Source organism: Phyllostomus discolor, chromosome X (assembly GCF_004126475.2).
Source record: "Phyllostomus discolor isolate MPI-MPIP mPhyDis1 chromosome X, mPhyDis1.pri.v3, whole genome shotgun sequence".
NCBI classification, from domain to species: domain Eukaryota; kingdom Metazoa; phylum Chordata; class Mammalia; order Chiroptera; family Phyllostomidae; genus Phyllostomus; species Phyllostomus discolor.
The window spans coordinates 99,053,498-99,188,077 of record NC_050198.1 but is presented as its reverse complement, the minus strand read 5'-3'; the positions used below and the strand labels follow the sequence as shown (position 1 = coordinate 99,188,077).

The following is a 134,580-nucleotide window of genomic DNA, read 5'->3' as shown; positions in this document are numbered from 1 at the left end:
TCACATGAGGGCTTTTCCTCAGTTAAACTCCAACAATTCAAGATTTTCTAATCTTCCTTTTCCTTTTTCTTTTGCCTTGACTTAAGCTCCAATAGCATACATAGGAAGGCATATGGTGTTCTGTGCTGGCATTACACACCCTTCTTTGGAGTACAGGACAGTTCAGGTGCTCTTCCTACCACTCCAGGGCTATGGAATATTTTATTTCACTCTATCTCTGCTTCTGAAACCACACTTAGCCCTCGTTTTGAGTTCTTATACTGTGATGTCATAGGAACTCTTGCAAGGCTGTCGCTACCCCCAAGTTTTCAGATAAAAAGCAAGCATGAGTATTCTCTGTTCTTGAGTCCTAATAGTTTTGTAGATTCCAATGTTTTTTAAAAAGATTTTATTTAGTTATTTTTAGAGAGGGAAGGGGGAGAGAGAGAGAGAGAGAGAGAGAGAGAGAGAGAGAGAGAGAGAGAGAGAGAGAGAGAAGAGAGAGAAACATCAATGTGCAGTTGCTGGGGGTTATGGCCTTGCGGGCCTGCAACCCAGGCATGTACCCTGGCTGGGAATCGAACCTGGGACACTTTGGTTCACAGTCCAAGCTCAATCCACTGAGCTATGCCAGCCAGGCAGTGTAGATTCCAGTCTTACCGAAGCTACTCCTTCATAGGAGAACGGTAGGATTAGGGCATGGGGTACCTACTAAGAGATCTCATGAACTTGTTTGTTTTCCTTCCCAAAGCCCCTTTCGTCTTATTGGAGCTCAGAGAGTCTCTACGTAGTCTTTCAGAGAGGGTAGGTCAGCAATAATTGTTCCAAAATATTTTTCAGCCACATTAAATCATTGAATGTAATTATGGTAAATATCACATGTTCATTTACTGACATCTTTTAGATTATTCATTTCCTTAGATATAGTCTGTAAAACATATAATTTAAAGTCAATATGAAAAAAATGTCATTGATAGAAAATAAGAGATTATTTTACATAAATAGATCATTTATATCGCTATTTTTCAAACTATTATTTCAGTCATTAAAGGCAGTACTTAATTTAGTCCAGTCACATAACTTCAGGGCAGTTTAATAGTTTAGATAACCTCTTTGGTAAATGAATCTTTTTCCAATTTAAATGCTGATACTTTCAGAAAAATAGGGTATTTGAGTCGGGTCTTGAGAGTTGGATAGGATTTTGCTAGGTAGAAAAAACAGCAAAAGCAGTCTTTTTCCTTTAAGCTTTAGATAAAATTTTCACTAAAAGAACATCTAAATATGCCAGTCGTAAGGCAAATAGCTTTTTACAAACATTGCACATTTTAATTCATAATGTTATCCTACAGTGGGTGTTAATATCTTTATATTGTTGTTGAGGAATGTGTGACTCAAAGGGGTGAGTTAGCTGTTTAGAGTGACCCAGCTAAGACATGGCTGAGCCCAGGTTTGAATCTTTCTGACTCTGAAGCCCATGTCCTTTGCCCATTGTGTTACAACGTGTTCCCTTTTGCCCAGTCCCTTCTCTTAGCTCATTTTTTTTTCTGATTTGATTCCTGGCACAATGGTCTGTGAGACAATCTGCTGGATTGAGTGAGGCCCTGGGACAGGAGAGATCTGGGACCTAGCCCTGTTAGTGTTATTTGTATGAAGGCTGAAGAAGTGAAGGTGCTCTCCCAGAATTTAGGTTGTGGTCTTTGACAATCAGATTAAGGCTAGTACAAAAGAGTGGCACCCCTATACATCAGGGACACAGACTGAGATCTACAGATGGACACCAAGGAGCTGGGTGTTTTGTGGAGGCTGAAGAATTTTCTGTTGCAGTGGATAAAGTATGTCATTTTAAGAGACTTGTAGTGATATTATGGCTCTTTGATAAACTCATCACAGTTGGCTCTGGAGATTTAAAAGCCATTGAGAAATTAAGTACATGACTAATTGCAATCTTTTAGTATTCTGCTTTTAAAAATTAACTCAAGTATTCATGCGAGGTATATTTGGTTGCCAGGTACAGAAATTAACTGATGTAAAAAGGAAGTTATTATAATAATATAGTAGAGAATCTTGTGGATTCCAATTAGAGGAACTCAATCATGTCTCAGGGAACTGAAAACCCTATCTTTGGCCCTCACTCACTCTTTCTTGGACTGTAGAATCTCCTACCATTTCTCTCTAAATCTGTTAAACAATCTTGCTTCTTCTTGAAGACCAGTTTCCTCTTCTTACTTATCAGAGCTGATCATCAATTTATCATAGCCAGTCATGGCTATTAAAAAATGGAAGTTTCATGCCCTGGCTGGTGTGGCTCAGTGAATTGAATGCTGGCCTGTGAACCAAAAGGTTGCTGGTCCAATCCCTGTCAGGGCACATGCCTGGGTTGCAGCCAGATCCTTGGTTGGGGGTGTGTGAGAGGCAACCACACATGGATGTTTCTTTCCCTCTCTTTCTCCCTCCCTTCCCCTCTCTCTAAAAATAAATAAATAAAATCTTTTTAAAAAACGGAAGTTTCACCCCTCTGGTCTACATTACTGCACCAGGTATGCATGCTTTCTGCAGCAATAAACAACAAATACAACTATAGTTACTTACTCAATTAACTTTTTGTCATTTAATAAGTCTAGATATAGGAAGTTATTGGTATTGATAGAATAGTTCAATGATGTTAGAACCAATATTTCAACGACCTTCCTCACATGGTTGCAAGGTGGCTGCTTGAACTGAAGACATTTTAGCCATGATCATAGCAAAAAAAGGAGGAAAGTGACAGAAGAAAGTACTAACTATTTTGTCCCATTTTCTTGGGAAAGCAAAGTATTCCCAGAAATGCTTATCAAATTTTCCCTTACATTTTATTGGCCAGAAGTAAGTATTATAGCCATCCCTAGCTACAAAGCAGGCAGGAAAAGTAAGCTAGGCACACTGTTGTCCAGAATAAAATCTCAGGTCTGCAGCGAGAAAGAATAGAAAAATGGGGCCCAGCAGTCCTTGTTTCACCAAGACCTCCAGAAAAAAAAACTGGGTTTAAATATTTACACTTGCATTTTCTGGCTGCATTATGAAGGAAGTATCTCTGTTTCTCCAGAACTCAGTTACATCATCCATAAAATTGGCGGAATAAGGCATTACAAAGGATTAAATGATAAAACATCTATAAATTGCCTAGTGTAGTGCTCGACACATAATAGGCACTCAAAAATATGAATTATATTCTTTTTTTAAAAAGATTTTATTTATTTATTTTTAGAAAGAGGGAAAGGGAGGGACACAGAGAGGAAGAGAAACATCAATGTGTGGTTGCCTCTCACGCATCCCCAACTGGAGACCTGGCCCACAACCCAGGTGTGTGCCCTGACTGAAAATGGAACTGGTGATCATTCAGCTCGTAGGCTGGTGCTCAATCTACTGAGCCCTGAGCCATGCCAGCCAGAGCAATTCTATTCTTTTATTTTTTAAGATTTTATTTATTTATTTTTAGAGAGGGGCGAGAGAGAGAGGGAGAGAGAGAGAGAGAGAGAGAGAGAGAGAGAGAGACATCAATGTGCAGTTGCTGGGGGCTGTGGCCTGCAACCCAGGCATGTACCCTGACTGGGAATCGAACCTGCGACACTTTGGTTCACAGCCTGCGCTCAATCCACTGAGCTACACCAGCCAGGGGATTTTTTTAAAAGATTTTATTTATTTATTTTTAGAGAGGGAAGGGAGGGAGTGGGGGGAGAGAGAGAGAGAGAGAGAGAGAGAGAGACATCAATGTGAGGTTGCTGGGGGCTGTGGCCTGCAACCTAGGCATGTGCCCTCACTGGTAATCAAACCTGCGATGCCCGGTTTGCAGCCCGTGCTCAATCCACTGAGCTACACCAGCCAGGGCACAATTCTATTCTTGTTAACAAAAATAAACTGCATTTATTCAATATTTTAAAGAGCATTTATAAACATATTCATCAGATTATTAATTGCATAAAAGTATAAAAAAGGAAAAATCACCCATTTCAATTTATAAAAATTTTCACACTCAACATTATAGTGTCTATCATTCCAGTGTTTTTTCTGTACACAGTTATATTTATAATAAATGAAAACTATAGTTTCTAATTGTGAGTAATGGCCATATACTGGGAAATCTTGATTTTTCTGCTTCACTGTGTACTTTGTGGATCATTGGTGGCAAACTGAGATTCCAAGCTGGTTTCCCTCTGTTACACAGCATGCATCTGTACTATTCTCTCCTGCCATCATTTAATATGTGCTTGGGAATGAAAATTCATTTTATATTGGCCTAGGGGAAATAAGCTGCCAATAAACCAGGAACTGTATCCTAGAAATGAGACTCCAGTCACCAGAGACTGTATCCCTTCCCATGAAGATAGGGCTCTGAAACCTGGCCCTTTAAGTACCTACTATGTTCAAGGCACCTTATTCAATAAAAAGATGGATCAGACACACTCTTAATGGAGATTCCAATTTACTAAGGGAGTTAAGATCATCGGTATACTGAGAATTACAATATAGAACAGGGCTGTTCAATTTAATTCACGAAATATTTATAGACTCTCCACTATGTTCCAGACATCTGGCTAAGTGCCGGGATGCAATGATGAATAAGATGTTATTCCAGTTCTCAAGGAGCTCACCACTTACTAGGGACAAGAAATACATATAAGTCAGATATTGGCTGGGCTTAGCTTACTTCTCAGAGATCTTATAATACGTGGTTTTTTGCCTTCATCATTCCATGATAGATGAACTTCTGAATCTCCCCATGATTTCTATGCTCACCTGTGGGGCTTATACCTTCTTGCTTTTGTCAAGCTCTGGCCTATGGTTCCTGTATCTACACATGCTGTCTGTGTTTTACTCAATAAAATTTGCACATGGAACTAATCCTTCACCAGTTTTCACAAGAAATCTATTCTCAAGATCCTTTCAGGAGTTCTATACTTTATTGAGGATTTGCAGGTAATAGTGAAAGCTCAGAACACAAACCATGTGGTGTTCCACCACCTTTTCTCCTTCTCTCATATCTTCTCTTCTCCTCCCTCTCAGATTGCTCCCATAGTTTCAAACACTCTCTATTCTATTACATAGAGCATGTCTGTCCTCCCTTGCCCCTCCCTACTGGCTTGTCTACCCAACCCATAAAAGACATGTGGCCAAAGAGCTCCTTTTGTAAATGGATCAGTTTCCTTGCAATAAATTTGGCGTTATATTTAGCAAATTTGTTTTTGTATTATATGTATAAATAATAAATTTGCATGGCTGACCTTGTTAATTGCTTTCCCAATACCCGTTACCCACTTTTCCTTGCCAACAGAACCCTAAATTTCTTCTGGGAAATAATATTACTGGCCTCGAACAAGATATTCACATTTCCAGCTTTCTTAAAGTCAGGGTGGCCATGCACCCAGTTTTGACCAGTAATCACGAGGAGAATGAGTTTAGGGGTGCTCCCAGGAAAGCTTTAGCTTTGCTAATAAAAGGGGCAGGTGTAGCTGGTGCTTCTTTCTTATCTCAGGGAAGAAATCCACCTGGAATAATGTATTCACACCTGGGCCAATCAACTATGCTTAAGGGTTATGATTACGCTGTAATAACATGACAGCTCTTATTGCAACCTTGTAGATGGTGAGTCGGAGGAACAGGATAAAGGGAGCAGAATTCCTAGAGAGAGGTTCTGGGTTTATAATCCCATAGGTACTTGATACAACAAAGTTAGAAGAAAAGTAGTATTGGGAGTGAGAAGAGCTTATGTTGGTATTGGCTACAATACACAAGAATGCTCAAATTCTGCCTTACTCTTTTTCTCAGCTGTTCCCTGAGAGAAGAATAATAAAAATGGTAAACAGCTAGCTCACTTTGATTTTATTATTTGGACCAATATGCCCAAGATAGAGTTCTGGAAAACTTGAGGTACATGGCACAGACTGGAGGCCTAAGACAGGCTGCTACCTCCCCAACTCAGCGTGAATAAAAATACTACACCATTTCATTACCTGCAGGGCACAGAAACCTTAGGTGAAGAGCAACAATTTTGATGATCCTGGCACAATAGAAGGAATAGCCAAGAACAAGGCCATGCCTGACTGCCTGGTGTTTAGTCTAGTGAACCCATTTCTCACCTCACCAGTAACTGTAATCCAGGCCATGTCTTTATATCTGATCTGTTCATCATTCCATCCTGTTTAGGGAGAGGGAAGAAAAGAATGGGAAATGGTATATAAACCATCTGTTAGAGATTTTTCTCCTGTGAGTAGAGGAAACCAAGAACACTTCTCTCTTCACTTTTTGGGTTCAACAGCAAAGGTGATGGTCAGTTAGGATGATAATCCCCCCACCTGTGGGAGAAGAGCCATTAGAATATCATGGAAATTCTGTTCCTCCTTTTGTGATACCATCTCCCTGAAACCCATCATTCTTTTATATGGCATCCCAGAACCACAGCTGCACAGCAAACCAAAAATTTACCCCCTATTCTATTTCCTATCTCAAATAATGCTCATCTACAATTGTCCGATCTTGTTCAATAAGTACCACTTGATAGCACAGTCTAGATAGTGCAACATTAGATCAGCAATATGTCTCCCATTTGAACAAGATAAAACCCCTCAAAGATCAAGTTTCTGCAAATATAGAGTCCCATACAGAAAACTGCTTCCTTTGTAGAAATTACAGTGAAACATGATCTTCTTCTCAATATCTGATGTTTCTTTATCTTGGCCAGAGGAGCTATCATCCAGATGCTGGGGTGAAGTATGTTTTCCTTCAGCAGCTACAGAGTTAGCTCCATTGCAGTTGGATTATAACTCTTCTAACACTTTTGAAGTTAGAGTCATATAACTTCAAGTCTCCCTTGGGTCTTAACTTTCTCAAGTCACAGTCCCACACTCATACAATGCAGAACCAAGTGCTTATGACAATCCCAAATGAAAATAATGTGCCCATGTTACTGTTACCACCCCTATTGCCTGGGGACCAAGGATAGAGGGCAAACAGAAGAAAGAACCAAAATATCATTTTTAACTTTATCTGTATGCCTGTCACTTTGGACTGCATGATGCAGTGTCTATAGTCTGTTAAATAAAATTTAACTGTGACATTGTCAAGGGATCAAGTGAGCTTCCATATCTATTTTCTAAAAGCCTTGTGGAACCTCAAGTATTTGTTAGCTCTGTGCTGATACTATTGGCACTTACCAAACATAGAGTCATGGCAGTATTGTTTTCCATCAGCTTTTGAATGTCTCAGGTTTTGGTTATAAATAGAAACACAGATTTTCTTCCACCATTTACAATTTCTTGCCACAGCAGGATGTAACCTGTCGTGGAGAACTGTACCATAATTCAGCTCCAAGTGAGAGACAAAGTGGGTTGAGGGGTGTGAGAGAGCAAGATGCTGTCCTGCCAACGAGTGCTTAAAAGCACATGCACCACATTTTTTTTCTATCTATAGAGTCTTTTCCTGGCTGGCCAGAAGGAGAAATTTCCTTTCTTCATGTGGGACTCTGTCTTCTAATCTGGCTTTAGTATAAGTGCAGCTATCTCTTCAGTCTAGAGTCACCAAACTATCTCCTACTTCAGGACAGGCTCTCTTTTCCTCCTAATGCCAGCTGCAACTGTGATTACTAAATATGGGGGGATGGTGTTTCACAAAATATTCCCTGGTGTAGAGTGATGGGAAACCTGGGTTGTGATGCGGTTCACTTAACACCTAAATTCCCTAATGGCACTTCTTTTCCCAATGTGAAACCAAAATGGTACTGTTCTTTGAGTGGTCACAAGGCACAGGAATCTGAATTATGCCAGTACTCATAGGGAGATGAGAGAGGAGGGAGAGAAGGGTTGAGAGAGATAGATAGATAGATGATAGATAGATAGATAGATAGATAGATAGATAGATAGATATAGAGAAGCATGACATAGCAAATTGCTAAGGAAGGTTCTGGCTCTCTTACAATATCCACAACAGAGACAGAGAAGGCACAGGACATAGAACTCTTATGCAGACAATGGTCTCACCTGCTATTAAATACAACCCAATCCCAGCCATGTCACCTGACCTATGTCAACTGATGGTCTGTTGGCACCAATTCAATGCCAACAGGAATCCCTAATTTGGGGTGTAGTGAAGAAGGAAACTGTATTCACTGGAAACACATCAGCTGTGAAAACAGCCCAGCAGCTCTGCTCCGCTCTGTGATAATCTGCTTCACTCTACTCCACTCCAGGACAGTCTTCTTCCCTCTGCTCCAGGGAAACATGTTCATGGCTCTAGCAGGAGAAATGCAGTCTTCAGTGATCTTGGATCCAGAAGGGATCTAGCTTATAAGGACAGAAGTCCCAGCCCTGGTTCCTAGTTGATCTATCCACATGCAAATGAAGATGCTAAATCCTCATAGTTTGATCGGTCCAAAAGGCATTGTCCTGATTGGTCAGAATACAGCCTCTCTAAATGGTTGGAGCCACACAACTCTGATTGTATGGGGAAAGCCTCAGGCCTATTGGTTGAAATAGGATTCCAGGAAACTTTTATAAGGGCTGGCTCAGCTGGGAGAAAGTGCAGGCAGGCAGTTCAGTACAGAAACTTCTCCATGTTGCCAAAATGGCTGCTAGGCTATTTTTTAAAAATTTGAGCCTAATTAACCACCAAGAACCCTTCTTAGTAGGTATCTTTTTTCCCCCTCAGGGTTCATACCTATAATATCAGTATTACCACTCTATTTTTGTAAAGAAATGAGGTTAGAGCAGGGCAGAAAGGCAGGTACTTTCCTGATACAGGTAGAAAGCTTGAGTTCTACCTTCTCCTCTAAAATAGAAATTATTCAGACAAAATGGTTGTGGAGGGAGCCACAGTTTTCCAGTTAATGGAAAACAGTTAGAAAAGACACAAGAATGTTTAAATAGCATGATATGGAAGAACAATATGTTTTTCAGAAAAAAGAGAAACTCAACTTAAACTACACCTTGCAACAAAAGAAATTTAGCATGAGGATAGAGTGTCTTATAAAACCCAAGAACAATAAGGCAGGTGGGCTTAAAGGACTAAGTTGGAGCTAGGGACTCAACTGCTATCTGGAGTCTCTCTCATCTCTGCGTCTCTTCTATGTGTCTGCTTCATCTTTCATAGCAGACCAGCTTTTTCTCTTTCCCAGACCATATGGCATAAAAATGGCTGCTGCCAACAGTTCTGAAGTGTACACTACTCAGCATAAGAAAGCAGCCAGAGACGTCTGAAATCTCTTAGTGCAGATTCCAAATTTCTAAGGAAGGACTGTTTCAAGTGATAGATGAAGTGTTTTTATCCCCCGCCATCCCTTTTCTCTGTTTCCCATGGGTAGAAATCTGGGTGAAATTCAGTTAACAATTTCCTTTTGCCTCATTAGAGATACAAAAGGATACATTCCTCCCTAATCTATGAATATGAATATAAATATATATGTATATATGTATATATTCTGCTACAATCTAGCAGAATTTCTAAACAAAGGCTCTTTAAGCAGGGGATCAGGGGATTACATATTAATTCATTTATTGAAGCCTTACTATGTGCATGGTACTGTTCTAAGCATTAGAGATATGTCAGTGAATAAAATAGACCAAATTCCTGTCCTCAGGGAGCTTCCACTCAAGTGATACAACTTATTCCTCCTTGGTGCATATATTTAGCCTATTTTTCAGGAAATGGCACAGCAGCCTTGACATAACTCACATTATATCATCACAATCTGGTCATTTTATCAATTTCTGCGAGAAGATGAAATTATCATGTGATGATAACAGCATCTCTCTTTGGTGAGTTTTTTTTTTAATCTTCCTTAACAAGAAAGAAAAACACATTAGCATGAGAAGATGATGAGTGCCATTTTGAACAGAACGAATTTCTTGCAGGGCATCCAGGTGAGGATGTCTAGTGTTTGTTCTACTGACCCAGATATTGTGAAGGAGGCGTAAGCTAGCAATGTAGATTTGTAAGTCATCCAGGTATAGGAAATAGGGTGTGGAGTGTAGAACAAAAATAGTCCATGAGCAGAACCATGGGATAACATGAACATTTAAGAGGTAGGCAGAAGAAGAGGAATCCATTAAAGTTTCATAATTTAAAAAGCAAAAGCAGAAGGAATGGAAAAAGGAGAATGGATCTGGAAGTCAAGTGAGTAGAGAATTTTAGGCATACCAAACTAACCAACACTATCATATGTGGCAGGCAGTAAGGTCCAACAAGACAGGGGCTTAAAAGTGCCTGTTGCATAGAGGGATTTGTCAGTAATTGCCATTCCTAACAGAAGACTTTTCAGTGGCAAGGTGCAGGTGGAATTCCTAATACAATAGTTGAAAGGTAAATGGGAAATGAAGAAATAGAAGCAGTAAATTTAGATAACCACTTTTGAGGCCTCTGGATGATAAGGTAAGGCAAGAGGGTAACAGGAAACAAGGAACATGAGAGGAGGTTCCAGGACAAAAGGGAAAAAAAATTTTTAAGGATGGAAGAGTTTTGAGTCCATTTATAGGCTGAGTGGAATGAGTCAATAGAGACGGAGAGGTGTAAGGTATCGAAGGCAGAAAGAAAAAGTGATAGAGCAAGCTCTCTGAGGGGCTGGGTGAGACAAGGATCAGGAGCTCAGATGAAAGATATAGTTTTGCACAGCCTTTTTGAGGCCGAAGGGATTAAAGTACACTATGTGAGCAGATGCAGGCTGTAGGTGAGGAAAATGCCTGCTAGCTTCAGTTTTTAAAGTAAGGTAGGTGATGAAGTAATCAGTTGGGTCGTGAGTTTGAAGAGTAGGTGGTGAAGTCATTAGTCAGAATGGAGAGCAGATAAGATTTGGAATAACAGCTAAGAACTGGAGAGGAACTGACCAAGAAGAAGTGAAAGGATATGCCAAGTGATGTGATGAGAAACTAAATGTGTGGTGACATCAATTTTCATTAAAGGTCAGAATGATTTTCTTCAGAACTGTGGAAACAGGAAACAGTGGGAAAGAGCAGCATATGGACACAACAGTTCCAAGTGTTTGGAATTCCAGGATCTACTCCAATTATCGAGAACCTTTACATTTATAGGTCAGGATGAAATCATCCAAGGAACTTTCTCAGAAACTTTATCCAAAGTCTATCCCCAATCCTATTTCCTCCCCCTCAAATACCTTTGCCCACTTTTGGTGTTTTATTCATCATATCCTTTTGCATCCATCAGATTATAAGCTCTTTGAGGCTGGGGTACTATCTAATATTTGTCCCTGACCCCCAAGCAAGTATTAGCACATTGCCTTATTTTAACCATTAAATATAGATAGGCCTTTTCCACAAGCTTCAGGATGACATTGAGAGCATTTCACAATCTCTTTCCAATCTACTTCTCTGTACTCAACTTCATTACGCTCTTATGCTGCTCAGCCCCTAAATACAAATGTAGTATAAGTCAAATGTTCCTCCCTCACTGAATATACAATGAACTTTCACATTTTCTGGACCTTTGAACATACTTTTTCTTTTGCGTGGAATAGTCTTATCCCATTCTGGAATACTCTTACTCATCTGTCAATACCCAGAGCAATGCCAAAGTGTCCTATGACTTTATTTATTTAAGAAAGACTTCCTCATGATCTACAAGGTGCCATCTGCTACTGCACCTCCACAGGGCTCTGGTTTTGAAGAACTCATTGAATTGTAAAGGTAAATAAAGGTAAGCAAAGAAGAAAGAGGCCATTTTCCTCTCTTTCACTTCTTAGGGTGTCTTTTGGGAGAATATAGTGGGCCCAAATCTCTTCTTTAAATTTTGGAATGTAGATAAATTTCTCCAGGGTCTAGAAGGGCTCAGTGCCCAGTTTTATAATACTGACCTGTTTCCAAGGTCATGGGCCATATTCTTCTTTGAAATGTAAAGATATATGTAGAGAGTTCATGTGGGAGCCCATCTCCAGGTGTAACTGTTTCAGGAAGATTCTAGGTGTATTTTGGGAAGAAAAAGAAGACTTTCATTCTTTTTTTTTTTATTTAGGCAAAGAACTTTATTAACCTTTGTTTCAAACTTTATCCCCAGGCTTCTTAAGCTTAATTAGCTGTGAAGAACAATATGTGTAGAAGCAACAACTGAAGAAAGCTGTTGTGTCCAAGGGCCTTGGGCTTAAAAATATTAGAGATCAAGATTTTATTAGATCCATAAACAAAATTAGAAAAAAAACAGTCATCATATAAAATAGCAGCGGCCAATACCTTCTTCAAGTTTATCTTCTTCTGAAGGCTCAAACTGAGTTGACTCAATTCAGTTTGCTTCTTTCTTGGAAACCTCATCAAAATTGCCCACAAGATCCGGAACTTCATCCCCATCCTCTTCTCTGGTCGCAAGCGGTGCTTTTCCATGCACGGATTGTTTGGGCAGAGCCTCAGCCAGTCCCCTTCAACTAGTCCGAGTGTCTGCACCAAGCTGGTTTAAGACGCTGGGCAGCATTTCCATCAGCCGCTATGTGTCAGCACGGCAGTAATGCTGACAGTGTTCACTGCCAGACAGGCCTGAACTGTAGGGTTGTTAAAGCGGGTAACTCTTCCTTGGTCTGTAACATACATACGTCTTCAATACCAGAGATATTGTTTACCCCTAATTTCTTTAAGGAGAACTGGGGTTTTTTATCATCTGCTGTAGCCATTCTGTGAACCACCTTCCTTTTTCTACAAATACGAGCAGCCCCTTTCCCACCAATGCACTTGTGCCTGCAGTTTGGTAAGTTTCTGCCGGTTCAGGACAGTTTCTTTCATCTTGTTGGAGAGGAAGCTGGGCCTCACAGGGGACTACGGTTGGTGCTCAGGGGGTCTGGGGCAGACTAGATGACAATGAGCGCACACACGCTTGGGGACTCAGGATGGTAGCTAAAGAGGGGTGGTTTATTCTTTTGGAGAAAGTCAATTAGCTAAACAAGTAGCCACCTCAATTCCCAAGTGCACTTTGATTTTGCTTTACTATATAAGTTCTGTGGAATTTTATCCTGACTTTGCAGTCTGAGGGCTACCTATATGCATGTACTGTGTTGCGCTTACTCCATAATAAATGTTTTATTTCATTCCATATTGATGTGGATAGGTCTCTCTTTGCTGATAGGAGTTTTTGCTTCACTAACACAGAGGCAGATAGGCTGATGTGTGCAAAAAAGGTCAGATCTTATATTAAAACCCCACGAAAAATATTGAGGGAGTTTAAGTGCCGCAGTGACTAACAAAATTTAAATATTTATTCCTTTGTTTCACTGCAGACATAATAAATATCCACTGTAGAATGTAATACGTTCAATCAATGTACAGTGTAGATTTTATATAACTAAATACAGATTTTAGAAGACCTAAGCAAATTCTGCTAGAGGTCTGTCCCTCTAGTCCTTGATGGTCCTTGAAAAAAGTTGAACACTAAGGAATTTTCTTCCTTTGAACCTGAAAGGCATGTCTGAATCATATGGAAGAAAAGGTATAATGTGTGAGAACTCTGTTCAAGCTCACTGCCATATTCACAGTTGTAATACATATTCCCTATGTTATGATCCTCTCTGTTGATTACAGTTTGTTGATTATTTCCATCTGGTACTTCTATTTAATTAGTCTTAGAGTGATTCATTCTTTTTCACCCTCTCAATTGTTCTTCACTTTTTTCAATATTTTCTGGCTGTCTAGTCTTCATAAAATTTCATTTTAGTCTTATATTCCACTTGAGCTCACCACTAATTTTTCATTAGCAATTCTTCTTTGTTCTCTCAGACCTCTTACACATGGTACAACTATTTTTACACTTCCTAAAATGTTTCAATCTTTTACTAACTAAACATCTAGCAGGGCACATGATGTTTGTAAATATGTTTATACATTGTATTAAGTTCAAAATTGTTGTCATATTTTTATCATTACACATTACAGAAACTGTGAGCATAATTTCAAGAAAGATCAAGTAAATAAGCCCCATAAAATCACACAATTTTTTAAATTTTTATTTATTTGTTTTTAGGTAGAGGGGAAGGGAGGGTGAAAGAAACAAACAGAAATATCCAATGTATGAGAGATACATCGACCAGTGGCCTCTTGCATGCTCCCAACTGGATACCCTACCCACAACCCAGGCATGTGCCCTGATTGGGAACCGGCAACCTTTCGGTTCACAGTCTGGCACTCAGTCCACTGAGCCATACCAGGCAGGACAAAACCACACAATTTTTATAAACCATCACTACCTACATGTCATTTCTCAGTGTCAATATTTTAAAATTAACATGTGTAGTTTGGGAAGGATCATTGGATACTTACATGTTCATTCATTGGAGAGTTTACATTGATCTCATCCCCAGATGGGCCTTGGGGATATATATCTAAGTACTTTATAGATATAAAAGCTGCAAGGACTGGTCTGTAGCTGGGTGCCCAAGGGGGAGTTGAAAGGAGCAAGGGCTAATTAAACAGAGGCAAGATCTTAGAGAATCTCTAATACTAAGCTAGGGAGTTTGTACTTTATCCTTTATTATAAGCAATGAGATCTACTGAAAAACAGTTGTACTTTTTTACTGAGTGCTTACTTTGTGCCAGAGTAAGTTATATATGTTAGGTGTACTCTCTCATTTAATCCTCATAACTATTTTATACGTACTATAATTATTCCCATTTTACAGATGAAACAGATTAACAGAGGTTAAGCATCCTAGCTCAAGGAAACATCCTAGCTCAAGGAAATCGTCCCTTGGTGGGTGGGGCAGACATCCAAAATTGGCTGTAATTTAAAAGCCCATTCTCTGAACCAGAGGGAGATGACTAGGAGATTTATGTTTGACAAAGATCACTCTGGTAGAACAATGAAAACAGATTGCAGTGAGACAAGTCTAAAGGCAGGGAGGCTATCGAGGATGCTGTTGTAGTAGTCAAGACTGTTAGACCCTATTCAGTGGGTCTGTCCCTTGGCCATAGGACTTATGCAAATGAATAACATGGTCAGAGAAGTTATTTAGAACAGTTTTCTGCAAGACCTTCTGAATGATGGATTATAGTGGAGTAGGAGAAACTAAACAATACGTTGAGATTGTTGTGACTGTCACTCTCCACCACTGAGGTGCTGGTCGAGGGGTCAGGAGAAGGTCCCGAAGCCCTAAGTCCTCTTCCGATGTACAAAGCACAGCGTAGCTCTCCCCATGTCACCCTTAACTTGAGGATGTTTCATCCAGGCTGTAGGAAGGGGGCTTTTATGCACTTTCATAGGGTGAAGACTGAGCTCCCACAGAGGCGCCAGCGGTGGCGGCGGTCGCCAGCGGGGGTGGGGCGCATGCGCGCGGTTGCTAGGCGACGGCAGTCAGGGCGCCGCGGCTCTTTTGGCTCTAAAGGCGCCGGGGCTGTGTGTGTAGGCAGCGGCGCCAGAGGAGGAGGAGCACGAGGATGCAGCTGCCACCGCGGCCCAAGAGGGAGCCGCTGCTGCTCTGTGGCTGTGGGGGGCTGAGGGACAGGAATCAGGCCTGGGGGTCGTGTCGCTGAGGGGACCCGGGGCGGCAGTCCCACCGGAGCTGTGGCCTAGTATACCGGGAGGGTCCGTGCCACCGGGCGAGGGCCTCCCCTCCATTATCTCCCCTCGCCCTTCCACGTCGATGGTGGTGAAGTTGGCGGCGCCAGGGAGCGCAGGGCACCAGATTGCCTCCCTTGCACCCAGCTCCTCTTGGGGCGCTTCACTGGCCCGCGCTCACGGACACCTGCGCCGCCGCCTCCTCTCGCCCGCTGAGACCACCCCTGGCGGCGGGCGGGGGAGGGGCTGCCCCTGCAGGGGCTGAGTCGAGGAGGGCCACGACGGGGACCATAGGAGAGTAGGGGTGAGTAGTGGCACCGCACTCGCCCGGTGCTGGAGCACGTTTCCGACCTCCGGGGCCCTGGGAGGCGACCGAAGCACTGCTTTTTCCTGCAGAAGCTTCTGACGCCTCTCCTACATCTATCTGTTCGCTGCTCCCCATTCCAATTTGAGATAGTGTTCCTTCTCAAAACCACCGCTCCCTAGTCTCAACCCTGGTGTCCAGCAATACGGGGTCGTGCTTAAGGCCTGGCTCTGTTAGATGCCGTAGATGCTGATTATTCTACGTACAATCCTGTACCTGGTCCCTGATTCTGGGAAAGACTTTCCCAGTGCCGAGCTTGCCCCTTTTCCCTCCTCTTGCTCTCAGGAGGTTCAGTCTCACTACAGGCTTCTCAAGAGTAGATTCTCAGGCTGCTGTTGCTCCATGCCTCAAGGCTTGAACCAGCAGCTGGAGGAGCCCCTTACTTTCAGTTTTCATGCTACTTGTGTGCTGAGAGCTTCTGAAAGCCATGTGCCTGGCTTCTGACTCCTGACATTGGAGTTAGGAAGACTACTTACATTAAATAATAATAACCACAAAACAACAACAACAACAACAATAATAATAATAATAATAAACAAACTAGCAAATACTCCACCTGACTTCCAATGTGGCATCAAACTTGAAGTAGACAGAGTGGTCGATTGGTGACAAGGGAAACAGATTTTACCAACTAATTACTTCTCACCCAGAATGACACCTCTTTATAAATAAATATGATGAAACCTAAAATGTTCCCAATAAAAGTGAGGCTGTGTTATGATCTATCTGTTCTTCCTGGGGTAGCCTGCAGTTGACAGTAGTTGCTTCCACAGAAACATTGGCATGAGGGACCTGAATTTATATTATGGACCAGGTGATTAGATGCATATCTAAAGTTGTAAGGCGCTTTTTGAAAATTAGCAACATTATCTTTGAGTGAAGTTGTTTCATTAAAACCAAATGCTTGAAAAACTTACAGTTCACAGTTGAGCCCTTTCAAAATTGGACTGAATTTAGATTAATTAGTAATTTGGGTTGCAAGGTACTTCTGTGCACAGACCATGCAAAACAGGTTCTTTTATTTGACTTTCTTTGCTTCATACTGATTTTTAAGCCATTTCAGTTCTTTTTTCTTTTCAAAAAAATGAAAGAAGTGGAAAAGAAGTGCAATAATGGAAAAGCTAAATTTAGTTTTGGGTAAATGCTTTTAAGCTAAAGATTTTTTAAAAGGATATAGATGTTATTTGTGGTTAGATAACTTTATCTAGTGAGTAAGTCAAGACTGACAGCTCCCTGATTGTTTTGGATGAAATGCTTTGCTTTGGCAGTTTTCATGATGTTTGATGTACTCTTCTTCAGTATGGTTTAAAGCTCAATGTAATTCTGATATCACTTGCAAGATAATCTTGCACATCAGCAAGTATTATTTTGTGAACTGGCAAACTTACATGCTTCTAGTTGTTGGATTTCCAAAGTTAAAGAGTGTTTTGTTTTGTTTTGGAAAAGCTCTTGATGAATTCAAGTCTGAGTTATTTGAAATAATAATGCACTATGTGGTACTTGCTGTTCATCTTCACATACTTTTAGAAGCAGGAAGTAATTTGGATCCAATTTAGAATTCTCTTTTAATTGACATGGCTATGAAGGTGCCACATACTTAAGAGCATTTACCTAAATTGTCATAACCACATTATAAGATAGTTAATTTTGCAAGTGAAATCAAGGCACTTGACCAGTAAACTCTGGGATGGATTAGTTATTTTTAAAATTGATTTCAACATGCTTTTATTTTCTCTCTTCACCAAGTGCCCATTACTATGCTAGGTAGGTACTGTGGAGAACAGAACAGAGCAGGTCCCAGGAGTTAAATTGCTTACCCACTGGAATAAGAAAATGCATATATGTGACATCATGGTCAACAATTGGAAGAACAGTAGTAAAGACTTAGAGCTAAAATAATTAAAAGATCTTTGAAGGCTGGTGTTCGGTTGAAAAGCCTTTATAGAGAAAGTCAGAAACTTGTTTTAGTTTTTGATAGAAGTATAGACCTTGTTGGAAGAGGGGAGTTCAACTAAAGCACTTGATTTTCTAATCTTTGTGAGTATTACTATCCTGGATAAACCTAAAGGGGGAGGGGAATGTCAGTGGCAATGAACTTTGCAGTGGGCATAGTTTTCTTTTAATGATAAATTACATATTAAACTAATAAATTCAATAGAAATAGCTTTTCACATGTACATATTATGGAAGTCAGATTTAAAATAATCATCCTGTTTCCTGAGGCAAGTGGGAATATTTTCTAAGCAGATATAAAGTATTAAGTTCACATATTTTTATAACCTGTTCATTTTTTTCACTGTTTCCTGAGACAGTTATAATCTAAATGTTTTGTATAAGACTGATCTGTTTAGTACTTTAGACTATTAATATACTTTAAAAATTATTTCTTGACAAAGTACATTAGGGAAATGCTATGGGCAACATGATTTTTTGTCCATTAAATTATATAACTTAGTTTTAGTGCTATTAATTAGTACTACTATTTCTATTATTTTCTAAAGACAAAGGGTATATCAGAGTCCTGTAATTGATGTCTAAGTTTTAATAATGTTAGTAATAATGCATGTGTTATTAATTAACAACTAACATTAGTGTTTAATCTGTAATTATAAACCTCTGCAAAACTTATTTTCCTGCTCTTCTAATAGCTTTTTGCTGTCCTGACAATTAGTTATATGACCATTAAGTCTTCTGGGTTTTAGTCAACCATTGTTAAGTTGATGTTTGTGCACAGAAAAAAAAACAATAAGAAAATATACTATAATTATTACATCAAAAGAGGGGTGTGCCCCCCCAAAAGAAATTCACATATGGGAATTATAAATACTACATAAAGAAATCTTTTTTTTAAAGATTTTATTTATTTATTCTTAGAGACGGAAGGGAGGGAGAAAGAGAGAGAGAGAAAAACATCAATGCGTGGTTGCTGGGGGCCGTGGCCTGCAACCTAGGCATGTGCCCTGACTGGGAATTGAACCTGCAATGCTTTGGTTTGCAGCCCGTGCTCAATCCACTGAGCTATGCCAGCCAGGGCAAGAAATCTTGATTTAATTCATAGACTTACTCTAAGGAACAATATGCCCAAATTTGAAATTTTTTGAGTGTTGTATATACTCTTATACCTCTCATCTGATATCTTTTGCTGCAAGTACTACTCTTTTTTGATTATAGTTATTACTAATAAACTTTAATTAACAGTAGTTAATAGTTTCAACAAATATAATTGTTGTTTTGAACACACTGTGTGTAAGATACAAGCTGTGAGTTAAATAAAGAAGTGATTAGTTAGAGAACAGAATGGTCCACACAGACACAGTCAGTGAATACTTGATCATTTTTGGACATTAACTAGCTAACTGAAAGCAAAATATATTCCAAAGGCATTGGAGTTATTCTCCTTTTTAGTATGCAAGTATTGTACATTTCTGTTCTTGGCTGCTTATGCTGGTATCAAAAGGGAAGATCTTTGGGAAAAGCACTGGTGAATTCAAATAATGGGCAAACTGCTGAGAAAATTAAAATTACCTTATGTCAACTTCTAAATACTATGGTTGTTTAAGACAAGTACAGATATTAGATAAATTGATAAATTTCAGTGATGGCTGCAATGTGTAATAGGGTAAGGGGTTGTTGGTTTCTGTTACTATATAACAGATAATTCTAAGTATTTTAACCATATTACTGAGTCTGGAGTTAGAAGAGCATTACTGAATTCCAGTGATGTATCCATAAGTTACAATTTTCCTATTTTTTAATTTTTAATTTTTATTGAACTTATTGGGTGACATTGGTTCACAAAACCATACAAGTTTCAAGGGTACGCTCAATTATACATTATCTGCACACTGCATCGTGTGCCCATTGCCCCAAGCACAGTCTCTTTCTGTCCTCACTTCCTGTGTTTTGTTTACCTTCACCTACCCCCGACCTCCCTTTCCCTGTGGTTATACTCTGTTGTCTATCTTTGTATTATATATATTTTGGGGGGAGGCTAATACTTTCGCCTTCTTTCATCCAGTCCCCCAATCTTTCTCCCCAACACGTTTAAAACTACATATAACTTTCTTTAAATATGTAATTTTAAAAGTGTTATTCTATTCTTAAGTGTCATCTTTATTATGTCAATGGATTGAAAAATTTCCCAGCTGAGCACATCTCTAAATTTTATTATGGAAGCTTACAGGAAAAATGGCTTTGATCCAACAATTCTTTTTGGAGTGTATTTTCCTGCAACATAACTTTTCACTAAGTATAAAATACCCACAGCCAATTCCACGTAGAAATAAAAGTGGAGAGGAGAAATTCTTAAAGTTTAGTACCTACAAACTAAATAAAGCAAACCAAAACCTTCATATATAAGTTGTAAACTAATATTCATAAGAAAAATCTCACACATAGTTATCATTCTCTTAATATCATCTTAGAGTATAAATTGTTAACTGTCTTTGGGCTCTCATCCCCCAAAAGTTTCCCTGTGATCTGATTCATTCCTGTTTTCCTAATAACATATGCATATGGATTTGGTGACGAGATATTGTTTCTGAAATAGAAGCTTTTGGTAGCAATTTTTAAAATGCAATAAATATTCACTGAAAACTTGCAATTCAATTTTGACATGGTTAATAATGAGGAAAATGGCTGTTTTCTGACAATCTTCATTAAAACCATTGTACATTAAGTAGTGCTATGTATAACCTTTCACAGCCCTGAATTACATAGCTCCTCATTATTGTGTTCACTTTCTGGACCTCGTTTCCACTTTTCCTAAGCACTGTGGATATTGGTTTGTTCTTACTGTCACTTCTGAGGTACGTTTTGTGGCCCGTAAATGAGTTTTACAAAATAGATCTGTATTTTTTAAAAAGTTACTCAGGAAATATTTTCTGTCATAGTCTACCAAGCTGAATCCATACCAAATAAGCTGCACTTGAAACTGGGTGATTTGGTTGGAAGTAGCAACATGAAGAAGACTAACTCAGGTTCTCTAACTCAGGCAATGTTTGAATCATTACATTTTTACTTCAAAAATAATTATTTTCTTTATTGTAGGAAATATGATGTCAAAACTTAGGTACTTTTTGAATAAAAGTAGGGATGCTTTCATTCAGAGCAATTCACAGAGTTCTTTGTTACTTTCTACCATGTAAACTTTAAATATTTATACTTAGTTTTAAAATTTTGGTTGTAATTTTGGTGTGCTTGTGCAAGGAGGCGAGCCATTTTTAACTACACCTCCATTTTGACCTGGAGTCCTCTTAAATTTTAGAGTAAAAAAGGTGTATCTTCTCTATTTTTACATTCTGCCTTATTGCTACATTTTATGTTTATACAACATCTTTCAACTGAGGAATTCAAAGCATTCTTTTTACCTTCTGTGATATTTCCTATCATCTACCTGGAACTACGTTTATCTTTCAAATCGGAAACTAGTTGACATATGAGGTGGGACGTAAGTAATAAATTTGATTCCACTGGCCATACATAAGCTGGTTTCATTACTTATTAGTTGTTCCTTGCTCTTTGTAGGGCTAGGAATATATTATATACTAATTCATTTAATTTTTCTTGCCGAGTTTTAGTTTAATGTCTCAATGTGCACACAGATACTTATCTTGTTCCTTGTCCTGTGTACTTTCAAGGCTATCATTAACTGGGTTATTTTTGCTCATCATCAGTAGATTTAATGTATTCGTATTACTTCCAAATTGGTACGCATTCCTGTGACTCCATAGAAGAGAAAAAGTAGGGGTAAAAAAAAATAGATGTTAGATTTTATATGTTTCAGGTTTTTTAAATTATATTTTATTGATTATGCTATTACAGTTGTCCAGATTTTTTCCCTTTGTCCCCCTCCACCTAGCACCCCCTACTCCCTCAGGCAACCCTCCCAGCCTTGTTCATGTCCATGGGCCATATGTAGGTTCTTTGGCTACTCCCTTTCCTACACTGTACTTTACATCCCCATGGCTATTTTGTAACTACCTATATTTACTTCTTTTTAAAAAAGATTTTATTTATTTCTTTTTAGAGAGAGGGGAAGGGAAGGAGAAAGAGAGAGGGAAACATCAATGTGTGGTTGCCTCTCAAGCGCTTGCAACTGGGGACCTGGCCTGCAACCCAGGCATGTGCCCTGACTGGGAATTGAACTGGCAGCCCTTTGGTTCGCAGGCCTGTGCTCAGTCCACTGAGCCACACCAGCCAGGGCTCCTATATTTACTTCTTAATCCCCTCACCTCTCACCCATTCTCCCACACCTCCCTTGCAACTCTTTATCTTTAACCTTTGGCATTTTAATATGTTTTGGGGGTCCTGTTTGCTCCATCTCATTTGGGACTCTCTGTGCTTCCTGGACTTGCACGTCTATTTCCTTTATCAATTTAGGGAAGTTTTCTTTCATGATTTTTTTCAAATAGATTTCCAATTTATTGCTCTTTCTCTTCTTCTGGCACCCCTATGAAGCAAATGTTGAATTGCTTAAAGTTATCCCAGAGGCTGCTTACACTATCCTCATTTTTTCAGATTCTTTTTTCTTCTTCTTGTCCTGATTGGTTGTTTTTTGCTTCCTTATGTTCCAAATCATTGACTTGATTCTCAGCTTCATCCACTCTACTGTTGTTTTCCTGTAAATTGTTCTGTATTTCAATTAGTGCACTCTTCATTTCTGAGTGGAACTTTTTTATGCTGCTGAGGTCCTCACAAAGTTCGTTGAGCATCCTTATAACCAGTATTTTGAGTTCTGTGCCTGATACATTGCTTATCTTCACTTTGTTTATTTTTTTTTCTGGAGTTTTGATCTGTTCTTTCATTTGGGCCATGTTTCTTTGTCACCTTGTTTTGGCAGCCTCCCTGTGTTTGTTTCTATGTATTAGGTAAGGCTGCTTTGACTCCCTGTGTTGGTAGTGTGGCCTAATGTGGTAGGCGTGTCCTGTCGGGTCCAGTGGCATAGCCGCTCGTTTCACTCAAGCTGGGTACTGGAGGTTCACCCTTCATGTGGGCTGAGTACACCTTCCTCAACAATAATCAAGCTGAGCCTTGACTATTGTTGGCAGATCGATGGGACAATTTACCCAGGCCAGTCAGCTGTAAGGACTGGCTGTGACCACTGACCACCAACCTCCCCGCTCCATGGAGGATCAGCTGTGCAGGGGCAGGGTGGTGGTGCTCTCATGTGGTCTATAGCTGTTCACTAGGTGCTCAGGCTCTGGGATTTCCCAGGTAGTGCAGGCCAAGGTGAACCCCCACTTGTGTTTTGCCCAGAGCCACCCTGCCTGAGCTATAAAGCAATCTGAGATGGCTGCTACTTGTGCTGGCCTTGGAGATTCCCAGGTGAAGCCAAGCTGTGAATCTAGGCTGGCTACTGCTAGTGCCAAGCCTGTGCCCCCTTAGCAAGTGGTATGGGTCCTGGGGGTTCACTGAAGCTGGTTGTTACTTGTTTGAGAGGATGTAGGACATTGTGAAGGATGAGCCAAGACCATTCATTCATATGGAAAAGCAGCTTGGGTGGGCCAGTAAGGTGTGTGGGACTGAGTCTCTGGGGATCTCCATGGTAGGGCAAACAGTGTTAGCCAGGTTGATGGAGTCTCAGATATGGCACGAGTCTGCTGGCTCTGTGGGGGAAAGGCCCAGAAAACGGACAGTGGTGTCTGCTTGCCTTGATGCCAGACACCTCAACCCCCCTCTGCATGCCACCAGTGCTCCTCAAGCCACCTCCCCAGCATTGGAGCCCAGAGGGAGTGAATCTGAATAGGTGAGTCTTTGTGTGGGTTCTTGAAGAGGAACTTCTTGGGACTCTAGAAGTTTTTTCCACCAACTCAATCCCTGCTGGGTTTTGCAGTCAGAAGTTGTGTGGACTTATCTTCTTGGCACTGGAACCCTGGGCTGTGGGGCCTGGTGTGAGACTGGGACTCCTTGCTCCTGAGATAGCTCTCCCGAATTTTTATCCATGACACATGGATCTGGGACCAGCCTGTTTTGTGCCTGTGCCCCTCCTACCAGTCTGGATGGATGTGGTTTCTTTAATTCCATAGTTATCTGACTTCCATTCAACCCAATTTCTGTCGGTTCTGAGTGGTGGTTGTTCTATAATTTAATTGTAATTTTTGCTGTGGTTGTGCGAAGAGGCAAGCCATGCCTGCCTATGCTGCCATCTTGTCTGGAAGTGAGGTTTTTCTTAATTTACAATAACTTTGGTAGAATAGTTCTAAAATGGTTGAAGTTTTCAATTTTAGAATAGTTTTTTTTTTTATGAGCTGCAGTTTTCATGGCTCTCCTGTATGTGTAGTAACTATATCTAGGCTAACAAAATATTTCCCTTTGGGATCTTGGTTTAATAGATGAAAATGATGTGTAGTTAGTATATCAATGAACATGTGTAAAAAGATATTTCTAATGTATTTAAATGTGCTTGGAAGCTTTTTTTTAAAGTACTTTCAATATCTTCTCTATGTTGTTTACACTATTAAGTTGCTTAGCAAACTCTTTTTTCTTAAATAATACTAAGGTCAATTTAATCTCAGCTCCTTTCTGAATTATCACTTATTCTGAATCAGTGGTATCCAAATTACAGTACAATAAAATGTCCTGAATTCAAACTCCACTAATCAAAAATTTGTTATAGCCTGGATGTAGTATTTATGCTAAAAATACCTTCAGTAGGATGTCTAACCCATGCTGTTGATAGATTATACTCTATGAGAGGAGCAACCAGGGTCCTGCCAGAGGTTAGTAATATCAGAGCTTCTTTACTGGCTATAAAAACACTGATATTGAATTAAAATGAATGCTAGGAGAGAAGAAAGCAGGAACCATCTCGGTGTTTAAAATGTCTTATAAGTGCTCTATTGAGTATATGAGAATTAGGATATTAAGTGCATTGGACTGATTATAAGAAAAGAGATTTGAACACCAGTTAAGAGTTTAAGCAAAACTGGGGCAATAGTTATGGTGTACTGCTTTCAGATGTTTTAAAAGCTGCAGTAGTAATAATATTTGCATGCAAATTCTGTACACTTACAAATTCTTCTCATCAATTCATCAGAGTAAGAAAGTAAAATGTTCATTAAAAGTTATACCTAGTACTCTTAATATGTTCATGATGTTGCAACAGCTCTGAAGCTAGTAAAATTCAGGATGTCTGTCCCTCTTCTTCAGTTCTGAATTAATAATCATATAATGCATGCATGCATATTGATAGATTTATTCTATTTATATGATGCAGTAAGCTCTGAAAACCAGCATTTCTGGTGTTTTGGAATGAAATTCTTCTAACAAGAAACTGCAATGAATGTCAAAGTAAACCAGGATAGTGCACAACTACACCTAATAATAGTGTTGCTAAAAGCTTCTTATTTACCTTTTGGGAGGGGAGAAAAGCTAGTTCTTTGCTTCATGCCTTTTACAGTAAAGATAATTTCCCTCTACTGTGTTAACTCATTGTTCTTTACTTATAGAACTTAGATTTTAGGAGTAAGAGCAGAGATCATTGGATCAACTAGAATAAAATTTTAGCCTTCTGGAGTTTTTGAGCTAATTAGAACTCTCCATCTCCTACCCTTTACCATTATGGATGAAAGGAATAGAAACTAAGAATTTGTGTAACACTTTTCTTACAGCTAAACATCCAGTGCAGCTTAGGAATTAGTGACATCTATTTAATTTTTGTGGTCCTCTCTAACAGAGGGGGACAGAAGCTTAGGAAAAAAGGTTTTCGTCACTTGATTTTGGAAGGGAATTTTTGTATTTTTATTTGAAAATGAATGATTCTAATCTTAGTCTCAGAGACTTAGTTAACTAAAGGCTATTGAATAAAATATCTTAGTTAATGAATTTTCTACCTAACTAAGGATCAATCCACATATGTAGTGAAACTGGGGTGAGGATGCTTTGCATAAGATATCTAGTCAGGGGTGTCCAACCTGCAGCCCGTGGGCAACATGCAGCCCAGGATGGCTGTGAATGCAGCCCAACACAAAATCATAAATTTACTTAAAACATGATTAGATTGTTTTTTTGTGGTTACATGTCGCTCTGTAGTTAATGTGTGGCCCAAGACAACTGTTCTTCCAGTGTGACCCAGAGACACCAAAAGGTTGGACACCCCTGGCTGTAGAGAATTAATTTGTGCATAATTTTATTTGTTGACCACTGACCCATTTGTGTCTTTCTTGATTAAAGATTTTTGGTTGCAAATAGTAAAGGTCTACTTCAAACTAAATGGAAAAGAAAAGAATTTATGTTAAGGGTACAGTCAGCTCTTGTGGATCTCAAGGGCAGAAAGTATAGTGTAGGCACATGAGAAACTATAACTTTGAGTAAAAAGCTGTCAGTGGCTAAAGGGGGTTTCCTCCTCTTTTATCTTCCTCCACCGCCAATCCCCACAGTCAGAGAGTCTCATGTTTATCTCTGGTCCTTTCAACTTCTGTGCTTTGTTCTTCTCACTCCCTCAGCACATGGCCAAACATGGCTTATCTTAGAGCTCCCAAGTTTACATATTGTAAATTTAGGCAATCACCAGATAAGCTAGCATTTCTGAATCCCAGTTCCCGATTCTGATTGACTCAGTTTGGATCAGATATCAATCCAGTATCTGAGTATCTATGGCTGGGAAAACAAGATCATTTGGTATAAATATGGCTAATAGGCCCCAGCCCTAAGTGTGGGGACATATAGTTCTTACAGAAAGGGAAGTGTGGGGTGAACAGAATCTCAAATGGTACCTACCATGGAGTATAATCAGAAATAGATCATATTTGCTTATTTTCATTCATAGAACAAGAATGAACATTAGATATCGTATTATGTAGTCTCCTTATATTAAGGAGAAATCTGAAGCCCAGAGATGATTTAAAAATTATCTAAGGTCATATGAAAAGCTGTAACTGCAATCCTGACTGCCGGCCAAGATGGAGGCATAGGTAGACACACTGCGCCTCTTCATACAATCAAAAGAAGGATGACAACAACAATTCAAAAATAAAAAATGACCAGAACTGACAAAAAATCCAACTGTATGGAAGTCCAACAACCAAGGAGTTAAAGAAGAAACACTCACCCAGACCGGTAAGAGGGGTGGAGATGGGCAGCCGGACAGAGAGGATTCATGGCAAAGTGGTAGCTGGAGGACCCAACAAGGTGGCAGATTGTGGAGCAGGGTGTGCAAGGCTGCAGCTGGCCGACCAGACTGCGGCAGTGGCTGGTGGAGCGGGCAGTCCCACATTCACATGCAGATAAACTGGGAAAAACGACTGGGGAACTGGAGAGACTACGCAATCCCCGGCCCCAGCATGAGAAAATAAAGCCTCAAACCACAGATTGAAAACACCTGTGGGGGTTGAGGCAGTGGGCGAAACTCCCAGCCTCACAGGAGAGTTCATTGGAGAGACCCACAGGGTCCTAGAGCATACACAAACCCACCCACATGGGCATCAGCACCAGAAGGGCCCAGTTTGCTTGGGGGAAGCAGGGGAAGTGACTGAAAGCCAGCAGAGAGCAGAGCAAGTGCCATTGTTCCCTCTCGGACCTCTGCCCCACATACAGTGTCACAACAAAGCCATGTGGGTTACCCCGCTCTGGTGAACACCTAAGGCTCTGCCCCTCACTATGTAACAGGTGCATCAATACAAAAAAATGGCCCAAATGAAAGAACAGATCAAAGCTCCAGGAAAAATACAACTAAGCAATGAAGAGATAGCCAACCTATCAGATGCACAGTTGAAAACACTGCTAATCAGGATGCTCACAGAATTGGTTGAATTTGGTCACAAATTAGATGAAAAAGTGAAGGCTATGCTAAGTGAAATAAAGAAAACTGTACAGGGAACCAATAGTGATGGGAAGGAAACTGGGACTCAGATCAATGGAGTGGACCAGAAGGAAGAAAGAAATAACCAAACAAAAAAGAATGGAAAAAAAAATTTAAAAAAATGAGTAGCGGCTTAGGAACCTCCAGGACATCTTTAAACATTCCAACATCCGAATTATACCAGAAGGGGAAGAGGAAGAGCAACAAGTGGAAAACTTATTTGAACAAATAATGAAGGAAAACTTCCCCAATCTGGCCAAGGAAATAGACTTCCAGGAAGTCCAGGAAGCACAGAGAGTCCCAAAGAACTTGGACCCAAGGAGGAACACACCAAGGCACATCATAATTACCTTACCCAAGATTAAAATGAAGAAGAGAATCCTAGAAGCATCGAGAGATAAGGGGACAGTCACCTACAAAGGGGTTCCCATCAGACTGTCAGCTGATTTCTCAAAAGAGACCTTACAGGCAAGAAGGGGCTGGAAAGAAGTATTCCAAGTCATGAAAGGCAAGGACCTACAATCCAAGATTACTCTATCCAGCAAAGCTTTCATTTAGAATGGAAGGGCAGATAAGTGCTTCTCAGATAAGGTCAAGTTAAAGGAGTTCATCATCACCAAGCCCTTATATGAAATGTTAAAAGGACTTACCCAAGAAAAAGAAGATAAAAATACATATATAGTAAAATGACAGCAAACTGACAAACATTAACAACCACACCTAAAACAAAAACAAACGCAAACTAAGCAAACAACTAGAACAGGAACAGAAACACAGAAATGGACATCACATGGAGGGTTATCAGTGGGGGAGTGGGGGGAGGAGAGAGGGGGAAAAGGTACAGAGAATAAGTGGCGTAGATGGTAGGTAGAAAATAGAAAGGGGGAGGGTAAGAATAGTATGGGAAATGTAGAAGCCAAAGAACTTATATGTACGACCCACGGACATGAACTAAAGTGGGGGGGGGGAATATGGGTGGGAGGGGGTGTGCATGGCAGAGGGGAGTGAAGGGGGAAAATGGGACAACTGTAATAACTTAATCAAAATATATTTTTTAAAAAGAAAAGCTATAACTGCAATCCTAACCTTGTGGCTTCTAGTTTTTCCTAAATGCTGGCAGCCAAGTAACCAAAGTATCTATTAAAATGTTAACACACTTTTAAAAGAGATTTTATTTATTCATTTTTAGAGAGAGAGGAAGGGACAGAGAGAGGGAGAGAAGCATCAATGTGTAGTTGCCTCTTGTGCACCCCGCACTGGGGACCTGGTCCACAACCCAGGCATGTGCCTTGACTGGGAATCAAACTGGCACCCCTTTGGTTTGCAGGCTGGCACTCAATCCACTGAGCCTCACCAGTCAGGGCTATTTGCTACTTTTTGTCCTGTGCTTTCATTTACCAGTAACATTTATTCATTGAGTGCTACGCACCCAGTCCTGCTTTAGGCACTGGGTATACAGTGGTGAACAGAACACAGTTCCTGCACTCGTGGAGTTTGCATTTCAGAGGATTATTCAAGCAGGGAATAAACAAATAATGTATTATATATATATCACCAGATATTGATAAGAGATATGAGACTGATAAGCCAAGGTTGAGTGGTGTTATTATCTATTACAGTGGTCAAGGAAGGTATCTCTGATGAGATAACACTGAGCAGAGACCCGAATGAAGCAAGAGAGCAGGCCATATGAATATGTAGAGAAAGAGCATTTCAGGTTGAGAGAAGAGAATGTACAAAGGCCCTGAGGTGTGAACCTGCTTGGTGTGTTCAAAAACAGCAAGGAGGCCAGTGTAACTAAAGAATGTAGAGAAGGAGGGAGACAGAATGTGTCAAGAGTATTCAGAGGTCAAATCATATAGGCCTTCTAGGACAAAATAGGAGTTTCGGGTTTTAATCTATGTGATGAAAAGACACTGGGAGGTTGGGAGAATAGGAGCTTGACTTGATCGACATGTAAAGAGAATATTCTGGTTGCTGTGTGGAGAATCAACTTCAAGAGGGAAAGAGAAGAAGGAAGGAGACCAGTTAGAAGGATGTTACAGTAATCTGGGTGAGAGAAAATGGATGGATTAATCATAGTAGTGGCAGAAGTGAAAAATAGATTCTGAACAGACAGATAGATGGATAGATTTGAAGTATATTCATATACATAAATACATATACCATATATATGTGTATATATATATATATATATATAATTTTTGATTCATAGGAAGTTGTTATAAATATACAGGGAGATCGTGTGTACTTTTCATCTGGTCTTCCCCAGTATTAATGGTGCATTACTGAAGTACAATATCAAAATCTGGAAAACTGATATGGACATCTTAATCAGGTTTCCCCACTTATATAAGCACTTGTGTGTGTAGCTTCATATAATCACCACTACAAAACACTTAACTGTATCAGTCACAAGGCTCTCTCATTCTAACCCTTTATTATGCCATTCTTACCTTCTTTGTCTCCTTCCTGAGCCCCTAACCTCTAATTTGTTCTCTGTCTTTATAATATGTAATTTCATGAATGTTGTATAACGCACCTCTTTATCCCTAGTCATTTTCTTTGCTCTGAAGTGCACTTTATGTGAAAGTGGTTTTTTAAAAATTCATTTCTCAATGTTAAATCTTTTTCCCTACCCATTTATTTACTGGTACTTTCAATATACACATGTTTTTGTGTTTGAAGTAAATTTCTCATAGACAGCATATACCAGACCATGTTTTAAAAAAATTTTAATAGAGAGCGGCAGGGTTTATTAGAGTGAAAAGAGGTGGAACAGCCTCAGAAAGGCGGAGAGTGGACCCGCTATAGTAGTGGCTGCGTGGACTCAGGAAAGGAAGTTAACATAGGCAAAAGGGAGAGTACCCTGCTGCTGCTCGCTGCTTCCCTTTTAAGTGTGGTGGTAAGTCTTGTGGGGACTCTTCAGTTTAGGAGAAAAGAAGGCAAAAAAGAACATGCCGGAGAGAAGGTCAGGTGCGTGCTGCAAGGAGGGTGCGCCTAGACCTTGTTCTTTTAATCCACTCTGCCATAGTCTGTATTTTAATTGGTGCATTTAGACTATTTATATATTAAAACAATTATTAATAGTTCAGGACTACATCTCCCATTTTTGACTATGGTAAAAAAACAACAACCATATAACCTGAGATCTAACCCCTTAAACTGGTAAGTGTTCTGTTCAGTGAAGCATTTGTACAGCAAATGTCTAGAACTTTTTCATCTTGCATGACTGAAATTCTATACTCATTAAACAGCAACTCCCCATTTCCCCTTCCCCCAGCCCTCGGTAACCACCATTATGCTTTACACTTCTATGAGTTTGACTATTTTTTAAAAGATTTTATTTATTTATTTTTAGAGAGGGAAGGGAGGGAGATAGAGAGACAGAGAGAAACATCAATGTGCGGTTGCTGGGGGCCGTGGCCTGCAACCCAGGAATGTGCCCTGGCTGGGAATTGAACCTGCGACACTTGGGTTCGCAGCCCGCGCTCAATCCGCTGAACTACACCAGCCAGGGGCGAGTTTGACTATTTTTGAAAGTTTTATTCATTATTGTGTTTTTAAACAAAGGGGAAGGGAGAAAGAGAGGGAAAGAAACATTTACCTGAGAGAGAAACATCAATCAGTTGCCTCTTGTACGTGCCCAAAACCTAGACATGTGCCATGACCAGGAATTGAACCAGAGACCATATGTTTTGCAGGATGATGCTCCGACCAACTGAGCCACACCAGTCAGGGCAATTTTGCCTACTTTAGATACCTCATTTAAGTGGAATCATACACTGTCTGTTGTTCTGTGGTAGGCTCATTTCACTTCACTTTTGAAGACACGATGTCTTCAAAATTTATTCATGTTGTAGCATGTAGCAGGATTTCCTTCTTTTTTAAGGCTGAATAATATTCCGTTGTATGTATCTGCCATATTTTCTTTACCTACTCACCTTTTTTTTAAGATTTTATTTATTTATTTTTAGAGAGGGAAGGGAGGGAGAAAGAGAGAGAGAGAGAAACATCAGTGTGCAGTTGCTGGGGGTCATGGCCTGCAACCCAGGCATGTACCCTGACTGGGAATCGAACCTGCGACACTTTGGTTCACAGCCTGTGCTCAATACACTGAGCCACTCTAGCCAGGTACCTACTCATCTTTCAATGTACATTTAGGTTGTTCCCACTCTTACCTACTGTAAATAATGTTGCAATATATATGTGAGTACAAATACCTCTTAGAGATCTTATTTTCAGTATTTTTGGATAAACACCCGGAAGTGGTATTGATGGTATGTTTTTAAAAATGGTATTTTAAATATTTTTTTGAGGAACCTCCATTCTGTTTTCCATAGCAGCTGCCCCATTTTACATTCACCAAACATGGCACAAGATTTGTAGTTTCTGAATATTCTCACCAACACTTCTTATTTTCTGTTTTTTTTTTTTCTTTTTGTAATGGCCATCCTAACAGATGTGAATATCTCCTTGTGGTTTTGGTTTACATTTCCATAATAATTAGTGATGTTGAACATCTTTTCATATGCTTGTTGGCCATTTGTATGTCTTATTTGGAAAACTGTTTATTCAAGTCGTTTCCTTGTTTTTTTAATCCAAACCCGAGGACATGCTTATTGATTTCAGAGAGAGGGAAAGGGAGAGAGAGAGACAGAGGGAGAGAAATGTCGATTAGTTGCTTCTCATATGCACCCTACTGGGGGTTGAACCCACAGCCTAGGCATGTGCCCTCACTGGGAATTGAACCCTCGACCTTTTGGTTTACAGGACAACACTCCAACCAACTGAGCCACAAGAGCCAGGGGTATTTTCTTGTTTTTTAAATTGGGTTATTATTATTATGGTATTATTATTTTTCAGTATTGACTTGTAGGAATTTCTTAAATATTTTGGAAATCAATCCCTTGTCAGAAACATGGTTTGCAAATAGTGTCTCCCATTTTATATGATGCCTTTTTAATCTGTTGATGATCTGTTTTGCTATGTAGATGCTTTTTAGAGTGATAGACTCCTATTTGTCTATTTTTGTTTTTGTTGCCTAGACTTTTGGTGTCCTGTCCAAGAAATCATTGCCAAGACCAATGTTATGAAGCTTTCCTTCCATGTTTTCTTCAAGGAGTTTTACGATTTCAGGTCTTAACATTTAAGTTGTTAGTCAATTTTGAGGGGAATTTTGTGTATCGTGTTAAGGTTGAATTTTATTTTCTTGTTAGTGGATATGCAATTTTCCAACCTCATTTATTGATGAGTCTGCCCTTTTTCCTATGGTGTATTCTTGGCACCCTATCAAAGATCAGTTAACCATATATACGTGGGTTTATTTCTGGGCTCTGTATTCTGTTCCATAGGTCTATATGTCTGTCTTTATGCTAGTACCATGCTGTTTTTTTTTAAAAAAAAGATTTTATTTATTTATTTATTTTTAGAGAGAGGGGAAGGGAGTGGGGAGAGGGAGAGAGGCATCAATGAGAGAGGGAAATATTGATCGGTTGCCTCTTATATGCGCCCCTACCAGGGACCGAACATTCAACCCAGGTATGTGTCCTGATTGGGAATTGATCCAGCGACTTTTCACTTTGCAGTACAACACCCAACCGACTGAGCCACACACTGGTCAGGACTAGTACCATGCTGTTTTAATTACTGTAGTTTTCTAATTTGTTTTGAAAACAGGAAGTGTGAGGACTCCAGTGTTGTTCTTTTTGCTTAACATGTAGGGTCCTTTGTGGTTCCATTTGAGTGTTAGGATATCTTAAATTTTGTGTAAAAAGTGCCATTGGGATTTTGATAGGGATTGCATTGAAACTATAGATTGCTTTGGGTAGTACAGACATTTTAACAATATGAAGTCCCCCAGTACACAAGCATGGGATATCTTTCCAATTATTTGTGTCATCTTAAATTTCTTCCAAAAATGTTTCGTAGTTTTCAGTGTGCAAGTCTTTAGCCTCTTTCAGTTTATTCCTAATTATTTTAATTTTGATGCTGTTGTAATTGTAATTGTGTTCTTAATTTTCTATCAAATTATTCATTCTTAGTGTATGGGAATACAACTGATTTTTATATGTTGATTCTTTATCCTGAACTGTACTGAATTTATTTATTCTAAAAGGTATCTAAAAGATATTTGTGTGTGTTTGTGATCTTTAGGATTTTCTATATATAAGATCATGCCATTTGCTAACAGATAATTTTACTACTTTTGTTCTGATTTGATGCCTTTTTAATGTTCTTTATTAGCCTATATGCTCTAGCTAGCAACAATCTTCAGTAGTATGTTGAATAGAAGTGGTGATCATGGGCATCTTTGCCTTGTTTTTCATCTTAGAGTAAAAAGCTTTCAGTTTGGTCATGATCTATAATCCTTTTGATGTGTTGTTGAGGTCAGTTTGCTAAATTTCGTTGAGAATTTTTATGTTTATATTACCAGGGACATTGGTCTATATGTTTTATTCTTGTAGAGTCTTAATCTGTCCTTGGTAACAGGGTAAGGCTGGCCTTGCAAAATAAATTTGTAAGTCCTGGCTGGTGTGGCTTAGTGAATTGAGTGCCAGTCTGCAAATCAAAGGGTTTCCAGTTCAATTCCCAGTCAGGGCATATGCCTGGGTTGCAGGCCTGGTCCCTGGTGGGAGATGTGTGAGAGGCAACCACACATTGATATTTTTCTCCTTCTCTTTCTCCCTCTCTTCCCCTCTGTCTAAAAATAAATAAATAAAAATCTTTTAAAAAATATTTGTAAGTGTTCCCTTCTCTTCAGTTTTTTGGAATTGTTTGAGAAAGTTTGGTATTAATTCTTCTCTAAATTTTTAGTAGGATTCACCAGTGAAGCCATCTGTCCTTGTGCTTTTTTGTATAGAGAGATTTTTTAAAATTAATTTTTATTTAAATATAGTTGGTATATCGTCTTATATTGGTTACATTAGTTTCAGGTGTACAATATAGTGATTTGACATTTTTATACCTTATAATGTACTCACCCCACTAATTCTAGTAGTCATTTGTCACTGCATAAACGTATCTCAATCTCTCCTTCCTCATTATTGGTTTGTTAACATTTTCTGTTTCTTCCTGAATCAGTCTGGGTAGGTTGTACACTTGCAGGGATTTATTGTTTTTTTTTCTAAGTTTATCCAATTTGTTTTCATATATTGTACATAGTAGTCTCTTACAGTATATGCTTATTTATTTTTCTGTTCCTAGTTATAATGTTTTCTCTTTAATTTCTGACTTTACTTATTTGAGTCTTCCCTCTTTTTTCTTTTTTAATTAGCCTTGCTAGTTTGTCAATTTTATCTTTTTAAAAAGCCAGCTTTTAGTTTTGTTGATTTATTTCTATTCTTTTTCTGGTTTCTATTTGACTTATTTCTGCTCTGATCTTTCTTATTTCCTTCTGCTTTGGGCTTGGTTTCTTCTTTTCCTAGTTTCTTGAGGTGTAAAGTTAGGTTGTATATTTGGGATATTTCTATTTTCCTAATGTAGGCATTTCCCACTAAATATTTACCTTTCAAAACATTGTGCAGCATCACATGGGTTTGGTGTGTTGTGTTTTCATTTCAATTTTTAAAAAATTTTTAAAATTTTAATTTTTGATTTTAGAGATATAGGGGAAGGGAGGGAGAAAGAGGGGAAAAAACATCAATGTGAGAGAGAAACATCGACTGGTTGCCTTCTGTACATACCCCAACTGGGGACCTAACCCACAACCCATGCATATGCCCTGCCTGATCATCGAACCAGTGACCTTTCGGTTTGCAAGACAGTGCCCAACCAACTGAGCCACATCTGCCAGGGCTCATTTTAATATGTTCTGTGATCTTTCTTTACTATTGATTTCTTTTTTGACCCATTGATTGTTCAGATGTGTGTTTAATTTACACATATTTGTATATTACTCAGCTTCTCTCTTGTTGATTTCTAGTTTTATACTACTGTGGTCAGAAAAGATACTTGGTTTGAATCTTCTTAAATTTTCTGAAACTTGTTTTGTATCCTATCATATGGGCATCATAGATAATGTCCTGTATGCTCTTGAGAAAAACATATATTCTACTCCTGTTGGATGCAGTGTTCTATAAATGTCTATTAGGGCCATTTAGTCTAATGTATAGTTCAAGTTTATTGTTTCCTTGTTTATTTTCTGTCTGGATGATCTATTCATTGCTCACAGTGGGCTCTTGAAGTCCTATGCTGTTATTGCAATCTTTTCTACTTTTCCCTTTATATCTGGTAATATTTGCTTAATGTATTTAGGTGCTCCAGTGTTGTGTGCATGTCTATTTACAATTGTTACATATTATTGATGAATTGACCCATTTATCATTATATAATGACTTTTTTGTCCCTTGTTACTGTTTTTGCCTTAAAGTCTATTTTGTCAGATGTAAGTATAGCTGCCCCTACTTTCTTGTGTTTTCCATTTGCATGGAACATCTTTTTCAATCCCTCCACTTTAAGCCTTTGTGTCATTGAAGCTAAAGTCTCTTCTTGTCAGCATATAGTTTAAAAAAAAATTCATACAGCCACTGTATGCCTTTTCATTGATTAATTCAATCTATTTACATTTTAATTTATTGATATGTGAGAACTTACTAATTGCATTTGTTAATTGTGTTCTGGTTGTTTTATATTTCCATCGATTCTTTTTCTCTCTGTTTCTACATTTGTAAATTGGTGATTTTCTATAGTGGTGTGCTTTGTTTCCCTGTGTTTATATTCAGTGCATCTACTCTAGGTTTTTGCTTTTCAGTTACCATAAGGTTTATAGAAGCCATCTCATAGGTAAAAAAAAAAAATCCATTTTAAGCTGATAGCAACTTAACTTTATTATCATGTACAAAAGCTTTACCCTATTACTCCCACCTTTTTCTATTTTTGATGTCCTTATTTACCTCTTATTATATTGTATATTTATCAACACATAATAGTAGCTATAATTGTTTTTACCATTTAATTGTTCATAGTTTTGATCCTTTTCTTCAGTAAGTCCCTTTAGCATTTCATATGATAATGGTTTGGTGATGATGAACTCCTTTAGTTTTTTTCTTGTCTGAGAAGCTCTTTATCTGCCCTTCAATTCTAAATGATACTTTTGCTGGGTAGAGTAATCTTGGCTGTAGGTCCCTGCCTTTCATGACTTTGAATATTTCTTGCCAGCCCCTTTTGCCTGGAAAGTTTCTTTTGAGAAATCAGCTGAAAGTCCTATGGGGATGCCCCTGTAGGTAACTAACTGCTTTTTCTTTTTTGAATTAATTATTTTTTTTAGAATTTTTTAAAGATTTTATTTATTTATTTTTAGAGAGGAAAGGGAGGGAGAAAGACAGAGAGAGAAACATCAATGTGTGGTTGCTAGGGGCCATGGCCTGCAATCCAGGCATGTGCCCTGACTGGGAATCAAACCTGCAATGCTTTGGTTCGCAGCCCGCACTCAATCCACTGAGCCACACCAGCCAGGGCTATTAACTGCTTTTGTGTTGCTGCTTTTAAGATTCTCTCTTTACCTTTAACCTTTAGCATTTTAATTATGATGTGTCTTGGACTGGGCCTCTTTGCATCCGTCTTGTTTGGGACTCTTTGTGCTTCCTGGACTTGCATGTCTATTTCCCTCACCAAATTAAGGAGGTTTTCTGTTATGATTTTTTCAAATAGATTTTTCAGTTTCTTGCTCTTTGTCTTCTCCTTCTGGCATCCCTGCGATGTGAATGTTGGAACACTTGAAGTTGTCCCAGAGGCTGTTTACAATATCCTCATTAAATTTTTTTTCTTCTTCTTGTTCTGATTGGTTGTTTTTTGCTTCCTTATGTTCCAAATCATTGACTTGATTCTCAGCTTCATCCACTCTACTGTTGTTTTCCTGTAAATTGTTCTGTATTTCAATTAGTGCACTCTTCGTTTCTGAGTGGAACTTCTTTATGCTGCTGAGGTCCTCACTAAGTTCCTTGAGCATCCTTATAACCAGTATTTTGAGTTCTGTATGTGATACATTGCTTATCTTCATTTTGTTTAATTTTTTTCTGGAGTTTTGATCTCTTCTTTCAATTGGGCCATGTTTCTTTGTCTCCTTGTTTTGGCAGCCTCCCTGTGTTTGTTTCTATGTATTAGGTAAGGCTGCTTTGACTCCCTGTGCTGGTAGTGTGGCCTAATGTGGTAGGCGTGTCCTGTCGGGTCCAGTGGCATAGCCGCTCATTTCACTCAAGCTGGGTACTGGAGGTTCACCCTTCATGTGGGCTGAGTACACCTTCCTCAACAATAATCAAGCTGAGCCTTGACTATTGTTGGCAGATCGATGGGACAATTTACCCAGGCCAGTCAGCTGTAAGGACTGGCTGTGACCACTGACCACCAACCTCCCCTCTCCATGGAGGATCAGCTGTGCAGGGGCAGGGTGGTGGTGCTCTCATGTGGTCTATAGCTGTTCACTAGGTGCTCAGGCTCTGGGATTTCCCAGGTAGTGCAGGCCAAGGTGAGCCCCCACTTGTGTTTTGCCCAGAGCCACCCTGCCTGAGCTATAAAGCAATCTGAGATGGCTGCTACTTGTGCTGGCCTTGGAGATTCCCAGGTGAAGCCAAGCTGTGAATCTAGGCTGGCTACTGCTAGTGCCAAGCCTGTGCCCCCTTAGCAAGCGGTATGGGGCCTGGGGGTTCACTGAAGCTGGTTGTTACTTGTTTGAGAGGATGTAGGACATTGTGAAGGATGAGCCAAGACCATTCATTCATATGGAAAAGCAGCTTGGGTGGGCCAGTAAGGTGTGTGGGACTGAGTCTCTGGGGATCTCCATGGCAAGGCAAACAATGTTAGCCAGGTTGATGGAGTCTCAGATATAGCACCTCCCTGTCAGCTCTGTGGCCCTGTGGCTCTGTGGTGGGAGGGTTCATAAAAAGGACAATGGACCACCTTTCTGACTGGAAGGTTTTCCCCCAGCTCTACCCTTGATGCCAGACACTTCAGTTCCTCCCTGTATGCCACTGGTGCTTTTCAAGCTGCTGCACCAGTGCTAGAGCTCAGAGGGAGTGAATCTGACTAAGTCCGTGTGTTCTTTAAGAGGAACTGCTTGGGACTCTAGAAGAGTCCGACTCAATCCCTTTCTTCCACTGACTCAATCCCTGCTGGCTTTTGCAGTTAGAAGTTGTGGGGACTCACCTTTCCTGGCACTGGAACCCTGGGCTGGGGGGCCTGGGGTAGGGCTGGGACTCCTCACTCCTGAGATATCCCTCTTGAATTTTTGTCCACCACACATGTAGGTGGGACCAGCCTGTTCCATGTCTTTGCCCCTCCTATCTGTCCAGATGGATGTGTTTTCTTCAATTCTATAGTTGTCAGACTTCCATTCAACTTGATTTCTGATGGTTCTTAGTGACAGTTCTACAGTTTAGTTGTAATTTTGATGTGGTTGTGTGAGGAGGTGAGCGATGTTTACCTATGCCTTCATCTTGACTGGAAATACTACAATTATTTTTAATGCTCTTTTTGCTTTGACCTTTATACTATAGTTGATGGTAAACACACCACCCTATTACACATTTATAGTTTTATAGTTTTGACCTCTACTAGTGTGTGTTATACTTTTGTATGTCTATGTGCCACTAGCTAGTATTCTTCATTTTAGTTTGAACAACTTCTTTCAACATTTGTTCCAAGGCAGTCTAGTAGTGATAAACTCTTTGAACTTTGTTTGTCTATGAAAGTATTACACTTCATATCTGAAACATAACTTTTCTGAATAGAGTATTATTGGCTGGCCAATTTTCACCTTTTTAACACTTTGAATAGGACACTCCATTCTCATCTTGACTGAAGATTTCCGCTGGAAATCCACTGATCCCCTAATGGGGATTCCTTTTTATGTCACCATCTTTTTTTTTTTAACTAACTGTTTTTAGAATCATTTCTTTAACTTTTATTTTCCAGGTTGACTATAATGTGTTAGAGGGTTTGGGTTTGTTTTTTTTTTTTTTTTTGCATTGAGATAATAGGAAGAGAACTGGTCCAGGCTTATGAAGTTCTCAGCTACTACTTTAATTAAATTTTCATCTCCCTTCTCCCTCTCTTAGGATTCCTGATTTGTATTAATATTTGTTTTTTTTTATTTGAATCCTATATATTGTGTAGGCTTTCTTTGCTCTTTTTCATTCTTTTTTCTTTGTTTACCTTTATCTGGGTTATTTCAAAATTTAAGACAGGACATTGTAGACACCACTTATTCATAGGGTCCCCAGGAGTCAGAGATGTTTCAATGGCGAGTAGCACAAACAACTCATACATTCTATCTTCCATTTGCTCTACTTTACTGCAGATGCCCTCTGTTACATTTTAAATTTCATTCATTGTATTCTGCAGCTCCAGAATTTGTGGGGTTTTTTTGTATGATTTCTGCCTTCTTTGTTAAGCATTTCATTTTGATCAAATATTTCTTTCAAGATTTCATTGAATTGTTGTTCTGAATTTTCTTGTAGCTTATTGAGTTTCTTCAAAACAGAAATTTTAACTTCTTTATCAACAGGATCACAAAATTCTCTGCCTTTGAGCTCAGTTATTAGGGAATTATTATTTTCTTTTTAAGATGGTATATTTTGTTGATTTTTTTACATTCCTTGTTACTTTGTGTTGTTGCTTTTGCATTTGAGTTAGCATCTCCTTAAATCTTTGCTAGTTATTTTCAGATGGCGTATTCTATTTGATGGTGTTATTATCTGGGGTTTTCTCTGTCTTTGTATTAGTACATCTGCTGAACTGTTCTTGCTCTCTCTTGTGGCAGAATTCTTAAGCTTTTATGTCTTGTCTGGTTCTTACAGCTTACCAGGTTGGCTACTGGGATCCTCTCTGTTTTTCAAAAGGCGATGCTATAGCTCAGGTTTGTGCTTTCTACCTTGCTCATAAACTGAGACCTCTCTGTCTACTGGAGGTCCTTATCATGAACTGCACACAGAGGTCCAAACAGGGGACCAGTCTCAGAGTGGAAAGAGGTGTGGGTTTATTACTTAGTGTGTTGGGATTGTCTGTGGACCTAGCAGAGACCCCTGAGTGTGGTACTCACAAAAGTTCAAGGATGGACTTCCTACTGAGTGCAATCTTGTTATTACCCTTTGAAATTCTTTGTTTCACCCTGACTGGTATGGCTCAATTGGTTGGGCATTGTTCTGCAGGGCAAAAGGCCACTGGTTCAATTCCCAGTCAGGGTATGTGCCTGGGTTGTGGGCCAGGTCCCTTGTTGAGGCATGCGTGAGAGGCAACTGATCAATGTTTCTGTCTCACATCCATGTTTCTCTCCCTCTCTTTCTCCCTCCCTTTCCCTCTCTCTAAAAATAAAATCTTTTAAAAAGAGAAGTTCTTTCTTTCAATCTCAGAAGTCTATTTATTTTTATTTTTTATTAAATGTATTGGAGGTGACATTGATTAATAAAGTTATATGTGTTTCAGGTGTACAATTCTATTCTTATTTGCCTCTTTCCAGATAACCTGCCTCCCTCCAGTCATAGAGGTCTCCCCTTAGTATTCTTGGTGCTCCTGAAGAAAATCAGATTTCATCAGATGCATGCTGTGTCACTAGGTTAACTAGACTCTCACTTACCACTCTTTTTCTCCCCAGAGGGAGAAGTCACTGCCATCCAATAGATCAGCCCTGTTTAGTATATGGTTGGGGGTGGGTGGTGCTGGGAAAATTTCTTAGTGCTGCCTCTGCTGCAACCAAACTTGCATTTTTCCCCCCAATATCATACTGGAATCTCCCTAAGGAAAGATGGATTTCTGCAAATTCTGTCTCATGTGTGGGAATCTGCCAAGGTCAACATTCTCCAGGTTTTTTCCTGATTGGTTTGAGCAGGTTTCCTGGCTCTATGGTTTCCAAAGCCTGTACTGAGGTCTGCATATTATTGTCAGATGCACTGGTGGGTAAGACTTCTCTTGCGTCCCTTGATGTAGGTGCTAGGTTTTACAATGGTTCTTTTGTTCATGGATGGGTGTCTAATTCATTGTTCAAAAAGGAGGAATGTCTTATGCTACTATGATTCTCTTATGCTACTATGATCCCTTTTTGTTGACACGTTGGTTTTTCAAGAATGTATTGTTTCATGTCTGCATATTTGAGAATATTCCAATTTTCATTTTGCTATTCACCTCTAATTTCAAGCCACTGAGTTCAGAGTAGATACTTATGCTTTCAGTCTTCTTTTTTTTTTTTATAAGTATATATATATATATTTTTAAAGATTTTATTTATTTATTTTTAGAGAGGGAAGGGAAGGAGAGAGAGAGAGAGAGAGAGAGAGAGAGAGAGAGAGAGAGAGAGAGAGAGAGAGAGAGAGAGAGAGAGAGAGGGACAGGGAGAGGGAGAGGGAGAGAGAGAGAGAGAGAGAGAGAGAGAGAGAGAGACATCAATGTGCGGTTGCTGGGGGTTCTGGCCTGCAACCCAGGAATGTACCCTGGCTGGGAATCGAACCTGGGACACTGCTTTCAGTCTTCTTAATTCTTAAATTTCTTAAGACTTGTTTTGTGATGTAAAGTGATTTATCCCAGGGAATGTTCTATCTGCATTTATGAAGAGTAAATACTGTACTGTCGTTGGGTTTTACACACACACACACACACACAGTTGTGAGTATGCAAAAACAAAGTTTATTTTTGTATTATTATTTATTAATTATTATATCATTTTCCACGGGAACAACTGTAAACCTACTTTTGTCCCGCTCTGTGAGTGTGTGTGCATCTGTCAGGCCCATGGTGTTCTAAGTGGTTTACAGTGTGCAAGTTCTCTGTTTTCTTACTGATATCCTGGAATCTGTACGGGTGTTCCATCCGTGAATTTGAGGTATTGAAATCTCCTGCTATTGTTGTGCTGCTCTCTATTTCTCCCTTTAGTGTTGCCAGCATGTGACTCGTACATTTGGAGTCTCTGATGTTGATGGCATGTATATTTATAATTGTTATACATTCCTATTGAATTAACTTTGCCATTATAAATATCTTTCTTTGTCTCTGTGACAGTTTTTGACTTAAAGTCTATTCTGTTTAATGTAAATATGGCCACCTATTCTTTTCATTACCATTTCCATAGAATATTTTATTTTGTCCTTTCACTTTTGGCCTATATGTGGCCTTAAATCTAAAATGAGTTCTTTGTAGGCAGTATATAGTGAGATTTTTTTCATTCGGCCACTTGATGTATTTTCATTAGAGAGTAAAATCTATTTACATTTCATGTCATTATTGACAGGGAAGGACTTAAAACTGCCATTTTGCTGTTTGCTGTCTATTTTGTAGTTTTTGTCGCTCTTACCTCTTTTGATGTTTTCCTTTATGTTTCCTTCATAGTGTTTTTTTTTTTGTAGTAACATGCTTTCATTTTTTTCTCATGTTCTCTTGTGTATCTTTTATAGGTATTTTTTTGTGATTGCCATGAAGATTATATAAAACATCTTACAGTTATAACAATCTCTTTTAAGCCAATAACAAATTAATTCTAATTGCATACAAAAAAAGGAGAAATGGAAAAGAAGAAAATAAAATAAATAGAAAAAAGAAGCAAAAATTTAAAAGTTTTTAAAAAGAGAAAAATGGAATTCTTCGCAGAGGTTGGTGACTTCTGCAATCTCCCTTTGGATATACTGTGTCTGAAGTTTGTTGGATCTTGCTCCACGGTTGTCTGATGCTGGCCACTTGGCGTGTTGGTTCTGGGCCCCTAGGATGGGACTCCAGCTCTGGCCAATGTCAGAAGCACAGTTGGTGCCTTGCACTCAGCAACCTGTTGAAGCTACAAGGGATCCACAGTTTGTGTCTGGCCCTGCTATACCTGGCTACACCTGAGAAGAACCAAACTGCTCTTCAGGCACCCAACCCAGGGGCAGGCCAGCAAACGACCCAGGGCATCCCAGATTCTGCTCCTGTCTGCTTCCATGGGCCTACCAGTTGCTTGCTAGGCCTAGTCACTGAGAGAGCCTCTGGCAGAATCCAGCAAATGGAAGTTGTGGGTCTCCAGTGAGGGGGAGGTGCCCTTCTGGCTTCAGGGAAGGTGGTGGGTATGGCTGCCCCAGAGTCACTGAGTCTGTCCTGGATTTTGCCCTGACTTCATGGGGTGGAGCCTATATATACTATTCAGTATTCAGGTGGGTGGGGCCTTGGGAGCCCAGATATTGGGTCTGTGGTCAGGAGGGTATTTCTATCCAGTCTTCTGTGAGCAGAGTATTGTGAGGCGACAGAAATTCCTAAGGATGGGGTGCAAGGAATTCCGAAGGGTGGGGTAATGGGCAATTGCTTTCCTCCAGGCTGACACTGCTCATAGGGGATTGATTGGCCCAGAAAAGATGTCTACTACCGGTATCTGAGATTGACTCAGCACCGGGATCCTGGCAGCTGTTCCCCCACATGTCTCCCCAGAGTCACAAGCCCCAGATTCTCCTCAGGATGCTGCAGTTCTCACCTCCCTCCCTCTGTTGGAGCCCAGGGTGAGTGGCTGCTAATGCAATTTTGTGCATTGCCCCTTTAAGAGGGTGCCTGTGCCTCCAGCGGACTCCACCTCTCCTTGGTGAACAGGAACCCCTTTGCTTTTCATCACTTGATGCTACTATCTCTGTAAACATCTCTTCCTAGTTAATATCCAAACTTTATAAAGAACACATATAATTCAAATGAAAAAACAAATAATCCAATTTAAAAGTGGTCAGAGGACCTGAATAGACACTTCTACAAAGAGGACATACAGATGGTCCATGGCCTATGAAAAGGTGCTCAATGCCACCAGTCATCAGAGAGATGTAAATTAAAATCACAAAGAGACATCACCTCACACATGTCAGAATGGCCATCATAAACAAATCAGGAAATATAACAAGTGCTGGTCAGGTTGTGGAGAAAAGGAAACCCTAGTGCACTGTTGGTAGGAATGCAGACTGGTGTAGCCACTGTGGACAACAGTATGGATGTTCCTCAAAGAATTAAAAATAGAACTGCCTTTTGACTCAGTGATGCCATTTCTGGGTATATATTCAAAAAACACTAAAACACAAGTTGGAAATAATATGTTCATTGTGATGTTGTTTACAATAGCCAAGACATGGAAATGACCCAAGTGTCCAACAGTAGACAAGTGGATAAAAGTGCTGTGGTACATTTACACAATGAAATACTACTCAGCCATAAAAAAGAATGAAATCTTACCATTTGTGACAGCATGGATGGACCTAGAGGGTATTATACTAAATGAAATAAGCCAGTCAGAGAAAGACAAATACCATATGATTTCACTTATTTGTGGAATCTAAATAACAAAATAAGTGAACAAACAAAATTGAAACAGACTCATAGATACAGAGGACAGACTGATGGTTGCCAGAGGTGAGGCGGGTTTGGGGAGCTGGCTGAAAAAGATGAAGGGGTAAAGAAGTACAGATTGGTAGTTACAAAGTAATCATGAGGATATAAAGTACAGCATAGGAAATATAGTCAATAATATTCTAGTATATGCATGGTGGCATCTGGGTACTGGAAATATTGGGGAGAACACTTTGCAAAGTATATAACTGTTTAACCATTATACTGCATACCTGAAAGTAATAAAATATAATTTTGAGTGTAAACTAAATGAAAAATAAATTTAAAAAAGAGTTTAGGTATTTATTTTTAGAGAGGGGGAAGGGAGGGAGACAGAGAGGGAGAGAAACATCATTTGGTTGCCTCTTGCATGCTCCCAACCGGGGACCTGGCCTGCAACCCTGGCATGTGCCCTGATTGGGAATCGAACCAGCAAACTTTCAATTTGCAGGCTGGTGCTCAATCTACTGAGCCAAACTAGTCAGGGAGAAAAAAAAATGCCCTGGCTGGTGTAGCTCAGTGGATTGAGCGCAGGCTGCGAACTACAGCATCGCAGGTTCGATTCCCAGTCAGGGCACATGCCTGGGTTGCAGGCCACGGCCCCCAGCAACCGCACATTGATGTTTCTCTCTCTCTCTTTCTCCCTCCCTTCCCTCTCTAAAAATAAATAAATAAAATCTTTTTTAAAAATTAAAAAAACATTGTCAAGGGATTGGAAAGACAAGCCACAGCTGGTGGGAAATGTTAACAAATCACATATCTGATAAAGAACTTGAATATGAAATATATAAAGAATTATCAAAAACTCCCACCCCTCTGGCAACCATCAGTCTGTTTTCTGTATCTATGAATCTGTTTCTGTTTTGGTTTTTTTTTCATTTATATTTGTCTTTAGATTCCACATATAAGTGTCAGAGAAAGACAAATACCATATGAACATATCTGTTTTTAGACATTAGCCGAAAGTTGTTTTGTTAACATAGGGGTTTTGTTTTTGTTTTATGACAACATTTGGTTTGCTTTTATTGTTATTATCATTTGATTGCATCATCTGTAAGTTGAGATTCTAATGCATAGTCGCTATTATCTATAAGTAGTAGTGTTAGATTCCTAGTTCACTAGTTTGTAAAATCTGTGAACCAAAGTATGATTTATTTTTTCCTAAAATTAAAATAGGTCACTAATATGAAAAAACACCTAATTTTTTAAAAAAGGCAAAATATTTGAATAGACACTTCCAACCACTAAAGAGATAGAAATTTCAAATAAGCACAGGAAAATATTAAATATAAGTAATCATTAGAGAAATGCATATTAAAAGCACCATGAGTTACTACTGCATATCTATCAGAATGAGTAAATTTTTTTAAAAAACCTGACCATACAAAATGTTAGCAAGGATGGAGAAAAAGAAGAACTCATACATCCACTGCTGGTGAGAATGTAAATTGATGCACCTACTTTGGAAAACAGTTTGGCAGCTTGTTAAAAAGTTAAGTGTGTAACTACTTATGAACCGATCTTTCCACTCATAGTTATTTAACCAAGGGAAATGAAAGCATATGTTCATACACAGATTTGTATGCAGTATTTATAGTAGTGTTAGTTGTAAAACTGGGAATAACCCAAAGGTTCACCAACAGGTGAATGAACAAACAAATGGTGGTATATACGTACAGTGGAGTATTACTCAGCATTGGTCTAGGAGGTGGAATAAAAAAAATGTACTAGGGGCCAGAAGACCGGTATTCCAGTTCTGCCTCCACCAGTGTAGACTTTTATGACATGGGATAAATCACATAACATTTCAGGGCCTCAGTTTCCTCATTTAGGAAACAAGGAAATAATCTTTATCTTGTTTATTTCATATGTTGTCTCTAAAACTCAAATGGGGTAAATATCTGGACTTGTTTGGTAAACCATCATTTGCACATTTCTTGTTGGCCTTTAAATTTCTTTTTCCAGTGGAAGCTATGAGGATATATTTTCTGAAATTTGAATTTTTCTTTTAATGTTTCCTCATATTAAAGAAGGCTGTAGCCTGAGAGCTCCTTTAAGTCCTAAGTAATAATTGATACACTTTGACATTCTTAGAACGTTGATTTGTGCATAATAAGAGGTAGCAAGAATACCTCAGTCATTACTGTTCCCTTCTCAGCACATCAACAATATTTATGCCCGGTCCTTGAATTCTATTGCTTGGCTTCTGGACTACAATAAGAGATTCGGGCACTAATATATCCAGTCTCTCTGTTACCCTGATATGGCCAACTCACATAGTCTTCAAATTGGAGCATATTTTTATTGCGAGAAAACTTCCACATGTAAACTGGGATCAGCAATTGTACAGATTTCTCCTTTCTGTTTGGTTTAGTGACCTTCTTGGAGTGCATATTTTTCAGACTATAAGACACATCCCTCCCCCCACCCCCAAACTTGGGAGGAATAATGGTGGTTAATGGTGGTTAATGTTGAGTTCTGTTTACATTTACATTGGTGAAATATTATGTTATCTATGTTATTAAATATTTTAACACATTTTTTTGCTTCAATTTTTTTTCTATTTCCCCCTCCAAAACCTTGGTGCGTCTTATGGTCCAAAAAATCTGGTACTATTTGTGTAAGAACATAAAACAAAACTGTGTGAAGGTTTTTCCACCAAAGAAAACATACAAAACTAAGTCAGTCATCTAGTGCACAGCATTAGACTACCTAATAGTCTCGATTTGAATCTGTTTGGCTCTAATCTATATTAATGAGTTGCTACATATTAACTGTCTATTGTAGTAATATATTTCTTGGTGTATATATATGTACATACATATGCACATATATGAATGCCAGAAAAAGGGTATTTTTCTCATTGCTCAAAAAAGTGGTTTCTGATTTACCAGTTATACAAATGGGAACGATTCTTTTTTAAAAGTGGTAGAAATAGGAAACAAGTTTATGGATTCGGTTTCTTCTAATAGACTTGTTTCTTCTAGTGATGGTCATCTGTCCTGCTGGTAGCCCTTCAACTTGCTCATGAAATTTCAGAAATTTCTTGGGATCCTGTTGTGCATGTATTTGTTCTTTGCCATTGCGAGGTCATGTTTATTTTAATTTTGTCTCTCTCTCTCTCTTCTCTCCTCTCTCTCTCTGCCAGCCAGACCATTGTGAAGATTAGATGTCCGGAAAGCTACTGAAGAATGATACACTTTCTTAACCATCTTCACTACCTTCTGTATTCTAGCAAGATTTCACTCTGAGAGAGACATAGAGTTAACAGTCACTGATTGTGCTGCTTCTTACCCCTTTACAAGGAAGTAGCCTAAATAGCCAAGTTGCAAGGTACTACTGCTTCTTTTAAGGACCATGCGTTTCATAGGTGGCACTTGGAAAGAGAGATAATGACCACCTGTCTCCTTCATCCTGGACACATGAGAAAGTGTGTAGGTGAGTAGTAGCTCTTCCAAGCCATATATTCCACATTGGCACCATTGTTTGAACAACTTTATCTGATACTTCAAAACATTGTGCTTTCTGTCCTGCTTGCCTATAAGGTGACAGTCAACTCAAGAAAATAGCTGCTCCTCAGTAATAAAGATAAGAAGAACAACTTGGAAGGTCAGGAATATATTTTCTTCCCCTAGGATATTATAAGCCATTTAACATATATTTGTGGAGCATCTACTACATATATGTGAAACTTAGCACAGGGGAGTTAGGGATGAGTAAGACTCATCTCATCCTCAAGTAGCTTTTTTAACCCTGGCTGGTGTAGCTCAGTGGATTGAGCACCAGCCTGTAAACTAAAGAGTTGCCGGTTCGATTCCCAGTCAGGGCACATGCCTGGGTTGTGGGCCAGGTCCCCAGGTGTGGACGTGGGAGAGGAAATCACACATTGATGTTTCCCTTTTCTCTCCATGTCTTCCTCCCTTCCCCTCTCTAAAAATAAATAAATAAAATCTTTTTAAAAAGGAGCTTAGTTTAGCAGAATGAAAGTTATTGAGAACATTCTTCTTAGTCACCTTCTAGACTTCAGAGACACATTGTAAGCTTTTCCTTGGCTGCCCACAAATGTTGTATTACTGCATCTATAAATCATTCAAACAGTAGAATCAAGAGGGGTTGTGTGTAAACAAGGTTGACCCTTTCATGATGATACCTGTGGCAACACGGAGCTACAACTAACAATATATTTGCTGGTATCACCAGCTCAGATGCCAGTGCCTCATGGGAATATATTTCCCTACAGATGCCAGCTTCAGCAGTAAGCCTATTAAGCCTAATATTCTGATAATATATACATGGGGTATCAACTCTAGAATAGCATCTCACTCTTGAACTTGTTTCACATCTAATAGAAGGTTATAAGCATATTTGCATAAAGCTACACGCCATTTTCTTGAAATTTATATGTGTCTGAATGAACTGTGAAATGTATTCTCTGATGATTTCAGGTTACATACTATTGCCAGTTTTTCTTGCATTGACTTTTCGTTGATTTTGTTCCCCTATCCAGTGTCAGGGACTCAATGTCCCAGTCATACAGTAGCCAAATTTTTTAAGACATTCTTAATCTTAAAGGTTGTCTTCTATTATACTTCTATACCATCAGTGTTCAGAAGTTCTATTTTTTTTCAATATCCTTGGTACCTCTTCTGGATTGTATCTGGCTCTAAGAAGCAGCACAAAAATCTCATTTACCAGATCTTATCAGATAATTTGGGGTTTGGAAAATACAGTCAGCACATTACTAAAAGTAATGTCCAGGAAATGGGAAAATGCCCAAAGCTAGGGAGTGGGGATAATGATAAGGGCCTTTGCAAAACTTTGTTAAGCCATACTTTGCCCCTGGACCATGATTTAATGTTTTGACTTGTAGGTGGGAACATGTTTTAAATCACTTCAGAATAGAAAATGACCATCAGTTATTAGTTAATGGTTTAGCATTTTAAGTGTTCCTAAAAGATCATTCATTGGTTTATTTTGGAGTGATATAGAAGAGAATGGGCAAAATGTTCAAAGCCAGTCTCACTTGTTTTTCTTGTTTCGGTCAACTTTGTAAACTGTGTGTGACTTTTTAGTTAATTGGACCATGAGGGAACTGAAGGACAGAAAAGTCTCTCAAGGTGAAATTTAGTACATTTCAAGTCATTAGGAAATTAATGTTTATTCGGAATTGTGTTCTTTTCAGGTTATGGTCTTATTTTTTTCCATAGAAGATCAACAAGAAGAAATAGTCATAACTAATCTGCAAATGTTACATAGGATTCATCTGGAAACGTTCTGCTACTTAATGAAAAGTCTAGATAAAGTAGTTCTTAATATTAACTGTTCATCTGTGTTTTTCTTTTTTGAAACTGTGTGTGCTCGTATGCATGCACACACAATTCAACCACTGTTCCTTAGACTGAGTCTTTTCCACTATTATGATGTAAGTTCTCTAAGGTCCATGGAAGATTGTGAGTGTCAGTGTATATAGAAGACTAGAACGGTGCTACACCTCAGATTAGCACAATTATTGAAAGGAACTATCAACCATTGAGATCCAAATCCCTTGTTGTCCTGACTGTAGTACTGAACTGTAAGTGGGTAACACGTGTTTTAGAGGAAGGGTTGCCTCTGCTCATTCAACTCTACTGGAATTTCCCTTTCCCAAGGCTTAGGGTTCTTGGACATTCTGCCTCAACAACAAAGGATAAAAGCCATGATGTGATGGATAAGCTGCACAAGTAAGAAATACAGATGTGGACTGCAGGCCTTCAAAAAATAACCGAGCTTGCTGAAGATCAGTGCCAGAAGTTGGAAAGTTGGAAATGTTGGAGATGTTAAGAGGTGAGTTCTTTGGTGGTTATTTTTATTTAGGAGTGTGAGTATCTGTATGTGTGTTTGTGTGTGCGTCTGTGTGAGAGAGAGTAAATTCAGTGAGAAGATTAGCATAACCTGTATAATATAAAAAGCTAGGCTACTTTTATAAGAAAGTTAAGCTTTCAGAAAAGTTGAGCTATCAAGGCAGTTGTGAAAATCTGAAGTACACAGCTAGTAAGATTATCTTCTTAGCTTAAAAAATGTGTAGGCTTTTCCCTGGCTGGTGTAGCTCAGTGGATTGAGCACAGGCTGGGAACCAAAGTGTCCCAGGTTTGATTCCCAGCCAGGGTACATTCCTGGGTTGCAGGCCATAACCCCCAGCAACCGCACATTAATGTTTCTCTCTCTCTCTCTCTCTCTCTCTCTCTCTCTCTCTCTCTCTCTCTCCCCCCTCTGCTTCCCTCCCTAAAAATAAAATAAATAAAATATTTAAAAAAATATTAAAAAAAATGTGTAGGCTTTCTAGCTGTGGTACATTTATACAATGGAATACTATTCAGCTGTAAAAAAAGAAGGAAACCTTTCCCTTTGGGACGGCATGGATAAACGTGGAGACATTATGCTAAGCGAAATAAGCCAGTCAGAGAGAGACAAATACCATGTGACTTCACTTATTTGTGGAATCTAACAAAATGAACAAAATAAACTGACAAACAAAATAGAAACACACTCACAGATAGAAAACAGACTGATCGCTGTCAGAGGGGAAGGCGGTTGGAGGGATGGGTGAAAAAGGTGAAGGAATTAAGGAAAAAAAAACCTCATAGACACAGACAAGTCTGGCAATTACCAGAGGGAAAGGAGGATGGGGGAGGTAGGAGAAGGTAAAGGGGAATAAATGGTGATGGAAAGAGACCTGGTTTGGGTGGTGAACACACCATACAATATATAGATGGTATATTATAGAATTGTACACTTGAAACCTATATGATTTTTATTAACCAATGTCAAACCAATAAATTTTATATATTTTTAAAAATATTATTGACTCATTCTTTTTTTTTTAAAGATTTTATTTATTTATTTTTAGAGAGGGAAGGGAGGGAGATAGAGACAGAGAGAGAAACACCAATGTGCGGTTGCTGGGGGTCATGGCCTGCAACCCAGGCATGTGCCCTGACTAGGAATCGAACCTGAGATGCTTTGGTTCACAGCCCTCGCTCAATCCACTGAGCTACACCAGCCAGGGCAAATTTAATAAAGAAAATTAAGAAGTATATATAGGCTTTTGTAACAGGAAACCAGCCTAGAAGGGAGTGAGAGAAAAGGAACTAATACCTTTTGAGGTTTACTAATCATGTTCCAAATGCTTCACATTTGTTATTGTCTTTAATCCTCATAACAATTCTATGAGGTACGCACTATCATCATTTCTAGTTTACACAGAGAAAACAGTCTTGAATGAGTTCACTTGCCTAAGGTCATGTAACTATTCAGTTCAGGGTTGTGTTTTAGATCCAGGTCTCTCATACATCTAATGCTATACTTAGAAAGGACTAAATATCTAAGAGAAAACTATGACTATATCATTTTATGGTTTCCTTATGAAGAATTGTACCTGTACTTCATTTTAGTTTTCCTAGGGAAGTTTTTCACATAGTATATTCAGAAAATGCTTCAGCAACCCCAATATATGCAACTGAAGAAAAATCAGCCCTAGAGAAAGAAGAAAACATTCTCAAGCAGTGAAATAGCTGTGGTGCTGACTTTTTTCCTTCTTCTTCTTCATTTTTCCATGTATTATGGGAATGAAAACCAAGTTTTCCAGAGCATTTATACCCTTTGTAAGTGTAGAAATGAAGGCTTCTGTTTTTGCTATATGTTTAATTAATGCAGCTAAGGCAGCAATGTGAAGTTCTTTCTGATTCATTCTAGACTCTTGTCACGTACTTTTGGACTCTTGATCAGCCTAAGGAATTTACACCTCTTTTACGTTTCGAGTTTAGAATCATTTAGGTAGTTTCAAAGTTGGAAATATTAGTCTATTTTTATTAAGTCACAGCCTTAGAACTTATTCTGCATGACATTTTATTAACTTTTGATTACATCTTCCCTAATATTTTTCAGAATTCATTAAGTATGGCAAAATCACATGCCACTGTGTTATAGTGGCAAGATCCCTTTATTTGAACTAGAGAATCTGAATTGAAACGTTAGCTGTGCTTCTTATTTAATACATAAATGTTGATACCTAATCTCTCTAATCCTCAGTTTTTCATCTGTAACATGGGGATAATAATCCCTGCCTCATATAGTTGCTGTGAGAATAACTTCAATAATAAATATGAATGTACTTTGTAGACAATAAAATCCTATCGCCATGTAAGGGAAAAGGGAATCACATGAACACCAAGGTCTGAGTATTTCTGATGAGTCACTTTTCCTGACTCTGCTACCTATTGCCCCAGGAGCCATCCGGTCATTTGCAAGATCCTGGCAGGAAGGTAAAAATGCGTGGAAGAGCTGCCTCGTACATTTTTCTCTCCATGTAAATTGTTCTCTCCTCAAGGAGAAGCCTGCTTAACAAGGCATATCAACATTTTGGTTCAGGGCAATCAAGGGGAAGTTGGGGAAAGACGGTAGTTTCATAACAAAACCCAAAAGGACCATTGAGATGACACATTATGGTAGAGCGGGAAAGGCACTGAGCAGGAACAAAGGAAGCTGAAGCGTCAATCCCGATTCCCGGACTAATTGCATAATCTAAGGCAAGTCCCTCTTTCCTCTCAGCCTCAGGGTTTCCTTCCATACACTCATGTGGGATAGACTAGATTACCTTCAAGGTCTATTTTAGCATTGATCATCTGTGATCCTATTTCAAATTACAATAAAAATACTCAAATTGTATATAGATTTTAGGGTGACATTTTATACCCAAAAGGAAAAAGAAAAAAAATTACACAAAAAAAATGTGTTCTCATTGTGTTGTCATAAACATTCACTTACATGAATAGCTTTACTGGGGTGTAATTAACATAATTCTTTACTTTTTCAAAGTATTTTAAGATCGAGCATCTCATTTCAGTCTCAAAATAACAGCATTTCATCATTTATCTTACATAATAAGTTAAGAAACTGAGGTTGAAAGGTTTGCACAGTCACATAGTTAGTACATGAGAGAGTCAAAAATCCAACTCTAGTCTGTCTGTCTGTAAGCACAGTGTTTTTCCACTACACCAGGCTGCCTAGGTGATATTATCCAGGCTTAGAATAAGTGGAATTCATCTGCAAAATGAATTTGAAAGAAAATGTACTGTTTTTCCATATGTTAAATGTAAAGAATTAGGGCAGCCCTGGCTGGTGTGGCTCAGTGGGTTGAGTGCCAGCCTGTGATCCTAAAGGTCGCAGGTTCAATTCCTGGTCAGGGCACAAGCCTGGGTTGTGGGCTGGGTCCCTGGGAGACAACAGATCCAAGTATCTCTCTCATATCGATGTTTGTCTCCCTCTCTTTCTCCCTCCCTTTTTCTCTTTATCTAAAACATAAATAAAATCTTGAAAAAATAAAAGCATTATAAAATGTGACATAAAAAACAAGAATGGGACAGTATTATACGAGTGGATTGCATCCATGGCTTTTAGCAAAGCAGCTGTAGAGTGTAGGGGGAAGGGCTTACTTGCTTGCTTCAGAAAAGCTGCAGAAACCTGTCTTGACTGGAAGTGGTCATGGGCTGCAGCACTGCAGCGAGAGAGTGCCTTGTCTGTGTGTGTGCTCTAGCTTGAGGCTGGCAGGAGAATGGCATGAGAGCACATGCCCTGTAGCTGAGGGGGGGTTTCACAAGCAGCTGCACTCACAGATGTTAGGCAGGGAGCAGGATAATGCTACAACCCATCACACTCACTGGCCCATCAGGAAGTAGGGCAGTGTTACAGCAGCCCGCATCTCTGGCTTTAGCAAAGCAGTGGGATAATGCCGTAACTGCTAGCACCTGCTTGCATTAGCATGTTAGGTAGAAACTGCAGTAGTGGTGTCTGCATGGAGCATTTGGGGTTTTTTTCAATTTTTATTTTTTATTTTAGAGAGAGGGGAAGGGAGGGAGAAAGAGGCAGGGAAACATCGATGTGAGAGAGAAACCCTGATTGGCTGCCTTGTGTACATGCCTCGAGTGGGGACTGAACCTGCAACCCAGGCATACACCCTGGAATCAAACCAGTGACCTTTCAGTTTGCAGGACGATGCCCAAACAGCCGGGCCACACCTGCTGGGGGCTCCAGGGAATTTCAATTGTCTCCCATCCCTCCAGCTAATGATTTTTAGTCTAATAAATGAATCTATTTCCCATATAGCTTGGGCACTTTTCAAACTGCCGGCTCTCCAGGCCAGTGAGACCACACCCAAGCTTTTTAAGAAAGGAGTCTCAGTTTTTGTTTTTTGTTTTTGTTTTTTTTTTTTTATAGCACATGGTGTCCTTTAAACGTCATCCCCACTGATTTTCTAAGGCAGATGTTTTAGGGGCTTGTTTCTCCAGTGCAGCTCACAGGGCTCAGGATTCTAGATGTGAGGTACCAAGCCCTCACTCCTCCAGGAGAAGCCCGTGTGGTGAGATCCCTCTCTATTGTGTGTTGGCGCGCTTGGGGGTGGGATTTTTCCAACAAGATTGTGTCTCTGCCTCTCTAACCTGTCTCAGAGTAATCCCTTTATCTTTTATTGAGGAGAGCAGTTTATCTAGTTTCAGATCATTTTCAAAGGGAAATTATATATAGCTGTAAATTTGGTGTGTGCACGGGAAGAGGTGAATTCAGAATCTCCCTTCCCTGCCACCTTAGGCTCCACTCTCTCCCAAACAGCCTATTTTATTTTTAATCCTCCTAGTAACTGAGGGTGTCCCAAAGGGGAGCATCTCAGCAGGCATCTATATGCAGGCTGATTGCAAGCCAGACCTTGAGGCATTTGCCTTTAACAAATGCAAGTACATATAGTCCTGTGGGGCTGAAAGTGTAAGCCCCACTGGCTACCAGAGCCAGGCAATCTGGAGGTATCCCCTGGGCAGCAGTCACAAAAATCAGGGCTCCAGATGAGGTAGGAGCTCCTTTCTGGGAGAGATCAATGAGCTGTAGTAATGCAGAAGGTGAGTGCAAAGGCACCATCCCCCAGCCTACGTTCCTTGAGAGCACCACTGTGGCCTCTAGATGTGCACCAGTCCCGAAGCCTGCCCCTAAGGCTGGTGCTGTGAGGTGCAGCAGAGATAGTACTCCAAGATGGCACCTGCCCTCCAAGGTTTCAGGAAAGGTTTAAAAGGTAAGCCCTTATATATGTATATATAATTATAAACTTGCCCCTTAGCCTGCAGCTATGGTATAAGTTAATAGGCCTCTTTCACAGAAAGAGTAATCTCCTGGATGTGTTGCCTCTTGTGTCCTGGGGGTGGTAGCTGTTTAAGAACTTTTTCTATTGGTTACAGTCCCGTGGGACCCACAATTATCAGTGCTGCTAGCCGCCAGGGCCAGGTGATATAGTGGTGTCTCCTTAAAGCAGTCACAAAAATCAGGGCACCAAAGTTATAAGCCCTCTTTTCTGAAAGATACCAGCAAGTTAAAGTGAGGCGGAGGGAGAACAGAAAGGTTGCATCTACTGGCCTCTGTTCCCTGAGAGCACGTCTGTAGGGCCCTGTAAGTGTGCTACACCAGAAGCCTGGCCCCCCTCAGGCTAAAGATTCTGACAAGCAAGCAAGTCTGTTTCACAGAGAGGCTGGGGGTGTGTTTCAGTCTGTTGTCTTGTGTAGTGCCTTGGGGGTGGTGGCCTGCCAAGAACTGTCTCTCTGCTTGTTACTTCCCAAGGGACCCAGGAATGCCAGCCTCCCTGGCCTTCAGAGCCAGCTGACCAAGGGGTGTCCCTTGGGTGGCAGCCACAAAATCTTGGTCAGCAGACATGTGTAGAAGCTTTCGGCTGAGAGATTCTGGTGCTTTGCAGCACAGCAGAGGGGGCGAGAAGATGGCACCCACTGGCTGGAGCAAGGCAGAGGGAGAGTGCAAAGTTAGCAACTTCTTTAAAAAGTAAAGAAAAACAACAAAAAGAAATGACAAAAGACATTTCCTGGTGGCTTTAATAAGGCAGAGGGAGAGCAGTACGATGGTGCCCACTCATCTCTGTCCCCAGAGAGCATCCCAGTAGGCTGGTGCTCCTCAGACCAATGCTTTAAAATTAGCAAGTGAGCCTCTTTCACATAAAGTCTGGGCACTTTTCAAAGGGTAGCTCACCCACTGGGCCCTGGGGTAGGTGAGACTGAGTGTGAGCCCTTTAAGAGCTGTTTCTCAGCTTGTCACAGCCCCGCAGGTCTTGTGGGCATGAGCCTCATTGGTTTTTAAAGTTAAGTGTTTTCGGGGCTCAACTTTCAGGTGGTATAGTCTTAAAAGTTAGGGAGCCCTATGCGGGTATGAACCCTCCACTCGGAAGACACTCTGACTTTTGAATTCCCTCTTGATTGCGGGTTGCCGTGCCAAGGGTTGATTTTATGGAGAGATTGTGTCTCAGCCCTTCCTCCCCACTTTAGTGTGTATTTTTGTCATTTGCTCAATGAGTAGGGGTTGTCCCGCTAATTTTTATGTTTTTTTTTTCCAGAGGAAGTTGTTCCATACATTGCTGTAGACTCAGCATGTCTGTGGGAGGGGGTGAGATCCGGATATTCTTATATCTCCATCTTGAAAAGACTTCAGCGGTAGTCTTTTGGCCCTGATGGTCCAGATTTTCCATCCCCCCTTCCAATGTTTTCGAACTATGCCTTTCACTTTTCCCCTGAGTTCCAAGTTAGGTGAAACAGGTAGGAGCACCTTGCATCAGTCTTTCACGCAGCTCCCAGACAGGTTAGAACCGACTAACATGATAACTTGCAAATGAGGTTTTGCCCACTCCCTCTGCCACCAGAAACCGGGGTCATGCATGGGGAGTAGGGACTGCCATCTTCAAAATCACAGCTGAACTGGGAGGGGGTGGAGCGAAGGTCCATAAAAGTACTATAAAACATTCTTATAATTTTAAATTGGCTTTCCCTTGATTCTACATTTGCTTGGTTGCTCTCGATGTTTCACTGTGTTCCAGAGTTCTGACAAAGTTGGCTCTGACACTTTTTACTTGTTTTTTTTTAAGATTTTATTTATTTTTAGAGAGGGAAGGGAGGGAGATAGAGAGAGAGAGAGAAACATCAATGTGCGGTTGCTGGGGGTTATGGCCTGCAACCCAGGCATGTACCCTGGCTGGGAATCGAACCTGCGACACTTTGGTTCGCAGCCCGCGCTCAATCCACTGAGCTACTCCAGTCAAGGTTTACTTGTTTTTTGATTTGTCTGTGGAAGGATAGGAATTTGGAGCTGCCTGCTCCAGCATTTTACTGATGTGACGCCATATGTAAACCGCATAATAAAGTTCATTTCTAAATTACTGCCATGAAAGCCGTAGTTGGATTCCCTGGCCAGTCATCAGTTGCATTCCTCTCCCACCACCACTGAAACCTATCAATCCACCTGAATTGATTCCCTCACTCAGAAAAATCATTGTATCCGGTATATTTCTGTACTCTACATTCCTGGTATAGTGCCTGTAAAAAGCAAGTGCTCCATAAATGCATCTTGAATACATGAATGGTACCATGAACATCTAACCAATGATAACACCAAAACATGTGCCATGCTGGGAACACACAATTGTATTAGCAATCAAAATTTATAAACACACATTTACCCTTTCCAGGGCACTTTCATATTTATTGTTTCATTAGTGTTTCATAACGATTCTGTGAGGTAAGAATGACAGGAGTCGTTAGCCTATAATAACCCCGATAAATCAGACAAATTAAATGATGTTCCAAGTCATCCAACTGTAAGGGGAAATGGTAAGAATTTTACCTTAGGTCTGCTGTACATAACACTTCTGCTCCTTTCCTTTTTCCCATTTTCTTTCTTTTGAGACACACTATGGAATAAAACAATACTCCTTCTTAGTTGCCTGTCCCGAATGAAGCAAGCATTCTGTTCTGGAGGTTTGGAAGAATACCAGCTGCCAACAATTGCAAGAAAGAGACAGGGAGTGTAACAGTTTCTGCTCCTAAGCACCCCATTCACTTAGCCCTCTCAGAACAACTGAATGTGTGTGTACATGTGAATGGTGGGGCCTGAAATCTTGCAGGGATAAATGAGCTTTATCTTCATTCCAGAGAACCAACCAGTCAGTGTCAGTGTTTGAGGAACTTATCTTAAGAGCAGGGCGAGACTGTGAGAATGATGTGGAGATCAGCCCAGGCTCTGGGGATGTACAGGAATGGGCGAGGGAAGACAGCTACACGGACCACAGGTCTTTCCTCTGTCTTTGTCTCTGATTGCCTCTTCTATCCCCGCTAGCCCTTCTGTGTTGCCACTGAAGAATTAGAGTGTAGGGCAGGAAGGAGCGGTGTAGGAGGAGGCAAGGGTGGTTCCGTGCAACAATGAATGAAACCTACAGAGTGAGGGAGGAAAGAAAGCATATTCTAAGTTACAGCACACAGAGGCATTTACGGGAGTTCTTGTAGTTTCTGTAAGTGAAAGAAACTGCTAATGGTAATAATGTTCGGATGACTGTCTTACAGGAAGCTCTACAGAGGAGTATGGCCTGCAGAGACCCAGGAGAGCTGTCTATGTATCCAGCTTCTCAGCCTGAGATTTTTTTTCCCCTGTAAAGAGAGCAAAATGTCTAGAAAAATGGAGTCAGATAGACCTAAGTTAAAATCTTGCTCCACTACCAGTTAACTACCTGTGTGATATCAATACTTTAATTCAATTTTCTGAATCTTAATTTAGTCATCCTTTAAGAAATTATGATTATATATGTCTCAGGTTATTACTGTATTGCATGGAAAAACTTGCTTTTTAAATGTTAGATGCTGTCACCATCTTTGGATTGCCTAAACTCCAGTTAGATAATTTTCATTTATCCTTCATCATTTGGAATTGATAGAGCGGTTTTCAAAAGTGAACTTAAATATTAGTGTTTAAAAGTTGAGCCTCAATGGAAATATTTCTAAAATATAAAAAAATATGTTGTGCAAATCTATACCTGCTTAAACAGTAAAGAGAATTAAACCTCTTCTTGATTACCAGAGGTCATTATTAATGAGCATGCATTATCTCACATCATTATCGTATAAGACACAGTGACTAGGAGACTGGTAGTCATGGGAAACGGGCAGGAGTGAAACACATAAGGTTCTTCACACATACACTCAATAGCCCCAGAAATATATGTCCATTTCTTTCTTTTTTTATTTTTAATTAAATGTATTCAGGTGACATTGGTTAATAAGATGATATAGGTTTCAAGTGTACATTTCTATTATCCATCACTTGTATATTGCGGTGTGTGCCCACCACCCAAAGTCAAATCTCCTTCTGTTTCCATATATTTGATCCCTTTATCATTTACTATCTCTCACCTGCTTACCCTCTGGTACCCACCCTACTGTTGTCGGTGTCTATGAATTCTTGTTTGTTTGTTTGTCCCATTTGTTCATTTGCTGCTTTCTGATTTATATCCCTCATATGAGTGAAATCATGGTTCTTAACTTTTTCTATCTGACTTATTTCACTTCGCATGATACTCTCAAGGTCCACCCATGTTGTCACAAATGGCAGTATTTAAACTTTTCTTACGGCTGAGTAGTATTCCTTTGTATATATGAACTACATCTTCTTTGTCCAATCCACTATGGAAGGACACTTTGATTGTTTCCATGTCTTGGCCACCCTGAATAATGTTGCAATGAACATAGGGGTGCATATATCTTTGGGAATAAAGGTTGTCACATTTTTCAGGTAGATACCCAGAAGAGGGGTTGCTCTATTCGTAATTTTTTGAGGAGCCTCTGTTCTGTTTTCCATAGTGGCTGTACCAGTTTACGTTCCCACCAGCAATAAATGAGGGTTCCCTTTTCTCCACAACCTCTCCAACACTTGATATTACTTGTCTTGTTGATAACAGCCATTCTAACTGGTGTGAGGTGGCATCTCGTTGTAGTTTTGATTTGCATTTCCCTGATAGCTAGTGTCATTGAGCATCTTTTCATCTATCTGTTGGCCATTTGTATGTCTTAATTTCTTATTTCTCATTTTTTATTGAATTTATTGGGATGGCATTGGTTAATAAAACTGTACAGGTTTAAAATGTAGAACTCAATAAAACATCATATGTATACTGTATTATATGTTCATTGCACAAAGCAAAGTCTCTTTCCATCCCCGTTTATCCCCCCTTTGTACACTTCCACCTCCCCTACCCTTTTTCCTTATGACAGCTGTCCATCTGTTCTATGTATTTATGTCTCTGTATTTTATTTGTTAAATTATTTTGTTCATTAGACTCCACATATAAGTGGAATCATGTGGTATTTTTCTTTCTCTGACTCACTTATTTCACTTTGCATAATAATTTCCAGTTCCATCCATGCTGCCACAAAAGATAAGACTTTCTTCTTTTTTATGGCTGAGTATTATTCCACTATGTAAATGTTCTACTGCTTTTTTATCCATTCTCTACTGATGAGCAAGCAGTTAGGCTGTTTCCAGCACTTGGCTATTGTAAATAATGCTGCAATATACATAGGGGTGCTTATATTATTTTGAATTAGTGTTTTAGGAATCTTAGGATATATTCCCAGAGGTGGAATCCCTGGATCATAAGGCAGTTCCATTTTTAGTTTTTTGAGGAAACTCCATACTGTTTTCCACAGTGGCTGCACCAGTCTGCATTCCCACCAACAGTGCACTAGGGTTCCCCTTTCTTCACATCTTCACCAGCACTTGTTTGTTGATTTATTGATGGTAGCCAATCTGACAGGCCTGAGTATTTTCTTTCCCTGCATTCTCAGCCTACCAGATGTTGCCTCTCGCTGCTATTGGTATTCCTGCCTCTGACTACTCCCTTTGTAATTGTCAGCTGCTAATCTACACTTGAAAACCATAGAACTAAACATGTTAAAATGATGTTTATGCAGTGGATCTTCTATTGTGGTTCTTGGACCAACATCACTGAGACATGTGTTAGAAATACAAAGTTGAGCTGCTGGTAGCCACAGGTAGGTGTGGGTGGTAGTGACAAGAGTACGTAGGGTGGCTGGCGGCTTGTGGTGCTGGGTGCATTACTTTCCATGCAGCTGTGGTGCCCCGGGGTGGCTCTTGCATGAATGGAAGGCAGGAACATATGGCAGGCCATCTGGTGGGAGGCTTGTGGGTCCCACAGCAGCTAGAGTGGGGGGCAGGTGGGTGCCACACTCGCCTGTCAGCAGCAATGCTATGTGGAGTGGCAGCAGCACATCCACCAGCCTGGTGGTGGGCATGTTTGTCATATATGTGGTACACATCTGCTGAGTCAGGTATGACATGGTGTACACACACCCCATGCACTAGTGACAGGAAATACATTCAGCCCTACCTGGCACAGAGGCCCAAGCTGCAGTGTGTATGCCACCACATGGCCCAACCTTGGTGCTTAGAACAATGTGGATCTTGTCTTGAACATGAAAGACTTTGATGTGCAGTCCAAATTTGAAAGGACAGCTGATGTTTCTCTACCAAAGAAAACAATAAGTAACAGGATGCTGTATGAGTATGTCTTCCTCCATCATGCTGGCATTCTGCCATGGCTCGATGGCAAGCAGGTGTGCCTGGTGTGTCCTCTGACCACCTACGTGGTTCCCACACTGGAAGAGGTCAATCTGCTTACTAGGGAATCTGCTGAGCAGAAGATCGAAGCTGAGAAGAAGCCGATGATTGCCCTGGACGAGCCCAGTTTCTCACTGAAGACCGAGACTGACACTGAACGTGATGGTGAATGCTTCGTCTTTGACAGGTCCCTGCCTGCTAATGTGCAGCCATACATGAAGGTGATCCAAATTGGGAAGACCATGCACTACCCCTCCATCCTGTTCATCAATGAGCTCAGCAATCGGGTGAAAGACCTCATGGTCATCAACCACTCCACCACTGAGCCACCCCTCGCTGGGTCTTACAGCAAGACCTCACTGGAGAGGCTCCACTTCTGGATCCACATGCAAGACACCATGCACTCCCTGCAGCAGTTCGGGTTTTCAGAGAAAGATGCTGATGAAGTGAAAGGAAGTTTTGTCGGTACCAACTTGTATTTCTTAATGTTGACCTTCTTTGCACCTGTGTTTCACTTTCTGTTTGATTTCCTGCCATTTAAAAACAACATCAATTTCTGGAAGAAAAAGAAGAGCATGATTGGGATGTTCACCGAAGCAGTGCTCTGGCACTGCGTCGGCACTGTGGTCATCTTTCTGTTCCTGCTGGATGAGCAGACAGGCCTGCTGGTGCTGGTGCCGGCAGGTGTCGCAGCTGTCATCAAGCTGTGGAAGTGAAAAAGGCTCTGAAAATGACAGCTGTTTGCGGATGTCTCCGGCACAAGTTTCAGTTTGGCGCCTACAGTGGATCTAAGAGGAAAACCAAGGAGTTCAATACTCAGGCCATGAAGTACCTGCCCTACCTGCCCTACCTGCCCTACCATCTGTGCATCAGGGCATCGTCTACTCACTGCTCAACATCAAGTGTAAGAGTTGGTATTGCTGGTTAATCAACAGCTTCATCAATGGGGTGTATGCCTTTGGCTTTCTCTTCATGCTGCCCCAGCTCTTTGTGAACTACAAGATGAAGTCAAGGGAAGGCCTGGAAGGCCTTCAGGTACAAGACCTTCAACACCTTCCTCGATGACATCTTTGCCTTCATCATCACCATACATACCTCCCATCTCCTCACCTGTTTCAGGGACGATGTGGTATTTCTTGTCTACCTGAACCAGTGAGGGCCCTACCCTGTGAACAGAAGCAGACTGAACAAATCTAGGGATTCCTGCAAGGAGAGACCCCAGCAGAAACCCCACACACATTGAGATCTGGCCTGAGCCACCCACGGACCACTACGCAGCACCTCTTGGATGATCAGCTGACTGAGCATTTTTCATGAGTTCCTGGACATTACACCTTCTACATTGCCAAAAACCCTGAACATTTCTCATATATCTCCCAAGTCCCTTCCTGTAGTGTTTGAGAGGAGCTGGCTTCACTTACGGTGCCCCCAGACTAAAGACATCTGTCTTGGTCACTAAGATGTTGGGCTCTTGTGGTTACCCTTGGCCATTGGTGGCTCTCACCACAGGAGCATCTAATATGAGCAGTGGCTGTGCCATCACCCCAGTGTCCCCCACCTGGCAGACTCTGGAGGCAGGGAGGTGGGTTTCCATGCCCATTTGTCTGTAAGTGCTCCTTATGTGAATTTTAAATGCTTCTCAATCCATGCTGTATAGACACTGGGATCAAAGGGCTTTTTTTTTTCCTTTTTATTTAAAACTGGTTATTTTTAAAGCTTAATGTATATATGTTTCTATTTTAAAATAAATTTCTCTGGTTGCAAAAAAAGAAATGCAAAATCTCAGGCCCTGCTTCAGACTTACTGAATTGGAGAACTCTGGGGTAAATCCCAGCAATCTGTGTTTCAGCAGGCCCTCCAAGTAACTCTGATATATGGTCGAGTTTGCAATGTACTGCCCCGCTACACTTGATAATGCGTACCCCCGGATCCCACTCTGAGAGATGTGATTTAGTAGGTCTGAGGTAGAGCCCAGTACCCTTGTTTTTTTACTAGCCTTATCATTTAAACCAATCCCCCAGATTCTAATGAAAGTAGTCACAAGTGACACTTGAAGAAACATTTCCCATGCCTAGACTAATGTTTATCACACTTAACTGGTATTTGGTTAAAATGCATATTCAGATTTAATACGTCTGACACTCAGCATTGAAATGAGCTCCCAGGTGATACCTATGCTACTGGTAAGTGAACCATCCTTTGAGTAGTAAGGCACTTACAGGGGTGTCCGACCTTTTGGTGTCTCTGGGCCACACTGGAAGAAGTGTTGTCTTGGGCCACACATGAAATACATTGTGACATGTCATCACAAAAATAAATCTCATAATGTTTTAAGTATATTTATGATTTTGTGTTGGGCTGGGTTCATAGCCATCTGGAGCTACATGTGGCCCGTGGGCCGCAGGTTGGACACCCCTGCCAGGAGACTATAGAAGGGTCTATGAAGATAATGTAGAACCTCTGTGTGTTTTTATTTTACTTTGTTTTTGAGTGCTTTTAACCCAGAATTTTTTCAATAAGTAAAAGCAGTATCAGTCTTCCTTGGTTTTGGCAAAACATGCAGTTTTCTCCAAAATCAAATAGTTTCAAGGGTGTTTATTCATACTTTTAAAAATCATGTTTTCATTTTTACATTAGTAAATTTGACATACAATATTATGTGATGTAAAAAAGTGGGAGGATTAAAAAGTACAAATTAGTTGTTACAAAATAGTCATGGGGATATAAAGTATCACATGGGCAATATAGTCAATAATATTCTAACACGTATGTATGGTGTCAGATGGGTATGAGATTTATCAGGGTGATCGCTTACTAAGTGATATACTGTCTAATCAGTCAGGTGTACACCTGAAACTAATATTTATACTTTTTAAATTAAAAAAGAGAGTTGTTTTAATCACAATATGTGTTATTTGGCTTTAAGTACAAGATGGAAGAACTCTTCCTATGAGTAAAGTTAAATGAGCTTTAATTTCTATACCAAGTGTCATCCTTTCAGGCTTCTCGGGAGCCTTTTACTGCCTCCTGGGTTTCCAGTATACCCGCAGTAGGGAAGGGGTGACAAAGCTTCCCTGTCATAAGGACCAAAATTCTGTAACAGATTTCATCATTCTTTCCGGAGCTAAAAACAGATGCTGCCTTGTCTCTAGTCTAAAATCAAGTGTCAGTATTTATCTCCTCCATGACGGGTATTGACGAGCCAAGCCTTTTCCCACAGGTGAAGTGATTTGTTCCTCCTAAAAGAGTATCCTGAACATTTCACCCTTTCAAGAGATGATGGGGCGCCAAGGCAGGCCTTGGTGCCGGTGCCTGGCTTTGGCAACCGCTGGACCTCTCCTTACAGAAGGGAAATACTTCAATAGGGAGCCAGTCATGAAGACTCCTCACACTTCACCCTGTGGGTGGCTTTACACATCCCTATTACATAGGGAGCTTGTGTTGGTTTGTCCCCGCAGGCAGGAAAAACCAATCAATGGTAAATAATGTCAATCTAGAAAACTTTTTATTTCTCTTATTTCCAGTTGGATACATTATTCTAGCACATGAGTTCTAAAATGAACCCAGCACTCCCAAAGTACTTCAGCATGGCAACTGGGCTTTCAAAGTGGGGTCTTTGGCTGTTGTTACAGAATGGGCTTAAAATTACTTAATTTTGTGGAAGACACAACCTTAGGGTTATTTTAGGTAAGCTACAATGTCACACGCTTGTTATGGCCCTCTCCCTTTCACCTTTTTTATTTCTTCTTTTCATGCTTAGACTAGTATAGTGAAGCTGGTATCAGACAGACCTGAGGTTCAGACTTAAGCATCTTCTCTTTACTAGGTGTATGGCGTTGGACAAATGACAACCTCTCTAAACCTTTGTTTACTCAACTGTAAAATTAAGACATCACCTATATTGCAGGGTTATTATGAACATTGAAGATAATATAGGTAAAGCATCTAGCAGTGATGTCTGTCACATAGAGAATGCTCAATAATTAGAAGCTGTCGGTATTAATGATAACACTATTACCTGCCCTCTTCATGTCTCAAAGCTGTTAGGAGAATAAACCCTGATAGGTGTAAGCTCTTTGCAAATTGTAAATTACTATACTCAGGATAGTACTATACCTTATTATTACCTAAGTATTATTTTCTATTCATCTATAACACATACTGTCCATTCCAGATGGGTCTGCTCACTGTACTATTTAATACTTTTTTATGCTATCTTTATACTGTTTCCCCATTTGATTCATGTTTTTTGCCCATCTCTGTGTCTCTCAAATGTGTTCAGGTATCAGAGCACCTGAGGTCATGATTCTTTCTGTGGACTATCACAAAGTAACTGTACTAAACATAAAATAAATAAGTATGATTGTGCTAAATGTATTACTCTCATTGTATATTTTAATTTAGAGAAGCTGTAGCAAGTATCAAAGAATTAAAGAAATGTGTAGAAGGGAAATGTCAAATTGAGAAAATGTTATCTTAATTGCTTCAAAAATTGAGAAGCAATTACTATTATTTCATTTAAATTATGGGGCACCCTGGCCCATTGTACAGTATCTCAGTGCTCAGAGAGGATTTTGACATACACTGGGCTTTTCATCCAAAGGGTATACATCCCTCAAAGCCAAACTCTAGTCATACCTTCTTTAGGAAGACTTCCTTAACCATTGTAATCCTCTTACTGCTCTGTCTTTTCTGAACTTTTTCTTACATAGCATCAATACCATGAAATAGACTGAATTGTTCTCTGAGAACTTCATGGTTACCACCATATTTTGCAGTGTATAATGTGCACCCACATTTTTCTGCGCATTATACATGGGATTATTATACCCATGGCCTATAATCATTATACCCATGTATAATGCACAGCCTTATTTTTCCCCCTCAAAAATTTGGGCAAAAAATGCTTATTATACATGGCAAAATACAGTAATTTCCTCACTGTAATTGTAAAAGAAAAGGAAAACGAAGAACATCTACTGAGTGATCACTGTGTTCTAGTCAATGTGCTGGCTCTGGTTCCTTCATATACATGGTCTCATTTTTTTTCTCATAAGAGCACTTCGATGTAAGTTATATTATTGCCATTTACAGGTGAGGAGCCTAAAGCTACAGGTCACAGAACTAGCAAGTGGCAGAGTAAAAATTTGAACCAAGGTCTATATGTGATTCAGAATACATCAATTCTGGAGTTAGGGCAAGGGAAGAATCCATGTATATGTGATTGTGTGGATTATTTTTCACCAAAGCATTTGTAGTTGTTCTTTTTTTAATTTACAAATTGGGTATTACCATTTGATTGCATACCAAAGTATGATAAGAGTAAGAAATATATTGAACTGATTAGGTTCAAGCTGCTTTCTTCCTTCATGGTGTATTTACACAGTTTTTTGTTGTCTGATATTTCAAAGAAAATACACTGAGTCCCAAGATGTTTTTACTGACTATGGTTTATTTTAATGTTTTGGTTCTCCAGGAAGATAAAGAGCTTGGGGACCATGAGGTAGCTCCAGTAGGGATCATCAAGAAGCCCAGAGTATTATTTCTGAAATGACACCATCTCTCACTGCTGCAACTACCTGACTTGACTCTACTTTTGTATAACAAAGGAGACATAAAAAAGTCTGGACTATCAATCAGGGGGAAGATGAAAAGAAATAAGAGGCAAACTTCAGGTCAGAAGTCACAGGGTCTGAGGTGAGAATATGGTGTTAAGTTTCTTAGTTTATTTTATGTCTCTGCATTAATGTTGACATCACTATTAGAATGTGCAATTCTTTGCCTCAAGGTTAAGGGTTTGTGTTCCAACTGGGGAAACTCATTTGAAGCCTGGTGTGATGGAAAGAACAGGAGGTTTAAGTCAGATAACCATGTAAATCATTCTACCTCTATATTGGATGTTTGAGTTGAATTTCTCATCTATAATGTGAAAATATTAGTATACTACTCAGACCATCTTCTAGGGTCTTAGGAATATTACATAAGATACTATAGATAAAAATAGCCATGTAAGTTATTTTCCCCCTATGTTGTAGATTTGAATTATAGTTTCCTCACCTGTGAAGTGAAAATAATAGTATACTTCCCATGCTCCCTTCCAGGGTTGCTGTGAAGATGACATGAGACAATATAGATAAAAATGTTCTATAAACACTGAAGCATGCACAGTCTGTTCATTGCTGTCTGACAGGCATTATATTCAACTACAAAGGCCACAAGCCTGAGCATCTAGACACCAGAGTTCTAATATACCTCTGCCCCTAACTAGATAACTTTGAGATTTAAGCCTGCTTTCAAGTTTTCTGCAATTCTTTTGGCATTTTTTACTATTAAAAGGAGGACAGCTCTTAACCTTCACACACAAAATGAAATCAATTGTAGGTCCAAATTATTAGCTGTAAGAGTTACCTTCTGTTGCATGAAAAATATAAGTTTCATTATAAGGCAAGTTCATTGGGTGTAATTTGTTGTCAGGGTGTCAAAGAATGGATGGTGCAGGAGTTCTGCTGGACATTTCAGCATGGGTTCAAGATATCTAAGAAATCAGCCACTTTACTAAATGTAAGCAAGATTGAATGTACAGGGGATCAACTTCCAAGATAACAGCACGAGGAGCTCTGCTGACGTTTCCAGTGAAACTGGTGAAAACTTTTTAAAAGCAACCATTTAAAGCCTCTGGAAATGGTCCTAAGAACAAGCAGAACATCAAGAAACATGTATTTAAAAAACCTATGAAAATGTATTAAGAAAAGTGAGAGTCTGTGGTATTGGAACCAAGCTGTTCTCTCCCTTTCCCCTCCTGATACTGAGCAAAGGTCCAGTGCCCCGTGCATATGGGAGCCAATACTATGTCACCGGCTTTTGAGAAAAGGAAAAGTTTTTATTACTAAGTAAACTGACAAAAAGATAGCCCTGGCTGGTGTGGCTCAGTGGATTGAGTGCCAGCCTATGAACCAAATGGCTGCCCGTTCGATTCCCAGTCAGGGCACATGCCTGGGTTGTGGGCTGGACCCCAGTGGGCGTCATACAAGAGGCAACCACACATGGATGTTTATTTCCCTCTCTCCCTCCCTTCCCCTCTGTCCAAAATAAATACATAAAATCTTTTTAAAAAAGGACAGGAGGCAAGAGTCAAATCTGTCTCCCCAATCCAGAGTTTAGAGCAAGTTTTAAGGACTTTGGTGGAACAGGCTGATATGCAGAAGTGTTGGCAGGACAATTTTGATTGGAGATATTTGGAACATGGCTATTTATGTCAAGATATGGTGGAGGGACTTCAGTACCAGAGTTTCCCGTACAACTGACCCTTTGCATCTGAAAAGGTTCTAGTGTTAAAGTTCTGATAATGTACCAGTCCTTCTGTTCCATGGAGAGAGGGGTGAAACTTTGTTTCCAGTTGCAACTGGAAGTCAAAATTCTCTCCTTTGGGCATGCTTCACCTTCATGATTTGCATTTTTGGACTGCTGTCTCTCAAAAGCAACTCAATATCTTGTTAGAAGCAAGATAGGACCAGTTTGAGCTTCTTCTGTGTTGACACTGTCAGCTCAGTGAGACAGAAACTACTCAAAACTGCAACAGGCAAGATCCTTCTCCTTCATTTCCCAGCTAGAGTGCTTTCTTCCTTGGAAGAGCAGTATCTCAGTGTTTCTCATACTGCCCTAGCTACCTGTTGTTGATGCTAAGTTGTAGGCAAGTGAAGTAGATAGGAGGGGGGCTCCTGAAGAGGTGGAGACTAACCCCACTAAAGAAACAGGAGCTTCACTTTGGACATGGTGCAACGAGAATACTCAGGCTCCTATAGTCCTTCCCCCAGCTCATGAGGCAGTGACACCACTCCAGAAGAGGCAAGCCAAGAGGACGTCAAACTACTTCCCTCGCCCCGCAAGAACTCAGCTACTAGAGTGATAATGTCATTCAGAGAAAAGTTTCCCATTGCCCCTACCACTAACTCGAGAGCCCTGGCACAGAGATTTTGCCATAAAACATATGGTTCCTAATGTTTTCCTAAATTTGCTGCAAAGTGAGAAGTTTAAACCTCAGGGTGCTCTCAAGAAGAGTGGAGGTTAGGAAAGAGAATTGGGAGGATATTTGTAGATCTAATGAAAATACAGCTGAGACTGTAGGCCAGGACCACACAGAAGGGAACTAGGGGTTAGACAGCTTAGAAGAGGCCTGCTATGGTGAGAACAGATATCAAGCACTGACCTCAGAAACCATTTCATCAAAGGAGATAAGCCGAGGAAGAGTCTTATAACCAAGGATTTGCAGAAAAAGCCACAGCAACACTGCACCTGCTCAGCAGCTTATATGCTCTGGTTGGGGTTGAGCCTCAGAGCCAGCCAGCCTGAGAGTCCATCCCATGCATGAATAGGCCAACAGCAATCAAGACTCAATTACAACAGGAGGGCCCACATAACCTACACAAGGGGCATTTCTAGAGCATCCAGCTCAGGAGATCCAGGAGATTGCATCACTGGGTCTCAAAGGACACTTACAAATAAGGACACCCCACAAAGACTGGGAGTCATAACAGATCTATCTAATACATAGGAGAAATACAAAGAGACAGACAAAATGAGGAGACAAAGAAATGTGCCCCAAATGAAAGAACGGGAGAAATCTCCAGAAAAAAGCTAAATGAAATAAAAGCCAGCAATCTGACAGATACGGAGTTCAAAGACATGGTTATAAGGATGCTCAAGGAATTTAGTGAGAACTACAACAGCGTGTAAAAGAACACAGAAACCATGAAAAAGAACCAGTCACAAAGGAAGAATACCATATCTGACATCAAGAATAAACTGGGAGAAACAAAAGAATAAACTGGAAAGAATAAAAAGTAGGTTAGATGAAACAGAGGATCAAATCAGCAACTTGGAAGCTTAAGTAGAAAAAAAAATGCCCAATCAGAGCAGCAAAAAGAAAAAGGAATTAAAGGGAATGAGGGTAATTTAAGGAACTTTGGGACAACATGAAGTGTAACATCTGTATCATAGGGGTACCAGAAAGAAAAGAGAGAGAGCAAAGGATGAAGAACTTACAGTCATACCTCAGTACTTATCGACTTCAGAACTCATCAAACTCTGTACTTGTTGCATTTTGATGAGAACAAAAAATGTTTCAAGACTCGGTGTTTGTTTGGGACTTGTTGCACTTGCTAGAACTTGTATGATTCACAACACTGCCTTGCAAGAGAAAATGCTTCATCATTTGGTACTTTTCAGTTTTGGCACTCATCATGAGTTCCGAAATGAATTGACCACTGTATTTGAAGATATAATGACTGAAAACTTCCCTAACATGGTAAAGGAAAAAGATATGCAAGTCCAGGAAGCACAGAGAGTCCCAAACAAGATGAACCCAAAGAAGCCCATACCAAGACACATCATAATTAAAATGCTGAAGCTTAAAGGCAAAGAGAGAATCTTAAAAGCAGCAAGAGAAAAAAGCAGTTAGTTATGTACAAGGGAACAGAACAGAGAGCCCAGAAATCAACCCACGCCTGTATGGTCAATTAATATTTGACTAAAGAGGCTAGAACATACAATAGAGTAAAGACAGTCTCTTGAATAAATGATGTTGGGAAAATTGGACAGGTACATGCAAAAAAATGAAACTAGACCACCATTTTATATCGCACACCAGAATAAACTCAAAATGGATAAAAGACCTAAACATAAGTTGTGAAAGCATAAAAATCCTACAAGAAAATATAGGCAGTAAAATTTCACATGTCCTCTCATAGCAAAAATTTAGCTGACATGTCTCCGAGGGCAAGGGAGATAAATGAAAATATAAACATATGGGATTACATCAAACTAAAAAGCTTTTGCACAACAAAAGAAACCATTGACAAAATAAAAAAGGGACCCACTGAATGGGAAAACATATTCACCAATGATACATCTTGGTAAGGAGTTAATTTCCAAAATATACAAAGAACTTCTAAAACTCAACACCAAGAAAGCAAACAACCCAATGAAAAAAATGGGAAAAGGATCTGAATAGATACTTCTCCAAAGAGGACATACAGGTAGCCAATAGACATTTGAAAAAATGCTCAATGTCACTAATCATTAGAGAAATGCAAATTGAAATCACAAAGAGATATCATCACCTCACACCTGCCAGAACAGCTGTCATCAACAAATCAACAAATAAGTAGTGCTGGTGAGGTTGTGGAGAAAAGACAACCCTAGTGCACTGTTGGTGCGACTGCAAATTGTTGTAGCCACTGTGGAAAAGAGTATGGAGTTTCCTCAAAAAATAAAAAAATGGAACTGCCTTTTGACCCAGTGATTCCACTTATGGGAATATATTCTAAGAATGCTGAAACATCAATTTGAGAGAATTTATGCACTTCTATATTCTTAGCAGTGCTGTTTATCATAGCCAAGATCTGGAAACAGCCCAAGTGCCCATCAGTAGATGAGTGGATAAAAAAGTTGTAGTGCATTTACACAATGGAATACTATGTAGGCATAAAGAGAAGGAAATCTTACCTTTTGTAACAGCATGGATGGACCTGGAGACTATTATGCTAAGTGAGATAAGCCAGTCAGAGAAAGACATACCATATGATTTCACTCATATGTGGAATCCAATCAACAAAATATTTTAACAAAATAGAAACAGAAGCATAGATACATAGAACAGACTGACAGTTGTCAGAAGGGTGAGGGGTTAGGCTGGGATTAAAAAGGTGAAAGGATTAGGCAAAACATATGTATATATGACACATAGACATGGGCAGCAATATGGTGATAGCCATAGGGTAAGGAGGTAGGGGAGGTGGAAGTGGGCAAAGGGGTAAATGGGAACGGAAAGAGATTTTGCTTCAGGTGATAGGTGCACATGCCATGTGCAGGTGATGTTTTGTTGAGTTGTACACTTTAAACCTTTATGGTTTTGTTAACCAATGTCACCCCAATAAACTCATTGAAAAAAGAAAAATAAATAGATTTTTATGAAAAAAAAAAGCCTATGTTACTGGCAAAAGGTTATGCATATAGATAAATGTAATAGAATTGAGTGTCCAAACATAAGCCCATCCATTCGTGGCCAACTGATTGGTGACAGGGTTGCCAAGACCATTTATTGAAGAAAATTATAGTCTTCAAAAAATGGTACTGGCACAACTGGATAATCACATACAAGAAAATTAAATTGGGCCCTTGCTTCATACCATAGACAAAAAGTAAGTCAAAATGGATTAAAAACATAAAGGTAAGAGTAAAACATTTAAAAATCCTTAGAAGAAAACATGAGGATAAATCTTCATGATGTAGGAGTTTTGACAGTGATACAAATGCACGAGAAACAAAAGACAATAAACAGATTTAACTGCATCAAAATGAAAAAGTTTTGTGCTTCAGAATAATCCATCAATAAAATGAAAAGATAATCAATGCATGGAATGGGAGAAAATATTTGAAAATCATGTATCTGACAATGAACTTTTATTATTTTTTTGTTTATTTTTAGAGAGGGAAGGGAGAGAGAGAGAGAGAGAGAGAGAGAGAGAGAGAGAGAGATAAACCTCAATGTGCAGTTGCTGGGGGTTATGGCCTGCAACCCAGGAATGTACCCTGGCTGGGAATCGAACCTGGGACACTTTGGTTCCCAGCCTGCACTCAATCCACTGAGCTACACCGGCCAGGGCTAACTTTTATTTAAAATATATAAAGAGCTCCTACAAATCAGTAATAAATACGACCCAAGGTAAAAATGGACCATGGATCTGAATAGATATTTCTCTAAAGAAGACACACAAATGGCCGAAAGCACATGAAAAAATGCTCGGCAGCATTAGTCATCAGGGAAATGCAACTCAAAACCACAATGAGATATTACTTTATACCCACAAAGATTGGCTAAACTAAAAAAAGTCAGATAATAAACAAGTGTTGGCGAAGACGTGGAGGAATCAGAAGAACGCTCGTACACTGATGGTGTGCAGGCACTTTTCAAGCTAGCGTGGCTGTTTCTAGTGTGATGAAACATAGAATTGCCTCATAACTCTGCAATTCTGCTCATACATCTGTACCCAAGAGAAATACAAACATGTTCACACTGACACTTAGAGGTGAATATTTATAGAAGCATTATTTTAAATAGACAGTAGGTGGTAACAACCCATGTACATCAGCAGATGAATGGTTGTAGACCGTGCAATGAAATATTATTTAACCATGAAGAGAATGAAGTATTGATACATGCTACACCATGGGTGAATCTGGAAAATACTGCACTAAGTAAAAGAAGCCAGTCACTAAATGACCACATACTATTATTCCATTTATTTGAAAATCCAGAAGAGGAGACAGAAAGTAAATTAGTGACTGCTTAGGGTCCTGGGTAGGGATATGAGGATAGGTGTGTGAATGCTAAAGGTTTCAGAGTACTGCTTTTTTATTTTTAGTTGGGTTTAAAGTCACATAACATAAAATTTACCATCTTTTCTATTTTTTTTAGTTTGAACAGACTATCTCCTCATTCTGCCATAGCAAGCCACATGCATTGGAATTTTTTTTAAGATTTTATTTTTATTTTATTTTTAGAGAGGGAAGGGAGGGAGGGAGGGAGAGAGAGAGAGAGAGAGAGAGAGAGAGAGAGAGAGAGGAACATCAATGTGCGGTTGCTGGGGGTCATGGCCTGCAACCCAGGCATGTGCCCTGACTGGGAATCGAACCTGTGATGCCTTGGTTCGCAGCCCATGCTCAATCCACTGAGCTACGCCAGCCAGGGCTGGAAATTTTTATTTATTTATTTTTTATAAAACATAAAGTTTATAATTTTAATCCTATTTTAGGTAGACAGTACAATACGGTTACCTACAAACACATTGTTGTGCAACAGCTCTGTAGATTTTTATCTTGCAAAACCGAAGCTCTACATCCATTAAACAGTAATGCCCTTATGTTCCTTCCCCCAGTTCCTGGCAACTGCCATTCTACTTTTTGATTCTAAGAGTCAGTTTCCTTTAGATAACCTCACAGAAGTGGAATCAGACAATATTTTTGCCTGTGTGGCTGGCTTATTTCACTTAACATCATGTCTTTAAGTAAGGTTCATCCATGTTGTAGAAAATATCAGAATTTTCTTCTTTTTTTTAAGATGTTATTTATTTATTTTTAGGGAGGGAAGGGAGGGAGAGAGAGAGAGAGAGAGAGAGAGAGAGAGAGAGAGAGAGAGAGGGAGAGAGAGAGAGGGAGAGGGAGAGGGAGAGAGGGAGGGAGAGAGAGAGAGAAACATCAATGTGCAGTTGCTGGGGGTTCTGGCCTGCAACCCAGGAATGTACCCTGGCTGGGAATCGAACCTGGGACACTTTGGTTCCCAGCCCGCGCTCAATCCACTGAGCTACGCCAGCCAGGGCTGAATTTTCTTCTTTTTTTTTTAATTTATTTTACTGTTGTTCAATTACAGTTGTCTGTATTCCCCCCCACTCTCCGCCACCCCAACCAAAAGAATTTTCATCCTTTTTAAGGCTGAATATTCACTGTGGTATATATACCACAATTGTTTTATTTATTCATGCATTGATGGGCACTTGGGTTGCTTCCATCTCTTGGCTTTTGTATGCTGAAATGAACATGGGTGTACAAATATGTGCTTGAGACCCTGCTTTCAGTTCTTTGGGGAGTATCCCCAGAAGTGGAATTGATGGATCATATAGTAATTCTATTTTTTATTTTTTTAGGAGACTTCATACTGTTTTCCATGGTGGCTGCACCATTTTACAGTCCAAGCAACAGTGCACAAGGGTTCCAATTTCTCCACATCCTTGCCAATACTTACATTCTGGTTACTTTTTTCTAGTAGCCACCCTAACAAGTGTGAGGTGATATCTCATTGTGGATTTAACTTGCATTTCCTTGATGATTAGTGCTGTTGAGAATATTTTCATGTGCTTATTGGTACTTTGTATGTCTTTAATGGAAAAATGTCTATTCACATATTTTGTCCATTTTTTAACTGTTGTTTCTATGACGTTTCCATAATTCTTTACATGTTCTGGCTATTAAACCCTTTTCAAATATATGTTTTGCAAGTATTTTCTCTGATTGTTTAGATTGCCTTTTCACTCTGTTGATTGTGTCCTTTGATGCTCTGAAGTTTTTAAGTTTAATGTAGTTTATCTATTTTTTACTTTTGTTGTCTGTGCTTTTGGTGTCATGTCCAGCAAATCATTGCCAAGACCAATGTCATGAAGCTTTCCCCCTATGTTTTCTTCTAAGAATTTTATAGTGTTTGCTCTTACATTTATGTCCCTTTTGAGGTAATTTTTGTATATGTCATAAACTAAGTGTGCAAATGTGCTCTTTTCTGTGTGAATATCCAGTTTGCCCAATACCATTTAATGAAAGAACTGCCTTCTCCCCATCCATACGTATGATGGCTATTTTATGGACTTTTTATTGTATTCCATTAGTCTATCTGTCTGTCTTTATGTCAGTACCACACTGTTTTCATTGCTGGACCTTTGTAATAGGTTTTGAAATATAGAAGTATGAGACCTCTAGCTTTGTTTTTTGTCAAGATTGCTTTGGCTATCCGGGGTACCTTGAAATTCCATATGAATTTTAAGATGTAGTTTTCTATTTTTGCAAAAATTGCCATTGGGGCTTTCATAGGGATTGAAATAAATCTGTAGGTCATTTTGAGTAGTATTGACATCTTCACAATATTAAGTCTTTCAATCAATACACATGTGGGGTTTCCTTTTGAAGTGATGAAATGCTCTAGAATTGACTGGTGAAGGTTGCACATATCTGTAAATATACCAAAGCCTATATAATTGAATACTTTAAATGGATTAATTGTATAGTATGTTACTTATATCTCAATAAAGCTTTAAAAAAACAATTGAATATACAGTGTCCATACCAACATGTGCAACTACTGCTTTTAGGTCAAGACACGGTGACAGCCCTGGCACATGTGGCTCAGTGGTTGGACGTTGTCTGCGAAGCAAAAGGTTGCTGGTTTCATCCTGGTCAGGGCACATGCCTGGGTTGCAGGTTCAGTCCACAGTCGGGGCACATATGGGAAGCAATTGGTCAATGTCTCTCTTGCACACTGATGTTTCTCTCCCCCTCTCTCTAAAAACATAAATAAATAAAATGTTTCAAAAAAGACATGGTGACAGTTTGGTGTACTGTAGATGATCTCCAAATATTCCATTTGCTACCTAACTTTCATAATAAAGATGGTTGTTTTATTATCATTTGCATCATCTATCCTCACGAAATATATTTTTTGTAATGCATTTTTTGCAAGCATTATTTCTGCCCAACATCAGGGAACTAAAATGTAATAAATTTGTGAGATTTTTTAAAAGAATCTATTTTAAAAAATAAGATTCTTTGGCTGATAAGTAGCAGAGCTAAGACTTGAGCATAGGTGTCTGACTAACAGTGTCTGTGTTCTTTCCACTATACCACGCTGTGTAGAATGGGTCATTAATTTTATAAACTGTTGGAGGTCAGGGACTATTTGTATATCACTGTATCGTAATTAATGCCTGGCCTATTGCAAGTACTTCATAAATATTTATTGGACTTGTAAACTGATTTGTAATTTACAAAGTGCATTGTATTTATTGTCTTATTTAATCTTTATTATGACCAGAAAGTATTATCCCTACTTCACAGATGTTAAAATTGAAGCTCAGAATGATGTCACCAACCTGGCGACATCGGTAATTCCTGACTTCACTCCCCCTCACAAGAACAGCTAATATCTATTCAAGAATAAGACTCCACTGAGAGAATCCTAGAACATGGGGGTGAGGCTGAAGCACCCACCTGCACCTCTGAGACCGAGACACGCTACATTAGAAGGGTAAGAAGTATCTACATTTTCACTGAATTGCTCCTCCCCCAAGGGAGTACAACACCACACAGAGCCTCTGGTTCCTCCCGTGGGAAAAGAGAACCTGGGGGTGGGGCGGTGGGAGCCAGGAGTTTCCCCCAGCCTTTGTGGGTTGCTTTGTGGGAGCCTCCACTCTGATCTTGCACTATGGGGATTTTAGGGGGATCTACAGGACCCAGCCACTGGGAATCTGACTGTGACAGCTTGCAACAACCAGCACGTGGATCTTGACAATCCACATGCTGGTTGTAGCAATTCCATCAGCAGCTTTGCTCACCTACAGAACCAAAACAGTGGACATACTCTGACCACGGAACTTGGTGGGGTGCAGATACACCTGATTTTCCATCACTGGAGACTGGTTTGGTCGTGCCCTGGCAAGGTGCTGAGTTGTAGCACCACTTGCTGTAGAGAATGCTTTTCAGTCCATTTGACCAGAAATGCTGGTGACGACTAGAAGCTGTTTGGCCTTAGTGGCGTTTAAGCTGAGAGGTGTGTGGGCAGAACTGATTACCCAAAAGCAAAGCCATCACCGGGCATGGAGGCTTCCTTGCTATATACGGACAGGGGGATTAATGCATAGCCAAGGCTGAGGGTCGGTCCTTGTCCCTCCCAACTGGAAAGCATGTTTGGGAAATCCAGAGTAGCCTGGAGTACCCCGCCTCCCCTTCCAGGCAAGGGGCTGAGACTAGCCCCAGCTGCTGTGAAGAGAGTCTCCCGGCCCCATTGATAAGTGCTGGAGAGAACTCCCCTGCAGCCCAGTGGCACTTGAGCCAAGAGAAGGGCAGATAGAGCTGATAGTTCACAGAGTAAAACCAATAGGCCTGTTGAGCCAAGGCCCTGGAACTTAGTGTGCAGGTTGGCTTGAATTAAAACAACAAAGAGCTTTACCGGTTTTTGGAACCACCTGTCCTGCTGTGACCAGACAGGCAATCTAACTAATGGCCCTTGCTCATTGCTAAATACAGTAGTCAGCCTGTCCAACCAGGGGACCTAATTAGAACACATGGTAAGCTGCGTAGCCCACTCAACAGTCATATGAACAGTAGTGCTTGAACAGAGAGCACAGCCAATTGTTTCCCCAAACAAGGGCAACACCAGTGATTTCATCTGACCAGGGAATTCAGTGAACACTCAGGCCTGATTCAGGCTCCAAAATAACAAGCTGTCACAGTCTCTGGGCTCTGGCTTGCTGTCCTGCCAGGGCAGGGAAGTTAATTAGTAGCCCCATTTATGACTGAATATAATGTCCAGTTTTGACCATCTGGTAAGCCTGACTGGAGGTGATTGCATCTTATGTCTATCTTATATTTGATACCGTCTATTTTAAGCTGATAACAGGTTAACTTCAACCACATACAGAAACTGTGCACTTTTAAGTCTCCTTTCCTCACACTTTATGGTAGTGATGTCACATTTTACATCTTTTTACTTTGTGCATCCATTAACAGATTATTATAGCTACAGTTATTTTAACACTATTTGACTTTTATACTAGAAATAAAAAGTGATTTATGTACCATCATTATAGTATTAGAGTATTCTTCATTTGACTGTATATTTAACTTTACTAGTAACTTTTATCCTTTTACATGTTTTCCTATTGTTACTTAGCGTTCATTCTTTCCAACTTGAAGAACTCACTTTGTATTTCTTATAAGGCAGGTTCCTGTGATGAGCTCCCTCAGCTTTTGTCTGGGAATGTCTTCATCTCTCCTTTACTTCTGAAGGCCAGTTTTGTGGTACTGGTGGCAGAACCACAGACAGACAGGGCTTTAGCTGAGCCCACAGGGTGATGGAGCTGTTTCCAAGTTTGTAGCTGGACCATGGTTGGTGAGTCAGCCACTTGGGTTGGACCTGCCTTCTCAAAGTGGCCCCCACTGGTCTTGGGCTCCACTGAATTTTCACAGTCTCCTATCTGGATCCCAAAGCTCCCACAGAGCACTTTTGTTCATGAATAAATGTCACGTTATTGTTGCTAAGGGGAGATACAAGCACAGCACCTCCTATTTTACCATATTGTTGACCCCACCTGGCCTATGCCTTTTGTTTCTTTTCATGTCTCATCTTTTTTGTTGAAAATGGGACATTTTAAATAATGCACTGTGGCAACTCTGGAAATCAGATTCCCTCTTCTCCCCAGGGTTTATTGTAGTTAAATTATTTAATGACTTCTTTTTTTAAGATTTTACTTATTATTTTTAGAGAGGTGGGAAGCGGGGAAGAAAGAGGGAGATGTGTGAGAGATACCAGAACACCTACCGGTTGCCTCTCACACATCCCCAACTGGGGACCTGGCCCACAACCCAGGCATGTGCCCTGACTGGGAATCAAACCAGCGACCTTTTGGTTTGCAGGCTAGTGCTCAATCTACTGAGCCATACCAGCCAGGGTGAGTTATTTAATGACTTCTGCAGTAATTCCATAAAGTCTGTATTCATTGTGATGTGTGATCACTGAGGTGTCTGCTTGGAATAGCTAAGTTATCAGCTAATGGTTCAACAAAGAATATCAATGCTACGAACAAATCAATTTCCAACCTTTGGCCAAGGGACTTTGTGTGCACATTGAGAGACACTGTCAACAGTGTAGAAGGCGTTTGGTAACTTTGCCTTAGCCTTAACTTTATGATGCATAGATCCCTAAAGTCAGCAAGGTGAAAGATTAGGGCCTTTTTAGGTCTTTACTGAGCACGTACACAGCCCTGCACACGTACACGTCCTCCTAGATACCCCAGGATATTTTGGAGCTTTTCAGTGTTGCCTGTGGACATCTAGTTGCAAGCTTTTCCTTATACGTTTTTGGTCAGCTTCTTGTTTCCCGCAAGTGTTGTTATGACCTAAGATAGCTGTTATGTTAAACAGCTGCCTCTAATTGTTTTTGATAAACATCCCTGCTTGGAGGGATCGGTGTACCATGCCTGACCTCTAAGTCACGTCAAATGAAGACAAGCGCTGTGATTCAGGTTTTCCAAGAAAATGCCAGACAGGTCAGATAGTGATATTTCGATGGGGACAGGACTTTGGGGAAGCTCCAAATTCATTCCTTTCCCTCTGTTGGCTTCTGAGTTGCTGGTTCTTGTGGCTACTGTGATTGTGAGGCTGTTGGCTTCCAGGGCCACTGTGGCAATGGGAAGGGAGATGGGAAAAGGGGGAATTAAAATGCACAGCATTTTCTGTTTGAACCATGGTTCAGCCAATAAAACTTGTTGAGTTTTTGTGTGTGTTTTGTTTTTGGTTTGGGTTTTAGAATTCAACACCCCTTGGATAATTGCAAGTCTTTGCTTAAATACCAGAATTCTGAAAAAGTTGACTTTAACAATTTTTGTTATTGTTCACATTACTTTTATTAACAAGCAGATTTTTAGAAGTCTTTTCTCTACAATTTGTGTTACTATCACTCAAAGCTAGCATTGATTTAAAGTCATGTAAAAATCAAAGGATTTCATGGCATAAAGTTGATTACATAAACTTTGAGACAGTTGGAGAATTACTGCTATACACAGTTTTTATTATTTTTAATCTCTATTGTGAAAAAAGTACTTTCCAAAAAACCCTGGTGTTAATGTTGACTGAAACACAAAGTCAATTATAGACAGGTTTTTATAAAAATTGCATCTAGATAATAAGTGACTCACAAAAAAATCACTTTAACCCAACTAATCATCATTTAAGTAAAATCTGGGCTATAACTGATATAAAGTCAAATGGTTTTTATTATTCTGATCAGCTAAAATTGACTGCAGGCTTCTATGACTATGTCAGAACTTGCAATAGTACAGAGGATACATTTAATAAAATATTTATTTAAAAACCTACCACATACATAGCTATATGCCAAATGTTGGGATTGGGCAAAGCAGAGACACAAACATGAATGTGGCTGGTTCTTGCCTTTAGTGGAGCTTACATGCTGGTGGAAGACAGAGACATACTTGTAACGAATGAGGGAGAGGATGAAGTGAGAGAAGTACAGGAGAGAAGCCTGAGCGTGGAGAGCATTACTCACTACTCTTGACCACACCATGGCCTTTCACATGTCCTTGCCCTTTTATACACTAATCCAGCTGGTCAGCGTGTCTTCTACAATGTCCTTACCTTTTTCCTAGTAAACCCTCAAAGCCAGCTCAAATTTTATTTTCCTCACCTCAGATAGCAGAATTACTTATTCCCTCCTTGGTGTTCCCTTAGCACTCACGAACAACTTTATGAGAGCACATTATATTGCTCTGTAGCTATTTTTTTTACATGCTTATGTCACCTAATAGAATGTGAACTCCTTATAGGGACTTATCATATTTGTTTTTGAACCCTCAGTACCTGGAGCAGTGCTGGGCACGTAGTGTGCAGAGGAGGAGTGAGAAATTAGAACTTTAAAGATCCAAAATGGCACAATGATTTTATAATGTGGAACAGTGGCTTTTCGATAGCTTCCTAGTGGCGACGTCTTGATAAATGATTAATGCAAGCCTAAGAGAAATACTACTTTGACATGTTTCAACAGTACAGTTGGTGGTGAAGCAACCTACCAAGCCTGGGGTATGAAAATAGGTTACATGGGCAACTGGTAGAGAACTGTACAGCTCATCTACACTTTTCACATGTTTCGTATTTAATGTTTAGAAACCCCTATGAAATAGGTGCCGTCATTGTTCTCAATTTACAGGTGAAAAAACTATGGCACAGAGAGGTATTATAATTTGCCCCAAATCTCATAATTAGTCACACTAGAGTTGCTACTAACATTTAAATGTATTGATTCTCATTCTACTGCAGTAGTAGCTGCCTGTTATTAAGCAGTTCATACCTTTCTCTGCAGTAACCAATAACAATATGTAACATTTGTACAAATTTACAGTTGCTAACAAACTTTCCTCATATAGCTTCCTGTTCCTCATACCAGTTGTCTCAGCAGACAGATAAGAGTATCTTTATTCTCCAGATAAGAAAGCAGACTCATAGGTGAGGTGCCGGCGGCATTCAAGTCACACAGCTTTTGGAAGTGGTTAGGAGGAAGATTTGAGCCCCACATCTCCTGACTCCAACTCCAAATGCAGAAAGCTTTTCCCTGTTATTTGGCTTTCTTATTCTTGTTTGGATTCTTTAAGGATCCCCGACATGCTAGGCTCGTGGGGCAGCCAGGAGAGTGCCTCTGGCATAAAATGGTTGACACATTCAGTATAACACATATTGCATTATTAAACACCCCTTATTTCTAAAGCCTCTGAAATATTTTTATAACCGTTTCTTATGAACTTCACGGGCCACAGAAGTGCAGTGCTGCTGAGATAAAGCGGAGCTGTTGAAACAACAACCCATCACTGTTTGAAGTGAAAACAATATATTGGTTTAAATAAGGAGAGTTAAGACTTGGGAGTCTAATAACATCTGTTCCACTCTCCCTTTCCCTTCTACTTCCATTTGCCTTTGAGTACATTTTAGATTTCTTCTCGAAGATCTTTGGGGATAACCAGGCTCAAGCTAATGACATCGCGGCTGCAGTATGGCAGCCGCCCCTCAGAATTGTCCTGATCACTGAGTCCTTTCTCCTTTTAGTCTGTTCGTTTGCATGTGAAGGAAAAAAACAAAACGGGATATACTCTATTCTACTCATTTTTCTAAGCATTTGAATTGGAGAGAATAAATAAAAGACCCAGCTCAGTGTTATTAACTGACAGGGATGTTCAAGATATGTTTATTCCTGTTAAGGTCATAGCACAGGCGCTATTTTTTCAATTGACTGGAAGTACAGAATAGCATAGCCACATTTCCCTACAGCCTTTGATCAAAAGAGTCTTAGGGGTGGGAGTCTGTGGCAGGGAGTGAAAGGAAGGAGAGGTAAGGGGAGAGGTAATAGGAGAGGAGAGGAGAGGAGAGGAGGGGAGGGGAGGGGAGGGGAGGGGAGAGGAGGGGAGAGGAGGGGGAGAGAGGACGAGAGGAGAGGGGAAAGGAAAGGAGAGATAAGGAACTTCACAAATGAGTCATGGGAGTAGGCGTGTTCTCTGGAGAAGCTACTTTAATAACAGCTCCCCAGCCTTCACTCCTGACCAGAGATCACACATTCACTGCACAGTTACTCTAACAGTGACCATTTCCTGTAGATTCTGATGCAGCTTTCCCAGTTGAATTTCAACTGATTTTTCTCCAGACCTTCTTTATACAAGCAAGAAGGAACTAGTAAGTATGTAACCTACAGCTTTCTTGTACTTCTGAAAGGTTGAGCACTGCAGATGCTTTATGTGTGGGAGATAAAGTCCAGCATAAATTAATGTTACATTTAACAATGTGGTTTTAATTAGTTTGGACAGCAGAGTGTGCGTAGTGTAAGGCGTTTTAGATGGGCTATGAACACAAGTCCTCCGTAATGGGAATCAGTGGTGGTGAAGGTAACAGGAAAATGAGCCCTAGTTTAAAACCTAGGAATAATGAGTCTTGAAATCAAATTATTGTGTGTCTATTATGTTTGAAATCCTAGAAGGATGAATGGATAATGAAAATCAATAGACAATTACTTTCCTATCAGCATTTTGTGTAAAGTTTTGACATTTGATGTGGGGGCAGAGGACACTAATTGAGGCCATATAATGGTGTGCAAAGCTATGAAATGAAATCTTAAATTGTAAATAAGCTCAGTTGTGCTTAGTTCTGGTGGTGGTGATTTTTGCTGGGACATATAATGAGAACACATTGAAGACGAAAAACATTAAAAGAAAGAAAAACCACTTTTGTTTTAGAGAGTAGTGTAAAAGCAGGCTACCAAGCGTGTTCCCACTGTTTGAGGGAAATCTCATTTTTACAAACTATAGAAAATATTCGATTTTTTATACTTATTTCCCTGCTAAGTGCTACCTGTATATAAACCATTTAAGAGTGCAGGAGTAGCCCTGGCACAGAAGCCCTGCTGCGGCTTTAGTGGACTGAGCGCTGGCCTGTGAACTGAAAGATCTTGGGTTTGATTCTTGATCAGGGCACATGCCTGGGTTTCGGGTCCCCGGTCGGGGGCCTGTAACAAGCAACCAATCGATGATCTCTCTCTCACACTGATATTTCTGGCTTTCGGCCTCCCTTCTCCTCTCTCTAAAAGTAAATAAATAAAATCTTTTAAAAAATCAAAATTAAAAAGAAAAAGAGTGCACGGACAAGTGTGTGTAATTGGAGGTTGAGGAAGCAGTGAAGAAAGTCTTTATCTCCTTTATGATATAATTGCTGTATGTAATAGATTTAATATAAATGAAAATGGAAACACCTTTAAGATTTGGGATTTTGAATTGTCTCTGTTAGCATTCACGTGAACCCTTTACATTTTCAGAATCAGCAAAGGTATCAAACCCCTTAACCTCCCAAGCATTAAGAAAGCTTACACTTTATGTTTCTCCCTGGGATTTGTGTAATTTCTTTAGCTGATGTGCTTGACACAAGCAATTAAAGGTGGGCCACATAAGTCATAACAACCCAAATCTGGGTTGTGTAGGTAATGACGTGGCCCTGTTGATTGAAAGTGTGTATGTGAAAGCACTGAGGTAATGCTAATATGCAATGCAAATGGAAATGATTGTTCATATGTTATTATTATTCCTAAAGTTTCATAATAACTTATTTTTGCCATTTTTAAGGTAAGATATGATGGCTTAATACAATACAGATTTGGATGTGCTCTCTTTTAAAGCTAATTCTGTTTTTAAAATTATATAGTTGAAAGAGTAGAAAGCAAGAAAAGAGCTCGGTAGTCTTATGATGACTGAGCTGTAGTCACTTCTCAATTACCTGGGCCCCACTAAAAACCCCACTTAGTAGATAATTTTTATGTGCATATTTTCTGTGAGGATGCCTACTGTGAAAAAAAAATTGCAAGAAGGGAAAGGGAAAGGCAGTTGTCTAACTAGGTATTCCTAAGTATTTCTCAGAACGTGCCTTTCCATAGCACAGCTTGAGAATTAACAACTCCACCAATAATAAAGTAACTTAACCATATGTAGATAATTTCAAATTTACTATCCTGTTCTTGACATAGCATCTGCTGGATAGCTCTGTCCTACATGGTAATTGGGCTTTTTTGAACATTTCCAGTGGCCCAGTACACATGGCCAGATATTTCTGTCTTCATACAGGCTGGTTTTGGCATCTTTGGGTTAAAAAAATGAAGTGAAGTTTGTAATAGCACCTGAATACTTGACCTTGGAAAATTCTTCTATGAAAATGCAAAATGAATGAGTTGTATTTCATGAAAGAATGATGGGGGAAAGGTGGAGGAGGAAAGTACACTGAGCACACAGGAAGACTTTGTTTGTTCTGTTTTTTCTTTTTCCTTTAAAGATTGTATTTATTTTATCTTTATACAGAGGGGAAGAGAGGGAGAAAGAGAGAGAGAAACATCAGTGAATGGTTGCTTCTCATGCGCCCCCTGCTGGAGACCTGGCCTGCAACCCAGGCATGTGCCCTGACTGGGAATCCAACAGACGACCCTTTGGTTCATAGGCCAGTGTTCTATCCACTGAGCCACACCAGCCTGAGCTGTTTTGTTTTTTCTTGGTGGTAGTTTCTTGAGGTCACTATTGTCAGCTTTTGCCTGCATAGGTGTCACTGCTTTTTTTATATTCAAATACAAGTCTGTAATATTTGCTTAATCATATTCTTAAGCCAATTATAGGCAAGCACTGCACTTATAACATGTGGCTTTCTGGTGACAGAGTTCTTAGCTTCTTAAGTTATATCCCAATCCTATAATTTCATCTGACTAATGTGATTTTCCATAGTATGCCAGTCTTTCGTGTATTCATTTGTGATTTTTTTATCAATAACAATGAAAGATAAAAAGTCTTTTCACCACGTGTCATAAGTATGTGCTAGAACATTATCTTTGAAAGTTTTCTTCCCACTCACTTCCTTTTTGGGCAAAATTAACTATTTTCTTCTAGCCATCCTTAATGCTTTCACTTATTACTGCTCTCACCAGTAATATTAGACATAAGGTATTGACTAAGGCACAATACCATATTAATCTTCATATATCTATAATTTAAAAACCTATTCCCTGCCCAGAAAATTGTTACTGTTTCCTTTAAGGCTCAACTCATACCTCCTATACTTTTTAAAATGAAAGTATAGTTGAAATATAATATTATATTAATTTCAAGTGTACAACATCATGATTAGACATTTATATACCTTAGTATGTGATGATCACATTAAGTGTAGTAACCATCTGTCACCCTGCAAAGTTACTACAGTATTATTGACTATATTCCTTTTTACCATTTTTATCCATCCACCCATCTCCCTCTCCTCTGGCAATCATCGGTTTGTTCTCAGTTTCTTTCTTTCTTTTAAGATTTTATTTATTTATTTTTAGAGGGAGGGGAAGGGAGGGAGAAAGAGAGGGAGAGAAACATCAATGTGTGGTGGCCTCTTGCAGGCCCCCAGCTGGGGACCCGGCCCACAACTCAAGCATGTGTAAGGAGAATCGAACTGGTGACCTTTTGGTTCACAGGCCAGAGCTCAGTCCACTGAGCCACAACTAGCCAGGGCTTGTTCTTAGTTTCCATGACTCTGTTTTTGCTTTGTTTGTTATCTTGTGGGGGTTTTGTGGGGTTTTGTTTGTTATTTTGTGGGTTTTTTTTTTATTTTGCATACAAGTGAAATGCGCTTTTCTTCTTTCTCTGTCCCTTAATCACTTGTCATAGTTTTTAATTGTGAATTATATAATCATTTTAATATGATAGACATTTGAATATAATGAAGATAAATGAAGATAGACGTTTGTCTATCTTCACTCCTTACCACCATCACTAAAAGCACCTCGAAATTAGGGACCATGTCTGTTTTTATGTCCTCAGCCCCTAATATGTTTCTTGGTACTTAATTAATAAGTAAAAAAAAAAATGACTTCTTTTTTTATAGCTGAGTAGTATTCCATTGTGTAAATGGACCACAGCTTTTTGATCCACTCATTTACTGATGGGCATTTGGAATGTTTCCAAATCTTGCCTATTGTCACTCATGCTGCTATGAACCTAGGGGTGCATATATTCTTTTGAATTACTGTTTTAGGTTTCTTCCAATATATTCCCAGCAGTGGAATCACTAGATCATAAGGCAGTTCCATTTTTAATTTTTTGAGGCACATCTATATTGTTTTCCACAGTGGCTGCACCAGTCTGCATTCCCACCAATAGTGCACGAGGGTTCCTCTTTCCTCCACAATCTGGCCGACACTTGTTGTTTGTTGATTTATTAATGATGGCCATTCTGACAGGTGTGAGGTGATATTTCATTGGGTTTTAATTTTCATTACCCTTTGTGACAGCACGGGTGGACCTGGACAGCATTATGCTAAGTGAAATAAGCCAGTGAAAGAAAGACAAGTACCATATGATTTCACTCATATGTGGAATCTAATGAGCAAAATGAAAAATAACAAGCAAAATAGAGACAGAGTCTTGGATAGAGAGCATGCTGACAGCTGTTGGGGGGTGCTGAGTCAGGGGGTGGGGTGAGGAATTGAGCAAAAAAACAAAAAAAGAAAAAAAAACTCTTGGACATGGGCAACAGTGTGGTGACTGCCTGGGGAGGAGGGCTGGGAAGGTGGAGGAGGGTAGGGGGGATAAATGGAGATGGACGGAGACTTGACTTAGGCTGGTGAACACACAGTACAGTGTACAGGTGATATGTTGTAGGTTGAGCACCTGAAACCCATACAATTTTGTTAACCAGTATCACCCCAGTAAATTCAATAAAAAGGGGGGAAGTGACTTCAAGTATTATATCAATTCTTGAATTCCATCCTAATCCCTACAACCACTGTTCCCATCTACAACCTCACTGACAGAACTGAACATTTCCTATTCTGTATGTCAATGGGAATTTTCAAGTAACTTGAAGGACCAACCAGGCATTAGGTTTGCCTATGGTTCTGACATAATAATGAATAATCCTCCTTTCATTCTCAAAAGTATCCCATGTTGGACTGTAATTGAAACAGTCGCCCTGTATAGAATTGTGTTTCAGCACTGTATAGGGCCCCATCTAGCCATTTTTATTTTTTAGCTTGTGAGTTGTTTGAGGACAAGGATCCGGTCTGGTTTCTTTTCCTAGACCCGGGGCTTATCACAGTGTCTGGCACTCAGTGGCTGGTCTTTTGAGAAAAAAGACATTCCTGCTATTGTTGACTCAAGGGGCTTGCGTTGTCAAACGATACAAAACAAACACAAAAAGTACATGATACCTCACACCTACATAGGTTCTAAGACAGATGAAAAATAATGTTTACAAAATTGTATTGCTTAAGACTTTGAATGGTAAATCCATGCTTATGCCTGCCGAGTCATTTGTTTCTCTTCAACTTTAGGTTATTGAGTAGGAACATTTCACAATAACAACTAGTCATTTCAGTGAGGATTTTCTTTGTTGTGGGATTTTCCATGAGTGTAAATTTGCTATTGTATGTCTGTCTCTGTCAACATGGTAAAGGTGCTCACCCCAGTGTCAATTTGGAGAAAAACATTCTGTACTCCTCTAAGAGCGGCAAACATGTCTTTTACATTTGCCAAGAAGATATATGTGCAGTCTTACAAACAGTTGTTTTTAAGTGACTTTGGAATTTTGAATAAATGTGGGGACAGGAATCTCAATGCCCTAGACATTATTTTGAAGAGAATCAAATGTAAGTCAGATAGTAAACGTGGAACTTATAGAGGGAATAGGCTTTACAGTTTGAATAACAAAGTTGAATGGAGAAGTAAAAGTGAAATCCGCATCTATGTGCTAGCTAATTAAGGGAAATATTGAAGTTATAACTGGTAGTGGAATCATTAGAGGAGTTATTATATGCTGTCTGAATGTCAGTTCTCCTGTCAATTCTGTGAGCATATAATGTTTCCAAATATGACTCCTTGAAGTAAGCATGCAGTTGTGCATATTCTTCTTAGATAGAGCTATTGGTAGCTTTTCTTCTTGTTTGTAAAAATAGGATTGAGCTGTAACTGGAAAACTCTAGTACACTGATTACATAGTCTGGTTTTAGATTAGTGAGCATAGGTACTAACTGAAGAGCTTGTCAGTATTCATGTGTCTACAGCCTTCCCTCATGGTCAGTCTCCTTCCTTTCTTTTTTTAAAATGTTTTATTTATTTATGTTAAACAAAGGGTAAGGGAAGGAGAAAGAGAGGGAGAGAAACATCAGTGTGTGGTTGCCTCTTGAGCACCCCCTACTGGGGACCTGACCACAACTCAGGCATGTGCCTTGATTGGGAATTCAACCCACAACCCTTTGGTTCACAGGCTGGCACTCAATCCACTGAGCCACACCAGCCAGGGCTCTTCATTTTTAAACCAAGCCTCTAGTGGTGTCTCTTGCACCCTTTACATATATCAAGACCTTAACTATGTTCTGTTCACTTAACCAAGCACTTTTCTTACTCATTGTATGTAATCATCACCCTGTGAGGTAACTATCAGTACCCTCATTTTACATAGGAGGGAGTGAGGCTCAAATTGAAGGAAACACTTTGGCCAAGTTAGAACTAAACCGACCAGGACAGATGAAATTAGGTGAGAAAAGTTGAGAAATAAAATTGCCCAGTGATTCTTTTCTGTAGCTTCGATTTTTTAAATGTCCTGATGTCTCATGCAAGTTGAGTCGACTTTACTTCTTCCAATATAATAAAGACAGCTACAATAAATATAAGAGGCTACAGACACAATTCATGAGTGTGTACAAACCTCTTTCCCTATCTGGAGCACACCTCTCTATTTGTTACCCTTCTGGCCTGCTGCAGTCACTCAAAAGCAAATTTAATGGTTTTAAACTTCCCCAGTAGATGAGTTCCTTGATATTTTGCAGAAAGTAGTGCTGGAGAGGCTGTGGTCTTCACGAGTGGAGCTCAGCTCTAGCAGGAAGGATCTGGTGTGGGATCTGGACAACTTACATGATATAAAGGAGGAGAGAGAGTCCTTTCAAGGACATTTATATTTTTGTACCCTGTTGAAATGCCATGTTTCTCTTTCTCAAAGTTGTGATAAGCAGTTAACTTTAGCTGTGATTTGTGTGTGTGTTTGGAGGGGGGGCGGTTATAGCATTATTGTCACCACTGAAAGACTTATGTCTAGAATTATTAGAGAATTAAAAACTTTCTATATTTTTTCTGTATTTTTAATGTAAGATGAGGTCAACCATTTTAAGCAAAAAAAAAATTCAGACAACAGCTAGTTTCTTAGGAAGAAACTGTTATGTTCTAAAATGCTTTCCCAGAATTTTGCTAAATATGACCGCGGTATGTGTGTTCATTTGTAGGGAGTAGTAACATCTGAACATACCAACCCAAACAGATAGAGTCTTGCACCATCACTACCACCACATTTTAACACAAAGAAATGCCACCGTACGTGGATTCCAAGCAGGCTTAAAAAGAAAAGAGCATTGATCAGATCTCAGACCCACTGAACGGGATGACGGCCACAGCTACAGTGGAGACAACAAAAATGAAGAAGAGTGCTCCCAAGGAAGAGAAGCAGCAGCCTAAGCAAGACAGCACAGAGCAGGGCACTGCTGATTCTGAAGACTGGGTGAGCTCCGAGAGTGACCCTGAACAGATGAGCCTTAAGAGCGGCAACAGCAATGACACTAGCGGCAAACCTGGGGCTGTTCAGTTGAAGAAAAAGGAGATTCCTTCCAAGCCACACCGCCAGCTCTGTAGATCACCCTGCCTGGATCGTCCGAGCTTCTCCCAGAGCAGCATTCTGCAGGATGGGAAGCCTGACTTGGAAAAGGAATACCAAGCCAAGATGGATTTTGCCCTAAAGCTAGGCTATGCAGAGGAACAGATTCAATCAGTGCTGAACAAGCTGGGCCCAGAGTCACTTATTAATGATGTATTGGCAGAGCTTGTCAGACTTGGGACCAGAGGTGATTCGGAAGGGCAGGTCAACCCGAGCCTGTTCGTGCCCCGGGGATCCAGCTCCAGAGAGATTGCAAGCCCTGAACTGTCTCTTGATGATGAAATAGATAGCAGTGACAATTTGAGGCCAATTGTCATCGATGGAAGTAACGTGGCAATGAGGTAAGACTGGTACATTTTCTCTCTCTCTCTTTGAAACTGCCACAAGCTCATAGAAATTGTCTTCCTTTACCAAAAACTAGGGTATGCCCTTTGTTGTTGTCTAGCTCGTGCTCCTCTAGGTGGAGAGAGGCTAAGATGATTCTGCCCTAGCCTTTTCTCTCTACTTGGAAATTGTTGCCGATTTAACTTCAGGGGGTCTGAAAGCAGCTTAGACATCAGTGATACTTCAGAGAAGGCATAACCATTCAGCCTTTGTTTTTCTTGAACTTCTCCCTCCCACTTATACTTGGCTAGACCAATCACCCTGCAAATATTGTTTTTATTTATTTAAAAAAAGATTTTATTTATTTGTTTTTAGAGAGGAGAAGGAAGGGAGAAAGAGAGGGAGGGAAACATCAGTGTGTGGTTGCCCCTCACATGCCGCCTACTGGGGACCTGGCCTGCAACCCAGGAATATGCCCTGACGGGGAATCGAACTGGCTACCTTTTGCTTCGCAGTCTGGTGCTCAGTCCACTGAACCACACCAGCCAGGGCAAAATATTGCTTTTATGATGTCACTTTGGGGCATACTTGGGAACTCACAGTAACTCCCCATTGCCTTTGTACCAAATTTGGATCCCTTTGCCTGGCTTTGTGATCTGATCTTTTCTTCGTCCTATTTGATTGTATCTCTCAGACTAACTGCATTTACATCATTCTTTAACAGTCTCCGTGTAAATTATGCTGATTTCTGTGCCCACTACTTGGGTTCATGTCATTTTCCAACCTAGGGGTGACCTCCTTATCTTCATACCCTTCGTGATGTACCACCTCTACAAACGACATTCTCACTTTTCTGATCCCAGCGATTGCCTCTGAGCTGCAGTACTTATGGTAGGCTGAATAACATCTCCCTAAAGATGTCTACATCCTAATCCCTGGAGTCTGGGAATATGTTGTCTTGCACAGCAAAAGGGACTTTGCAGATATGAGTAAGGATTTTGGAGTGAGGAAAATGATCCTGGATCCTCAAGGTGGGCTCAGTATAACCACAGGGCTCCTTATAAGAAGGAGGGAGGCAGCAGGGTCAGAATGAACAGTAGGAAATATTCAATATGATGATGGAAAGCAGAGCTTAGGGTGATGTAAGAAAGGAGCCAGAAACCAAGAAATATGGGCTCCAGCAGCTGAAAAGGCATTAGAAGTCTGCAGAAACAACACAGCCTTGCCAACACTTTGATTTGAGGCTTCTGATCTCCTGAAGCAGAATCAATTGGTCTGATTTTAAGTCATTAAACGTGTAGCCATTTGTTATATCAGCAATAGGAAAGCGATACAGAACCAAGAGTTGCTTCGTACTTTATTCCATACTCTCATATAATTTTTATTTCCTATCAGAGAGCCTTAGAAATTCCTTCCATTTCTCAACTGAGTTGTCATCCAGCTTTGGCTTAAACATTCCCAGTGATCAGGAGCCAGCTTTCTGTTGAGTGCACTACTGCTTGTTGGGCTCACTGGAATTCTTAGACCATACACCATCGGAACAAAGTAAAAAGCCTAGGGTAGCCAATTTTTCATTTGACTATCCCATTGTTTTTCTTAAAGATTGTATTTATTTTTAGAGAGGGGAAGGGAGGGAGAAAGAGAGGGAGAGAAACATCAGTGTATGGTTGCCTCTCATGCACCCCCCACTGGGGACCTGGCCTACAACCCAGGCATGTGCCCTGACTGGCAATCGAACCCACAACCCTTTGGTTCGCTGGCCAGCGCTCAATCCGCTGAGCCACACCAGCCAGGGCTTGACTATCCCATTGTTTTTGAGGGTAGGGATCTTCTTTTGTATCCATTCTTCTCCCCAGAGCACAGAGCACAATGTTGGATGCTCCCACAGAGATACGAGAGAGCAGGAATAAGGGCCAGTCTTACGAATCATACCATTGCCATATTCAGGACTTGCTTAGCAGACTGCCTGCAGATATACTTTAATATATAGTTCTATTTAATCCTCACAGCAACTTTACAGATGACAAAACTATAGAGTTCAGCAAAGTTAAGTGACTTCCTTGACCTGACTCGCTATAGCTAGTAAGTAGCAAAGCAAGCATTTAAACTTAAGTCTCTGGCTTCAAATGAATGAAATTCAACTAACATTTGTAAGTGCATATTCTGTGCCAGGTCATTTAGCATATGTAATATACTCCTCTCTAAAAACCCTGTTTGAATGGACTAATTCAGTTTATTTTTGCAGGTGAAGAGACTCAGGTTCGGAGAGGTTGAGTAACTGCCTAATGTTCCACAAGTAATAAATGACAAAGCTTTTGTCAAAACCTGAATCTGATGCCAATGCCCCTTTAATCATATCATGCAAGACTGTGTGGCTATTAGTGTTATTGAGAATACTTTGGCCCTGGCCAGGTGGTTCAGGTGGTTAGAGCATCATCACCATACGCCAAGGTTTGGGCTTGATCTCTGGTCAGGGCATATGCAGGAGTCAACCAATGAATGCATAAAAAAATGGAACACGTGGCTCTTTCTCAAGTCAATAAAAAAATGAAGAATACTTGGCATTCTTCCTAGGAGAAGGTAATACATTTACAGATCTCCTTTTTCAAATCTTTTAAATCATGACAGCATCAAAGCAAGGTGGGTAGAACAGGCTAGACATCATCCCAGTTTTAATGAAGGGAGGCTAGAAGCATAGTAACAAGGAGGTTAAATGATCTGTGTACAAAATAGTAATGGTACAGTGGGCCAATGGAAAGCAGAGGGTGATTTCTTTGTTCAAACGGCCAAAGGTAACTCTGCTCCCCTCCTGATAGGCATAAACTAGAGTGATTCTAGAAAGAAAGTAGTATGGGATCTGCCACACTCAACTTCTTATCAGATCAGACAGCCCGGGACACCTAGACTGGACGTAGGGTTTTGTGCTTTAGAGGTAGGGATGAGAAGAACCCAGAACTTGAGGACTTTGAGATGGTGATATACAATCTTCCTTGTCTTTGGAATTCTATTCAAGGGTTGATAGTTAGGAAGTATACTACATGGTTCTTTTGCTTTGAAAGGAATAATGGAGCATTAATTACCAAGGTAATTAGTTTTAACATATCTAGTGTGTGCCAGTAGCAAACTGTCACACTGATAGGAAGATGAACTGTTGTCTTTTGTAGGAGTTGCTTTACTAAAGTAAAGACATCTTACACAATTTAAAGAAAGCAAAAAGAAAAAAATAACACTGAACCTTATTTTTAGGAGCATATTAAAAGAGTGCGTGGTGGATCACATGATTTTGCGTTAATTGCCAGCTTTGTTCTTGTTAACATCTCTTCCCTGATTTGACTCGGTAAGCCACTGATGAGTCCATTATTCTGCAGTCACATTTTACATGGTCAAAGTTCAGTGCCACAGTCGGCTTATGAATTCGTTAGTGCCATTACTCTAAATGTGGTTTGTTTTTCCCATAGTTAGCTATAAATTTATCGTGATGGGCCCTTCTCACACAAACTACGTAATAACATCTGTTCATCCTCAGCACGTTGGGTGAGGAGCCTGCACTGACATTATAATTCTTTGTTTGTCATTGGCAGCATGTGTTTAATAGTTGCTACTGTGATAGACCTGTGATTCACATACTAATGTATGCTAAGATGCTAAAGGACATGTTCATTCTGTGACCCGTCTCCTTTGGGAAGAAAAATGCATTGCGGGCAAATGAAAGCTTCCAAATGCAAATGCTCCCATGTTGTTTGTTAAGTCAGGGAGAAGCCCAAATATTTGAACCCTAGTTTTCAAAAAGCTCAGAGGGGGAGGCCAGTGACCCATCTGCTAGGCAGAATTTGGTTGGAAACTTGGATCACGATATGTATCTAAGCCAGTTATTGGGACAGAGGGAGCTGTAGTGTCACCAAGATACTCTGACTTGTGGGTCCTATAGGCTCTTCACTGCTTTTTAGATAGGCTTATAGGTCCTAGCTTTTTAAAATTGTGATGAGACTTTTTGTGAGTTTTCACTAAAACAAGTCATCCTGGCAACCATTACTTTACTTTTCACTTGTAAAATTTATCCTTCCTTAAACATTTGTTGAGCACTACACTTTGCATATTGAGTCCTTATGTAGGACTTCATTACCACCTCAATAAATGTTCAAAGTGAATTCTTTTTTTTAAAGATAATTTTTTAAAGATTTTATTCATTTATTTTTTTAGAGAGGAGCAGGGAAGGAGAAAGAGGGAGAGAAGCATCAATGTGTGGTTGCGTCTTGCACACCCCATACTGGGGACCTGGCCCACAGCCCAGACATGTGTCCTGACTGGGAATCAAACAAGTGACCTTTTGCTTCTCAGGCTGGTGCTCAATCCACTGAGCCACACCAGCCAGGGCTGAAAGTGAATTCTGATTCCTCTTGGGCATTTGATGTACTTCATGAAATGCTCCCATAGCATGGTTTTAATATATTATGGAATATTAATGGAATATAATGGAATGCTATAGGTATTTTACATTTTCCTTAACATGATAATTCCTGGTATGCTAAGAAATTGATGTCAGAATACAGATGCATCAAAATACTGAAAAGTGCTTGTCCCTGGGTAGTTGTAAAACAGATTCTGCAGGGATTTAAAAAAAAAAAAAAGTTATGCATTTTCCTCATTTTCTACCATAAGTATATATTACCTTTATAATGATGAGAACTAATTTTAAAGAAACAATTTGGTAGTATAAAATATAAAGTTGATGTATCCAACAGCAAATGTTCCTCTTGTATTTGTTTCTAGTTTTAGACTGTTTTTGAAACAACACACTTTATAGTACCATGGAGCCCAGTGAAATGAAATCCCATCCTATTTCTCCAAACTTCTTCTCTAATAGAAATTCTGATGATTTCCAGAGTTCAGGTTATTCTTATAATTACCAGTATTATAGGTGTGGGGGGAAAAGGTACAGCTGGACATCTTCCCTGAAAAGCCAGCTTCATGCTGGGTTAATCCCATACGAACCCTTTAAGAACCACGGACCTGTCCTATTTACCCACAGTTCACCTTTTCAGAAGCAGTCAGTGGTAGCTGTCTCTAAGTCTACCTTGTAGTCTGTTGGCAGTTAAATACACTTTCATTTCTTTTTTCTTAAGTGCTTCGACTTTTAGTAGAGTGGTATAATTGCTTTATGGTACACACTGGAGACCTTTAAACATGCTGAACATGTTTGGAAATGTTAACAAGGGCATTTACTAAATTTTTGTCGTGCACCTCAAGAGTGATAAGACTGTGGGAAGGCTTGCAGTACATGTATTAATGGGGCCTCTGAGATTAGGTATGAATTTACCCAAAGGGAACAGTATAACTGGAGCTAATTTCTCTTGTAGTGGAGTGATTATCAGTGAGAAAGTGAGGAATCTAAAGAGAGAGCCTCCTTCATATTGTCTTTCCTTCCAGTCAGTCTTGTGTGACAGGTAATATCCAGCAATTGCAGTGGAATCGCTACATGTAAGCCAATTTGTTTTACCATCCAAGCTGTTTCAATTTACCATGACTTAGTGTGGCTTATGTAATATGTCAGAGCACCAGATTTGATACTAAGTGATCAGATTTTCACAGTCAAACTAGCACAGCATTTGTGAGCTTTTTGACTGATGACAATAAATATCTTTTCCCAATTCATCTGCCAATCTTCCTTCTTCCAATTTCCAGTCAAATGAATTAAGTTTTTACAGTGTTTATTCTACAAATAATCATGATAGAATGTCTTCTCTTTGTACATCATGTCCTAATTATAAAAGGAATACTTAATTTTTTAAGGAATTTTGGAATTAAAGAAAGAAAATAAATCACTTATAACCCTCTCACACAGAATCACAATTTTTATTAATATTTTGATGTGTCTCTTTTCTAGTATTTAATGGGCTTATACATAGAGTGTTTTCTACAAAATTGAGATTATATTATATATACTAGCATGTACCCTTTCTTTTCTCTTTTAGTATTATAAACATTTCTGATATCTTAAAATTTCAACAGGGTGATTTTAGTTGGTGTATTATATTATATTAAATGTGATAACTATTTTCAGTCAGTTTTTATGTGTGTGTCTTCTTTGCTGTCATTGTTCTTTTTTAAACTTAATATATGTACTTAAGACTCAGATGTAACTAATCCTTCATATAAACTTTATTTAAACCTCCGGTGACATCTCTTCTTTCTTATCTGTTGAAACTATCTGAGTCTCTGAAAAGAAAGTGATGGTAGAAACCGAAAGAGAGAAAATAGAAGTAGTGATAGGAAATAACCTATCACTATAAACTAGGAGTTGTTTTCAATCATCTGTGACCTTGAATGAAGGTATAATAATAATGGCAATATTTGTAATGATTGAATAAAAGAGCATTTGATTTGCTCTTTTAAAAATATTTACATTTTTGGCATTATCAAGAAAGAAAACATCTGCTAATGTCTTGCTACTAAGAAAAAGCCTGTTTAGAGTATTTCTTTTTTTAAAATAATATTTTTCTCACTTTTCTTTTTTAAAAATATATTTTTGAAGACTTTATTTATTTATTTTTAGAGAGGGAAGGGAGGGAGAAAGAGAGAGAGAGAGAAACATCAATGTGCAGTTGCTGGGGCTAAGACCTGTAACCCAGGCATGTACCCTGACTGGGATTCGAACCTGCGACGCTTTGGTTCACAGCCCACACTCAACCCACTGAGCTACGCCAGCCAGGGCTCTGTTTAGAGTATTTCTTTGCTACCTCTTATCAGTCCTCTCCTCTCATTCTTTGTTTTTTTGAAAGCCATGGGAATAAGGAAGAGTTCTCCTGCAGAGGAATACAGCTTGCTGTGGACTGGTTTCTCGATAAAGGCCATAAAGATATTACCGTATTTGTGCCTGCATGGAGAAAGGAGCAATCTCGACCTGATACGCCCATTACAGGTACGATTTTACATAAGACTTTTTTTGTTTCTCATCCAGAAGCAGAGCTAGCAAGATAGTTTGGGGAGAGGTTGATAGTCCCAATTTAGATAATTATTTTTCTAAGTTTCTTAAGTATACTTAAAATGTATTTTATTAAGTGTATTTTAAGCATACTTTTCCAGTTAAAACTGTCATTCTGTTGTGGCATACGACAGTTCAATAGAGACAACTTCAATTCAGCAAAAAAGAAAGCACACGGTTGCAAAAAGCGTGCTTTTCTGTTTTACCACAGACTTCAGACTAAAGGGGAACGAATCTGGTGATGAACATGACTATTTTCCAAAAGACTGAAGAAGCTGTGGTAGACAACAAATGTCATTCTGTACCAGAAAAGTGACTGTGGGCTTTGCAAATTAGGGAATAGAATACAGAGGAAAGTCCCATATTAGAGCCAGTTTATCCATGAGACATAGGAATTCCAGGAGGAGAAATTGAATGTAATAACAATGAATGTGTAATAATGTCTCTGACTAGATTATTTGTCTCTATACTAATGCAGTTTTAAAGTATAATTTTTAATATTTCTTTGTGGAAGAAGGGGCCCATGAAGGCAAAAGTGCCTAAGGTCCACAAAAATCAAATGCAGCCCTAACAGCAGTAGGATCACTGCACTGACTAACAACAGTATGTGAAGCTAGCTCTATTTTTTAAAATATTTTATTTATTTAGTTTTAGAGAGAGAGGAAGGGAGAGAGAAAGAGAGGGAGGGAAACATCAATGTGTGCTTGTTTCTCAAGCACCCCTGCAACCCAGACATGTGCCCTGACTGGGAATCGAACTGGCGACCCTTTGGTTCTCAGGCTGGTGTGCAATCCACTGAGCCACACCAGCCAGGGCTGAAGCTAGCTCTTTTCAACATTTGAGAACATATAGACCCCAGTCCTCTGAGTATCAGCCGTTGCCTGATGTGGCAAATGAGCAAGTCCAGTGCATGGCTGTTGGAGCTGTGTCATGGAGCAGCAGCCTGAGAGCGGATCCTGGCCCTGCTTGGGCACAGCCTTTGTGTCCTCAGCAATTAAGAGGCTGAAAGGAAAGAGGGTTAGGACTGACAGGGTCTAGCTTGATGTTTTCCCTTAGCTGTGGCTTTCCTCTAGGCCAGGGGTGTCAAACTCATTTTCACCAGGAGCCACATCAGCCTCACAGCTGCCTTCAAAGAGACAAATGTAACTTTAGGACTGTATGAATATAACTACTCTTTAATGGTTAAGCGAGAGCTCGGCAGCAGCCGGGTAGAAACAAGGTGCCGGGGCAGACTTGGCCTGCAGGCCTTGTGTTTGCCACCTGTGCTCTAGGCAGAATGTAAAAACAAACAGACAAACAAACAAACAACAACAAAAAAACCCCTTTAAGTCCCTAGGAATGATGCTTTACTCTCCTTGTGACAGCCACACCTTCAGCACATTGCCCTATTTTCTTCAGCAAGCAAAAGCTGGTGCTTTAGGCAAAGAGGAAAATAAGCATGAAGAATTCTAGAATATCAGTGTTATTTCTTACGCTTCATGGTAGCTTTAAAACTTAGTTATCATTGAATCCAGCTCTCTCATGTTATCAAAAAGAAAACTGAAGCTACCTTTCCCTATGGGAAAATAATGTATTCATCTAGTACCAATTTACGTACTCATAACATGGGGATAGTGTTAATTTCCAAAGATAAATTGTACTCTGGAGCATATAATCTGTATTTTGACAGATCAAGATGTCCTACGAAAACTGGAGAAGGAAAAGATTCTTGTCTTCACACCATCCCGAAGGGTCCAAGGCAGGAGAGTTGTCTGCTACGATGACCGCTTCATAGTCAAGTTGGCTTTCGACTCCGACGGCATCATTGTATCCAATGATAACTATCGAGACCTTCAAGTCGAAAAACCAGAATGGAAGAAGTTTATCGAAGAGCGATTGCTGATGTATTCTTTCGTGAATGACAAGTATGTTTCTTTCCAGTAGACTCTAAATAGCCTAAATCCAAGTTACTCCTAGGAAGAGATTTTACTTCATGGCAATAAGCATTTGCTGAATGCTTACTGGGTACCATGCATTGTGCTGGCTGCCATGGGGATAAAATGCTGGATCAGAAACAAGAGTTTCCCTTTGGAAGAGACAACCATAATATGTTGCGATAATTGCTATGGTTACAATTTTAAAACTGCTTCGTCTGTGTGAAATGGTAGGAACAGGCCTCGCAGAGGAGATGACATTCGAGATGGAGTTGACAGATAGAGGAAAGGGGGCAGCTGGGCATTACAGGCAAAGGGAACATCGTGAATAAAGCTATAAAGGTGTGAAAGTGAGTTGCATGTTGGGAAGCCAGCGAGCATGCCAGTATGGCTGGATTTCATATAGTCCATGAAAGGATTATGCACAGGAAAGAAAAAACCTCCTTTTTTTTGTGATTGAGTGGTAATACAGAGAAAAACTGCTGCCTTAGCAAAAGATAGACTAGAGGCAGGAAAGGCAATGATAAGGCTGTGAAAACAGTATAGGCGAGAGGTAATGAAGGTCTGAACTTCTTTTTTTAAAAGATTTAATTAAGTTATTTTTATACAGGGGAAGGGAGGGAGAGAGAGAGGGACAGAAAGATCATTGTGTGGTTGTCTCTCATGCGCCCCCTACTGGGGACCTGGCCCAAAACCCAGGTGTGTGCCCTGGGAATCAAACAAGCGACCCTTTGGTTCTCAGGCTGATGTTCAATCCATTGAGCCACAGCAGCCAAGGCAAAGGTGTGAACTTCTGATAAGGGGTAGTGGGAACAGAAGGGAAGACATTTACCTCTTGCTTGCTTGCTTTCAGATTTATGCCTCCAGATGATCCTTTAGGACGCCATGGGCCAAGCCTTGAAAATTTCTTAAGAAAGAGACCTGTTGTTCCCGAGCACAAGAAGCAGCCATGTCCCTATGGTGAGTACCTATGTACAAAACTGAGTTCTATACTAAGGGAAACATAAGGACTCTGAATGCTTTTCTCTTCAAGGTTTCCCTTTCTAGTGGAGAATTCTGGCTTTCCCACTCTCTGTGGTTAAAGCGTGTGTCTTCATGTAGTTGCATGCAGGCATTTAAGAAAACATCCTAGAAACCTCATGAGAAAAAGGTAACTAGAATTGAAGAGAAGATTACTTGTCACTTGTTAAAACGATGCACGCATTCTAGCTGCCTGTGTCCCTGCCCCTGGTGAAGCTGAGAACCCTGCAGGGCTTGCAGAAGCAGAAAGTGCAATGCCAAATTGGGTTTGGCCCCAAGAGACACATGTCTGTCAGGCACATGATTGCACCCCCATCAACTAACAAATACCCTTTTCTTTGGATCTGTACTTTCCAGTTTGCTTCTAAACTTTCTTTTCATTTACTTTCAAAAAATGCAGTTTTGTAGAGTACTTTCATGGTCTTACCCAAGTCCCTCTGTTACAAAGTTTGCAAGCCCAGTACTGCGATGTAGGCTGCCTGGTCTGAGGCAAGTTTGAATGTTCACTCTTTTGGGGCCATTTGTTTCTGGGATGTGTTAGTTTTTGCTCTCCCTGAACATTTATTGAAATCATAGAGTATTTTCATGTTCATCATCTTCATTTCATCTTCACGAAGGCCCTATAATACAGGCATAATTGCAAACCTTGTTTAAAGAAGAGGAAAATGAGGTTCAACAAGTCAAGTCACTTTCCAGGGTCACACGGCTAGTGAGTGACAGAGCTGGAATTGAAACCTAGGTCTGCCTGGCCTCCAAGCCTGGGCTCTTTGCATTGGACTGTGCTGCCCGCTGCTGCTCTCCGCCACCCCAGCGCGCAGGTTACAGCCAGGCAAAGTTGTGAATTACAGGCACATGAAGGCTCTTCAACTGCTTAGCTCCTAGCTTTCACACTGCAATTTCCTCCCCGGCTTCCTTCTTCTCTCTCCCCTCACAGTGCGTGATGGCTTCCTTGCTGTTGTGTGACTCCCATCTTTATGGAAAGTTACTTTTTGGCTTTAACCACAAACAGTAGAACTCTAATGTGAGTGACCAGATTGTTACGACAGTTTCTAGCAAACAGAGTTGCACTGCTATAAGCGAGGTCTCACCCCAAGGCATTATTGTTTCAGGTAAAAAATGCACGTACGGCCACAAGTGCAAATACTACCATCCAGAGCGGGCCAACCAGCCCCAGCGTTCAGTGGCTGACGAGCTCCGCATCAGTGCCAAACTGTCCACAGTGAAAACCATGAGCGAAGGTACCCTGGCCAAGTGTGGCGCGGGGCTGTCAAATGCCAAAGGTGAGATAACCTCAGAAGTCAAGCGTGTGGCCCCAAAGCGCCAATCCGATCCCAGTATCCGGTCCGTGGCTGTGGAGCCTGAGGAATGGGTGTCCATTTCCCGTAAGCCTGAGGCCAGCTCTGTCCCCTCACTTGTGACTGCCCTCAGTGTCCCCACGATTCCACCTCCCAAAAGCCATGCAGTGGGTGCACTCAACACCCGTTCAGCCAGCAGCCCAGTGCCAGGATCCTCTCATTTCCCCCACCAGAAATCCTCATTGGAGCACATGGCCAGCATGCAGTACCCTCCCATCCTGGTTACCAACAGTCACGGGACCCCCATTAGCTATGCTGAGCAATACCCAAAGTTTGAGTCCTTGGGGGACCACGGCTACTATTCAATGTTAGGCGACTTCTCCAAAATGAACATCAATAGCATGCATAACCGAGAGTACTACATGGCTGAGGCAGACCGGGGGATGTATGCCAGGAGTCCCAGCCTCTGTCCTGACAGCCACATGAGCCATACCAGGAACGACAACTATTCCTCTTACAACAACCTGTACTTGGCTGTAGCTGATGCCCATCCTGAAGGCAGTTTGAAGCTGCATCGCTCAGCATCTCAAAACCGCCTTCAGCCTTTTCCCCATGGTTACCATGAAGCCTTAACACGAGTACAGAGCTATGGCCCAGAGGATTCTAAGCAAGCCTCCCACAAGCAGTCAGTCCCCCACTTAGTGCTGCATGCCCAGCACCCAGCAGCTGGAGCGCGCTCCAGCTGTCCTGGAGACTACCCCATGCCTCCCAATATCCATCCTGGGGCAACCCCCCAGTCAGGACGTGCTCTGGTGATGACTCGGATGGACAGCATTTCCGACTCCCGCCTCTATGAGAGCAACCCCATGAGGCAAAGACGACCTCCCCTGTGCCGGGAACAACACGCCAGCTGGGATCCGCTGCCTTGTGCAGCCGATTCCTATGGCTACCACTCCTATCCTCTGAGCAACAGCCTCATGCAACCGTGCTATGAGCCAGTCATGGTACGCAGCGTGCCTGAAAAGATGGAGCAGCTTTGGAGGAATCCTTGGGTTGGAATGTGCAATGATTCCAGGGAGCATATGATCCCAGAACACCAGTATCAGACCTACAAGAACCTCTGCAATATTTTCCCTTCCAACATCGTGCTCTCAGTGATGGAGAAGAATCCCCACACAGCGGATGCGCAGCAGCTGGCAGCCTTGATTGTTTCTAAGCTTAGGGCTGCACGTTGATGTGACATAAGACCTGTTCCTTTATACAAATATGAATACTAATGCTAGTAGTGCACTAATACTGTCATAACAGTAACTAACCATTGTGTGTTGTTCTTTATGAGTTATAGAATGTTTATGTCTTTGAAGCACATAACAACCCTGTGAGGTAAGTTGTACTAATACCTTGTTTTCGAGACAAGGAAACTGAAGCTCAGTGAGATTAAGCGATTTGCCAAGGTCGTACTGCTAGCAAATCAGGACCAAGTCAGGACTCAACCCAAGTCCTGTGACTCCAAGGCTCATGCCCTTCTGCACTGCGCCAGGCAGATCATGAAGGACAAAACCCTGGTGGGGAGCTAAATGCAAACAACCCCAAGGGATTCCATTCTAAACCTTGTCATAATTACATGTTTTATATTACAGAGTGTTGATCATATATCTAATTTAGAGAACCTTGGGATCAGGTAATAGGTAGAATTAATCTTTTAGAATTTTTAATGGGAATAGTTAAAGGTATTTCAAAGCAAATGCATATTTTATTGCATGGATATCTAACCGTTTATTTACTATCTTTACTAACCAAGCTATAGGGTCATAGTGAAGTTTCTAGAGTTATATTTCAAATCTATTGCTAGGAATTAGACCGCATGTATGAGTGTATGTATTTAGCTTGAGATGTGCGTGTACCCTCTGTATAACTTTTTACACAGTGATGATGATAAGATAGGCTCTATACAGACCTTAGTCTACAGCTAAATAGATCACAAATCTGACTTGATGATTTTATGCCACATTTCCTAGTTTCCACTAGTTTTGAAAGTGAAATCACATACCAGTATTTGAGCATCGCTTTCTTAAACACCAGAGCAAACTAGCTCTATTTCCTTTGCACTTTTCTACTTGTCAACATTTATTGACAGTTCTTAGCTTTTAAGCCTCTTCACCTCAACCAATTATGGATCAGATTGCAGCCTTTTCCTGCAGAGTCGCTGATGGATAATAAGTGCAACTCCCAAGCATTGTAGATGTGTGCTACACAGGCATGGAAGAGTTTGACCGGCACCGAGGAATTCACTACCAGAGAGACGGCCAAACTCACGCGGCATTCCACGGCGAACACCAAAGCTGCACTCAAGGAGGGCCTCACGGATGAGCTTTGGACTTCTGATCTATGCAGTATTCAACATCACAGGATGAAATGTCATGGAGGACAGTGCACAGCCATGCAATCCTCTCTCTCCTGCTGGCCAGTCTCTGGGCAATGAAGTCAATTAGCGGTGGAGCAAAATTTCCTTAGGAAACAAAACCAGGGGATTTTTCTAGATAGGAAAATGTAGCTCCCACAAGGAGACACTACATCTTTTCCAATAGCTGGCTTAGTTATGCACTTCAAATACACACTCCAAGAGCGTGGACTTGCCCTTAGATAATTCTTAAATGCATTACTAAAGATGGCAGGACTTGGGGTTGAATGGCATCATTTGCACAACCAGTAACTTGCTCAGGGTGGGAACCTTTGTAATTAAACGCCTCTAGAAAAGGCATTTTTTGTTTTTTTATTAAAGCTGCACTAAATGAACCCCCTTTTTGAATCCATTGTATATTTCAGCATTTTGAACCATGACCAGCTCACTATGTACTGAGCTGGCATTTGCTAATTTCTATGATCGTTTTTTCATGAAAGTTGAGAAGGCCCGGCCTTGGCCTTTCGTTTCTTCATGAGAAGGTGTGACACTGCCTATAAATGTTTCTTACTCTGAAACACTCCGAATGTGAGGCTGTAGTCAGGGTTGTTTCTGGTAGTTTGATCATGGCTTGCATGTTGCTTTCTGGCTTTCTGTCTCTGTCCTGATCAAAACTGCACCTCACCCAACATTTCTCTTGCGTCCGCCACAGCTTCACGCTCATGTCCTACCCTCTGATCTTCCCATGCCCCGGCATTTTTACTGAGGTGTAAACGTATTTTCATGTCATGTAGGTCCATAGACAGTAGCAGTTCCCACTCAAGTTCCCATTTCATTGTTTCAACTTCTTGGATCTTCTAAGTCTGTCCTATTGTGTAAATCAGGGTATTTGACAATCTGAGGGAACTCTGCTGACTCTGTGCCACTTAGTTCCCCTTCCTCCCCAAATCATCAACGACATCACAGTCTCCGCTACCTGCACAATTTACCGGGAAGCACAAGGTTAATCTTGTCAGCCGCAGTTCATCTTGAACACGTTCATGTTTAGTGCTCACAAAATCGTATGCTCCTCCCAATGCAGGACATCTTTTTTAAGGCAGAATATGTAGTTCTTATTTCCTAAAGAACAACTGTCATTCTCTTCTCATAAAATGTGTATGAACCAAAGCTGCTGGGAGCAATGCCTCAAATAACCAGAAATGACCTTCTGTTGATACAAATTGTATCTCCTTTTTTTCCTGACTGTATAGTAAGTAACAAATGTACAAAACTCATCTTAAACCAGGTTTGGTACTGACTTTCCCCATGATGTCTGTGGCACTGTGTGCCACAGGGAAGTAGCCCAGGGGTTGTGAGAGAGCTTTAATTTCCAAAGGGTGGTAGTAGTTCATAGACAAAGACAGTTTTTCAAGGCCTCTTTATTACAATGTGCACAGCTATTGTGTATACAGTTTCAAGCATTATATTGCAATAAGTTCTCTTTAGCCTATTCAATTGAATATGCCCTTGCAAAAGGGATTTTGTATAAAAAGTGTCAGTGTTAGTGAATCATCTGCAAGAATCTATAAATGGAGCTGTACACTTATGAATGCATAAACCCAGCTTGGTTTTTAGTGAAGTTTTTAGAGACACATTTTCCTTATATTGAGGTCTGCACAGCTCTCGACTTTTCCATTTTGTCTGTAACTATACAACAGCAAATACAAAGAAGCATGGGGACCCCCTCGCTTCCTTGATAATGAAATCAAGCTTCCTTCCTGGGACTAAGTGGGTGTCCTCCCGGATACTTACCTCAAAGCACTCAGCAGGGGACTGCACAGTGTTTCGTGACAGGTTTCCAAGTGGCAGTATATTTTGCAAGAGGTGCTTTGCGACTTTAATTCTTTCACTGAATTTCTGAACTCATGGGAAGTCTCTGCTGGTTCAGACCTTAGATTTTATAGATTTTGTGATTCCGTTGTTGTTTTATTTCGACCTGAGGAAGTGTGACTCTGCAGTGGCATGCTCTATCCAGCGAGCCTTTTCAAAGGCAACATATAGCCATTGCACTCTCTTAAGGTGCAAGGTATGGAAGGGAGAATGACAGAGATGCCTTATGGAAATGGTCTCTGAAACTTTTCTTCAAAGTAATATATTCTCTCTCTCTCTCTCTCTCTCTGTCTCTCTCTCTCTGTCTCTCTCTCTGTCTCTGCCAGTTTCTGGGAGAATACTTTTAAATCCCATTTTTTCTATTGTAGAATAAATGATCTTTATACAATATTCAAACGTGGATATCCATTAATCTCTAGCACGGGGTTTTCTTCTAGCATAAAAGAATTCATTCTGAGAGGCACGAGGCACCATTCTATCTATGCTGTACAATTGCCCATTTTGAGGGCCCAGGATTTTAATACACTTACTTTTACTCTGGGAACCAGGTCTGGAACTGCACAGGGAAAGTCATGTCAGGCTGTCCAAAGAGTCCTGCTCAGGTCGCCCCCTATCCCGTCTCTGCCTCGTCCTCCTTTGCTTCTCCTCAGGCCTGACACCGAGGAGCACAGTCTTCAAGGACAGTCACGATACAGTTAGTCCTCATTGGAAACCAAACCAGTATATTTTGGGAAAACCTGCTGGCCTACAGTAGCCGATGCCTTTGAAGACTCGCAATATTCAATATCTATCACATTGTAGCTAGCTATATACATAGGCAGATTGACTATTTTTAATCCTGGTTTGTGAATCAAGGAGCTATAGTAGTTTGCTTTATCTACTTGTGGGATTAAACAATACTGTTTAATGGTTGTAAACTCTTATAAAACCTCTTTGGGTTTTTTGTTTGACCCAAACATAATGTAAGTCTCAATGACAAAATATACGATGCCAACCAGAGGTGAGTGAAAACATATTCCGTCCCCAACTTTGTCTGCTCCTATAGTGCACGCGTACTGCTTTGCAATATGTTCTTTCTAGCATGAATGTGCTCTGACTACTTCATGAGGTTTTAATTTGCTTCACTTATAATAGCGATGGAAATGCTGTATCATTTACAACAATGAATTGTAATCACACTTATCTACTGAATAAACTTTGTCTACTAACTACAAATGCCTCTGCTTCCCTAAGAGCAACATCCCCAAACACCACTGCACACCTACGCACAGACACCAGTTTGCTCCTGAAAAATAGTACATTTCTGTACTTGGGACTTGCATCTGGACATAAGCTATAGGAGGGGGACCTCCCCAAATGAGTTCACCTGAATTTTATCATGGTAGGTATGTGCACTCCAGTTTTTGTACACTGACACGGTTCTAAATGCTGGCCCACTGATGTTCCCCACGGGGATGCTCAGGGCCAGGCATCCGCTGGTCAGAACCAGGTGGAGAGCTCATATCTCAGGCTTATTTCTATGAACCTATAGTTTATCCCCTGGATAGCCTCAGACTCACAGAGGCGTCAGCTGGGTCTTAGCCAGAATATCAGAGCTACAAGCAGCCTGACACCCTGAACTTTGCAGAGAAGTCACTCAGGGAGTACTCAGCTGCATCAGCTCCATCAGGTTATAGGTGTGGGAACTGAGAATACAAAGCTGAACAGGGAGTTAGCGGCATGGACAGGAAGGAAAGAAACCCTGGCCTCGTTGCTCCAGGTCCTCGAGTCTGCTTTTCCCTCGGGCCTGTCTGGAGGCTCCTACTTGCCCCACCCTGTCGTTCCAGGCCAGCCTCATTGTAAAGGCAGAGGTGGCCACAGTGGATGCGGGGGAGCCCAGCCTGGGAACCTTTTGGGGGCTGTTCGTGAATCTCAGAATCTTTTTAAGATTTTATTTATTTATTTTTAGAGAAGGGAGGAAGAAAGAGGGAGAGAAACAGTGATCTGTTACCACACCCACAACCCAGGCATGTGCCCTGACTGGGAATCGAACCAGTGACGTTTTGGTTCATAGGCCGGCACTCAAGCCACTGAGCCACACCAGGGGCGGCTCGTTTTCTTTTTTCATCATCTGTCTTCAGACTAAGAGTGCTCATGTCTCTCCCACCCTCTTCTTCTCTGTCTTTCCACGTGCTGCCTTCCCACACATTTCTCAGGCAAACTTCTGTCAGGTTCCTACTGAGTACAAAATAGGGGCCTGGCCTACACGGGCCTAGGGAGAGACTGATGAGGAGGGAACAGTTCCTGTCTTCTGGAACTGGCACTGTAGTGAAGGAATGAAGTACACTTGAGAATGAATAAATTAAGACTTTCCTTGGAGCGGAGAAGTATAAGGGGGGATAAATGGTAATGGGAAAATACAGTATAATTACTAAATTAAAAAAATACAAATAAAACTCTAGGTATGAGCTAAAAAAACTCTCCTTACTATAGAATTCCACACCTGAAACTTGTAGAATGTTATTTTCTACACCTGAAACTTTATGTTATTAACAAAGGTTACCCTAATACATAGGTGGCAAACACAAGGCCCGATGGCCCAATCCAACCCTCCATCCTGTTTTATCTGCCTGGCACCTTGTTTCTACCCGGCGACAGCTCCAACCTCTCGCTTAACTGTTCAGGAGTAGTTACATGTATACAGTCCTAAAGTTATATTCAACCCTTTGAAGGCAGCTGGCAAGGCTGATGTGGCCCCTGGTGAAAATGAGTTTGACACCCCTGCCCTGCTACATTTAATTCATTTACAAAGGAGGGCAGGGGCAGCATGAGGGTAGGGGAAGTGATAAAAAGAGTTAGAATTCCAAGGAGGGACAATTCAACTTTCAATGACTCTCCCTAATCGTGGGTGGAAATTCAACTCGTCCAGCCATATCCCCCTAGCTTACGTTACCTCTCTGGCCTCAGAACCTGTATTTCCTTTGCATGAGCCATGTTCCAATCATCCTGGACCCTTTGCAGGTGCCCCAACATGCTCTGTTGTTTCTTATCCCCTCCAGACTTTTACCTTCCTGCCTTCTAGTCCTTGTCGTGACAAGTATTCACTCTGAAGACACATTGCTAAGGTCACCTCCTCGATTGAGCCATCCCACCTCCTTGTCCAGACATTGTTAGTCGCCCCCCACCCAGTGGGCGTTGCAGGCATCATGAGCAATACCTCTGTTTAAGTGCTTGTCACATTGTTATAATTACACACAGCAGACTTCCCCACAAAGCTGGAGTTCCTTTGGGGCAGGAATAATGAAGGGGTGACTCAATTACTGTTGTTGAATAATAATATCATCTATGCTCCCTGCCTTTGACTCCCAACCCTGTTCCCAATTAAATGCGTGCAGCTGAAAGAGTTTTTCTAATCAGTCTCTGATCTCCAGTCAGAAGGAAAAGATCCAAAGGCATTTGGACTGGGGCTGCTTCCTCTCCGGTCCTCCCCTGAGCCCCTCCCTTATCCCAACCGCCATCCCCCGCCACCTGAAGCAGCCCCCCCAGGAACCCGGCCCCACAAATCCCGTTTCAGGATGCTTCCAGCCAACAGTGGCCTTTGCCTCTTACTGTCCCTAGACCTGGAGTACAAATGAGGACAGAGAGTGTGCTCCTCATCTTTCAGTGTTTGAGGACCAGGGAAAGCCCTTTGTCCAAGGTTTATGGACACCTGAATCCTGAGAGCAAGGCCAACTCTGGCAGGAATCCACATCACTCATACACGCAAAGCACAATACGCTTTACGGAGCACTTTCACATGTTATGTTTGATGCTTCCAAGCCTGTGAAGCAAATATCCTTCTTCTACAAAAGAAGAAACTGCCATGATTTGCCCAAGGTTGCTCTTGTTCAGTGCAGGAGCTTCCTGGGAGTAGGTCTCTGGGTAGCTTTCTCCTCTACGCCAGTGCATCTCAAACTTGGCTGGTGGATGTCACCTGACATCCATCAGTCACTTGAAGGGCTTGTTAAACAGTTTGCTGCCCACCCTCAACCTGATTCAAGTCAGGAATGCGGTTAAATATTTGCAATTCTACCAAGTACCCAGGTGGTGCTGATTTTGCAAGACATGTGGGTCTACATGAAGCTATTAACTTGTTCTGTGTCCTTGGGCTAATCCCTTCCCTTTTTATCGGCCTCAGTATTTCAATGCCTAAAATGAGGGAGCTAGGTTAAAACTAGGATTTCCAAACTTTTTAGCAGCAAAACCAACTTAGCAAGAAATTGAAGAATCCTATATAGGAGCCAACAGAGAAAATGCAGGCTGCTCTGGAGAAGCAGTGGAAGGGAACGGAGAAGAGCTTGCAGCACCCATCCTGTCACGGAGCAGGCACCAAGCTATCTCCCAGAGTACTTTCGCAAATCTCTTGACCACATGTGACATAGATTTTCTTTGAGGGCTCCTTTAGCTCTGGCATTTCAGGACACAATAACACAGCATTTGTCATTCTGGCAGGACAGGGAAGAGTTGGACAAACACTGACTTTAATCTGTGCAGGAGACTGCTCGGCCCATGCGTGATGCTTGGGTCCACACAGGACAGGAAATCAGCCCTCCTGGGCTGCTGGGGCCCTGGCCCCCTTTCACAAGTGGACCAGATCTGTGGGCCAGCTCTAGAAAAAATGGTTAGAGACACATACTCACAGAGATATTCAGGATATCCTTTAAAAGGTGTCGGGGACTCCCTAGAGGTCCTGATTCACGTTAAAACCCTTGACTGCAGGCTCTGGCATAACATTTCTACTAAATTCTTCCTTGGCATTTCCACAGCATAAGCCACAGGTGGCAAACACAAGGCCCACGGGCCAAATCCACCCCTCCACCTGGTTTTATCCGGCCCAGCACCTAGTTTCTACCTGGCGGCAGTGCCAAGCTCTCACATAACAGTCCAGGAGTAGTTCCATTTATACAGTCCTAAAGTTACATTTGGCCCTATGAAGGCAGCCTCGAGGCTGATGCGGCCCCCGGTGACAATGAGTTTGACACCCCTGACAAAAGCCCTTTCTGTCATTCCTTGGCTCAGCCACTTCTTGGGCCAGCTTCCTGGCTGCAGCGTTGCCTGGTTCTGTCCCTTGCTCCACTCCTCAGGGTCCAAACTTGGCCCCACAGTGATGCTCACTGTCTTGCCCAGCTAATTCCTGTCCCCAGAGTAGGGGCTGGGGATGCTGTAGCTACACTTGGCCTTGGCCAACCACCACCCTGGAAATACCACCCTGAGGAAAACCAAGAGCTTGTGGTGGCATACCAGAGGTCCCTAAGACACTTATTGGTGACTTTGTCACCAACAGAGGGCTCTGAGGGGTGAGAACATGGATTATTCATAGGTGTTGGCAGCTCAGGGCTGACATGGGGTAGGCGCTGTAAGTATCTAAGGGAATCGGGTGCCTGTGGAGAAGGAGCTCTGGGCCAGTTGCTAAGGCAGCTCTGGCTTCAGTGCACTCCACAGGGAAGTCCACTCTATCTTTTCTAGGCCAAAGGAATTGCAAAGGAATGAACAAAGGATTCTCTCACTTTGAACTGCTGTCTGGTGGCCAGCGAGGGCAGGCAGGGAAATGAGTCAGAAGCCTGCTGGGCAGTATCAGGAAGGTGTGGGTATTCCCACTGTCAGGGAGGTTCTGAGCAGATCCCCTTGCTGCTGGCTGGGCTGTGTGTCCAGCAATGCTCTCTTCTGGGGCTTCATGCTTCCCGGTGAGCTGGCCCCAGACTAACAGGTGAGGCGAGCAAACGTGGTTTGGGTCAGAAAGAAGCAATGAACGGAACCTACTGATGGAAACAATCAGGGGCCCTGGGCCCAACAGGCCTCAGGAGCCAGCTCCCACTCAAGATCCCACTATGATCCCGCCTTCTCTGGAGCCCCCAGAATAAACGGAGAATTATGTTGGTCGTGCCCCAGCACACAAATGACTTCAAAACCACATAAACAACAATTGCCTGTTTATTGTATTTCCAACAACAACAACAACAACAAAAAAACAAACAAAACCAATCCAAATAACATTGGGTTGAACACTGAACTGACGTGGCTGACAAGAGTTAGCTCCCGGGAGGTTTCGGGGAACATCAGGTGCAACAGAACAGGGGACTAAGGCGGACATCAGAAGAGCTGCAGACCAGTTTTGAGCCCGTGCAGCTGGCCCTGGCTCCAGAGAAGGCCCTCCAGGTCGTCGCTGCCATTGCTACAGTTGCCACTGCCGATGCCACAGGTAAGGGCCAGGGTGCTATGGGGAGGGGGGGCAGTCAGGGAAGGACGCAGGCTCTGGAAGGGCTAAGAGTGCTTGCCTGGGTGTCTGTGGGAAGAACCCACTGTTCTGCTTGGCCTTACAAAGAAGAGATTAGAGCAAATCTGAGAAACCACTTCAGATGGTCTCCAGCGAGGGCTCTGCCCTCCCCTTCCTGGTGAGGAAGGGGAGAGACAGAACTTTTCAAGTGAAACTTTATGCGGAGTCGGAGTCCCGGTATGTAAACCAGATCTTGGTAGAGAGACAGAGGGGTCCTAACATGACCCCACCCACAGGAAGACACTGGCAGTGGCTGCCTTAACAGGCCTTCTTCCAAGAACCCAGAAGAACCCCAGGCTGGATCCCTCCCACTCCCGAGAGCTGGTGAAGGAGCCCGAGGCCAGGCTTGGGTGGCAGGACAAGGCCTAGCTCCCCAGCTAGGATTTCAGCTTTGTTCTAGGGAGACACTGTGTTCCCTGAGTCCCTGGACTTGCTCAGAATGCTGTCCTTGCGGCTAACCCCCTTCCCCGCTTTCTGCAGGTCAAAGGACCTTCCAGGTAGATGAGGATGACAGCCCAGAGCAAAGCCTTTATCGCTCCCCTCAGGCAGGCCTATGCTTACACTACACCTTCTGAAAAACCCTTTACAGTTGGTGTAGTCCCACCCCTTCCCATTACCCACCGATTTACAGCCCAGGGACCTGAGGCTCAGAGATGTAAAGGGCCTTGCCCAAGGCAGAAAGCCAAGTCAGGGGTGGGGTGTGGCAGCTGGGCCAACTTAGCTTTGTTCTGGAATGAGCTCCACCAGCCCACCCTTGATACCCTAGGGTTCGTCAAGCCAGTCTCACCAAGGGGACAGGAGCCTATGTGTGGGCCCCACATACAACTACACACCACCTGGCCTCCCCGCTGCCTCCTCCCTTCCCATCTCTGAGAGGCCTGCTGCCTCCCCAGCCTCAGACAGTCAATTCATGGCACTGCTTTGGGCCTGGCTGGCTGCTGGCCTCTGAGTTCTACAGTTCTCTCCCCAAATGCCCAGAGCCCCTCAGCAGAGGCTACCTGGTTCCTGTCTCCCTGATGACCCCAGAGCTCCCACAGGGGCGAGCTCCCACAGGCCCGCGACACAGGGGCGAGTTTTGAGGGAGAGAGTAAAGCTGTGTGCAGGCCTTGCTACGAAGATGTCCGGAAAGTGTGGGAAAGTACTGATTACGTACTCTGCGTGCTTTTGGACAAATCCCTCCCCCTTGACCTTCTGGGAGTGGTGGGCCCTTTAGAGAACCTGTTGCAAGCTATGGAATTCTCTCCTCCCAGAATGCACGCGCGCGCGCAAACACACACACACACACACACACACTCACTCATACATGGACAAACACTGGATGCCAAGCCAGTTCTATGCGGCTACCTCGAGGGCTGCCCCCAGTAGGGGCTGGGGGGAGCCGCTGCAAGGGCCCAGGCAGGGACTGGAACTTACACTTCACTCATTTTTGCCCAGACTGGGGAAAGCTATGTCCCCCAGCCACCCTACTTTGTGTTCTGTCCGTCCCTCCCATCCTCCCTCCTGCAGGAGGTAGAGAAAGGGGTGAGAAATCCTGGTGCCGTGGGCACTCACCCCATCTTGCATGTTGGAGGTTCCAGCCGCTGCTCTAGCACAGGCTGGTCCAAAAGATACATGGTCTCATAATTCTCCACCATAAGCTCTGCTGGGTCCTCGGTCTGACCTGGCATGAGGCCTATGGGGAAGTTGATCCACCGCACATCTTCTGTAGAGCAGAGGGGGGCAGAGAGGGTTGATTAGCGACTTCTCACACTGGTACACAGGCCTGCCTCTCCGGTCTGTCCACCACATCATGGAGCACACTTGGCACGGGCTCTGCTTGTCCATCCTCATTCCTCTCTGCCTCACTTCTCCCAAGATCCTCTCCCCACTTAGCACCCCCTCCACCATGCCACACCCCCCCATACAGCCTTTAAGGCCCTTTTTCCTCTGTGCGTTCACACACACATCCCACCCACCCTCAGCACCTGCACATCATGCACAGAACTAGACTTTTTTGTTCCCCTCCACTTTTCTCCCGCGTCCACACGTGCGTCCCTGCACCAACACAGACAACATCTTCAGACCTGGGTGTGCCACTACGTAAGCCCCTCACCCTTACCAATTTCCACATGCACATGTGTCCTAGAAAGTCTACGTGCCTCAAATTCCCACGTCACCTCCTCCCCGAAACACACAGACACCTCAGAGTATCTGTGTCACACCAGAGCTTTTGTTATATACAATGCATTAGTGGCTGCAGAAATCTTTCCTTCGAGAGCTATGGTCAGAAGGCAAAGTGACAACAGCCACGCCATTGGTCCCAGAAACCACAGCTAAGAAACATGAGCAGTCAAGCATTTGTTTGCACAGTGAGCTCTCTCTGGCATGCTCCTCACTCTAGTTAGCAACGCTGGGATGTCGGGGACGGTCCCAGCCAGGGGCTGCAGCCATCTACTCCTGGGCTTCCTTGCGGCTCAACTTATACATCTCGGTGGGTCCGTCCACGTGGGTGATAGTGGGGGAGAGCTGCGGTTCTTCTCCACTGTGGACCCTCAGATCACTGTTAGACCGGGCATCTCCACAGTTCTTATGGGATGAAACATACCAGGACATGAAAGCAAAGACATACAGGTTCCGCATCCCATAGATGCCTGTGGAAAAGGCACCGCAGATGTACACACGAACTCCCTGACGTGTTTGAAGACCACGTCACTTCTTAATACCCCTGGCTTGCGAGACTGAAACACCAGCTGAGCACGAACTCCCTCTCGGACACAGTATGGTACCCCCTGCCCCCAGCTGCACACTCAAATAACATCCCTTCTCTGGGGAGGGGCTGTGTCACTGCACAGCCCGGCCCCCACGGCCACCTAAGTACCACAAGCACGAAGACCAAGTCCTCTGTTCAACGAACGTTCCATTTCACACCCTGCCTCCTACGCGTCTCATTCACAGGCACAAAACCCAGACATCTCAATGTCACTGCATCCCCACAAGTGTAGGCGCACAGAGGAAGCAACGGCAAAGGGCAGAGGGAAAGGATTTAATGTCTTCGTCTTTCCATGTTCCCAAACCACAGACACCCCAGACCTGACAGCACACTACGCCAGGCACCCTCCGCCCTCAGCTCTAGCATTTAAACACCGTCCACATACCATTCGACTAAATGCCCATCCCGTCTTTATACCAGTACATCTGGTGTTTTCAAGTGAAGCCCTTCATAGTGAGCTTCTGCAAGTAGATCCACTTTCTGGCCTTCTGCATTTCCCTGGCATCCAAAGAATTCTCCCTGTCATCATGCCCTTAGCAATATGGAGGTGCCAACCCTGCACGAGCTTTTTATGTCACCCATACAAGCTCCTCAGGAAGGGCTGTTTCCCTGCCTGCCTACTTCCCGAGGCCTGGCTCCTTTAGAGGAGGGCATCGGTGCCTGTCTTGATACCTGGCATTGCCCTGTGTGCACAAAGACACCTTTGCCCACAGGGACCCTGCCCCCAAGTCACTGACCTGACCTTTCTCCCTCCCTGCCACTAACATCCCCAACCACGCCTCCATCACTTGCCTCTACCTCTGTAGCCTGACAGCCCTGTGCATGCTCCTTCAGGGACAGCGTGGACACCCCCACCTCATCGCTATACGTGACTATGTGCGCGTGTATACCCAGGTGCACAGACAATGACTTCATGATGATCTCTTTCCACAGCCCCTTCTTCTCTCAGACACATGCACACACACTGCCTGGACCCATACCCCCGCTCACTTCTGATATTGACAAATACCCACAAACACAGACCTCTTTGCCCTAAGACGTTCCTGTCACTGTGCCTTGGTTTGTCTAGCACGTGCGGGCACACACCCGATCACACACACAGATGTCAATGTCTTCCTTCACCCCCTAGCACACAGAGCCTTCACGCCTCCGCCCTTCCACACATATCCACACAAGGCCAAAGGCTCCACCCTTCCCCCCACTTCCTTCACTGCCTCCCCTCCCTCAGGCTCCACCACACAGGCTGTGCCCCACATTGAAGCGCAGGTGCATACACACGTGCCCACGCATGCACACCAGGCTGTTCATTCCTTTGGGGTCTCCCTGCCTTAAGGTTCCTGCTCCCTAACCTAAATGAGGGCAATCAAATGACCAGCCTCAGGGGGATCGGATTCAGGTTCCCCCACTTTCTTATCACACAACTGTCCCTGCTCTCTGCCAGTGTCGTCTCACTAACTGGTACCCTCACCTAAAAACCACTCTTTATTCTCACTCTTCTGATCTCACTTCCACTTCCTCTGACTGAATGCCTCTGGGCTCCTCCTTTCTCACACAGCAAAATCCTGTCTCATCACCATCCCACCTCCCTGTGTACGTACACACACACGTACACACAAAAAGCACTCCTTTGTCTCTGTGCCCGGCATCACTGCACATAAGGAGCATATGCAGAATGAGACATCTACCCACCCTCTACCTCCCTCTTTCTCCTCTGCGTGGCGGCACAGGGCCCACACCCACACCATCCCCTCCGAATGTGCTCTCTTCCTGAAGGAGCCAGCAGCAGGACAGCACTCAGGTCCCTGGCACTTACATGCTTTGTGTAAGGGACAGGGAAGCCAGCCGTCAAGCATATTACTAGGCTGCCTCTGAGGCTTGCCTCCCATGTGCTACCCCTTGCTACCTTGTGTTTCTCTGCTACTTTCCATTCCTTTGTAGGTTGGAAAAATGGCTCAGGAGGCAGCCCGAGAGCACAGATAGGTGGGGAGAGGGCTGGCATCAGGCTTCTTACCTGAGCTCACTTGCCACGGAGAGCCCTGCAAAGCTTCTCTTTTCTGGGCCAGGGCCCTGGCACTCTCGGCACTGGGGGACGACTCCACCAGGGAGAGAATGCCCACCTCCATTCTGTCATCCTCTTCCTCGTCTTCATCGTCTTCATCATCCTCGTCATCTTCATCTTCCTCTTCCTCCCACTTCCCTTGGTCAGCATTCTCCTCTTCCTCCTCTTCTACCTGGTCTTCCATGACCTCCTTCTCCTCTTCCTCCTCCTCCTCTTCATGATCCTGGACGTGGTTAAGGTTGCCCTCCTCCTCCTGCTGCTGGTCTGCTCCTGCAGGCCCGCAGAAGGAGGCAGCTGGTTTGAGGCTCCAATACAGGCTGTCCAGTGTGTATGCAGACTTCACAACAGGGGAGGCCTTTGTGCCCTCCTGCACCAGGCTGTTTTTACCATTCTGGGTATAGATGGAACAGATGCTCAGCAGCTTCTTCTGCTCCTCATCTGGCAGGACCTGCCCCATGGCTTTGAAGATGCTGCCCCAAGGGAGGGATGGGGGGAAAAAGATTCACAATCTCAAGTCACGACATATCCGCCACTCCACACTTTGAACTTGGTCTCTGAACTTCCAGACCTGTCTCTGAAAGGCTATAGGGCGGAGCAGACGGAACACAACAGCAAGACCCCGGATCCCGGACAAGCTCTGGGATTCATCTCTGTGGCTCACTTTCATTCTCAGTAAAATGGGGACAATAATGGCACCTAACAGAATGCCTGGCACAGTGCCTGGCACATAGTGGCCATGCAGTAAATGACAGCTCATATTAATCTGTACTGAAACACTATGTAAATACACAACTGAGACAATAAGCCTACAGGGCTGGACATGAGAATGGCAGATTCTCTGGCCCAGCCAAGCAATCTGTCCCGAGCTTCGAAGACGTGCCTGCACGCACACTGGGCTCCTTCTGAGTGGAGCCCAAGTGTGATCCCTCTCTGGGAACTACAGCCCAGCCTGGAATGGATAAAAAGGAAAAAAGCAGTAGGTGACAAGACAACACAGGATGCAGGAAAGATGTCAGGTGAGCACTGAGGACCGCGGGCACTACCGGAGCTGGGGGAGGAAGGAAGCACAAGGACGGCAGGACACATCGAGGGACGTCTTGGTGCGGAGACAAGAGCGAGCACGCCGTACTGTGAACATGTCCTGAGATGAGCCTGGCTCCAAGGGAAGGGCTGTGCTCAGGAGCTGTGGGAGGAAGAACAGGCTGCAAAGGTTAAGTGTGTGTGTTGGGCAGAAGGGTCACCAGGTGACTGAGCACAGGTACAAGGTGCGCCTCTGAAGATGGCTATGGTGCCCGTGTGGAAGACGGCCACGTGGAGGGTGGCCTGGATGTGGCAGCTTGGAGGCGGGGCGGGGTGGGGGCAGGGAGAGTCGATGAGGGCCCACTTAAGACCTGGGCAGTGGAGATGGGAGGGAGAGACGCTGTGACAGAGGGCAGCGCTGGATGAGCAGAGGGCGGGAGTCCCGCAGAGCGGAGTTAAAGATGAGGACACGGTGGCGCACACAACACACAGACGGTGCTCACAGCAAAACCAGCAACAGATACAGACCCCTGGGAAGGGAGAGGGTGAACACGCCCAGCAGAACCTCGAGTAGAACCAGGCACCTAGCAGGCACCTGCTCACTGACGGAGGAAGGGTGGGGCGGACAGATGGATGGTTTCTTCCAGGTGTATCAACTTTGACCTGGGGGCCATTCTTGGAGGGGTCCTATGTTCTGAGGGGGCTGTTTGCTCTCTGCGCCCTACAGGCAGACTGGCCACATTCAAGTGACCTCTGGTCACTGGTCACAGGGAGCAGGGCTGGGGGCCAGGGACTCTACTGGCAGACTGGGGCACCATCCCTGTGGGGCTAATTTCATATGCCACTGGGACGCTGGCTCAAATTGCATTGATATTGGCCAGCTGGGGAAAGCTCTTGAAAAGCTTGCAGCTTTATTAGAGAAAAGCCAGAGAAAAACTCTCTTCCCTTTCACTGTGGTCCATTAGTATGATTAATAATAAATATTCCTAGGCACTTGATATTGGCAAGATGCCATATCACTGCTGTTTATTATTACCCGACCGCTATCTCGAGCTGTCTAGCTTGCCCACTGAGGTGCAGGGGTGATACGAATCTTAAAATGCACCTCCGTCCTTGGGTTTGTCTTGTCGGGTCACAGGTGAGGTTCATGAAAAGAAGGTGCATCTTGCATTCGCAAGACCTGTGCCCAAATCCCCGCCCCACCATCAACAAACCATGTGACTTCTGGATAAGTTACTTTGCTCCTCCTAGCCTCAATATCCCTCGTATCTGTCAAATAAGAATATTATTCCTCTGTCTTCAAAGACTGTTGTGTCAAATGACATAAGTTCTGCTGAAAACACAGCACCACAGCTGACATTTAATCACCTGCGCTAGCTTTTATTTTTCCTCTGGGAAAAACAAAAGCCACGTTTTTTTGTATGTGCCTAACAACACATGCTTTTGGCAATAGTGCCATCTAGTGGAACACTGTAGAAAGAGCACAGGAGTAAGGACAGGATATCTGGGTTTTGACCTCAGCTCTGACTTGCTGAACTTGCTATTGACTTGAAACATAACACTAGAGTACATCCCATTTCCCAATCAGGGTAATGGGGTGATTCGGACTAGAATCACTGATCATCTGGGAAAAGCAGGATCTGTACATAAGAAATCGTACTCCAAGCGAGCCACTGTTACTGCTGGCATGGGTCGCATCCCTCTGGTATGCTTGGGCTGGGAGATCTCTGTGATCCTGACTTCTCCAAGACCAGCAGCTCATACTCTGCAGGCCCTCAGGATAGGAAAGTACCTTGAAGGCCACCTATCCAAACCTCTCCATGAGGTTCTTTTCACTCTCCCCCCATAACATACACATGCTGTGTTCTTCTGCCTCGGAAACTTCCTTTATGCCTTTCAGAGTTCTAATTGCTGCCATGCCTTGTCTGTAATGCTTTCCTCATACCTCCAGGCCTTTTTTTTTTGGTTCTCCTCCCAGTTTCCCACCCATCCACATCACTTCCAGTGCACAGCGCACACGTCTAGAGATTTGAGTATCTGGTTCAGTCCCATCTCCTGCAGGGCTTGCCCCAGCCGACTTTGCGAGGCTACTTTTTGCTTTTAAAAGTTACTACCGTGCCTGCAAAGGCATCATGGCTCAAGAAAGACTTTCTAACTGTATGGGGGGCATGAGGGGACTAAGAAGGTCTTGGCATCCAGCCTGCCCCTTCTTTCATTTCCCAGGCATGGAGTTAGCCCCCATCAAAGACAGCACTGCTGGCAACAAGACGGCTAAGTCTGGTTTAGTTCGCCAACATTCACTGAGATGTGTTCAGAGCCTGGTTGTGGGTGGTGTGCTGGGGCACAGATGGCTAATGCCGAGAGTCCTTGCCCTTGTAAAGCTTAGTCTGACAGAGGGAAAGAGACGCTAGGGGAAGGAGACACTGTAATGTAAGATGTCAGGTTTTGGAAGCAGTTGAGAGTCAACACAACTGGACAGATGGTGCCAGCACCAAGGGAGATTGGGAGCTGAGGGGGGAGACCGCTTAGACCAGAGGTGTCAAACTCATTTTCACCGGGGGCCACATCAGTGTCGTGGTGGCCTTCAAAGGGCCAAATGTAATTTCAACTCCTGAACAATTAAGGAGTAGTTGCATGTATACAGTCCTAAAATTATATTCAGCCCTTTGAAGGCCACTGCGAGGCTGATGTGGCCCCCGGTGAAAATGAGTTTGACACCCCTGACGTTGGGGTGGGCGTGGAAAGTAAGATAGTCAATGCTGTTCTGGACACACCCAATTCTGGGCCGTCCAAGGGGAGACGTCTGATGTGCTTTCAAATATAGGACGTTGAATCTTGGGGGAAAGGCCTGGCCTAGACAAAGACATTTGGGCCTCGGCATTTTATAGGACCCAGTAAAAAAGCATGGGCATTTCAAGGAGAGAGTAATAAACAGCATCAATGCCATAGACACAGAGATGGACCAGGGCCTCCTGGGTTTGGTAATTAGATCTAAGAAGCTCTGGGGGGTGACCGCCAAATTGTGGCAGGTTAAGGAGTAAGAGGGCAGTGAGGAAATCGAGATCATTGAGTGCAGATTTTCTTTTCAGATACTCTGATGGGAGAGGAAGCAGAGACAAGCTGGTGCTAACCCAACAGAGGGATGCAGGGTCAAAGGAGGTTTTGCTTGTGTTTTTGTTATTGTAGTTTTAAGATGAGAAACACTCAGGCACATTCACAGAGCCAGTGGTACTGAGGGAGAGGTTGAGATGAGGCCCCAGCAATGCTGGCAGAGGTGGCTGCAGAGCACAGGTGGTAGCAAGGCTCTGAGTGGGGGAAAGACCACCTCACCCTGACACTGGCGGGTGGGTCGAATGTAGCCACAGATCAGTTCATGAGGACTGGAGCTTGTGTGGAGGGGGCCCTGCTGGACGCCTCCATGTGCTTGAGGAAGCTAGGGTGAAATGTGAAAGGGGTGGGGCTTTAAGATGAGTGGTAAGGGTTTAGAACAGTCGGGAAACAGGCAAATGGGCAGAAAACAGGGAAAAATTCAGATAAGCAGAACCAGGGCCTGGCCTGAGATTAGTGGCAGCCATCCACAGGGCTGGGTGCTTTCCTCCAGCAGGGCTCAGCTCTCCACGCTGAAGAGTAGAGGGAGCAGAATGGGGATGAATCCCAGTGCTGGGGTTTGCAAGTCAGATGTGCCAAAGGACGGGCAGAGCCGAGGGTGCTGATGAGCAGCTGAAGCGATCAACCACAGGATCGAGGGGAAGCAGGGCTGAGGGAGGTAGGGAGTGCAGGGATGGAGATCTGGATGCGGGGAAAGAGCAGATGCTGTGACGCAAGGGTGAGGACTGCAAGGCCAAGAGACAGCGGTCACTGAGTACAATGCTGGCATGTCAGCTTTGAGAGATGGAAATGGCTTGGTGAGTGTCATTGGAGAATGAAGGTCACCGGAGTGGAGGAGTCACAGAGTGTCAGATGGGTCACTCCAACGAAACAGACACTGCTCCAGAGAGCAGGAAGAGAACTGGGTGCCAAAGGCTGCCACGACCATGAGGGAAGTGGCTCAGGGCGAGGAAGTGACAAAGGAAATGGAAGGGAGGCAACCATGGGTCATTACGGGAAGCAGTGCAATATTCAGACTGACCACGGCGCCCAGGGTGGACTGGGTAAAGGGGAATCACATGAGGTGGGGTTACCATGGTAGGCTGGGGCAGAGTCAGAAAGATCTTTGACTAGCAGGCTAAGAAGCCTAGAGATCAGGAAGGCAACAGAGAGCCACTGAAGGTTGCAGAGCATGTATGACAGGGATACTCTGGGAAGACAAGAGAGGAGACAGCACTGGGCTTCGAGTCAGAACCCTGGGCTCAATAATCAGCAGCCGCCACCATTTACTGTGCACTTGCTCTGTACAGGCCACTGCGCTGAGCGCTCTAAGGGGGCTGTCTCACCGGTTCCCTTACTGGACTCGGTTCTCCCATCAGTTAGTAGGAGGGAGACAGGACTAGTCTAACTCTGCCACTGTAGCCCTGTGCGGCCTTAAGGCCTGCCATGCCTCACCCTCTTAACAGACCGAATTCAGGACACTTACAGCTGAAGGAGATGGGGGCTGGCCCAGCAGGGTGAGGCCAAGCAGGACTCAACCAACCGGGGCCAGTCCAGGGAGGCAGAGCAGTTGAAGAGCCTCCAGCTTTTCCTTGCTTCCCACTGGACAGCAGAAAACTGGCGGGCATTCCGTCCTGAGAGAGAAGAGAGGGCCTGAGGAGAAGGAACTAGGCACCGCCGCCCCTACCCAACCTTGTACTTTGAAAAACTGGACGCTGTCCCTCTCCACCCTGCCCCCAGACTCCCCCACTGTATACCCCCCAATTGCTCAAAGCACCTGTGGAAGCGCTTTGCCTCCAGCTCAGTGTGGTCGCCTCTGAGAAGAAAAAGGCGGAGGGGGACTTGCGTGCTGCCGCCGCAGGGCCCCCTGGGTAAACCTAACCCTCTAACAAGGGCTGTGTCCACCTGGTGCTATTCAGCCGAGCTGAGAACAGTGGGCACATGCTCTCGTTCCGGCTGTGTGAGGCCCCGAGGCTAGGGCTGGTCTCCCTCACCAGCCTTGGTGTTGGCCACGATCAGTTCAACGGTCCATCTCAGGATGTAGGTGGCCCGGATCCCATTGCTCCCCAAGGCTGACAGCTCAGACAACATCTTCTCCAGCAGGGCGTGCGTGAAGGCCTCGGAATGCAGGCCCCTGATCAGGGGCTGCCAGAACTGAGAGAATGGCTTTGGTACCACGATATCATCAAAGTCCATGTTTTCTGGTTGTTAAGGACCATGCGTTGAAAGAGAAAGAGCGAGTGGTGGGTTACAAAGGGACACATGGAGGGAGAGGACGAGGGAAGAACGGGAAGGAAGAATGGAGGGAAGAAGGGAGGAAGGAAGGGAAGGAGAGAGAGGGAAGAAGAGAGAGACGGAAAGAGAGAGGAGATCCCACCACCAACAAAAACCAGAGTTGCCGTCAGAGAACCGGAGGAAACAGGAGAGCAGAACAACAGGAAGAGAGATAACTTAGTGTCCGGCATCAAACAATTCACTCGGAACAGCGGAAGAGAAAAAGAGCTCTGGTTCTAGCTTCAGCTCTGTCAGTAACTCACTGTGTGACTCTGGGTCAGTACCTTCCCCTTTCTGGACCTCAGTCTGCCCATCTGTAACATGAGGACGTTGAACCGGATGACCTCACAAGGTCCTTCCAGTTCTGCTGTCCTAGCTCTCTAGCGAGTGGCTGAATCACAATTAGCATGGCACAATAATAGCATTAGACTTCCCTCAACCCCACCGCAGCCCACCCAGTTCCAGGCCCCCTAAGGAAAGCCCAGTCAGGGCTTATCAGTGAGGTTACCTGTTCTTCCCAGCCCAGTGGGGCTTCCAGAGGCTGGGGAACCGCAGCACACAGCCCCTTCCCCAAGCCCAGGCCCACCCAGCCCACCCCTGGTGTTCTTGCCCCCAAAACACACTGCCCTAGGCAGCAGTGAGCCCGCAAGACCCTACCTTCATACTCTATCTGCAAAGCTGCCAACTGCTCAAATGTGGGGATGAGGAAGCCATCATCCAGGAAAGCATCCAGCACAACGCCCCTGCAGAAAGACGACGCTCAATGAAACACACTGAAAGCAGAGGGGAGACCCTCTCCCGCTCCTCTACCCACTCCCAAAGCAGCGAATGCCTCTGGCTCAAGTGGCCAAAGCAGCATGGAGGGGAAAGCGGAGGGCTGACAGTTGAATCTCAAGCCTCAGCCTCCTGGGGAAGGGGCTGGGCCAGACCAGGATCTGTGGGTTCTGACATGCAGTGAGCAAGCACATGCTGACCTAGGGCCCACAGCAAGGGCAGCAGTGGCTGAACAGGCCGAATGCACAGTTGGAGAAAAGCCGCAGGTCCACAGAGGAGTTAAACGTCTGGAGTCAGTGGGCTAAGGGATTTTGGATTTCAGTTCCTGCTCTGACTGTTTCTCTGGACAGTCCTCCCTCCAGTCTCCTACCCCTCCTCCTCCCCTCACTTGCTCTCTTTCAGATCCCAGAAGCAGAAGCTTTGGGGACCTAATTGCTGGACTGAATATGACCCTTGATCCTAGGGGCCTGAAGAACCCAGAACTGAGTTATAGGGGTTGAAAGTGTAGGCTACAGGAGCGATTCCCTGCCCCGTGTCTAGCTCAAACCGGAACCAGCAACAGCCGTCTCCTCCAGAGCCAGCGCTTCCCCCAGAGGCTCTCACAGCTGAAGAGGCCTAGTGGGGACACAAGTGCCCAGGACATCTCGATGCAAGGAGACTTGTCATGCCCAGATTCCACCCTCTACCAGGCTAGAGAGGGAAAGAAGTAGGCTACGCTTCCACTGATCTCCCCAGTATCCAGGAAGAGCACTGAAAGAAGCCAGTCAGCTGTCTGCTGAGCACGACAAGGCAGGCACTACTGTACAGGGGTGCATGGATAGCTTCTTCTGCTGCTGAGGGGGCCACCACCCACGCCTCTGCCAAAGGCCGTGGCCAAGAAGCCTAGGCTGGGCACACACTGAGAAACTGCCTTTGGACCTAGTGGTATCCTGCAAGTGAGGAAGAGAGGCTGTCACCCAGGCCCACTCTGCCACCTACACACCACGGCCCTACACTCTGCTGCGCTACAGCTCCATTCCTGTCTCTAGCTGGGAAGGCCCAGCACTGCCTCCACAGGTGCTCAGTGGAATGTTCCCCCAAGTCCTTTCCTGAATCTAGGTAGCAAGCCCCCAAGAGCTAGGGAGGAGAGGAATAGGCAGACATTGTTTGTCTGCCCTGGATTGAATGGAGCAGTTTTTGGTGGGAGGGGAAGAAGTGTCAGAGCCATACCGAGTGGGGCGGGACTTAAGTCTTTGGAGGAGTCAGACCCTGGGAAGGCCCCAACCACGACTGTCCAGGGGATGCTGATACTCTCCAATAGGTTTTCAAAAGGAAAGACCAGCAGGGCCCGCCGAGTACCTTTGACCTCAAACTTGAACAAGGCCCAGGCAGTAAAGGGATAAGGATTAAGGGCTTCTCCTAGTTGTCAGGGCTCCACATACCACTGCACAGAGAGGAGCAATCCTGGCTAGTGCACAGATGACAGCAGACACCCTGCCTCCGGCCATTCCCGTGATTCACAGTACGCAACCCCGACCTGGTAGCTGGCAGTGCCCAAGCAAAAGGGTCATGCAGAATGCAGGGATCCCCCCACCCCTCCGTGGGGGGATCAGCATCATCCCTGAGATTTCCGGCAGCAGAGGCTGGCAAGCTGGGATACAGACACTGATTTCAGAGAGGTTGCCACGCTATACCCTAGAGGGTAGGCAGCCCCTGGTGACTTAGTTACGTACCTGTTCTCCCATGTAATGCCCTTGAGGTCTGCCAAGATGCAGTCTATAGGTGGAGGCAGCTGATTCCACACCTTAATGGCCTGAGGTAAGAACCTAAATTTTTCCAGCACCTGCCAGCAAAGAGGGTTCCATCAGCAGCTGGCTTGGCCAGGCAACCTGCCCCCACCCCTCCAGGACCCCTTCCCATGGGACCACTCAGCACTTTCCTTAAGGAGATAGGGCAGGGCATGCAGGGGTGGGTCCACCACTCCCCTACTAGACCAGGAACTAAAAATATCCTGATCCTCAAAGGCCAGACTTTCTCCTCTTCCTCCTCCTCCCCTACCCCCGAATTCCCTGTGGCTCCAATCACCAGATACCCTAATACTGAGTTATCCACTCGGGGCACTTGGTTGGAGTTGGGCAGAGACCCTTGGGCCAAAGGGCGAGGGGAAGCGATGGATTATGGAAGAAAGGGAATATGGAGACTCAAGTTTTAATCCTAGTTCCACCACTAACTGCATATGTGACCCTGGGCCAGTCCATATCCATAGCTTCAGTTTCTTCATCTGTGAAAAGGAAGGGTCCAGCTAAAATGATTTCTAAGGTATCTCCCTTCCTGATAAAAACAGAACCCCTTAAGCTCACCTGATCTACAAAAGTTCTTTGGGCGCCACCTGCTGAACAGCTGCAGTACTGCAGGGCTATGCAACCACCTCTACCCAGGTTGTTCCCTACCACTGATGAGGCACAAACTTCCATCATCTGCTCCCTTCCATCAGTGTGGAGGATCAGCCAATTGGACTCGGCTCCTCTTGTCTCCTTCCTACTGCCCCCTCTCTCTTAGCGAGAAGGTCCCTCAAGCTTTGCCACTTTTCTTTCAAACTCCTTCTCAGGATTTCCCTCAGGCAGAGGGAAGAAATGGCTGGGGCCAAGTCAAAGGCACTTTCTTACCTTAAACTGCTCCTCTTCATATGATACCAGCAGTTCTCGGGCTCTTTCTGAAAACCAAAGAAGGAAACAGATAGGGCAGCCAGGCCAGCCCCTTCTTCTGATGGAATTCTGGGCCCCTCTCACCTCATTTCTTGAGTAACTAGAATTCTTGCCTTTCCTACTTCACAGGGCTTAAGGAGGATGGTTTGTGACCGTAATTATTTTAAGTGAAGACTCGCCACAATCCCAAAGGAAAGGCTGAGCAAGGAAAATAACCAGTGTCAACCTTAAGTCTGAGAGGGGCTCATGGGCCCCTCTCTGCCCACCGCCAACGACACCTACCATACAGCTCTTTATTTCTCCGAGCCTTTTCCAAATGCGCATCTATCTCTTTGTCGCCTTGGCTGTCTCCACCAGTCCTGACATCCAGCTCTGCACCTTTCTTCTCATCCTCAGGCTTTGGTTTCTGGTCTGCGATGCTCTCAAGAGTGCTCTTTGATTCCTCCTGGCAGTCTTCATCTGCCTCTTCCTTGTCCTCCTCCAACTCCCATGCCTCTCTCAGGCTGTTCTCCAGTTGGCGGCACCAGTAGGTCTTCTGGAGCCATTGCAGGACAAAATAGCAACCTAAAGGAGGGCAGGAAGGCAGGCAGTGCCACAGGAGTAGCCACAGGCGAGCGGCTCCCAGCAGGCTGCCAGCCTTATCTTGCAAGCACTATGGGAAGGCCCAAGAGAAGAGGCTTGGCTCCAAGAAGGCACAAATCTTAAATGTCCAGAAGTAGCCCCTCATGTTCAGGGTCATTTGCTTTTTCCTGCTTACTAGCACCTTTCCTAGGGAAAAAAAAAAAACTAACACCAGACTTGCAGACAGGATGCCAAATATGGCGCAGGACTGGCAAGTAGGAGAACAGGGATAGTCCCACTAGCTGGTTACAAGGCCTTGGCCAAGTCTTTTCTCTTTTTCGAGATCTCGGTTTCCCCCAGTATGAAGGGGCTAGGCTGAAGCAGGGGTTCTTAGTTGGAATGGGGTATCCAAAGCACCTCTGGGTTCATGACATTCGATGACTCACACCTCTCAAGCCACTCCCACTCACCTCCTCCTCAGGCACAAAACTTAAGGAGATGCCAAAAAAAATGCCTTAATTGGGAGAACAGTGCCCTGACAAGCCATATTGGAGTCTAAAGCAAAAGGAGAAGTTTTAGAGTTCAATAACACTAATCCTGTCTTTATTTAAAAAATTTGGGATCTTATTCATCATGGGTTTTTCCAAATTAAAGTGTTATCTATTATGCTTACTGAGCTTTAAAATAATTATTTTGTATATATATTTAAAGATTTTATTTGTTTATTTTTTAGAGTGAGGGGAAGGGAAGGAGAAAGAGAAGGAGAGAAACATCGATGTGTGGTTGCCTATTGTGTACCCTCTACCGGGATGTGGCTTGCAATCCAGGCATGTGCCCTGACTGGGAATCAAACCAGCGACCCTTTGGTCTGCAGGCTAGTGCTCAACCCACTAAGCCACACCAGCCAGGTCTGATTACTGAGCTTCTGACACCCCCTTCAAGTTTGTGCCCAAGACGAGTGCCTCACTTGCCTCACGGTAGTCCTGGCTCTGACCCCAGGTGGAGACCCTCCCCTCTCCCCCCACAGTGTCACCAAGCCCTGACCCGTAGGCTTAATTGTGATAGATATACACCTTGGGGACTCACCTCTACGGCAGTCATTTATGTGAGGCATTTTCTTGTGGGTCAGCTGATGGCGAAGTTCAACAATCCAATCTGGAATGTTCACCTGATTGTAGGGGAGGGTGTGCGTGCCGAAATTAGAAACCAGTCAAGCTGGAGGGGAGCACAGACACATGAGTGAGCCTGGCCTCCCCCCATTTTACAGATGGAGAAATTGAGGTCCCGAGAGGAGGTTTCAGTCTTTGTGGCAGAGCCAAGATGAGAAACCAGGTCTCCTGATTCTTTTTACTGCTCTGAGGAGGTAATCTTGAAAATCAGCAAAGACACTTGCCTCCCCCCGACCACCAGCCACATTCCTCCAAGAGATTCCTATAAACGAGCATTAATAATACCAGTCCCTCTCCCTGGGTACCTTGTACCCCTCCTCCCTCCCTCCCTTCATCCTCCCTCCCTCCTTCCCCACCTACCTCTGTCCCACACTCCCTCCAGGAAGCTGTACCCGATGGCTGAGAACCCTCCTGCCCTCTACACACCTCGCACACCAGGGCAGCAATGCCTGGCATTTCCATGCTGCTTGGCTGAACTTGTCTCCTCCAGCAAACTGTCAGTTCCCAGAGGGCAGGTGCTGTGACTGCCACCTCTCTCCTGTCCCCACCCAGTAATGCATTCCATTTGGGCGCCTTAGCTTCACTGGGCCACTTCCCAGCAAGCTGGGAAGGCCAAGCCCATTGAAGATAGCAGGCATAAACAAGGGAGGAAGTCTCCTTGCTTCAAGCTAGAGGCTGAGGCTCTGGGGTTCTCGCTGGGCTTGGCTCGTAGTGATGGGATGAGGCAGCCTGGCTGGGTGCCCACGTGACCCCATGCCCCATTTAGTGAGCCCTCCTAGGGGAAGAGAATTGAGCAAGACCACTTTGTCATACACACCTCCTGAGCCAGGCACTTGAGGGGGAGCCTGGCAGACTTTGTCTTCCTCTCCGAGATAAGATTCACAAACCTGGGGTTGGGGGAAAAATGAGTGGCACAGCCCAAGTGACTGTCTTACTCAAACCAGTGGGGCTTCAAAAGCCCTCGCTGATTTCCTGACACCTTGCATTTCCACAACCTGTCCACTGCCTGTTCTGTCCTGTTCTTATGGTTAGTGTCAGCACAGCGGGGATGGCTCCATCCAGTCCAGCACTTACTGAGAGTCTGCCCTGTACTGAAGCCATACAGGTGAATAAGACACTGCTTTGGCCTCGAAGAGCTCAGTGTAGGATAAGTAGTCACCACATAAAACAGCGTATGATACTACAACATAGTTTGTTATAAATGCTAGAACCGAGGACTATATCACATGATACGGAGAAGGTAAGAAGAGCTAGGAAGGACCTCGAGGCAGACAAGGGGAATAGGTTGAGATGAGAATCTCTGACAGATGAGAAAACTCAGTAGCAGCCTTTTCCCCGATGTGCATGAGACAGCTAGAACCCCTCTGAGGCACTTTGTAAGCCCAGAACTCTCAGCCCATGCCTCTACTTCCACAACTTGGCAACCGTTCGGAGAAGGGGAAAAGGGTAGTGCTAGGCAGGTGTACACTGGGGTAGAGCTGGAAAATCCACATGAAATCATGGGATGGGGCACTGAACCACTCAGACAAGTTCCTTTGGGTGAAAGAGTTAAAGCAGGGAGAACGAAATCAACCTGCCAAAGCTGGAAGAGACCCATAGAGATCACTTGGTGTGAACCGCCCCCCACCCCGCAGTCTAACAAAAAGAAGGCAAGAAAACTGGAAGAGAGAAGGCTCTCAGGTGAAGAAAAAGAGGAATGTGTGTTGACAGGGTACAACAAACCTGTCACATCAAGGAATCCCACGGTGACCCGTACACAGGGACACATGGGGCTTTTTCCTTTGGGTACCACCTGAAGTCAAGATTTGTTTATGGCATGCTACCTCTCCACCCCACCCCTATCCCCCAAACCACCCTCCACCCATACCCATGTCGGTCTTACCTGACCAATGCCATGCCATAGAGCAGTCTAAGTTCATCAGTGCCCAAGCCACCAGTTACATCCAAGAGCTTACAGCGTACGAGGTCAGCAGTAGAAGCCACTGCCAGAGGCAGTTCGTTGCCTAACCTAAAGGGCCACAGTCCAGCACCATCATAAAGGTCCCTTACACTGGTCCACCCTCCACCTCAGACCGTAGCTTGCTGTAGGCTATTCCAAACACAATGGTGTGAAAAGTAGGTGTATAGTTGTGAATATGCAAAACACAGTTTATTCTTGTATTATTACTTCTTAATTATTGTGTTTATTTGTATTACAACTGTATACCTACTTTTTCCAATCTTGGTATATACTGGCTCGAGTGGACACAAGTGGACACGAATCAAGACCGTGGAAAGAGGAAGGGTAATGTCCCTGGGATCCAATTGTATACAGGGCATGAGAGGTTGGCTAGGATACACAGAGGACATCTAACTGCTATGCAATCAACGAACAATTCAGCATAGACACATCCCTTTCTTTCCCCTTAAACCTTCCATGCACTCTGCTAGAGAAGACCCTTGTTCCTTCAGAATATTATTCCTTGTCTGCTCCCAAATCAATCTTACCAACCAGACTGAGGTGCTCCATTGAAACATGGCTTTGCAGGCAACCTCCCCCCGAACCTCTCTAATCCAAATCAGGAATCCACCCTAGGATGCTAACCCACACCTTAAGCCCTGGCTCAGCCACAGTGGTCCCTCCGACAACCTCCTCAAGATGGGAGAAGTTAAGGGTAAAAACTTACAGATTTAACAACAGGGTTGCTGAGACACACCCGCTTTCTTTCCACAAACAGGATTAGGGCCAGAGCTTGGCTGCGACTTTCCCTCAGACACTTGAGAGAAGCAACGCCCAAACCACTGTGAGGGGTACCAGCGGCAATTTGGGGCATGACTGCAGAATAAAGCCTTGTAGGATTCCCAAAGGCAGGTGTGACCAGCACGCAGGCAGGAGGGCTGAGCTGATTGCCTTACCTGCTCCTCCACGCTGTGATGCGGTTCAGCGCGTACCGCTGCAATTTATGGTCATCACAGAACAGGTACACTGTCACCTGATCCCACTCAGCCTTACTGAGCCAGGCGACTACGATGCGCTGGGCCCAGAGGGGCGACAAATTTTTCTCTTTGACGCCCTTCCCGCACCACGCAGTCCACACGCGATCCATCCCCCAAGAACCCAGACCTGACCTGACTGAGGAATCCCACCACACCCTCAGCTAGACACCAAGCCCGGCGTCTCGGTACTCGCCAGAGCCTTCAGCTCAACGTGCTAGACTCACTGCAAACCGCCACCGCACCAGCAGCCAATGGGAGAGTGTGACCCCGACGCAAGCCCGCCTCCCACCGTCAGTGTAACAAATCGGAACTCGAGAGCTGAGGACCCTAGGAAGCACAAGTTCAAGATGTGCCTTCGTCTGCCGGAAGTGTTCTCTTCTCAAAACAACTCTACCAGCTACAAGCATTCGGCCTCAAGGTTCCGCTAATTTCCTGGTTGCTAACGGTTCTCTGTTACGGATCCGGAGAGATATTGTCTGGAGTATGGCAGATTTTTAGTTTGCGCCCCCTGGCGGGCAAGAGAGGGATTGAGGTTATCCTACGTACCAGAAATGCACTTAACGTTTTCCTTGTCGCCAATCAGCACCTGACCCAGTAGAAAATTATGGACACTGAAGCAGGACTACAGAGCAAAATATCTAACATCTAAACATCTAAAGTTGGGTTGAAAAATCTGCTGAGCCTTCACATCTGTACAATGCAGGGCTAAGAATGGCTGATCTCTTGGTTCTCTTCCATAGCTGAAAATTATAGGGAGTTTACTTTGCCAGCTTTCCACTTCTATGTTGGCTTCACCATCCACAAAGGTATGTCTCGTTTTTCTGAATAATTCCTTGGAATTCTGCAGTTCTTGGAGGAGAGCAATCTTATGAACCCCTTCTGATTGTACAGGTTGGTTAAAATGTTGTTCAGGACTCCACCCCCGTCCTCACAGAAGTCATTTTCCAATCTAATACTGGAGAGAGAAATGTTGCTAGCAATCTGAAGATCAGTGCTGTGAGTAGGCTCTTTTTTTTCCCACCTTGCCACAACAAATTCCAATCCATTTTCCACATATGCTTCTTTCTCCAGCCAGCTTCTCCTAAGATGTATTCTGCCAGTGGTTCGTGATTGGCG

The 134,580-nt window shown here is 42.4% G+C and overlaps 2 protein-coding genes and 2 pseudogenes across 9 annotated transcripts; 2 read left to right on the top strand and 2 right to left on the bottom strand.

The window, feature by feature from the left end:
- Positions 1–11,799: 11,799 nt before the first annotated feature.
- Positions 11,800–12,895, bottom strand: LOC114505368 (annotated as a pseudogene).
- Positions 12,896–15,304: 2,409 nt separating this feature from the next.
- Positions 15,305–109,034, top strand: ZC3H12B (zinc finger CCCH-type containing 12B). 3 transcript variants are annotated; one of them, XM_028522573.2, is made up of 10 exons: positions 15,305–15,787; positions 48,103–48,392; positions 50,603–50,777; positions 67,906–68,126; positions 78,084–78,273; positions 91,591–92,356; positions 99,119–99,258; positions 100,991–101,225; positions 102,088–102,194; positions 103,364–109,034. In XM_028522573.2, exons 6-10 carry the CDS (start codon positions 91,746–91,748, stop codon positions 104,782–104,784), a joined length of 2,514 nt encoding a protein of 837 aa, XP_028378374.1. In that variant the 5' UTR covers positions 15,305–15,787; positions 48,103–48,392; positions 50,603–50,777; positions 67,906–68,126; positions 78,084–78,273; positions 91,591–91,745; the 3' UTR covers positions 104,785–109,034. The 3 variants fall into 3 exon arrangements, with proteins under 3 accessions (XP_028378374.1, XP_035873014.1, XP_035873015.1); XM_036017121.1 differs by having other exon boundaries at positions 15,310–15,787; positions 50,609–50,777; XM_036017122.1 differs by lacking the exons at positions 15,305–15,787; positions 48,103–48,392; positions 50,603–50,777; positions 67,906–68,126; positions 78,084–78,273 and adding an exon at positions 84,384–84,479.
- Positions 62,061–64,126, top strand: LOC114504726 (annotated as a pseudogene).
- Positions 109,035–113,754: 4,720 nt separating the features above from the next.
- On the bottom strand, positions 113,755–133,728 carry LAS1L (LAS1 like ribosome biogenesis factor). Of its 6 annotated transcripts, none has more exons than XM_028522473.2 (14): positions 133,384–133,725; positions 132,371–132,496; positions 131,306–131,375; positions 130,406–130,487; positions 129,041–129,322; positions 128,720–128,766; positions 127,787–127,896; positions 125,958–126,043; positions 125,021–125,227; positions 124,513–124,660; positions 119,307–119,389; positions 118,872–119,189; positions 115,663–115,813; positions 113,755–114,051 (listed from the first exon to the last, which is right to left on the bottom strand). In XM_028522473.2, the coding sequence occupies exons 1-14, from the start codon at positions 133,572–133,574 to the stop codon at positions 113,928–113,930; spliced, it is 2,025 nt and encodes a 674-aa protein (XP_028378274.1). In that variant the 5' UTR covers positions 133,575–133,725; the 3' UTR covers positions 113,755–113,927. The 6 variants fall into 6 exon arrangements, with proteins under 6 accessions (XP_028378274.1, XP_035872974.1, XP_028378273.1 ...); XM_036017081.1 differs by lacking the exon at positions 133,384–133,725 and adding exons at positions 132,211–132,280; positions 133,155–133,376 and having other exon boundaries at positions 118,872–119,389; XM_028522472.2 differs by having other exon boundaries at positions 118,872–119,389.
- Positions 133,729–134,580: the final 852 nt, after the last annotated feature.

Coding starts and splice junctions, on each gene's coding strand:
- LAS1L (XM_028522472.2), bottom strand. CDS start 133,574: ATGGATCGCGTGTGGACTGCGTGGTGCGGGAAGGGCGTCAAAGAGAAA. Junction 132,497..133,383: donor ATCACAGCGTGGAGGAGCAG/GTAAGGCAATCA, acceptor GTGGCCCTTTAG/GTTAGGCAACGAACTGCCTC. Junction 128,767..129,040: donor GAGAAATAAAGAGCTGTATG/GTAGGTGTCGTT, acceptor TTTGGTTTTCAG/AAAGAGCCCGAGAACTGCTG.
- ZC3H12B (XM_028522573.2), top strand. CDS start 91,746: ATGACGGCCACAGCTACAGTGGAGACAACAAAAATGAAGAAGAGTGCT. Junction 92,357..99,118: donor GGAAGTAACGTGGCAATGAG/GTAAGACTGGTA, acceptor TTTTTTTGAAAG/CCATGGGAATAAGGAAGAGT. Junction 101,226..102,087: donor TATTCTTTCGTGAATGACAA/GTATGTTTCTTT, acceptor GCTTGCTTTCAG/ATTTATGCCTCCAGATGATC.